The sequence below is a fragment of the Tinamus guttatus genome, unplaced genomic scaffold, assembly GCF_059628265.1.
Source record: "Tinamus guttatus ecotype Peru unplaced genomic scaffold, ASM5962826v1 Tinamus_guttatus_pri_ptg000314l, whole genome shotgun sequence".
Classification (NCBI taxonomy): domain Eukaryota; kingdom Metazoa; phylum Chordata; class Aves; order Tinamiformes; family Tinamidae; genus Tinamus; species Tinamus guttatus.
In genome coordinates this window covers 8,394,481-8,519,352 of record NW_028288848.1, presented here as the reverse complement: position 1 = coordinate 8,519,352, position 124,872 = coordinate 8,394,481, and the positions used below count along the sequence as shown (strand labels likewise).

At 39.3% G+C, this 124,872-nt stretch overlaps 3 protein-coding genes across 4 annotated transcripts; all 3 read right to left on the bottom strand.

Moving 5' to 3' along the window:
• Positions 1–22,196: 22,196 nt before the first annotated feature.
• BTAF1 (B-TFIID TATA-box binding protein associated factor 1) lies at positions 22,197–67,352 on the bottom strand. The gene is made up of 38 exons (XM_088528750.1): positions 67,303–67,352; positions 58,439–58,562; positions 57,380–57,494; positions 55,833–55,979; positions 53,131–53,294; positions 52,701–52,837; positions 51,967–52,078; positions 50,574–50,642; positions 47,137–47,226; positions 45,404–45,499; positions 44,976–45,152; positions 44,262–44,402; positions 44,008–44,132; positions 42,838–42,958; positions 42,661–42,765; positions 42,285–42,434; positions 41,562–41,704; positions 41,223–41,397; positions 40,541–40,744; positions 39,064–39,490; positions 38,326–38,516; positions 37,650–37,803; positions 37,448–37,557; positions 35,371–35,572; positions 34,144–34,292; positions 31,716–31,868; positions 31,024–31,145; positions 30,766–30,933; positions 30,522–30,599; positions 30,312–30,441; positions 29,715–29,856; positions 29,417–29,547; positions 28,553–28,678; positions 27,826–27,978; positions 27,020–27,231; positions 24,863–25,022; positions 24,095–24,265; positions 22,197–23,772 (listed from the first exon to the last, which is right to left on the bottom strand). Exons 1-38 carry the CDS (start codon positions 67,314–67,316, stop codon positions 23,626–23,628), a joined length of 5,535 nt encoding a protein of 1,844 aa, XP_088384876.1. The 5' UTR covers positions 67,317–67,352; the 3' UTR covers positions 22,197–23,625.
• A 10,637-nt stretch (positions 67,353–77,989) lies between these two features.
• LOC104566205 (uncharacterized) lies at positions 77,990–95,279 on the bottom strand. 2 transcript variants are annotated; one of them, XM_088528769.1, is made up of 12 exons: positions 95,213–95,279; positions 94,388–94,464; positions 87,454–87,529; positions 85,653–85,784; positions 84,729–84,852; positions 83,853–83,913; positions 83,715–83,761; positions 83,251–83,326; positions 82,430–82,531; positions 80,821–81,744; positions 79,883–79,993; positions 77,990–78,683 (listed from the first exon to the last, which is right to left on the bottom strand). In XM_088528769.1, the coding sequence occupies exons 2-12, from the start codon at positions 94,414–94,416 to the stop codon at positions 78,371–78,373; spliced, it is 1,995 nt and encodes a 664-aa protein (XP_088384895.1). In that variant the 5' UTR covers positions 94,417–94,464; positions 95,213–95,279; the 3' UTR covers positions 77,990–78,370. The 2 variants fall into 2 exon arrangements, with proteins under 2 accessions (XP_088384895.1, XP_088384894.1); XM_088528768.1 differs by lacking the exon at positions 95,213–95,279 and adding an exon at positions 94,683–94,716.
• Positions 95,280–116,503: 21,224 nt separating this feature from the next.
• CCNJ (cyclin J) lies at positions 116,504–123,864 on the bottom strand. The gene is made up of 5 exons (XM_088528781.1): positions 123,786–123,864; positions 121,974–122,184; positions 119,153–119,452; positions 118,905–119,064; positions 116,504–117,444 (listed from the first exon to the last, which is right to left on the bottom strand). The coding sequence occupies exons 1-5, from the start codon at positions 123,852–123,854 to the stop codon at positions 117,033–117,035; spliced, it is 1,152 nt and encodes a 383-aa protein (XP_088384907.1). The 5' UTR covers positions 123,855–123,864; the 3' UTR covers positions 116,504–117,032.
• Between the last annotated feature and the right edge of the window lie 1,008 nt (positions 123,865–124,872).

The following is a 124,872-nucleotide window of genomic DNA, read 5'->3' as shown; positions in this document are numbered from 1 at the left end:
CCCATTCAGCATGATGCTCCATTGCTTTTTCTTGTCATGAACTTATATAAACTCTCTTTTCAGTAGTCTTAGGTCGAACCTCCTAAAACCCAGAGTCTCTTTGTGTTTTGCCACCGCGTTGTTTCTGCGACTGAGCCGACCCCTTCCCGCAGGCGGCCCCGGGGCGCCCGGCGCAGCCGCAGGTCCTGCGCGCCGCCCGCTCGTGGCAGCAGCGGCGCCCGCCCGCGCCGTGACGGCCGCGCGGTGACCGCCGCCGCCGCCTGGCCATGCCTTCAGCTTCTTGGTCTTTCTCCGTTCCTCTCTGCCTCTCTTGCGTCTTTGTACTTTTTTCATTTTTATTTTTTCCCTTTCTGCCGGCACCGTCGTGGCCGGTATCGGCCATGCTCACATCTCCACCTCCACGGACGCTGTTCCCCTCTTCCTGCCGCCAGGGCCCTGCTCTGGCCCCGAAACCCACCCACACTAAAACTGGTGTTGCGTAAGCAGGGCATACAATGACTTTCTCTAGATAAAAGGTATTTCAGCAAGTTATGGATGACCTTTTAGACTAACGTACGCTAGAGCGGTAGGGTGGCTCGTCTATAACTTGTAGAAAGAAATGTGTCCAGAGTTGGCCTATTGTGTATCCTCTGTGTGTTCAGTTCTGTAAGTAATGTATAGACTAGATCAAATAGTGAAGTAAAATTTAGACTCAAATTAGGTACTACTGGTTGGAATGTACACAAATTGCAAACAAAGGAGATTAAGGAATGAAGAGGGAATACAAAATTCCTGCTAAGTGGTACAAAGTTTATGCTTATATTTCTGCCTACATGCTTGTATTTTATAGCCTGCTAGCAAGGCATGGGCTAAAACAAATTGTATTGCAAATATGCAGTTAGCAAATAACTTTGCTGATTTCACTATCTGTTAGAGTAGTTACAAAAAAAAAGGAAAAAAAAAGAAAAAAAAAAAGAAAAGAAAATGGCGCCTAACTGGGAAAAGCTCCCATGTTAATATTTCAGTATTGTGACATCTCTACTTGCAAGGTATGAGTGAAAGATTAGTCACAGATTTGTAGAAATGTCTCTTTTGTTTAATCTGGCTTGTATGTAGTTGCTTTTTATGCTGGTTTGTATGATGTCAGCTAACCCCCTCTTCTTTTCCTTTCCTTTCCTTTTTTTTTTTTTTTTTCTCTAAAACAAGCTCTCTTACTCTCTGCTGCTATAGTGTTCTATCATACCACAGAGTATTTTATATTCATGTTAGTGACTACTCTATACCCCAAATGGGTAGCTGGTCAGAAAATTACATTGGTCGCATAATTCTGGCACACTCAAATTTACATGAGAAAAGGTTCAGCAGTATGTAGAAAACCAGGGTGCTAATAAGAAGTAATTTCGGCTAATTTTTTTTTTTTTGGATGAAGTTCTGTTGGGGTATAAAGTACTAGATATTTGTAATTTTACTGTCAAAATAATGGACATAACTTTTAGAGCATTCACAGCTAAGATCTCTGTACTTGTTTTTCAACTAATTTTAAATGTACTGTATCTTTTATTACATGTTCTCTTAGATTGTTTTTGCTAGTAATTCTAACAAAGCTTCTTCCTTTTTGGCTTGGACTAATGCTTGTATGGAACTGCAGTACTGTGACTAAACATGGAGCTCAATGCTGCTATTGCTTACAACTGCTTAAACTTTGTAGTTTGGACTTTATTTTTTTCTGTAATAACTTATTAAATATAGTTGTATGAAGTACTGATATTTGTCATCCTTTGCACATGCTAAGGAAATCTTGGGACATGCATTATGGGAGTGTAAACTAGCCACAAAAAAAAAATCTCCTGTCCAGGAAAGCTGTTTGCACTGGCTGAGGCTAAGCAAACATACACCTACTCACACGCACACAAACCATCTTTTCCAGTTATCTTACAATGTAAATGTACAGTCCCCTCATGCTGCGTTTTAAGAGGAAAGGTCACCCTCAGTTTGCTTCCTACATACAAGCTACTATAAAAGTATTTCGGAGCTTTGCCACTGGAGACCAGAACAAGTGCTTTGGAAAAAAAAAGGGACCTTGATTTATTTTAAATTCAACAACAGTTGCTGGCTAATTTATACCGCACTTTTTGTGCTGGCAATTTTACAATGACTGCAGGCTGCAGACTGGCCTAGCAGTAAAAAGCCCCACCACCCGCCTCTAATGGCTTCTATTTTGAGACGAGGAGATGGCTAAAGCGCAGGGAAATAGCTGTTTGCAACACTGCAGAACACTTCCCTGGAAAGCCGAGCTCCCCGGCAGAGGCAAGGGAAGAGCTCGGGAATGGCGTGCGCTGGTCCCGCTCGCTTCCCGCCGCTCCCTAAAAACAGCTCCCCAGCCCTGCTGGTGCTGCCAGCAGGAAAAATCCCAGCCTGAGCTCTCCGTGTGAGTTTACTTACATGGGAGCTGCCTGGCATGGCAGCAGGGATTAAGTGCCCTTTGGAGAGGGAAAGGGCGAAGCAGAGCCGGGGGTGTCCAGCCTCGTGCGGAGCCTGGTGCCTGCCGCCCCGTTCCACAACGTGGCCCTGGGCCAGGGCTTCTCTGCCAGGAGGGCCAGGGCCTTTCCCGGGATGCCAGCAAACGCATGCAGCGCTCAGCCATGAGCCTGTCTGAAACAGGCAGCAAATAACCATGGCTCTCCGGAAAAATGGTCTTAGAATGGTTAAGGTTGGAAGGGACCTCTAGAGGTCATCTAGTCCAAGCCCCCTGCACACGCAGGGTCACCTAGAGCACGTGGCGCAGGACTGCGTCCAAGCGCATTTTGAAGATCTCCAGAGAAGGAGACTCCACAACCTCTCTGGGCAGCCTGTTCCAGTGCTCTGTCACCCTCACTGGTAAGAAATTTTTCCTTAAGTTCCTGTGGAACTTTTGGTGTTTCAGTTTGTGGCCATTACCTCTAGTTCTGTCGGTGGCCACCAGTGAAAAGAGGCCAGCACGATCCTCCTCACTGCCTCCCTTGAGGTACTTATAGACACTGCTCAGATCCCCTCTCAGCCTTCTCTTCTCCACGCTGAACAGGCCCAGCTCCCTCAGCCTCTCCTCACAGGGCAGATGTTCCAGGCCCCTGATCATCCTTGTGACCCTGCGCTGGACTCTCTCCAGCAGCTCCACATCCCTCTTGTACTGTGGAGCCCAGAACTGGACACAATACTCCAGATGTGGCCTCACCAGGGCTGAGTAGAGGGGCAGGATCACTGCAGTCTTCACTGCAACAGTCCTGTATCAGCTGTGCGCTCTGAGCCACACAGACACAAGGTGGGTTTAGCCCAGGCTGCTCTTTAACCCGGACTAAACCCCTCCCTGTAACCTCTGCAGCTTGGGCAATAAACGTTGTTGAGGCTAAACCAGCACCCGGTTTGTGGCCGAGCCCGAGCAACACATCACACTTGCACTGACCTGCGGAAAGGCCGGAGCTTACACCGTGCATTCCCTAGTTTGCTTTCCTCGTGATTTAAATACGAAAGCGAACCATTACTACCTGGGAAGAACTGAGTGTTCCCTCCTGGAGATCACCGGAGAATGTGGTTTTGAGTAAATAGCTGTAACTTTTTAATGCAAATATTACTACTGTAAAACCCTTACACTGTTCAAGTCTATAACGCATTCAAAACACCGTAGCATGTACCAGAGGGCTGTTCAAATGAATTCTCTCAGCTTGTAGGAACATCTTTATCTCCCCAAAGCTCAGCAGGGTTTTGTAAAGTCCCAACATGAGGACTGGACAAGCTGTTAAAAAAAAAAAAAGACAAGCAAAAACAGGACCATTTTGTCTAGCTACCTTTTTTTTCCAGTGCTCTCAATAGCCATGAATGAATTGGTAGTTACTTTTTACCAGGGCTAGTGAAGCCCTATCTTTCCAAGACGTAAATCAAAGAAATAAACATAAAATCTAAGGCAAGGAAAGGTGCTCATGGGAATATGAGCTGAATATCTTCATGGCAGTCACATTAAAGGAACTGCTATTTCCATAGTATTTTCAGGTTAATGAAATTTAATGTATTTGGCATGACAAACAGTACACTTAGCAACCTGAGAAGGAGATATGGTAAGAGCCTATAAACCGCTTCCCCTCCACCTTTTTTTTACAATGACAGAAAGGAAATACCAAATGTGAATGGACATAAGCAGAAGCACCTTAGCCCTGAAGAACTTGCTCTGCAAATTCCTTCAGACGGTAACCAACGAACAAGTCAATGATCAATAACCACCTCCTTATTCACTGAACACAGGGATAGGAAATCATTCACTAATCAAAACAGTGATAGTAAAGGCCAAAAGAGGGCTTAAAAGATTAAAGGATAGAATATTGTGCCCAGTAACTCAAAGGATGGATGCCTCAGACTTCAGCTGGGCACCATTTCACGTGAGAAATGATAGGATCATAGAATCACTATGTTTGGAAAAGACCATCACGTCCAACTATAAACCCATTGCTACCACGGCTGCTAAACCGTGTACCTAAGAAGTGCCTCATCTACACGCTCCTTGAACCTCTGAACTTTCACCACCTCCCATCTACTCTAGCTTTATTCAAACATTAGTCTTACTTTGGTTACCTGCTTATGATACAGTCTAGCTAAACATGCTCCAGGTTAGGAACCGCCTAAGCCACTACTTTCTAGTCACATGAACGTGTCCCTTTGCATCCGAAGACTGGCGAGCAAGCACTAGCAAAGGTGAGGGGAGAGGCTGAGCAGTCCATTTGGCCTCCATTTTAATTAACATTTTACCTAGAACAATCTCAGTCACTCTGGGAGAGTAAGTAGGGGTATCTGATAAACATTATAACACAAACAGCCAGGGAACAGCTCAGGAACAGTGTGAGGGCAGAAACCAGAAGCAAGAATCCCTCCAGACCTAGTGAGTGTCCAAACCTTCCAATTAGGAAACCAAATCTTTGCCCTCATTTCTTGCTCTCACACTAGTGTGTCTCAAATTGATTTATGTCACACGGAACAGCTCCAGCAGGAAGCAGTGAGACACTCCCTGCATCATGCCACATCAGACAAGCTAATGCCACAGTCAAGATCATGCCACTGTGTGTGTGAGAATTCACCACAAGAGGCAGCTAAAGCATGAAGTTCATTTTCCTTGAGCTACCTTGGGGGTGTCTGCACCACATTCACTGTGCGGGTGTGAGGAGTCAGGACTCAGGGATACGGACTATGCACTGAAGGGTTAAGCTTTGTGACCGTGACCCTTTTTTTTTTTCCCTCTTCTCAGTTGAGTGGATTTACCTATTATCTAGTATAACCTCTATATTCAGGCCCTCATGTTGCTTCATTCAAAGACTAATTACTGATATCTGAGCAGAAATAATGCACTCCAAATAGCACTTAGTAAATCACAGAATGGTTGAGGTTGTAAGGGACCCCTACAAATCATCTAGTCCAATCCCCCTGCTCCAGCAGGGACACCCAGAGCATGTGGCCCTGGGTGGCATCCAGGCGGGTTTGGAAGATCTCCAGAGAAAGAGACTCCACAATCTCTCTGGGCAGCCTGTTCCAGGGCTCTGTCACCCTCACAGTAAAGAAGTTCTTCCTCACATGGAGGTGGAACTTCCCTGTGTTTCAGCTTGCACCTCTTACCCCTTGTTCTATCACTGGCCACCACCGAGAAGAGTTTGGCCCCATCCTCCCTACATTCTCCCCTCAGGTGCTTATACATATTGATAGATCTCCTCTCAGTCTTCTCTTCTGCAGGCTAAACAGGCCCAGCTCACTTAGTCTTTCCTCATACATTAGATGCTCCAGCCCCTTAATCATCTTTGTTGCTCTACGTTGGACCCTCTCTAGAACTACTTCAGAGTAACAGGGGAAAATGACACTGAGGCCACAAAGTGCTGAATAAGCTGCACACTGTGAGGTAAAATATTAAACAAGAGATTGTAAACCACACACACAGCCCTGTGAAGACCAAAAAAAGCAAATCCAGAGCTAGAGCATTCTAACACTTTTCATTTGAGAGAGTTTGAAGGCAGGAAATTTCCACTCCTTCATGACTATGTAGTGACAGCAGCATTCCACAACACATGGGATATAAAAAATATATAAATGGGATAAAAAAATAAAAAAAAATATATATGGGATATAAAGATGACAAAACTTTAAGAGATTCTTTTTAATTAAAACAAAGTCAAAGTCTGCAGCTGTGATTCAATTTCACAATGATCAGCCAACAAGAAGAAAACATTTTGTTCTGGAAAATCCATAAGGCACCAGGAAAATTCAGTGTTTAAAAAAAGAAAAATCTTCAACGATGCTACTTCACTTGCTACCTTGAAAAGGTTTAAGATACACTATACAACCAGCAGGCCAAAAAGAGCTGTGAGATGACTTGTCGAATCTGCACATTTTCGCACCATTATATAACTCAATCACTGTGTCTAACCTACTGCTGTGCTAATGGCTGCTGATAGCTGGTCCTTGGTGATGCTAAATGTCACATAAGGCAAGAAAGAAAAAGGAAAAACAAATACAGTCCCCTTCACTTATCAGAGTATTCAGATAGGACATGGAAAAAAAAAAGGGAAAAGCATCAAGAAGGATGAAATTCACATCCACGCCATGAGTGAGGCCTCCACCACAGCGAGCAGCAAAAGAGGGAAAGGAGCAAAGTTGGGGTGAGGATGAGGCTGAATTTCTGCTGCTGTTAAGCCTCGTGTTGACATGAACCACCTGAGTCATTGAGAAGTTTATAGAAAACGTAATTTAACAGTGAGCTTTTGACAGAGTATCTACAGCCCTGAACTGAAGGTGCCTGCTGCAAAGGACCATAATACCCATCAGGAAGGGAATTTTAAGGAAGACCATTAAGTCTTGTTCTTGATTTCTTGTTTCTGAATGACACATGAGGCCAGATGGGTGACAATGGCCTTTCCACTGAGAACAACAGTGACGCCAGAAATAGAAATAATGCTACACAATAGTCTCTTTTTGTTCTTTTAGATGCTATTCAAACACATGCTCTCCTAACCTGATTGAAGTAGAATTTAGAAGTATATTTATGTAAGTCTTTCCATCTTGGAAACTGCCTCACTTGCTGAAATTATGTTCTCCAGTGATTAAACTGTATATTATACATTGCGGTTACTGTCTCTCAGTTTAGGCTAAGCCTGTCTGCTTTCGATTCCAGTTTCCTAATTACAATGGGTCAAGCTCTCCACTTGTTTGCCTGTCGAGTGTGAAGAGTTCACAGGGATTGGTTGTGTCAGTTCTTTTCACAGGAGAATTAAGCTGCACTCATAACACAGCAGAGTCAGCAACTGGCAGGGCCTTTCTAGCATTGAGTCCTCTTAAATCCTGCTCAGAGGCAGGGATGCGACATAAATAGTGTTAACTAGAAATGAGCACTTTGTATCAAACGCTCCAGCTGAACCTCTGCCCAATTCCTGAGCCAATCCCAAATGCACTGTCACGTTAGAAATGGTTTTGTTTCTACAAGTAACAGCAGACCAGAGGACAAAAAGAAACGCCATAGTTGTGTGAGCCTCTCTGGTCCCAGGAAAGCAGCGTGTGTGGAGGCAGCTGCGGGTCTGGGGAGGCCGGGCCCAGGCAGTGGCTGAGCCAGGGCACTCGTGACTGTGACTGTGCCCAGCTCTTACCGAAACGAGGGCTCCCTGGCTGTCCCCAGTGCAGACACAGCACAGAAGATGCTGCTTCTCCCTGCCTGTGAGGAGCTTTATGTATCTTCTGTGGCATCAGGAGGTGACTGATGCCTCCTACAAGTTTCCCCTCTCTCTGGCCATGCTCTATAGCCTTACACACTTCTCTCTTTAAATGACCCATTTGGCAATGGGCACATACTAAAACCAAGGAAATTCCATTTGAACACAGGAGAACATTTCTTTACTGTGAAGATGATTGAGCACTGGTGCAGGGTGCCCAGAGAGCTTGTGGGGGAGGAGATACAAGGCCTTGATATAACATTTCTTGCCAGATATACGTATGGCAGCGGCATACAAGGTCCATGTTTTGGAAAACCTAGCACTGGACAAGATGCTTGTGAAGAGCAGGCCTGTGTCCCCAAACTTCAGTTGTAGCATCAAAGCCAGTTTCGAAAAATAGGAGAGAGCATTTGGCTGTTAAACAGTAGAAACAGAGCCTGCCAGAAAAATAGCGTGCTCTGTTGCCTTTGCCATTCTTCCACTTTTGTCTGAGCCAGCCTGGACAGTTTGTTCATCAAAGCAAGGATGAGGTTAAGATGGAAGGGAAAGGCCTGCACTGCCATGCACTGCTCTATGGCTTGACTTTCCTACAGCCAGGGAAGAGGTGGCAGATGGCACAGAGACATTTCCCTGTGCAGGTGAGTACAGGAGGTGATTTGATGCATCCCTGTTCTTCTAAGTTAGTGTGTAGAAAAATAGAAGACCCCTTTTTAGAAAAATCAGGACAGGCTACTGGTTAGATTGAGATATACAAATGTCCCAAACAGTCACTCCTCTCCCTGAGCCGTTGAGCTGCTGCACCTTTTCAATTACAGGCCCCAGCTCTGTTTATCTCATGCATATTGTGCTGATGTAGCGTCAGGTATTTTACTCATTTATAGGAGCTTACACATCTTTTTCCTAATCCATATGCAAAAGCAATTTCATTATTAACATGTCTATTTTTCATGTCTCCTAATGTGCATGTGTCTGCAACTTTGTACATGGCCATGCTAGTGATAGGAGAACCCTGTTCAGTTCTTACTCTGTACTGCCCCCATTTAGGCTTTATAAACCTCTGAACTCTGTGCAATAGCTATCCCATGCCGTAAAAGCCTTAAAAAAATCTAGCAATTAACCAGGTTGCACCATCTCTGATTAGCAGGCATCATTTTGAGACTTTATTGCTTCCATAATGGTCTATTTTATGCATATACTGTAATGTTAATTTTAGCCATATATATGGCTTAGTTTCTCTAAGTTACTCAGGGCAGTTTATTCCCATCGAGTTACCTGTCCAATGCAAAAATGACAGATCCTCATAGGATCCTCGCTGAAGCAGACTGGTTGTTTCTGATGACAGAACAAAACCGGCTAACACCTTTCAACCACAACAAAATAAGGCAGAAAATGCTGTTAAATCTGGAGGAAGACCTCTGGGACCCAAACTCTGAACAGTTATGGGAGTTAGAAATGCCCCTGTCAGCAATGCATTTAAACATAAGCCTGACTGACTGGAACTACTTATGTGTTTAAAATTATAAACATACTGAAGTAGCTGTCAAATTTGGGCCAGCAACATAGCTGAGCTGAGCTATTCCCTACCTCAGTATGTGCCAGTGCTTCTGCTGCTGAATCTGAGCAAGTATCTGCACCATTAATGAGTAACTGGAGTCCTTCACTGAAAGCCCAAGGAGGAGCTAGTGGTAACCATGAAACTAGACAGTCATCTACCCCTCTTGGCAGTGGACACAGACCCTGTGGGTATCCTGCCTGTGCAGGATATGTCAGAGGCAGCTTGCACTAAAAGGAGCTGACCACTTTCAGGTTCCCGTGTCCATGCTCCCACAGCACACCCTCGTGAGACCTGGGACAAGTAAATTCCAAACCTAACTGTGGAATAACGATATGAGCCCCACACAGAAGAGATTTCCTCTGGCTTATTATCTGTTATGGCAGCTAAATCCTTTCATCTGCAGCGTTCCTGGCTGATGTAGAGACATCCCATTCAAATGATTTCTAAGAATACCTCATGAATCATTCAGGGTGCCTGCCACGTAACTCAGGGTTGTGCAGCAAGTCCCAGGGAATTAGCCCTTCATTTCCCTTTCTGGCCCTCAGAAGAGAGAGTCTCTACTTCCGTAGTTCATTGCAGTGAAAAATCTAGTATTTGCCCTTTTTCAAATCAAGTGGGTAGGTAAAAGTTCAAGGTTAGTGGATTAGGTAGACAACCTGCAGATAGTCAGGAGTTTGTCTGACGTTCATATTTATGAACAGGGAATGTGAATTCTTCCTTTTATCAATATGAGAAAAATAAGAGAAACAGAGACAGTTTCTGAGGTCACTGCTGCAAACTCCTTTGAAGGCAAAACTATTGGTGTGGAAAACCTTCAGTACTATGTTAATCGAATTTCACTGTGGAGCCAGATTAAAAAAAAGAATGGAATTAAAAACTGAAGTCCAAAACCATTCCTGGAAAACTCCTGCTCAGCTGCCACACAACCTTGAAGCTGTTTGAACTCTGCAGCTGACTAAGCTGCCTCATGTTACCTCTGCCCAGACCCAGAAAGGCCCCATCTTGGCAAGTCTAAGCAGCACAAACGCTGCTTCCACTTCACAACACCATGCCAGAAGCTTCACCTCTACCTCATACTGTATCAAAAACAGTTTTAACTCTATTGACTTGTTTACGAAGAAAGAAAGAAAGAAAATAGATGACTACAAGGACGTAGAAGTGCAAATTCCAAGTGGCATTCCCATGTGCTAAAGAAGGGCAGGATCTCAGATGTACTGCTGTCCAGAGCACATCCTGTTGGCCAGCTCCAGTGAAGCTACACTGCCAAGAATGAGCTGTCCTTGACACTGTGCAGGTTCCGACTTCTCCAGCTGGCATCACATTCCGAACAACTTAATATAGATGCACCTCACTTAATGGATTTATTAGATCTCACCTCCATTTACATACACTGTAGGCAAGTGAATAGTGAATAAACCTTGAGCATGAGTAGCTCTAATGACCTAGTAAAAACCTTACTTCTCAAAAAATTTCAATTACTAGGAATGCCTGTTAATGAAGGGTAATTACAACTGTAAACTATGATGGTACCAACAGACTATCTAAATCTGGGCCACTCCCATGATATAAATATTTAGTGTAATGATTACAGCAGATATTTTGGAAGCCACAAACCACTGAGTGAAAACATACACACCACAACTTCAGTGATCCACCTGCAGATGAACTAGAGACACTCTCTGTGTTAAAAGCTCTTTGCATCCAGAAGTGGGGTGAAACAAACTGTATGTGCTCTGATAAAATGAGCCATTCTGTGATTATATCGGTCACACTGTAAATTAAATCCATTTTGTTCATGTTTCCTTTAGTGGAAATTACCAGTGACTGTCTTTACAGGTGCTCTGCATCAAAGCTTAGCATTTATGTCAATGATAAAGAATTTCTGAGTGTACTTATCTTCCTACCTCTGGGCCCATGAGATCAGGGCTTTTATCAGTACATGTCCAGTTGCTGCATCTTCTGCTTTGTGGCTCTGGCTGCTGCTGGTCCTGGCTATGAGATTTCTGCTCCCCTCGTATTTAATCCTACCCTTCTGAGAGTTACACCCACCTCAGGTCTGTCAGCCCAGCTCTTCATCTTACTACTACAGATTGCAGTTTGACTATAAAAATAGATTAAAAAGAGTAGATCAGATGGCAGAACTGAGGTGACAGGAGCTTATGGAGAGAGTTATAAAGTTATAGGCTATAAGAAGTAATTGGACCAGGCACCTCTTAACTGACTCGAACAGTCACTTTCACTGTGCTCTGAGATCAGCTGCTCTTTGGGGGAAGAAGAGTCTTCTTGTGCAGGGTTTGTGTGTTGCCTTGCTCTCCTCTATGATGATCAGGGCTTTTAAGTGCTACTGTGATAAAAATAATGAAAGCTAAAATGAAGGAAGAAGCAGAAGATTTATATGGTTCTTCAAAGTACAGCCTACTTTGATTTGTTGCTTATTTTTACAGCCCAAGTACTACTACACTGCCACCTCCTCTTCCTTAAGACACTTGACAGGTAAATTTTCGTAGTAATCATCACTCAGCATGACGTGGTGGGGGAAGAGGGTCCTTTACTGGGTACCTCCCGTGCTTCAGGAGCTGAAGCATGGAGGTATCAGCAAAGCTAGCTTGAGTTTCAGCCAAATGCAATGTAACTGCTCACAATCTAGCTACTTCAAACCCTGCCACAACTGTGGAAGTATTTTGAACATTTGTAAAAATTTCCAGTCTCCTTTCTAAATCAACATTCATGAGTTGTTGGAAAGAACAGTAAAAATTCCTCCTTCCCAGCCCAGACTATGACTTCCCATTTAAAGCCCGAGCTGCTAATTGTCTTTGAAATTATTTATGTTTCTTCACTGTCTACAAGCCTCCACCTAAAGCAGAGCTCTGCTGGGCCTGGTGTTATATAAGAAACAAACTCTGTGCTTAAGTGCTTTCAGTCTGAGTAGGCAAAAGAAACAGAGCATGTAAGAACAGAAGGACCAAAAATAAAAAGTGACCTGTCTAACATTATACAACAAGCCTGGAATTCACTTGCTCCCACTTGCATATCTGTTATCCATAAATTCAGCCCCTTTTTCAAAGGGCAAAACAGAACCAAAAAAAAAAAAAACAACCACAAAACAAAAAAATCTGTCACTGCCTTTCCTCCCCTATAGAAAACATTTGTTGGTGCCTATTAATTTTGCCATTTGACAACTACAAGGACTTAAGAAGCTTTTATTGCTAGTTCTTTCCACTGTGTGAAGAACTGAGGTTCAAAGTCTGATCTCCATTTGGTAGGACTGGGTTGGGTTTGTTTCTGTTATGCTTGTGTCTTCTTTTAACCAACTCCCTATTCCCAGGACTAAATTTTACTAGGCCCATGCTTCAAAGATGCAGCAATAATACTCAATAAAGACTGTAACAACATGCAAACAAACCTTCAACTTTGTACAACACAAAAGGCTTCTTCTCAGAAATATCCCGTTAAATAAATACTGATTTTCAGCTGAGCCCAAATTAGTCAAAATCTACTCAAGGTACATGCATTAACACTACAAGTCCCTCTGGATTGCAAATCAGACTTGCAGAACTAGGGGAAGGTGAGCTCAGACGCTAGGCACAATTCAGGCATCCAAGCTCACAACTGTCACGACTGGCTTGATTTCTATCAGACAGGTTAAAATGCATTGTTTGTACCAAATAAAGCATGAATAAAACTATGCCCTTTGTCTGACTGTCACACTGCTGCTAGACCTGTAGGAGACAGCCCCCCAAGACAAAGACACTTTACCTTCAGTTTCTGTTCAGAACAAGTTGCATGGTGGAGCAAGCCTGGGTCCTAGGATGCAGAAAACTAGTCAAGCTTCTCTTCATCTTGCCAAGTTCTAGGCTCAATATGGTGAGGTCACAGCTGGACTGTTTCTGTTCTTCATACTGTTCTGATCCAACCACTCTATTTAAGAAATGATAACAAAATGTTCTTAGTGCGCTGGATGCATGGCATGCTAAGGATAGGACTCTGACACATACACTGACCCTTTTTAGTCTGCTTTATTCTGACAAGTATTGCTAACCAGGCTAGTGTCCTCACTGCAGGCCAAATGGCTGCATTATCGTTTATTCAGTCCACTGGGTAGGATGCCATCATCTTGCTGAAACAATAAGGATATTTTGATTTATACTGAAAAGAAGCTAAAGAGAAACTTGAGTGATGTAATTTAGAGAGAACAACCTCCTTTCTGTTTGCCTTGATTCTATATGCATTGGACAATCAAGAGGAGATTTCTAAAGAACTGTAGGTAAGCAATTCGTCACTTACATTAACAGGACTTTTAAAATTATCATTATTTTAGCCAATAAAAATTTTGCTTAGTACTGCATGAAGAGTCCTTGATGAGGAGACAAAATTACAGTGTCTTGTACAGAGGAGCACATTAAATGCTCGACTAGCGCAGGCACCCGAGACCCCCACACGCTCCCTCTCCTGTGCCCTGTGGCTCATTCTGGTGCTCTGCCCCATGGCAGTGCCAGGATGGAGGGCAGCCCTGCACAGACCCGGGCACAAGGTGCTGCGTTCACAGGAGAGAGCCTGCCCGCCCTTGCACTGGGACTGCTGAGCAAGCTCCCTCGCGGGTAAAAAGCAGAGGGACGAGCGCTGCCGTTTACCCCTGGCTCTAAAAGAAAGACAGTAACTTACTCAGCTCCCAAGGCTGCCAGGTATTCCTGTCCTGACATCCCCATAGGAGGAGAGGCAACCGATTTCTGCATCCAGCTTTGGTTTTGAGGCAAAGATACCAAACTGTGCATAAAGAGTTACAGGCACAGGAGAAAGCAGAAATGAAGCAACTACAGAGAATACTGAAATCAGAGCAGTCCTTGGTAAGGAACCTTTGCAAGTATTTCCTAACTGGGATTAGCTCATAGGTTTAGATCGCTGTCCTTACCTCTTATCAAACAAGAAGACCAAGGTTTGTCAGTGGTAAACGTGGCCATTCCTGACTGTGTGTTCCCACTATCACGCCTGGCCTATCTGGATCATGAATTAGCACTGAACAACTTGGCACCAACCACCTTTTAAAATCCTGATGATCCCTAAAAGCCCAGTAGGGGTCTTTATTTTAATTTATTTTAAATGAGTTCTGGACTGCATACACCAAGGTGCTACAGTCCTGTGGGATAAAACTGCTTGTGTACTGGTTCCTAGGACCAAACAAGCCAACTGCCCTGCTGCTCTAATTACTGTGTACAGACCTGCTTTTTCTGAACCATGGATCAACAGGGTACCCTCCGTGGCCTCTCAATGCAAAAAGCTGTAATTTTACCACCTGTGACTGCATAAAGCTACAATACTTCACCTCCTCCTGGGACATAAAATCTTAAACTTTCTAGCTTCCCAAGTTTTATTTGAGCAGAATCCACCTACCTCATTTTTTTTCCTAGTTATGTTTCAGCAACTCAGACTGCACAAACACATTGTTTAGGCAACGCAGAATACCTCCAGCAGTAACACCGCATATACAGACTACTTTAGAAAGCTTGATTGCCAGGTTGGGGTTTTCAATACATCTCTGAAAAACATAATCTCTTACAATTTTAGTCCTGGCTGTGCTGCCACCTACTAACACACAGAAAGAGTCACTGAAGTGGAACTGCTCTTTAGTCTCACCATGATTAACAGCTGCCACAGGAGACGTAAATTCCCTAGCAGCTGTGTCATTAGAGCAAGGTTCATTTTTCTCCAGCAATGACTAAAATAAGAAGCTGTAAAAGCCATGGGAGGCAACATCTCTTTTCACTTTTCTCTTCCCATTTCCAAAGCACAAGAGGTATTTGTTTTTTTCTTCCAGAATTTGCTTTTGAAGCTTCACTTGCTGAGGGGAAAATTTGTTGCACCAACTTTAAAGCAATCTCTGTTCTCATACTTCATGTGCTCTCTCAAATCTATACTGCCTTATCCATAATCCCTGCTTCAGTAAGTACTTCCTAAAATATGTTTCATAGTTGATGAAATGTTTGGTAGAGGTCTGCAGAGAACCGGCCAATTATATAATATCAACAGCTTTTTGCTGCTCAGTAATTAACTTGGCCAAATATATGAAAATATCTTATTTCTAGATATCACATTCCCAATCAAGCAATGGCTGCAGTTTCCATAAGAATTTTAATCACTCAGGAAGCAGTGAGGCAGGATTCAGCATTGCCATCTTTCACATATCTTGGGGGTTGCTTCTGCTTTTTTCCCAGAGTAAAGCTCTCTGCTGAAAACATAAAGTTTTCACAAGATCCTTGAATTTCCTGGTACATTTCTAGTTCTTATATTGACAATTTTTTTTGAGAACATGATGCCTATTCTCTGTGATTTTGTGAACTATGCTATTTTAAAACCGACTTCTGATTCTATGGGAGGAAGAAGTCGAGGGATTTGGGAATAACAAAACTTGGTGTCCATGTTATAAATTAAACAAACAACTTGCATCCTTGCTATAAAAGTGATGTTAGTGAATGTTGTAGTTATCGACAGATCCTGATGGTTCTCAGGTCCTTTGAAGTTGTTTAATGACTGAAAAACCAAAGTTATGACACACAGAGCTACACACCTGAATCCTTTTGCTATGCGGGAGATCTTTTGTTCTTATGTCCTTGGCTTCAAATGCTCCTAATTAGCAGCTGTCTCCAATCTTCTAATCATTCTGCGACATCCTTTAGTCCTGAAGCCACTTACTGTTAGACAACCTTCCCCATTTTAATATGAGTTAAATTATTGCTCAACTTTTACACATCTCCCAAGCTTCCCAGGTGTGAGAGCTCCTCACAGCTCAGCGATTTTGCTGGTGTTCGTTACCTGCACCGTGCTGCTACCTGTCTTGACAAGCCCTCCAACTGGGCCAGCTGACAACTGTCTAAAAACAAAATGAAAGGGAAAACAGCAACAAATTCTCCTGAGCCTAATTGTACGGTGCTAAAAGCAGGTTACACCACACACACACACACCCCTAATAATTTTCAGGGATTAATTAAAGGATAATGTTTGCTGCAGAGGAGTTTATGAGGCAATAAATAGCTTTCATAGCTGATTAAATGCCAAAGCAAAGCTGATCAAGACATCTGATAATTGCAAAAGCCATTTAGTGCCTGGATACACCTCCGCCACGGACGCGCATCTCGCTGCGTGTCGTGTCGGCGCAGAGTGAGGGAAGGCAGAGGAAACCTCTGGGGACTCAGGCTGGCACAGGCCTCAAGCAGGTTAAACACACACAAATGGCTGCTATAAGCTCACAGCTCGGCCTCAAATCCAGGTTAAGCCTTGCTTTTCAAGGAATAAACAGCAACAAAACGGATGTTAAAATAACTGTTCTGCGCTTTTTGAGCAATAATTAATGACTGCTGAGCGAGCTGGCTGCAAGAAGCCTGCAATGTTGATTGCACCATGCAGCTGTGCTGATAAGGGCAGCACAGGAAGCGGCCTCAGTGCTGAGGTCGGCCACGTTGTCACCAGGGAGCTGATAACTGCACTGATATGACACTGGCGTGGGCAAAAACTGAGTTAACCCCAAGCACAGGCACATGCCGGTGGGCAGGCATGGTCCGTTGGTTTGGTTGGGGTGCGTTGTGCAGTCTCCTACAAATGCGTTTCCGTTGTAACTTTATGCACATTTAAGGACTTGGCCTGTGTTTATGCAGCAACCCAGAGCTCCAAAATGGCCAGGAATTAGCACTTGGGTTTTTCAGCTTGGTTGACCAGCTTGCTTTGCTCTCCTTGCTGAGTGATGACAGTTGGGCACGGAGGCACCAAGTATCCCGAAGTTGTTTCCTAATTTGGGCTAAGTGCAGATGTCGGCCATGGGGAGGGATAGATCAGCATACAGGTTGGCTTCTTCCTAAAGTCACGCTTCTTTTGGTAGCAGAGGGCCAGTTTGCTCCTTCTAACTGAAATAGGTCCAAATCTGGGGAGAGATGGACTCTTTTTAATGGTCTTCTGCTCTCGCAGAGAGATCATACACAATTCAACTGATTTTTTTTTTTAAGCTCCATTTGCTAGCTTGTGAAAATAGTTTCATTTGAACAAACATATTAACTCTTCCTATGGCTTAAAGTTACAGATTTCAATTTGAATTCCTTATTTGTAGGATGCCAGGCTGTGATAACAAAATTGCCCTAAATGCAGTGTGAGTAATCCCAAACAGGGGCAGAATACGGAAATGTGCATCTGAAGAGGAAAATATTTATTCAAAGAGAAATAACATACAGAATCCTTAGCAAAAAAAAAAGTAAGTACCACAGCTAAAAGGTCAATTTACTTTCTGCTGGTGTACTGATAAGTAGACCTGTTTTCTCCATGGAGTATCTACAGAGGCAGCCTGTGTAAGCTGTGAAATGTAATTACTGCGACATATGGGAAATCTCGGCAATGTGGACTTGGCATAAGCAGCGCGGCATTGCCCCTGCCCAGGCCCTGGCAAGCGGAGCACGTCGACAACGTGGCCCGCGTGTTCCCATAGCTCAGCTATTGCGGAGCCTGTGACCGAACTGCAGATTAGTTCAGCTTGCAGGGCCGCCGGGACAGCCCTTTGGCAGCACCCAGCACATTGCACTGCCTCTCTCCTTCTGGCAGACCCTTTCCTTCCTCTTCCTGCAGTTTTCAGGCATGCGTCTGAATTTGTGGCCTTCAAGTTGCTACTTTCTATATGTATTTCCTTGTTTAGAAAGGGAAATGGAGGGGTAAGTAGTGTGTGGGCTTCCTGTAGTACGCAGGAATATTCTCTTCTTAGCTGTCAGCAAACCTTGATCTGAGTTTTACTTTACTTGTAAAAGTGTGTGTTTGTTGGTTACTTGCTAAATTAATGACAGACATCCAGTGTTTAGCTTTGTGATCTATCCAAATGACGTAGCACTGAGCAAATGCCCACTAATGGTCTGTTGAATAGCACAAGCACTCAATCTTTGCTTGATTTACAGCTCGCAACTGAGAGAGAGATACGTGTGTGGGGTGAGGGCATTGGGTACTTTCCACTGTCTGTACTATTGCATGGCTTATAAGATTACACTTAGAGAATTAGTACTGGATTTCTGCAAAGTGCCCTGAAAAGTCCCACATGAAAGAGAACACAAGGAAGTAAATGAGAATTTCTGTGGTACAAAGTGACCAAAACTACTAGGGTCTCTCATATTCTCTTGAGATTAGGCCTGTTTCTCCAGTTGCCGTTGATTTGTGTGCGACTTTCCTAAGGTGCGTGAGGAAAAAGGAAAGATAATGTAGCAAAGTTTGTAAACCTGTGTTTGAGTTCCCTAGTATCACGTGACTTCATGTAGCTGAGGCCACAAGTCTTAGCCTTGCTAGAGTAAGTAGCAGATCTGCTAAATTTTCCCAGATGGCAATGAATTTTTTTGTTGCAGTGGGTAGCATAGGATTATTACTAGGTGTACTTTTAGTGACGAGATCATCTCCATCCTCTGCAGAAACTGTTTCAGAGCAAATCAGAGCCCATCTCGGTAGCAAGCAGTGTTTTCTGAATGGTGAACAGATTCTATTAAGTCTTGCTAGGATGGTCTGTGTGCCTTTGCCCATGTAACTGTGTCTTTCTTGTTGAGATGTTGAGGTTTATTTTTACTTATCCATCTTAAAAACTTTTGTATTTCTGTAGAAAGTGAATTCCTGTTTAAATGCTTTGCTGTGTGTTCTTCTTGTGAGCAATGTGAAAAAAAAGGAAAAGAGCCTTTTCAAGACTCTAGTTGTTTATGGACTTGATCAGAGACCACGAGGCATAAGCTTTTGGTATAAAGCTAGGACGAATACCTTTTGGTTGCTGAAACACTTGCATCGTTGAGGCACGTTTCTCTGACCCAGAGAGAAGCCAGGGCAGATGCAGCTCATAATTTCCTCTCGGTACCAAACTATGGGGACTGTTGGGTCCAAACTTGAAAAACTTATCTTAGTATTTCAGCCAGTTAATACAGCTGATGTGAGCAGCATTTTTTTTCCTTAGAAGATAGATGTTTACTGAAGAAAAAAATCATTGAAATCTGTTCTTAAGATTTTGATTGTTTCAGGCACTTAGAGTTGTTAGTCTTAAGGAGTTAAGAGGTTAACCAAGGGCTGGTCAAATGCTAAACAATAAAGAAAAGGAAGAACAGTACAGAAAGGAAGATGCTTCCTCATTTCATGATGCTATTGAGGGAGGGACTTTTAAATATATATATAAATGAGACCTATATCAATGTAGTGTATATAACTGTTGACCCAAAAAAGCAGATACACAGGAGCCGGCCACAGCTTTGCTTCTGGAAAAGTGCTCCCATGGTGAATACCCTCACCTCCAAATTCCCACCCTTACTAGCAACAAAAAGCTCTTCCTATACACACAAACTGTACAAAGAAGAAACAGATCCCCCAGCAGGCTCCAAATCCCTGCTGAGTGCTGTCATCAGCCTGTGGGAGATGGCTTCATCACAGCCTCGCACCAATGGAAATCTCCTTTGTTGGGCAGAATCCCCTACTTCGGCCAGGTTTGCCTCTGATTTTGGCTGCCAAAGTATCAACCTAAGCCTTATCCCTGAACAGTGAGTCAGCCTTAAAAATACACTGCATAACTGAACAGATACCTCCAGACCTGCGCTAGGGAGAATATTAAAGAACTAGTGAAGTCACTACAATGTTAAGAGCCAACTGATACGTTTTCCGACACCAATCCAAAGGTCAAGTCTCTATTAGGGAAACTTTGAAGAATGTAGATGAATCATCTCCACAGCCTTGCTTATACTCAGCAAGCTGCCCTTGAAGTAACTTACTTAAACATGATTTAAAAGCGGAATTAATTTTATTATAAGCTATCTCCATGCTTGGCTTAGACTAAAGAAAAAGCCTGGAGCTTCCAAGCTTTTGATTATAGAGCAACTTATAACTGCTGCCAAGCCAGTTATTGCTGTGGTATTTAAAGGCTTGAAATCTCTTCCTCTGCCAAAACTATATTTAGCCTAGCTCTATTTAATGCTGCATTATTTGCCATTTTTGTCCAGGTTAATAAAATCATATATGTAAAAACGTATTTTCCTCTGAGAAGTTTTCCACCATTTCTTAAAGTTGTCCCACTTATGCTTGAATTGTGACCTTCCTATAAAGATAAGTAATCTGTGGAACAGTGGGAGGGAAAGAAACATCTGTGTTATCCCTAATGTTAACTTGATAAATTTGGCATTAACCATTCCCCAGTCAGACCCCAAAGCTTGAGTCTACTTAACTCAATATGGAATTTTAGCTCCATCTTAAACATCTATCTTAACTAGCATGCCCTTTCTTTGCAATCTAGGGGATTAAATCACTAGTGTCACACAACATTGTGCATACAAAGGGTCAAGAAAGATGCTTCCCACAACAGCATAAAGCACTTGAAACATGTCCCAGCTCCTGAAGAAAGCTTTGGTGTGGGAAGAACCTTGCAACACAGTAAATAGTTCCAGGTTGGGTTTAATTGACCTGGAGATGATCTTGATGAAGATAAGAGCTTAACATGATAAGCATCTTATGCTGCTTAGTTTTTGCTAAAGCACTGCTCATATAACATCTCTACTGTTGCTTTCAGAAACAAAAACTCTGAGTATATAGAATTATAATAGAAAGAAAGTAGCTTTTTGCTGAAGTGACCTATAAAGGAAACATGTCTGGAAAAAGTCACACTGAATTCTGTTTACAAGGATGACAGCCATCTCAGACAGCAACTGTACACAGATTTCATGGAAGAAGGTTTTCCATTTATTTTCAAGCTTCAGAATAAAGTTAGATTGAAAAGCACCATCATCCATACAGTTATTTCAGAACACCTCCCTCCTCCTGCACAAAACGTGGCTGCTAGTGAGAGGTGCTCAGTTTTCATAAATAAGCAAACTTGGGATCTGGAACTAGCTCAGTGCAAGGAAGCCCAGCTGTGGTGGCTGCTAGTAGTCTTCTGATGCCACTAAAAAAGAAATGGACTTGAAATGAACTTCAGTGACAGCTGCCTCCCTTTGCCAGACTTTGTCCATTTCATGCGCAGAGTCTTTGAGGGCTGTAACATGATTTTGCTGATTTAAGGTTTTGGCTGTGTTTTCATTAGCCGATACTATACTGCACTAGGGTAAGAGCTACAGAGCAACACGCAGTGCTGAGAACCTGGTGCTGAGGTGGTGTTCGAGCACTCACTGAACAGGCTGAGGACACTGAGAAGGAATCAGGCTGGTGCCCTGTGAGTATCTGCACTGCAGGCCAGACCATGGCAAATCACGTGCTTGCCTGGAAAGCACAGGTACCTTCAGGTTTGAGGAGGAGGTTAACCAAGTGTCATATGTACAATCTTAGTGCTGTATTCCGGCTCATCTCCATTTTGATGCTATTAATTCACAGAATGCTTAAAATCAGTATGTTCATCTAATTACATGTTTGATGTGTATGTTCATCTAAAATTATTCTGCTTTCCCTGTTTTCCTTTCAGGTGCAGCAGTCCTTTTGATGTCATATCTAAGAAAGCCATCACTAAGAGCATTACAGTTGCATAGCAACCTTAGGACAGTAACTAACTAGTTTAAAGCAGTTCTACGGAACTGCTCCCTAGCTTTATATTTCTTTTCCAACAGGAGCATTGCAGGATACATTGTTTTTCTAGTATTGCAACCAGCAAAACTCTGGAAAAAAACATATGCTGTGTTTTATTACTAAGTAAGATATCTGCATGGAGCTCTTATTTCTGGGCACTATTACCAGATTACTGCACCAAGATATCTTGAATTACCCAGTACTCGCACATAATTTCTCTGCAAGCCCCACTGAACTCTAATAATCCAAGGGGGAAGATGTACAAAGTACTACAGAAACCCTCTATGCATGAAGGGTTCAGGGGAGATGCGGCTGACGCAATGAAGTGTTAGCAATCCCCAAAACATTAGTCCTTTACCTATTCAGCTACAGGGGATAAAAGTTCTTCACAGACAAACCTGACATGGACATACACAACATACAAGTTATATATTCCCAGTTCTGTTTATTTTCATGGAATGCTAATTTAGTTACAATATGGCAGTTCATAACTACTGAAATGTGACATGAATTCATCTCCAATGCTGCAAAACAGTCTTGATTCATATATATTTGTTTTAAAACAATCTTATTTTACATAGTTGAGGTCTCTGGTGGTTTTTAAGCTCTGATGCTTAAGCACACAGCAGGCTACAAACCTTAGATTTTATATTTATACATATATTCTATGTATTTAGACAACCACTGTAAGTTATCTATAATTTAATATTTATAAAAGTGCATATACTGGTACATATGCACCTCTAGAACACACTTTACTACTGCCTCCCTTTTATAAAAAGCTGCTTAATATACAGCCATATTATTCTCACTCACTGCTATAAAGTCCTTTACTACCTTTGTTACATGATTTCAACTATTGAATTCCCTCAAACTGCATGTAGGTATTTCTATGTATATGTTTTCCTAAAGAAAAAAATCCTCCCCATTCCTTAAAGAAGTTTTAAATCATGCATTAGTTTGGTAAACAGTCACTTTAACGGATTTTAGAATCCTAGACAGTGTAAAATCTACTTCTGGAAAATGTCTGTCTATTTAATTTCTTTTAGTTACAAAAAAATATATAGAATTGAAACATACTGAATACATGCATCTCTCAAAGTGGCTATATTTTAGCCTTATAGATAAATTAAAAAAGTACACCCCTGTTAACAGGATGCAAACATGGCCTCAAATAGGCCATCACCTGTATTTAGTATAACCCATTATGTTAAAAAGTTCAAGTCAACTGTTCTCTCAGATGATGTCAAAAGTCTGAAGAGCATATTTAATATACAAAGGTGGGTACACCTACCTAGTGCCATTTAATTAGCCAACATTTTCAAGGCTTCTAGGCTTTGCCTCCGGTAATGCAAGTCCTGAAATGATCTGAATGAACGTTTAAGTTGAAAAGTTTTTTTAATACATCTTAAAAGCAAGTTGTGGTTAAAAGAAAAAAATGTACACTGGACAACCTGAAGTACTCACTGAAACATCTGTACAAAACTTCTATAGATACAGGAAGAAATAATGGTGGGCTTGTTTCAAACAGAAGTAACACTTGTTAACATATGTAAAAACCTGCCTTGTTTTATTCCTCTACCCAGTAAGAATTTGCAGCTGTTCAGAACAAGTAAAATTGGAACCACCTCACAATGTTTACATTTAAAGTTTTTATACAGTGCAAATGTTTAAGACAGAGTAACTCCCCAGTGAAACAGGTGACACCTGAGTGCCAGTCTTCTGAAGATTCTTCTTTCAATTAAGTCTATTTACACATTAAGCTAAAGGTTCACTATTTATGCTTTGAAGTTTGCTGAATATCAGCAGAAAAATACGTGAACTAGCAGCAGTTGCATTAAGAATTTATGATGGTTATTTTAATGAATGCATAAAGTTTTCAAGACTGTATTCAGTGTCATACTGTTCTTGATCCCATAGTTCTCCAAGGTTTTCGAGCACTGATTTCATTGATGCTTTCCCAGAAGAGGTAGAGGTATCTGCTTTTTCAGTTTTTCCATCCTTCAAAAAAAAAAACAAAACACCAAATAAGAAACCCAGCATGCATGCACACATATTCTCTCTTAAAAGAACTTTTTCAGGTCATAACCACATATTCTTGGCTTCCCTTTACATATCATTACTACAGAATTCTCAGTCTGATGATTAATTTTGGCAAATTTCGCTTCCTGTTTTTCCAAGGGCTGCTTACTGTTCATCATTCCACTTCAAGTGTTCATCTGATTAAGTTTCACATCTCAAAGCAAAGCTTTTCCCTGAAGTTTTTGTCTATTTTTACTGGTTTGTTTTGTTTTTGTTTTTCCCCCCACAGATGATTCTTTACCTTGTCAAGAGTGAACAGATCAAGAAGCTGTTCTGTTCCCATGCTTTGTAGGCTAGCATTTTCTTGGCTAATCACTGTATTTGCAATATTCATTTTGAACTTCTGAAGACCCATAATCTTCTCCTCCAGAGTTCCCCTAGTTATCAGGCGATATACATTAACAACACGTTTCTGAAAGAAAAAAGGAGTAGTAACGTATTTAGAAAAGTCTTCAATATTCAAGGTAGCAAAACATTTTATACTGTTCCTTGTGAACACAAGGAGCCCAGAGGCAGTTTGGCTTGGAGACACCCTTCAGTACACGTGTGCAGTTAGTGTGGCTGATACCAGGCCAGGAGGATGAGATGAGACTGTGCCAGCACCGGCAGAGGCAGCTGCAGTTCTGGCTGTGCTTGGGAGGTGGAAGTTGCTGCCCCGTGCACCTTTGGGGTGAGAGATGGTAGAAGCCATCACTATCCCTATCCAGGCAACCCTTCCATCTCCTGTCTCGGTGGCATCTTTCTCCACTGAAGGATTATTGCTCCCAGCGTCTCCTCAGCAGCTCAGGACAAAGGTGATGGGTGGAAGGGGAGAGAAACAGACTCACCAAGTTTGAGGATAGAATAAGTAAACAGACATCAACATCTTCAACATCTGACAAAACTAGCAGGAATGAAAAGTAGAGGTGGAAACCACCAGAGATCACTTGGATAGACTGTGTGATACATAATGGAAGTTCAAGAAAGGAGTTCAGTAAGGAAGCTTACAGGAAATTTAAAAGATTTTCACCTGTCCGATACGATGTGCCCGATCCATGGCTTGCAGGTCTCTCATTGGGTTCCAGTCGTGTTCCACAAAGACTACTGTGTCAGCCCCTGTTAAGTTAAGTCCCAATCCACCAACATGTGTGGTAAGCAAAAGAACATCTATAGATGGGTCATTATTAAACCTGCAGTTCAAAATAGAGAAGTCAAGCATGTTAAAATTAATTAAATATTGAAATCTCAAAATTACTCTGAAGTTTCTCTGCCAACAGTAGTCAATATAAAAGGAATAAAAGCATTAGTTCAGTAATTACTGAGTCCTAAAGAGACACCAGCTTGCAGCAGCTCTAAGACTCCTATTCACTAGCAGGAAAAAATGCAATAGAAATTTTACAGTTGGTCTCAAAGTTAAGTAAGTCTTAGTCACAAGTGAACAAAGTTATACATTTCCTTAATACTGTTTTCGAGCATTCATCATGGAAATCAAAATGAATATTTACTTTTTCCTAAACTAAAACATGTAGACCAGTAAGACTGAGGTTCAGATTTAATTACCTATCTGTGCTACGAAGTAACAGACAGGGCACAGTGCTGCGACCTTCAGTTTTGCCTTCCTGGGAGGCAGACTTTAGCTTCATAAAACATGTAAGGACCATAGTAAAATTTGTCAAGGATTCCAAACCAGGTGCCATCAGCCCTTTTCTTTCCCCTTCTAGAGGTACTTACAAGGGTCCGATGGGGAGATATCGGAGCGTCCCTCAGTTTGGGCAGGATTACATGGGAATATGAACAGAGCACAGGGACTCCAGCAGACAGGAATGTTATCTCTGTGCAAGCCAGGTGCCCCCTCTCCCCCACAACCTGCAATGTTTTGAGCAACTACGCTAGGTGGAACGCCCTGGAAAACAGGTATGTAGTTGGCCAAAGCTAGATGATGTGTGTAGGAATTGGGCAAAATTCCCAGGAAGGACACTGACAGTTACAGCTACTTTGGCTTTATTAAATCATTACAGAAGAGAGCAGTTCAGAGTATTTCTATGGTTACTAATAATCTGAACTACTCATGATGTCCTGAGGATCAGGCCATCAAAGTAAGGATCACCCAGAGTGAGGGGAAGAAGTGGTTATCACAGAACTAGGCACACACCAACATGTGGCATTTTTAGTTGTGTGGATGCAGGTAACTTCCCAGCTACTGCCTGCTCACTGTATCATCACTACCCAAAAGCAGCAGCACTCTGAAAATGCAAAGTAGCATCTTTTGCCAGCTTCTGCGCCAGGAGTGAATGAATTTGGTCTTCCTAAATCAGAATAAATTCTGTCTTACTAGAAATACTGCAGACTGCACAGGGAAGAGAGACTGACAGCCTGGTTGGGTTGTTAAGGAAATTTACAGTAATTTTATCTTTCAGCTCATGGCACTGTCAGCACCACTTTGCACCAAAACATACACAAGTTCTCACATTACACTGTTCTCATTTGTTTTAGTTAAATACTGACATTTGTGTTTAATTCCCATTTCAATAAGAGCAAAGCCTTTACTGAAATAAAATATAAGGACTCTGGGCTAGGTGTCAAGGAGCATACCACAACAGAACAGCAGATACGTTCCCATGTCATAAGTTATTTTAATTTGCTGTCTGACTTTTTAAATGGATTTTTTTTTCCCAACAAGATATAGATCATCCCTCTGGTGTAACCACAGAATAAAAGAGCAGAGACTGCACAAGAAATCTGTAATCATCTCCAGGATCAGCATGATGAACAATGGATAGCACAGAACACTAAGTTAATGCATTCCTCTTAACATAAAGCTCTTATGCTAGTTGTCATAAAAGTACCCAAATATTCAGTTTTTATTTGCATTATGGTAATGTCTTTACTATTAAATTAATACAGGAAGACCAATTACTTACTATTTTCTTCATCAATAATGAGATATTATTATGTTTCTAAAGAGACACACCTAATTTTCCAAAACTGACAATACTTTAGTTTTGATGCAGTCTCCTGCTAATACGCTTTTACATACTCAAATAATTGAAACTAAATTACACAGTGATGATCTGGCAGTCAGTTACATCAGTCCTACGTATTAATTTTATACTCCCATACACAGAAAAGTTCCCATGAGACAGGAGTAGTTTTGCACACAAATAAGGTGGTGGAGGGAGCAGCTCACCGGGACACGATGGAGTGCCTCTGGCCAGCAGGAATGCTGCCATCTAGTCGCAGGTATGTGACCGAGGGCAGGTGGGGCTTCAGAAGGTCGTGCTCCACTATATCCAGCATGCTCTTGAGCTGGCAGAAGATGAGTATCCTGTGCTGGGCCACAACAGCTTCGGTGCCGCTCTCTGAAGATCCACCGTTCCCCAAACCGCAGTCCAGCAGCAGCTTAAAGTGAAGAAAAAAAAAAAAAAAAGGCATTAAAATAAAGATTGACACTGATGGACCTAAAGCCCGTAAGTTACAGAAGAAAACCTGTAAGTGATGGTGACTTCACAAACATAGTGGGAAATCTGACTACATTGCTAAACTACAAAGAATTTGAGTTTCAGAGCAAATTTTTGCCTTATATAAATTTTCTTGCGGATAAAACATTTTTAGTCCAACCTAACTTTATCAAGCTACTAATCTGTGTAGTAAATAGGAGCAAAGTCTTCCTTTAAAGTAAAAAGTAACAGTAAAAAAAAAAAGTTAAAAACAGTTAAAAGTTTTTGACAAGACAGCAAAATTAAGTATGTAACATCACTGTCCCTCTAACTAGAGGGAGGCATGCCTGTTGACACAAGCTTGTAACACCCTCCCTGAGTTGCTTTACATCAAGGAGAAAGTTAGAAAAACTCAAGAAAATTTTGTACTTAGTTTCAGCTGCCATATTTTAAGAGGGGTTTTCAAACTGGTGGAGTCTTAAATATCTTCTAAACCATAACACCAGATGAAACACGCATTTATGAGACTTAGGGCCCAATATGCAGGTTTACTTACTTGTTTTAAAGCAGACAATTTAGGTGCATGCTGGATATCTCGAAGGGACGAATTATGAGCTGCAAGTTGCTCTGTAATTCTCTTATATTCTGGATGCTGGGTTGTTAACACTAATGCTGGATGGTTGCATAGTTTCCGTAAATATTGCAGAGCCTTCAGTTGATTTAGAAAAAGAAGTTCAGAGAAATGATTAGCAACAACAGTATATTACAGAAATAGCTAAGAACAAAAGCGATCCCAAGTATAGAGGCCTCTTGGCCACATTCCACAAGACAGACTTTCATTTTTATTCAAAACAGTCATGCCTTAACACAGAGAAGGAAAAACTCCACCACAGTACTTCAGACTGAAAGCCAGGGACTGTTAGGATTATAACACTCTTGGTTCCTGCTGCAGGAGCTGGGCAGAGCCTTTCAGAGAGTTATTGTCTCCAAATACCAAGACTTAAATTGCAAATTTTACAAAACCATGCACCTTTATAAACCCTTCGGTTCATGCTGCTTTTAGTATCTTAATTTTGTGGCGTAGAGGGAATATTTTGATTTTATCAGTTTCTAGTTTTAAGGTTTTTCACTTTTGATAATCCATTCTAATTTGAGTATGTTACTTAATAAAGCCAACTATACAAAGCAAGCTAATTCTTTTAGTTTTCAGCTTTAAACAAACACAAAAAAAGTTAACAGAAATAAACAAGCTAACCAGTAAAAGTTACTGAACTAATCTGTACCTGAAATACATGACCTGTAGCTTTCAGTTTGGGTTTTTCAGTTTCTTCAGTCAATGAAATTGATGAAACTGTTTCATCAATATCACATTTGGCACGAGACTTGGCAAAATCTTCATAAAGCTGAACCTGCAGATTAGGCCCCAGAAACAATTCAGTACCGATTTCTTTCCCAAGAGAAAGACAAAAGAACGAGACATTTTTAAAACTTAGTTCCCAGTTCAAGTTATGAATCAGCATAAATCAAGAAAGCTCTTTTATATGTAGCACAAGATCAACCTTAAACAGTAGAATCAAATGGAAAGTTATTTGCTCTCAAAAAGAAAATGTTTGCCTCTGTAGTGGAAAACCCTGGTGACAGGATGAAGGGTAAGGGGTGCAAGTTGAAACACAGGAAGTTCCACCTCCATGTGATGAAGAACTTCTTTACTGTGAGGGTGACAGAGCTCTGGAACAGGCTGCCCAGAGAGGTTGTGGAGTCTCCTTCTCTGGAGATCTTCAAAACCCACCTGGATGCCACCCTGTACCATGTGCCCTAGGTGTCCCTGCTGGAGCAGGGGGATTGGACTAGATGATTTGTAGGGCTCCCTTACAACCTCAACCATTCTGTGATTCTGTGAAAGTATTTAAGAATTCGAAATGACTAGATATTCTTCATGGAGAAACATGTCAGAAATTAAGCCAAGAAAATATTCTAATATCACCATGATGAAATTAGTTTTGAACATGTACTAGAAGAACAAAATAAAAATCTGAGGTCCCAGAGAATGTCAGGGCTGACATTAAATTGACCCTGGAATACACAGCTGCCAAGTGGCTCCTTTGTGGTCTTAACTGTGCTGAAAAACAGCCCCTTCTTAGTCATACCTGTAGAGGGCTGAGAATACAGTAATAGTCTTGAATAATTTTGGGTGGAAGATCTTGCAGTACATCCTCTTTCATTCTCCTTAACAGGAATGGCAGCACTTGGCGGTGCAGTGCTTCCATTGCAAGAACACCTAGTGTAAGAAACAGGAACAGTTAAGAGCTCCAGAGAATAGTTACTTTGAAATACTCACCACAGAAAGCACCTGACATGCTAATGCTACCATGATTACTATTTTCACTAGCAATTCTTGTTTAAGAGAAAAGACAAGAAACCAGAGATTTACAGTTTGATCCTTACCAGCCTCTTGCTCACGACTAGAGCTTCGGGCATCTCTACTTGCCAATATTGGTTTGCCATAACGAGCTGCAAATTGGCGTTCGGTACCCAAAAATCCTGGCATAAGGAAGTCAAACAATGACCACAGCTCTAGGACGTTGTTCTGAACATGAAAGAAACATTTGTTAAATTATTTCCAAAACTAATAAATGGTTCCAAATTATCAGGAACCTTCGCACACATATTCAACACTGCTTGTAAAACACTGCAAACTTAACACCAACGAAGTTTGGAACACTTGGAACTCAGAGGCTGTTTGATCACCCTAAGTTACACGGAGACCCATTTGTACTATAACACATAAATGGACTTTCTACTGTGTCTGATGTCAGGGCTTATATGTCCCTACATCTAAGTACACAGAGGAAGAAAAAAAAAGAAAAAAGTTTCAGGCATTTAGAAAGGAAAGACTTAATTTTACAAGCTTTAGTCTTAACAGGACAATTCTGATAAAGGCAGTAAACTTGACTGGCAGAAACCTCTCGTTTTCTACTTGGCCAACTTCTTAAGAGAGAAGAGGGGCTGGGAGGAAAGAGATGAGGAAAGATAGCCGTTTACCTGTATTGGGGTTCCGGAAAGAATTATTCTGTAATTGGCAGTCAGTTGTTTTACTGCTTTTGACAATTTTGTTTTTCCATTTTTTATTACGTGGCCTTCATCAAGAATGCAGTAGTTAAATTTAATATTTCTAGAAATAAAAATAGACTGAAATAGCATCAAAAAAATCTAGAGACTATTAAAACTCCAGAAAACAGACCAAACTCTTACTTGAAGAAGTCAATGTCATTTCTCACGACATCATATGAAGCCACTATGAGATTGTGTCTTTTCACCTGGTGTTGCAATCTTAAGGAAAAAAAACAGAACACATAATTAAGTGTTCCTTACATGCATGGTTTTATTTCCAACTTTCAATGTTTTACTGTGCCCATAAACCAAGCTTCAGTAGGGAAGTGAACTGCAAAGTTTTGTGCAATATTTTATTTCAAGCTACAAATACAAACTACATTACCTTGCTCTTTCAGTAGGAGGTCCTGTATAGTGCAAAGGATTAAGATACTCTTTTGAGCAGAATTTTCCCACTTCATCCACCCAGTGTCCTGTAAGTGTGGGAGGGCACACTACCAAGGAGGGAAGAGGAACACTGTCCACCAGTTTTGTTCTTGCATATTCTTGAGCCCTTTAAGAATATTAGAACATGTTGATTTTTATTCCTCAAAAACATACCTTTAGAAGTTCTTAAGCTAGGTTGTTATTTATTTAAGCTTACCTGAGGCAATGATCTCCTGCAAGAATACAAATGGATTGTAAAGTTTTTCCTAAACCCATATCATCACAGAGAATTCCATGAAGTTTGTATTTATTGAGAAATGCCAACCAGTTTACTCCATCCTGAAAAAGAAATAAACGAGTGTCTCAGAGGGATTGAGAACTAGTCTTCCTAGCTAAGCTTCCCCCCAATCCATCACTGCTAAACTATGACTAGTTTCCCCCCACCCCAGACTCTCCACATAATACATTCCCAAAGTGCAGTTACAGATGTAACTACTAACTCAGGACCTGTCCATAAACTGGCCAAAAAAAAAAAAAAAAAAAAAAGATTACCACAAACACCTCCACTCCAGCTCATTCACTCAAATCAGAGAGGAATAAATGGAGAACCCTAACAAATGCCAAACACCAGAATCAAGCCTGGCCCTGCAGCTGAGGTGCCCCAGTCAACTTAAGTAAAGCACAGCCCATTGGACCTTCCTTGAGAAAAACAGTAGAACTGAGAAATCAGCATAAAAAGTTTTCTTTTCTTTTTGAAGAATTCAGTAATTTCCTTACTTAACTCACTTTTTACAGAGAAGGCAAAGGACAAGTGTGGACTGTTTAGAGTAAAAGCAGAAAACACAAACTTCTGCTCTTCCATAGAACTCCATCAGATTATGCTTTTCTTTTAGAACTCTAAACTGTTACCTGCTGATATTTTCGAAGCTCTGCTTTGATTGGTACTGGAATTTTATAGTTCTCTAGTTTTTTTCCATCCAGTAATTGCTCCAGGAAGTGTCTTTCTTTAGCTTTCATTCGGATTAGTTCTTCAGACATGTTTGGTGGATCAGGAATGCCAGCCTAGAGTAATATTTTTGAAAGAGCAAATCTTAGGACTGGAGCACTAAGTCTCACATAAACAGTGCAAATTAAAACATAATACCAGCTTAGACCTTTTAAACAATGGAAAGGATCTGCAATCTTTTCAATTTTATAGGACAAAGTTTTGTGCTATACTTGCTTGATTCCTTGTAGATCAATTTCTCCAGAGTTTTAAGAGGCACAAAAGTTCTGTCCCAAAGGAAGCAATGAAAAGTTTCCTAAGCTTGCATACAAGAGGGGAGATCCTGGAGCTATTCCACTTTAGAGTTTTATCAATTGGCTAGAAAAGACTGCTACAAAAGCTCTGGGCAGGAAAAAGTATCATACAAGTAAGACAAAGACGTAGAAGGCTATCCAAAATACAAGAAGCCAATAAAGGTTAAGTGCCTGTACGTAACATTGTTTGACACGAGGCTTTAACACCAAAAACCTTGATCTACAACTTGTTCTAGATTGTAATGCACTGTCCATGTAGAAAAAAGCAAGACTTGCGTCTTTTGAAAATGCTGACCTCCAAGTGGAAACTGCTTCTTAACAGCAGTTGTCAGAATTGGGGCTTGATAAATAATTCTCTAAATACTCTATATGTCCACATTGAACTAGACACAGATGACCCTCAGGTTCATAGCCTCATTACGGAGGCAGTTTAGCCATATGATCTGATCTCCATGAGATGGAGATAATCCCAGAAATACTAGCAGTAGCCATACAAGTGGATTAAGTAATCAGACAAACTTTGCTGGCTCATTTATGACACTAGTATCCCTACACAATGAAAATATTCTGTGTTCCTTCTTTCTCATTCAGTTATGAGTAAGGAACCTATAGAAACTAAGCTATTTAAGTACTAAAGATAGTTTCAGATTATGAGTTTTAACACACATACCCCCCCCATACAGTCCAGTACTTTGTTTTGGGAAATGCAATCAACAAGATTACGTCAAGGAAATGATGCCAAACCTACAAGGTAATTCCTGGCAGTCAGCTCCTTATTTACGTGCAGCATGGCACTTGTTAACAGGAGTGCTGTGCAGTATGAAAGAGTGCCAGTCATGCAGGACAAACTGGAGGGCAAATGCATTTCAGGAAGGCTGAATATATCTCTTGCATTAGAAGGTTACTATGGTGCTCTACAAAGCTGTCTCAGTGCATCTGATCTCCACTGGCAGTGTGGGACTCAGGAACAGTAACCTCTGCTCTGAGGACAACAGATAAGTCTAACAAGTAGGACATTGGTATTAGGCTGCTGTTGATACTCATGTCAGAAGCGGTAAACTGTAAGAGCATACAGATTTCCAAGCGTGCTTAGGTGTGTGGTTGTCTCATACTGATTGTCTTCTATTAAAAGCACTTTAAATTTAAAGCAGCAGGGATCCCACAGGATTCCACACTTAAAGGCATTTAAAAAAAAAAAAGGGCCACTGTGAGGAATAGCATTACAATAAATAACATCGCGCTGAGAGATTTCAATGAGAAATTCTGGGTTTCATTTTCAGCAACTTACAGTGAAAGCACATAGAAAAAGAAAAGAACAGTTTAAAGGAGGCTGCTAGTTATCAAAGGCTCTGTTATGCTGAATAAAAACAAAGGCAGGAGATGCTAAACCCCTTAAATTCAAAGTTTTCATTAAAAACATGCAAACAAGCTCTGAACTGTCTTCTATTACCATCTACTGGTGAAAACAGGTTACACACAAGCCTTGTACTCTTTCAAGTACAGTATTAGAAAGTATGAGTTATGCAAGTTGTAAAAGGCATGAAAGGCTTTTTAGTTTTCCAAAGAGCTAGGATTATGTAACAATGTACTCATTTTGACAATTTTTCCATTACTGCCATCTCATTTTTCCTTTTAAGTTCCTTTTCAAGTGTATTTATTTGTATGCATTTCTCCTCATACTCAGCATACTCGGGAAAAACATGCACACAATCCCTTAAGAATTAGGGAAAGACACTTGTTAGGAAAGAGCAGCATTAAGCACAAATTAGCGAACATACATTCTACCTTCACATACACAGTTGAATGAAACCACGTTCAGCATAAGAATTTTATTCTAGCATTAATTTAGAAAATTGGCAGAGAGTCCAATTTTCCTTCTTTTAAGTAGAAAGGTTCTCTCTTCAGTTATCTGATATGGACTGAACACCTATTAAAAGAGAGTTAATTATTCAGCAGGTTAAGAGCCAGAAAGTTCAGCTTTGCCAAAAGTGAGTACGGAGGAGTTGCCAGGTTCACTGTACTTGCAGCTCGAGCTTACCTCAAGGGGCATTAGCCTAATCAGCGTTGCAAAGCACTGCGTCGCCATGAAACGCACACTGTCCGTCTGGTCACTCATCCTACCCAGGACTGGAACAACCAGAAGAACGATATATGGAACAATTCCGACATCCAACTGTTCCATTACACCTGGGTTAGTTATTAAGGAATTTTATTTTTTAACTGGTTCAGGATTGTCTGACATCAATATATACACCTATCGAGCATGAAATTGGCCAGTTGAGCATTACCATTAAATGCATTACACAGAGATAAACAAGATTTATACTACCAAAGCAATGGGAAAAGTTAGTTTTGTCTACCCAGTTACATTTGGGATCACTTTCTCCCCGCTTCCTCCATCAGAAATGCTTATTTAGGGCAAGCTCAGTGAATTCCAGTTTGAGAACACGCTCACACCTGCTTACTCTTTCCCCCTCTTTCGGTTGTTTAATTTCTGTCCAAGGATTCCAAGTTCAATTGCAAGTAAATCACTGCCATTTTCGACTGTAAAGACTTGAGTAGGCTATACAGGTGCTCCCCCCGCCTCATCCCAATCTTCATCTGTTTGATCAGACTCGCTGTCAATGTAAGACTTTAAAAAAAAAAAAAATTCAACAACAAAAAATTATATGGCAAAAATACATTAGAATCCATAACCTTATTTCCATTCACCTCAGTAACACACCTGTCTGGAGAGAGGGAGCAAGAGCCTTCTATTTGAAGTATGACTAAACAAATTCACTCACAAGAAAGGAAAAAAACAAACAAACAAAAAAACCACACACACTTACAGCTGAATGTTCTATGTTGTAATAGAGTCCAAATTTACACATCTGAAAACTGTTTATGCTAGCTTCAGTAATGACAAAGTTATTTTCCTAGAGCACACTCACTTTCTTTGAAAAGCCTATTAATTATTGACCTTAGTACATTTTTGGGATAATAAATATTTCTTTCTTGTTTTTGAATTTTAATGGCTTTCAATTTAATTCCTTTTTATCTTGCTTTCATAGAGTACAAAGTGGAAGAAACCTAGATTCTCCACACCAAAACCTAAGACACTCAGTGAAAATTAAAGCTCTTTATATTCTTTGTATACAGGAGGAAAAAAAAAACAACATTTTGCTTGATTCACATTTCAACTATTTTTTCAAGCAGGAATCCCTTTCTTTCCCATATTATATAGAACAGGTTTCTGCATTTTTGAAGACTCAAGAAAGGATACATGCAAGGGCTTCAATTGCACCTTCTTGCTTGGTGTTGTCATCTATTGCTCCCAGCCATGGCAGAACTTTCTCTAGGAAAATATTCATTGTTTCCATGGTAGCTATTTTGCTCATAACACCTACACAACGAGCAGCCATGTGTCTCACTGCAGTGCTGGGATGTTGAAGGCACATGTAAAGATGAGGCAAATGCTGAATTAACTGAATAGAAGAGGGTAGGAGGAAAAATGGTTATTATCTGCTATAAGCAAACTACTGAACCATTTTAAAGTATTGTTTAAACTTCTATTGTCTCCCAAGAAATACGTAAAATACCTCCTAAACAAGATTTAGGACTGAAAAAATGTTTCAAAATAAAGACAAGTTACTTTAAGTTCTAATATCCATCAGCACAGACAATTATATTACTGTGGCAGGCGACTTAAACAGATGATGTAGCTTTTCCTAACATGAAAATCCCTCCTAAACTGCTGATACTTCCTATACATAAAAATTAGGCCAAATACCAATTCTGCTGAGAAACATGTAAGCGTGATATAATATATAACAAACAGAAATTAGCGCAGCATAGGGCAAACAGAGCATGGTACTTTCTCAATCTGTTCTTCCAGTCTCCACATATCTGTGGCTACAGACTCCTGAGCTAGGAAGTGCTATTTGTGTGTTTAGTGGATTTTCTTCAAGAACGTTTTCATTTTTTAAATCTATATTTTCCTTGTTTCTAACTTATTGGCTTCTTGACCACTGTTTTACATTCAGCTGATACTTTCACAAAGCTATTGCAACTTCAGGTTTTTTTAGTGGAAATCATTAGTTCCAGAGCCTATCAGCACAGAAAAGAGTCTTTAGCATTGAACAGTGGTATATTCGAAAGGTCTATTTATCCATTTTATTTTGTCAGATGTTTTATCATATTATCATTCTCCTTTCTTTAGACTTTCTTTTCTGATAAGTGTCTATGCTAAGCTTCTGTCTTCTTATCTTTAAGTTACTACCATACCACCTTGTAGATGTTCATTCTTTAGTCTGCCCCTTACAGTTTCTTTCATAAGCTTTAATCTTCCTTATTTTCCTTTTTAAGTTCAGTGCAGTAGACTTTCGGACTTATGTTGCTCATGCAAGGATGCAAGTTCTAAACACACTATAACACTGGTAGAGAGTAGCTGTTATTACACAGCACAGATTCAAAACCAGCAATCAAGCATAGCTTAAGCCTAAAGCTGTATTTTCCTAATCAGCAATTGAAGAAGCAATTATGCATGACATTTAGTCTTTGAATCATTTCTTAACAAGCACCTTATCTGGTCTGCTCAGGAGTTAACTGAAGTATCTCATTATTTTTCTATTACTTTTGTAATAGAAACTACAAATAGAAATAGAAAGATTAGAATTACTTTCTGATCTCCTTTAGCCTGACACAGCAGTCAGATTATGTAACTGCAGTCTTCAGTACAGCACATATCCCCATTCCAATTGTACAAACTACATTTCAGTCTACCAAAAATCAAACCATTTCACTTAGCTACATGAAAGCACCATAATATCTCTTAGTGATTTTAGATAGTAAACTTTGTTAACTGAGGAGACATTCTCATATAATCCGTCAGCTCTCCAGGTTTAGGAAATCTGGAACTAGAATATAACAGCTGTGCAGTTTAATGCAACACAGCAAAATATCATTAAGGACCATAACTTAAATTTTGGAAACAATCTTGATTCAGTAGCTCATCCAGAAAAGGGTAAGTCAAGTCTATGTTGCAGGTTTTAGCTTGCTCCTTGTGGTTTATTCTACAACCAGTATAAGCAAATGCAGAGTTTAACACCCCATAGGAGCCAACAAGTAATAGTTTTGAAACACCTAAGAACTGCTGAAGAAAAAAAGGCTACATTTTCAGCTGCTAAAACTAGGATACAAGTCTTGAAGAACAGGCAGCCTATCAAGTACAAAAAAAAAAAAGCAGAGCTTGATCAAAGTTAGGCAAAGAAGTCGCCCCCCTCAAAGCCACAAAGATCTAAAATAGCAGCAGTGAATACATTAAAGCATTTCCTATGAAAACTGCTTTGGATTATGATTACCAGAGGATGAAGCTGAAAATCCATTGAAGCTGCTGTTGTTTCAAAAACCTGTAAAGAATTCACAAGTTCCTGGGCAGGAGCATCTCCTTTTTCCAGTAAAGACTTTCGATCTGTTAGGAGAAAAAAAAAAAATGATGTTCAGTTTAAGATAAACATAATGCCACCAGCTCCCGACCTCCAACTCAGTCAGAAATGCAATTACCAAAATTGTTTATGTGAATGTTGTTCCGTAATGAACCAACCATAGCATCCCAGAGATGTGGCAATCCTGTTGCCATTTCAGCACCAAAGTGTTTAGCTATAGTTGATAAGGCAAATTCTGCTCCTCTTCTCTGTACAACATACGGTTTCTGAGCCTAGAATTCAATGGTTTAACAGAGTAGTGACATCAGATAGGCTTTCAAGCAAGTTTCACTTAAACAGACAACAATCAAAATTAAGTTTCTAAACAGTAGTCTATAATATCTGGTAGGTGCCCTATCAAATTTCTAGCAAAAATCTTCTTCAGAAACAAGTATTCTTGTAGTAGGAAGTCAGCCCCAAAAAATACTGCCTAAGCTCAAAACTGCAAGATCACTCTGGAATTTACCATGAGAAGAAGCATTTACATGGATTTACACAGAGATATTCATATCCTGTACAAAATGTAAAATAAATAATGCACACATATTTTGTTTTCTGTAATAACACTTGGCAGATTCACAATAAGCTGTCATCATTAACTAGCCTATGCTGCTTGCCTCGTGGAATTTAATCTGGATGCAATTCTCTGAGAAAAATCCTGGAGTGCTGCAATGCTACTGTGTGCAATGAATTTGAACACTAACAAAGATGGGAGAGAGGGAATGAAAGCACTGATGTAAGCTTTGGAACTTTACCTCATCGAGCTCAGTAGGAATACTCCCAGTACTGCCGGTGGGAAGATCTGCAATTGGGGCTTTTGGAGCTTTTGGAGTAGGACCTCGTCGACTTGTGATGGCAAAAGCAGCTTTCTGGTGTCTGTACAGTGTAATTATTCCCCTGTGCTTAGTAACTGTATGATGCATCCCATCTTTATCAGAGTTGGGCCCTAAGAGAGAAGGGAAAAGCTGACAATCTAAGCTACAGTTTAAGATGCAGGGGGAAGTCACTGCCACCTACAAATCATTTGCAGATCTTAACTGGCTTTACAAAAATAGGTAAGGGGTGTCATTGCTCTCAGGGACAGAGAGAATAAAGAGCAGTTACCTTGTTAAGAGCACACTATAGATGTGGCAAAAAAGATTAAAACTTCAGTCAAATGATACCTCTGCATAAGCTTTATAGAAAACAGCATATGTTCAAACATTTAAATGAACTTCTGATTTGTTTAAAAAATAGTTTAAAATTTCTGCAGTAAAAGAAAAGCAGATGCCATCAGCATCTTTCAAAATGCACTTGTTAATGTTTCTACATCTAAGATCACCATTAGGCTACACAGTGTGCAGCAACAAATACCTGAATAAAATACAGTTACTAATAAAGAATCAATGAATGACATTTATCAGTTTGAAAGCAAGAGCCATACAAATACTTGTTTAACAGTTCAGAGACAAGCACGTACATATCTTCAGAAGCCTCACAGTAAGACAACATACCTTTTGAATTTTCATGGCTGCCCTGAGGCTGTGCAGGACACGCTGCTAATGGGGTAAGATGTGGATCCACGCAGAGAGAATTACAAAGATTTTTTATAATTTTTGAGTTGGGGCAAGGAGACCTTAGGGTGCACTGCTGAAGTAGCTTAGCTATACACGAAGCCACATAATTTTGTACCAGTGTATTCTCTTCTTTTTTAATAGCTTCCATTAAGGGTTTTATAACAGGATTTAACTTTTCTGGAAGTTGCTGCAAGTTCACAACTGCACATGCTGCAAAAGTATGGACTCGCAGATGCAACACTTGCCATTCTTGATTTGTTTCATTAACAGTCATCTGCACTTGCTGTCGTTTGCTATCCAACTGCTGCAGAACTTTAGGGCTCAGAGTAAAGGATGTTGTCACTTCATTGAAAACAGACGTAACCTAAAAAAGAAAGTTACAAGACTTTCATTTATGGTAAAAAATGGATCTCCTCTGGGCACTGCAGTTTGCACAGCAGAACATAAGTCACTTCAGACAGATATTTCTGTCTCTTTTTCCCAGCAAATAACAGGAATGCAGTTTCTGGAATCTTGTACTGCAGCTCCATGGGAGAATGGGACATACGACAAACATTTCAAGACAGGACTTCCGAAGCTAAAAGGAGATTTGTTTTGGCCTGTAGCCATATGATAAATCCATACATGCTGTTTATCAATAAGCACAAGATGGTTAAAAAACATGCTACTAACAAAACAGTATAGAAAGGATGAGCAAGGTCCTGCACACGCAAACAAAAATACAATATCTGCAGAACTTGCTCCAGTCCTCCTCTTACCTCCACCCCCAAATGGGTGGATTTCTACTTAAATCTGTTAAAGAAAACAGTTTATGGCTGTTTAGCAACATGGTATCAGGAATCATTGAACTTACTTTAAAAATAGGATAACATGGGTTCTCAGGTATAGGTTAGACGGCAGCTTTTGAGAAGATTAGTGTGAATTTTTATTTCCATTTTAGTTTAAATACTGAGGTCAAGTTTTTCTACTATCAGAAACCAACTTGCAAGCAGCACAGATACAGCGTTAGCCTATTACAGCAAACATTGGAACCGCTACATGCAAATTTTTCCTTCAAATTTTGTGGTCTCATCATGAACTTCTGTCGTTGTGTGACATGCTACAAGCAAATAACCTAATTTAGCCCAAAATTACTCTGACATAAGATACCAGGTAACTTTACAAATCAAGTAAATTACTGTCTGCAATACTTATTTAATTCTTTACTGAATTAAAATGTGGTCATTGTCTAAGGACCAGTGATCATGTTCTGAACAACTCACAGGAAATCAGAAGGACTACCTTTCCCAGTGATCAAAATTCCATATGACTAGCAATATTTTAGAGAAAAAAAATGTTTTTTAAATAATTATGCTAAAGGTGTATTTCAAGATGAGACTAGACTCAAGAGAAGGGTAAACATGCCTCTACTTACCAGCTCATTTGCTTGGTCTATTGTAAATACACTAGAGTTTATTCTGTTGCCAATGTCAATGTGAGCATCAGCGAAGAGTGAGATGAGCTGCTTACACTCATTCTGCATTCGTGTAAAAGGAACAGCAATTTCATCGTAATAGAGGTGCTCAGAAAGGACTCCAAGTAAACGTGGCTGCACGCAAATGGCCACAGTTTTACACTCCTAAACAGAAAGGGACACAATTCATATTTCTTAGTTAGCACATCACTGCTGCTGTTCACGTTTCAGTTCAACGGTAGACTAGCAACTGAAATAGGTTTCAGAAGGACCATGAATTTTAACCAAGAATGGTGCTGAACAAAACCTTCCATTTACCACCAGAAAAGAAGTCATAGTGAACATTAGGAAAAACAGGCACAAAAACAGGAAATACTGACCTTAGACAGATAAATATATCTATTCAAGATTGATGTTTTAAGAGAAGTGTGAACACGTTTAACAAATCGTAGTTCTGACATTTGGCTTTTAGCTAGTAAAAAGTAATTTATTCTTCCATTGTATCACTATTAAGATTTCTATTTTGATATATAAATATCATTTTAAGCTTTCTAATGAAATTTTATTTCAAACTAAAGTGGATTACAAGCTATGGATTAAGTTAGTATGTCAAATTTATTTGCTGCAAAAAAAAGCATCCTACCTTTTGCAAGGCTGCCCACTCACAGATTACTAATGCGACACTAATCCTCTGCAAGGCAGATTTGGAATTCAAATGGAAGAGCAGTAGCTGAGCTAGTGATTCAGCTGGCTTTATTTCTTGAGTAACAGTATTTACACCTGGGTCGCAAATACAGCAACAAAGTGCTCCCAGCAACCTGACAAAAGGAGAACACTATTACTCCAATGTTGTAATTACTCAGTAGTTAATGATTCAAAATGAAGATACCAGAAAACCACATAATTAGATTTTAGCAGAAACAATTGAACAGTGAATATATATCCCTTTTAAATATTTTTTTCAAATTTCCAGTAAACTGACTTAGCTGCCATCATCCGAGCTCGCATGACAACATAATCCCTGGTTGTTGAATCTTCTGCAATGCTCTCTGCCCCAGCAATATATTCCTGAATCACTTCCTTATTCTGGGTTTGACCTTGACGCAGCTTAGAGCTTGCCTTCTCCTATGGCATAAATTTGAGAAGTTTAAAATAAATGTGTGTGTAAGAAGAGCAATTCAATAACATTTTCAGTAACCATCACAGCCTGCAAAGATTGGACTAACCCAGATTGCTTCTTGCTAATAAATTTTTAGAAGCAGTGAACCCTTATAAATAATCTAGCCTCTAATATTACTCCATTGTCCTATTAGACATGTGATGTAGTTCTTAAATCTTCAACTTTTCCTCAACATGCAGCTGATAAACATTGAGCATCTTCTCAAAAATAAAACAGCAATGCAATATTTAATGTGGTTCTTTAAGCAGAAGTTACTGTAGCGAAGCGATCACCAAGACAACCTGTAAAAGGAGTCTACAAGGAGCACACTAATAACAAAACTGGATTCCTCTGAATAACTTGCAGTAAAGGTAACAGAACTACTGTTTTCTACAGACTTGAAGTTAACCTGCTAGATAATACACACTTGAAGAGCAGCCACACCACTCCTCTTGAACCCCTTCAGAAGCAGTCTCTCTGCATTAGTACATCGCTAATCGGTTCCTGCTTTCCTCAGAACAGTCTGGGAGGTTGTATTGCACTTACTTTTGATCTGGTTTTCACTTCCAACAACATGTTTAAGTCGATAGGCAAATGAGATGGCTGCATCATTAAGCAGAGCCAGGCTCCCATCCATGGGCAAGCAGCTGCAACCACATATTGCACAGATGCCTTGTTTAACAGTTCCAGCCATACCTGAGAAGAAATGTATTAAAAGCCATAACAAGTCTGTGGTTTACACAACATGACAGGCCTGGTGATCAAATGCTAGGAAGCCATCCTACCTCCTCCTAGTTTACGCTAAAAGCGTCTCATAGGCAGACCACAAAATAAACATGAACAGACTATCTCCACAAAAAGGAGGATATGAAAGAACTGGATGCAAAAATGCTACAGATCTAAGTGATAAGCCAAAAAATACCTTGTGAATAAGATCCAGAATTTCTTGGTTACTTTCTAGGATACAAAACTGAAATATGTGTCTCAGCATGTCTTGCAGAATCGGCGTTAGCCATGTTGAAGAGCTCTGAAACAAAGATATAATAATTGAGAATATTCTAACACACATCATAACACAACACTAGTAACTAACCCTTACCTGGTCCTGAGTAGACAGCAGAGTAAATAATGTTTCCAGTGCTGCTTTTCGCACAGAAGATATTGTGTGATGCAAGAACGGCCACACACGCGGAACCAAAACAGTGAGGGATTGCTGAATACTGGTACATGAAGAGGCACAGAGGTAGCGAGAAGGAAAAAACATAATGGTCCATGATCAGTTAGAAAGTCTTATTCCAAAGAAAGCATCATTGTTTATGCTAGGTGATTTTCCATCAGGTATGAAGTTCTAACATACATAAACTCACATATCAGCAATCTTTTTTTTTAAATAAAGGAAGTGACAAAACACCTACCTTCAGCACAGATGATGTAAGTTCACTACATGAATTATGAAAAATATAGTAACATACCAGCATGTAACTCCTTTAGTTTGACAGAGTCCCAAGTAAAGAGGAACTTGGGAGAGTCTTCAAATTGAAATAAATTCTGAAAAGCTAACAATTATTGCCCTTGACAATTAAGGTTTCATTTGATAGAATAAAAGGACTCTGAAAACAGGAGTAAATAGGGAAGATTTGCCTTAGAAAAACGGGCAAAAAAAACTCCCTGTCATACATATTGAGGCTTGAAAACATCTTTCTTCTGGTTTCTTCAGCGAGCATTCCAGTAATTTTGGCAGATTTCTTCCCCCCCTTCTTTCCCCCATCCTTTCTGGAACAGAAGTCAGCTTAATTCAATCTGTTGTTTACCTTCATCAGTCATAGACTGACTGGCTGCACTATTGACTTTAAGTCTGCAGCTTTCTTTGGTGCTATTCCAGGAGTAGTTTTCTACAGGTACAGACAATTTGTTCTCAAGTGAGCAGTTTCATCACTTGTCAAACTCCAAGCAAAGAGGGGACAAATGAAACAGTCTGTGGACAGGCCTACCATGCAATTGGATATTTTAGTAAAGGATATCATCTCCAACACAAACAAAGCCACATATAAGCAATATCTACTACTTTTTGATTATTTTGCTGACCATTACTAACTCAGGGGAAGCAAAAGTATAGTCTTAACCTTCACTCTGAGCAGGAGTGAGAGTAAAATTAAAACAGTGATTTACAATAAACACTTATTTAGAATGTGGCTTGACAGCAATTTTATTACTCCAATTCTTAAGTAACTTGACAGTCAAACCAGCAGTACTAACCAAAAACAGTTACCTGCATTTTCGGACCTGAGGATATGTTAGAAGGGAAGAAAGAAGGATCATGATACTGTTTGTGGAAGCTGTCAAGTCATCCAACTCCAGAAGCGCATCCCACAACGTATTGAGAATAAAGGGCACCTAGACAGAGATGCACAAGATGTTATGGTATAAAAGAGAAAAAAAAACACATTAGAAGTTAATTAGAAGTTAATCTTTCACATTAGAAGTTAATTTGTCAATTGGAATTTATGGAAAACATTCATTCACCTTCTGAGACTGAAGGTGAACCAGGCTTTCCACTACCGGTACTAAAGATGCTGCAGCAACAGCTCGGACATCATCATCTAAGTCCTGGAGACCTTCAATTATTGCAGGCAAGACTTTAGGCAATAAAGTGTTGATCATATCCTGCCAAAAATGATCAAGGATATTTTTAAAATGAAGAAATGTAGAGTAAGTCAAACAATTAAGACTCACTATGAGTCTGTAACAAAGTCTGTTTGTTACACAAGAAGAAACTACAGGCCCAATAATACAGTTCAAATAATACAGTTCAAAATGTTACCATTTGTGAAGTAAAATCTATAATTAAATTTTAATGAAGTTTAACTTACTGTAAAACTGTGAAAACAAAGCCTAATGTTTGCAGAATAATACAGTGAACAGACCAAACTCTTGTAGCAGTCAGCTATGTCAACATAGCACGTAGATTAAAAACAGACTGTGCATGATTATACTTAGCTGTTAAAGTAGCTGTTAAAGAAGTTATAACAATACAATAACCCTGCTATATACCTGCAGATTTGTGCAACTCGGATATGAAGATGCATTCACACATCTTAATTCACAAGAGACTGCAGTGCAAGTTTGCCTTGTCACATCTAACCACTGTGCAGCCTCATTCTCAACTTTGAGCTTTCTGTCCTATTTTTTGAGCTTTCTATTCCAAAGGTCTACACAGCTTATTATGAGGGTTCCTACCTGACGCACGGCCAAAGCATACTTGATTCCCAGAAGACCACCATGTCTCACTTCCCACTGTTCCTGTGTAAGCAGCTTCAGGAGAACATCCACAGTTTTATGAACTCCAGTCTCATTCATATGTTTCAACACAACTCCCAAAGTCTGTGCACAGGTCTCACGTACTGGTGCTACGACCTAGGACAAAATAAATAACGAAACTGGTATTTCTGTATGAAACGTCACTTAGAAGTAAACCCAGATGAGCAGAGGCAGATGAACAGAACTGCTATGCAGCATGGAAAGCTGTTTTATCAGCTACTTTGTAATAAGCATCTGCCAGTTACAGCAGGCACATACAGTAATGCACTAGTACTATACACAGCTTAGTGCATCTGTTGCAAAGTTATTTCCCACAGAAGCCTGCTCATCTATCCATAGTCACTTACTTCATCTGACACAAAGTCTCCAAATCTGTCTAATGCAAACACACAGAGAAGTCTAATAACCAAGTCTTCTAGCCACTCCTGATGCTGCTGAATCATCTGTAAAGAGAGAAGTTGAACAACCTGACTGTATTTATTCATAAAGCACTTGCTTTAGCTAAACTCAAATTAAAGAAATCACAATGCATATTTAGATTGACTGAATATCATCCTCTTTTGCACAGATGGCCGACACAGAAGAGCCAACCTTAATTCAATTCTGACCTGGTTTATCACTTAAAAAAAAAACAAAAAACAAAAAACAAAAAGCAAAAAAGAAAAAAACCACACAAAAAAACCCCAAACAAAAACCCTACTTGTTTTTTTGAATATTTTTGAAATGCAGTATATATCACTAGACTGTAGAGAACCCTATAGAGAAAACAGGTACAGTACTTTTACCCCTACATAGCACACAAGGGCAAAGGCATCCAGATGATCTGCCTAGGGAAATGCCAACACAGCCTAGATATATCAATTAATACTTGTTTGAAAAATATTTACAGATAAACTATGAAGTAGTTTTTCTCACAACAGTGGGAGCTCCAGTAATAGGAACTCCTTTTGAACCTCTGCCTCCTCCAGATTTAACTAAGCAATTTAGACCAAGTCTGTCTTGGAGCTTTGGCCTCTTTAAGTTAGAGCCACGTGCCAGAGGCTGAACTGCTAGACTAGCTGAACTAGACTGAACTACTCGGACATCACTCCCTCATCTCGGCTGGTTTCCTTGATAATCATTCCCTTTGAAAGACCATGATTTTAATAAACAAAACTTTCATCAAGTTAGGGGTTTTATACAAGTCAAAGCGCTACAACCTGCATGTAGAAGGCAGGCCAGCTTTGAAGCTAACCTGAAGCAAATACTCTCTTTCCATGAGCAGTAAAGGAATTGCTTAGAGTACCTTATACTTGCAACATGTGTTATTTAACCAGTCTGCAATCTCCAAGGAATACAGCTCCACACAGAAGCTAGGAGAGAAAACTTGTGCCTGTCCAGTACAGAAAGTTTGCTGAAATACATACCTCTGGCTAAAAATCTCCTCATCCTTCTCTACTGTCTATATCACAAGCTCCCAGAATGCAACTCTGAGGCTGCAATAACCACATCCAGCACTGGAAGCAAGAGCCTGTCTGTCCTTTCCAGCTGCTTTTACAGCAGTGAAGTCAGTATGACTTGAAATCCGATTCCATATGAATTTTTACTGTTGAGAAATTAAGTAGCGGTCTCCAAGTATTTAAAAGGAAAAACACTTTTTCAGGAGTTAAATACTTCTTGTAAGACAACAGTAAACTCGTGGAATAAGCTTAGTATTTAGGTGATAGAATTAGACAGCCCAAACATTTTGGCGGAATCCAGAGTTACACAACCAACTTACACTGTAAAATGTGTTTCAGCATACCTACCCTTAGCATGACCTGAAACTAGTATTTTCTAGTAGAGAAGTTAATGTTTAATAAAAGTACACATACAATTTACATTATTAATAACTCCTTACATGTAGTTTGTTTTTATAGGCACTTTCAAGAAGAATTTAGCATTTCATGTAGTTATGCAGTCCACATACTTTGACCAGACCAATCTCATTGCATATGACTTCCTTTAAATCACCCATCCTCTCCAAAGCTTCAGTATTTTAAGTTAGGTTCAAAACAGAACACTTAAGAACCTTATTAAGTCCACAGAACTAGTAGTTTACCTCTTCTAAAGAGCTGTCTCCTATTTTACCACCACTTTTACCATGAGCTTTAAGTATCTCTCTTAGCCCAGTACCTGCACCATGTCGAACCTAGAAAAGTGAAAAGGATTAAAAATAATTAAATATTTAGAAACAGAAGATTAAAAAATACACTAGGCAGACTAAAAGCACTACAAGCAATTCAAAATATCAATGATTCTTTTTTCTTAATGCACACAGTTTCAAGTTAGTGGTACTTCATAAATTTGCAGGGAAGGTAGTATTTTATTAGATCAAAAGCTATACTTGGGGAAACGATTTTTTTGATAATATGTATACAGAAAGGAATGTTTAAGGACAAAAGATATTAATGATTGCTTCCATTTTCCAGTGTAGAAGTTATCACTATCATATGCACAGTAAAGTAGCTCACTACATTTTAAAACACCATTTCTCAGAGACGAGTCAACCTAGAAGATATTGCACACTGATATTTTTCTGGTGAACTCTTCTTATGCCATCAATCATTCACCAGTTAAAAGGCACCAGAATATTTATACCTCTCCTAATATGAGTTTTTCATATAAAAATCAGGGCAAAACTTCTAGGTGTCTGCTTTATAATGTAAATACTAAAAGCCTTTCCCTCCACCTCCTCTGGCACAAATATTCCAGCACGAATTGTCATGGCATACCACTCTGCAAAGCACTCGTTTCCTAAGTACAGCTGCAGCAAGAGCTACCTTACAGTGATCAGTTTTCAAACAGGTAAAACCAAACAGATTTAAACATGGGACTAATCTAAACCTTAAAAAGCAAGTCTGCTAACCCAGGCTATACTTCTCAGAGAGGAAAATGTGCGTAAAAACATAAATCCTGTAATTAAGCCAACAAAAAAGCAAAACCACAGGAGATGAACACACAGCTCCAACAGAAATATTTATTTCTGTGCAAGAGCAATTTCCTACAGAGAGCCCACTAGGAACACATCATATGATGCTAAAAATGATGCCCAGCTCTGAACCAAATCTCTAAAGCGTGAGCACCAAATCCATGCAGAGTGTCCTGTATTCGAAGGAAAGCTAAAATACAAGTACCAAAAGCAGAGTTCAAAACCAGAATAGTCTCTAAATCCAAAGTGTGCTTCAGCATCACAAATGAAAGCAGAATTAATTTTCTGGGTCAGGAGGCAAAGATGATTCTGCTTCCTCTAGCTCTATTACTGGCCACGACAGTCAGCTTGCACCAATGTCAGAACTACATGAGACTCTGGCAGCCAGCTTTAGACCTTGGCAATTTGTGACTTTGGCAGAAGGGAGGGGCACAAGGGGCTGCTCCGAAACAAACTATTTCTAGTAGGTTTAAGCTAAAGGAAAACCATCCTCTTACCACAAGACTTTGTATTTCCTAATCAGTATTTTGGGGCATTTGCAGAACAAGTTCCTGAGAATTAATATTCTGCATAGCTCATGTATATGCAAACCTGCCTTCCTTTGGGTAGGTATTTAAAAAAGCAAACTGATGATCAGAAGTGAACAAATTATAAGAGGAAAAAAAAAAATCACTAATCTCTATATGTTCCTAAACATAAGCAGATGAATGCACTAAGGAGAATTAATGTATTTGTGGACTTTAAAGAACATCAGAAGATGTGCAAAAGGTATACTTATTTCTGGTATTTTTGCTATCACACTAGAGGTAACTGGCTAAACAAGAAAAGCTTGCACAATAGCTACATTAAGGGTTGCAAAAGATAATTTTTCAACTGTTTCTCCTTAAGAAGCCTTTACATGGGTTCAAGCAAAGCTTGCACTGCATTTGCTATAAAGCGTACTTCATATACAAGTACAGAACAATTTTTTATTTTTAGTACTTCACAATAATGCCCCCCAAACAGTCAGAAAGGAGAGGCTGGTAGGTTCTCCAAGAACCAGGGCATCTCAGATGAAGTACAACTGTACAAAAGCATACACTTCTCCATATGCACAACTGAGTGGCTGTTAGTACAAGCTTAAACAAGCCAATAAAACCCATAGAACCCAGTCTTAAAATCTTAATCACTCATAACACACATTTGTTTATACATCAGAGATTGCTTATGAGCTAGTTTTCACTGACAAAATGTTCCTTTTCTGGCTTGTAAACTTTTGAGCCTCTGAAAATGCAAAATAGTAGCAGGAAAGACAACTATATAAAGGAAATGCCAATAGCAGGATTCATCTCACTTGAATTTAGCTGTCTATAAGCTAGCCAAGTAGCCTCAACTAGTCAACCAGGCTGCCTCAAGACATGGCAAGAGGCCACCACAAGGCAATTCCATAAGCATGTATTTTAAGGTAGTTTAACCAGTTTTTCACCCAGAACATACCATAATAATGATTCTATATTCATCTGCTTCCTCAGTTAAGACGTATATAGGCCCATATCAAGTATATCAGCAAGGCTTTGAGAAAGCCTGCATCCCACAAGAAGGCATTTGAAGCAAAAGCCCCCTTGCCATCAGCCTGCTTTCAAATAAGATAAGGCTAGTAATAGTTCAGGTGCAACCATGTACCTCATGAATGTAATGTACCCTTTTTTATGGGCCCAGAATAACTGTGCTTGCTGCATATGATCTATCCCTGTGCTTCCAAGTTTGAGGTCAGCATAAGCAGAGCCAACTTGATATCACTGAACCTGTGATATAAATATGGCAAAGAGTGATATACTAGGTGTTAACATTTAATTTTTGAAAGCATCCACTTTAATATTTGTTGGCAACAGTTACTTCCATCTGCTGCTGCTCAAGGGAAGTCTATTGTTAGCTACTTAATCTTTTTTTCCCCTCTAGGACAGATATCAAAGTGGGTAGAATTGGAAGATTGAATAAAAGGGTGAGCAGAACAGTTTTCAAATCTTGAAAATAAAGTTATCAAAAGCAATCAGATGTATAGCTTCTGCAGCGATATTTAATGTTTTTAGGCTACAAATAATTTCTTCCTCTTTTTATGAAAGAGGAAAACTTATCTTCTGTTAGTTATTTTTCATCTTTTTTAACTTAACATTAGACAAACACGTCACTGTTTTCAGTACACTCATATGCTGCTCTTCTAGCTCTTGATAAATTCAACCCACTAAATGCTTAATCCTATCAGCTGTAGATTCATATTCTTTTATCTTCCTCAAATTTCAATACTTCAAAATGCTCATTTATATTGACTGCTACCAAGATCTTTCCTGCTCTCTACTTCCATATACACTACGCATTTCCATTTCCCCTTTAAATAATTTTTTAAAAAAAAACTCTGAAATCAGATTTGTCTTACCTATGTAAAGCTGTATTTGTGATTGATATAATTCCTGATATCTATGAAAGTGTTCTTAAATACTATAGATTTCATATTTCTGTTTACATCTACTACTCTAGATAGGGGAAAAAAAGCTTTAATTATACCATTAAAAAACGCACGTAAGTCTTACCTCCCAGGATGGGTTAAAGAGATCATTGCACACCTCTTCACAAAAGCTTTCTAGAGGCCACTCATTTGCCTGGATTTACATTCAAAACACGAGTATGAGATTAATGGATCAGGGAAAGACTACTTAATTGCACGTCAATTAAATAAGCAAACATAACAAAGACTTCCAAAAGCTTGATTATGCAGTTCTACCCAGTAACAAATTAAAATAAAGTAACTTGTTCCATACTTCAAAAAGTTTGCTGATTAGCACTGGAGCTTGATCATGGTTTATAAAGTTTGTCTGTTGGTTGCGTAGCCTTTTCCCTATCCTAATTTTGATGATGTAGAAGTCCACCTCCCTTTAGGAATCATATTTAAAGTAAGCAAAACTTCATGTCCTTCCCTGTGATTCTTTATCAGCTTTGTTTTTTAAAAAGGCAGCATCAGTAAACCCTACTTCAAAATCATACAACAGAAACAAGCTGGGTCACTCTGATCTAGCAATAAACACCATCCTTATTAAAATACATTCCATGTGCCTGAAAACCAAAAGGAGCATATCCAACATTCCTGAGATTTCCTATGAGGAAACTGACAGAGCTACAGAAAGGAAATTAAAGACACCAAGTTCAGGAACTTCACACCATCATAAAGACAAGGCAAGGTATTTAAAAGGCTAGCAACACCCCGCTAGCACAGCCTTCCCATAACATTAATCTTTCATAATAAGTTCATTTCCAAATCATTGTTTCATAAACAAAAATTTAGCTACTAAGCTATGTTTGAAAAAGTCTTTATCTGGAAGATATTTCAAAAATTCTTATCTATAAAAAGTAACTTATATGGACCAGCTCTATTCTGCTATAAATTGAAAATCTGAAATAATGTAAGAAATACTAGGGAAGCAAGTGCAAGTTTTTCACCAGTGTTTAGATCATCAGTTAAAGGTAAAATTTAATTCTAAATCAAGACTAAGTATAGTAGGGCAAAGATTAAATCAAATTTGATGTGAATGTTCACATATATTGTTTATGACTGTGCGATCTTATTTTCTTTACCTGCTTAGCACGGTTTTACGGTTTACTATCCAAAGATACATACATTTAAGATTAATACTAGTCTGACACATGTAATCTGCCTGCTCAGGTTTATTTGGGTGAAACTGATACAAATGTGTTACATGCATTTTCTCTCAGTGCTTTTTCCACTTGAAGCACATTTGCTTCACTACATACAACACTGAAGTGGCGTGGACATTATTTACACCTTCACTTCTCACAATATTAAAACAAGTAAGGATTAACTCATTCAGGTCTAGAATAACTGGAACTGTAAAGCAATCCTATTTTATATACCCTCAACATTAGCAGATATTATCATCAATACCCTTAATATCAGGCAGGGCATTATACCTCTTCCGGAGCATTTTCTACCAATGTTTTTGAGTCTGTGGCAGGTTGGTTAATGACAACACTTGCAACTTTCCTTCTCTTTTCTTCTGGTTCCCCATCAGTGCTATCATTACTAAAAACGAACAAATACAAGTTTGTGAACTGAAAGTATGTTTTAAGGGAAATAATTACTTCTACGAATGAAGTTTCAGGAACAGTAATGTGTCAGAAATATAAAACAAGTTAATAACTCTGAAATATAGTTTTGGTAGATGTTATAAGTAACAAAACTCAGTGAGGCCATTCCAAATTTGCACTTTCCCAGTGTTTTTTCAAAGGGAACTAAAGCGCACAAGGAGAAAGAAAAGTCACTCTTAAAATTTAGTTCATTGCTCATTTAAAAAGTATAGTAGGCACAGTAACAGGTCATTACAAAATACAGTGGAGAAGGAAACATACACAGGAAAGGCATACCTGAAATTTTTAATCACCTTCATAAATCCCCCTTTTTCATGTGGTATTTTCAAGCCAAATACAACAAGGACAAAAAACTTCTAAGAGCCTCCCACTATTTCAAGACTCCTACAAAGTAAGTCCTTAATAAAGTCTCTGCTAGAAATAAGTATGGCACAAGTGTTTTGCCATCAGTGCAACTAACATGTAAAAAGACTAAGACTGTCTGTAGGAAGTTCTTCCAGACAAGCCAAATTATAATCCTTGCTTAACAGAAAGAGTATAATAGCAAACCGCTTTACCTCTTCTCATTGGCTTCCACTGCATCTCTGGATCTTTGCTTTGCAAACAGCTTAGCCATTCTTTTGGCTTTGTTCTTTTGTCTACTGCTCATACCAGCTCGAAACTCCGAGTCAATTAACTCTGCAGCCTGAAGAGTCTGGAAAAGAAATCTCTCCTTGTCAATTCTTCCTACAATGAAGGTTCTGAAAGAAGCCCCAAACCTACGGCACTCAACTTCTCCAACCAACCCTCCATGATTTGAAATTCAGACCAGCAGTTTAAGATCAGATGTGACCCATGAACAACTATGGCGTTTAAGAGTAAATACAATATGTTTTCGCTTGCTGTAAAATTGAGCATTATATTTATATTATAAGGAATTGCAAATACAGAAGTACAAATAAGGCGCTATTATTCTGTTGTGGACAAACAGTCCAACGTTTTACCTACAGGTTGTTTGTTAACAAGTGAAACTGAAGAAGGAGAATAATCCAAGTCTTCATCATTGAAGAGGTCTTCAGTATTCATTCCAATTGCAGCACCCATATCAAGGCCAAGTTTCTTTTGTAACAGTTTCCTCTGTCGTGCTATCCTTTCTTTAGGATCAATTTCACCTTACAAGTTGAAAATATATATGGTTAAAGTCTGACACATATTTCAATGAGCAAATCCTTAACAACATAAAGCCAAAAGCTGCACAGAATTAACCTGTATTTGGATAATGCATAACTGAAACGTTCCCAAGGATTGTGTCCAGATGGCTTTTGAGCATCTCCAAGGAAGGAAATTCTACAAAGCCTCTGAGCAAATTGTTCCAGTGCTTTTACCCTCACAGTAAAGAGTTTTCTCTCACATTTAACACCTACATGTATAAACACAGAATACCATAACTATATGTAATAAAATATACAAATAATCCCCCCCCCAACTTTTTCTTTAGAAAGTTTATTTCTTGCCAGATGCATAGGACCTAACTGCCTCCTCCCCTTTTGCCCAGTCTAGAAATACCCAAAAGAAACAAAGACTGAGGCATACACACATTTTCCTCAGGTACTAGAGCCTGTTCAAAATCTAATCCTCCAACTTCCTGTGTCAGGCAAGGCTCATTTAAGATCATAGCAGCTGCCTGAAGACTCACGCAAGGCTTAAATGAACACCTGAAGTACTTAACACCTCAGTTTCAGGTGCATGTAAGAAGAGGATTTTAGTGCCCTAGCAGGATAAACTTGCCAAGTGAGTTTGCAACATATAAACCAGAACTTGTAGCTTCTAGGTCTGTCTGATTTCACACTGTTCTCACGTGCAGTATTGAGGTATTGAAATCGATTTTTTTTTAAGCCAGTAATGCCTTTGAAACTTGACTTCTAAAGGGCTTCTAAAAAGCAGTTAAGAGAATCAATTCCTATTCTATTATCCACTGAAAGTCTTAATAAAAATTCATAAATAGGTTACCAATATACCAATATTACAGAAATTTGGGGTATACACCATGTTTGAGCTATGTCAATAACCAATAACCCGCTTGTTTTTTGTTCAGTATTTAAGTGGCAAATAAAGAAATGCCAACAGATTCAATTCCCTAGAATATTTTACTTTCCTTGTACAAGTTTGTTTTATAAAAAAGTGCCAAAAACTAAATCTATGAATTCATTCTGTGACTTGCTTTATATATTCATTCATGCTGGGAACTTAAAGGGAAACAGACAGAACATGCAGAAAGAGAGAACAGCCTACGTACATTTAGCCCCTCCAGTTAAAAACAAACAAAAAAACAACAAAAAACCACATTCAAGAACTAAAGCTGTAGCTAATTTTTGTTCACATGATTTATAGTACCATTGATGCAAGTGATCTATGAACAACTAAAGTGTCATATTCCATGTAACTGATGTCTGAAAAGCTGGGATTTCATTAAAAAATATGAGATTTGTAGAATTAACCTAGCCTAAAAGGTGGCAAGCAATAGAATATTAGTGCAGCTTAATGGGCAGGACACCAGCAGAATGGCAGCTGCTCTTTCCCATGCTGGCAATCTTGTGTGTACACTGCACAGCATGAATCACACCCAGGGAACAAATGAATCAAAGCTATGAAGTCAGAGTGGCTTCTTATCTACAGCACCATTTCATTTGGTGCAGGAACAACAAAGTGCACTGGGAGCAGAGCAGAGCAGGAGGGTAAGGAAAGAACAAGAATCTTGTAAAATAAAATAGTTCAATGCCATTTTATGGCTATAACTCAAGAATTCCATTGAAGCGCTCCAGAAAGATACCAGATAAGCCACTTAAACAAGAGATAGTGCATACACATACAGAATGCATAGTTTACATTTCTTATGATCCAAAGACCAACACTGCAAGTACGCTGATACAGAAGCACAAGATCTCATAATAGAAACCATAATTTATCAAGCATCAGTGACCTTCTATACTCTGAGAAAAAAAGATTATTCTATCTCTTTCCTGCTAGGACACTGGAAACACTAAGCATCTGTAGAAGCACTCAAATGCCACAACTCTAAGCATGAGAGAAAAGCCTGGATTATGCTGTAAACAAGGCCAGTAGCCACTGTTTGGATGAAAACAAAACAGCAACCATTGCATACTGTACAGCAATTGAATGCACGTCCTATAAAGAGTTATTAACAACTATAAAGAATCATAACACCGAATGTTTTAAATAGGCAACAGCCCAACCTTAAAAGCTTTACCACCGTTATTTTTTTGGTGCCACTCTGTATTAGAAACCTGAGTACCTTTTGAAAAGCTGCATCCTAGTTAATTATATTTAGAAACATAATTTTAATCAAGTGATTTTTCCTAAACACCTAAAAATAAGGCTACATAAATTCTACAGCAACCTTTGACATGGCTTGTTTCCCTTCTTTAGGTTCTGCATACGCACGCTAATTTTAATAGCGAAATAAAGCTAATCTCTATCTTACTATTAAGATTTGCAGAGAAAGCTACGGAAGTCATAATTCAACTCTTCAAACTCAAGAAAGAAAACATAAGCGAGTTAGAGCGTGTTTCCTTCCTGATATTTCCTAGCATACCTCAAAGTCCTGGATGTCCAAGACACATAACAGAGCCAGCATAAACTTTTTCAAAACACTAGCTTTTCTCATCTGCAAGTCAAATACAAAAATATACCTGATTTATCATCTTGGACCTCAAACTCTGCACCAGCAGACCCAAGAAGAGATGCACCGTGTTTCAGCAAGCGACATATATCAAATCTGTCAAAACGTAACCGATCAGTTGAGAGTGAATCTTCCACGGGACTTTCGGAGCCTGGTTCTAGACAGACAATGAAAATAATATTAATGAAAGAGTGATGAAACTTGTTTTCGGTCATAGAGTAGACAGAAGAGAAGGTATATTAGGAGGAAGAAAATCCTCTTCCAAAGGAATGACCAGACATACAGTATTCTGATACACAGAATTCAAAGACTCCAAAAAAGTCCAAAAAACAATGCATTTAATTGAGGAAAAATATTTAAAAAAAATTAAACTGACACATCTGCTCTGTACATACATATGGCCAGCTTGAAGCTTGGGAAGAAGTCAGCTACCAGAGGCTACTGAGGACTAGTTTAACAGAACTTCCCAAATACAGCTGCAGATAGAGCAGTTAATACTACAGTTAAGCTGCAGTGAGCCTAATCCATGCCTGCACAATGCTGAATTCACAACTGACAGTTAACACACTATAAAGATCTTGAAGCTTTTGACTATTTTCTGTATTCACCAGCCTATTGTGCAGTGACAGACAAAACAGTTGAATAAATCTTGAGCTTCATCAGGAAGGACACTAAAACCAAGACAAAGTATTTCATTTTGCTTCAATATATAAATACCAGTACTTTGGATGCTGGTGCACTATGTGCAGTTCTGTAGTATGCATCTAAATGAAGGTAAGAGTGGGATAAAGCACAGAGAAGGGCAAATAGAGTAAACCAGAAGATGGAATAACTGTCTTGTGAGGAGAGACTGAGGAGGCTACAATTCTTCAGCTTGGACAGCACAAAGTTGGAGGGGAAAATTACAATGAAAGTTTACAAAAATCATGAAGGTAAAGGCAGGAATTATCAAGTTTTATAGTAGTAGAAGCAGGAGCCAGTGAATGAAACAAGTATGAGATCAGCTTAATAGACAAGGGAATTTCTTAGCTAAGAACAAGAGACAGATTCATGATTTCCTGGATCCTGTGCCACAGAAGGCTGTGAATGCAGACAGTATTATTAGGTTCAAGAGAATTAAACAAAAATCATGGATAATAGGTTCATAAGTAAGGTGGCAAAAGCAGCAGTAGGGCTATATTCCTCCAACAACCCTAATGCAGAAATTTCAGATGCAGAGTGAATACAGTCAGAACAGATTGCAGCAAGTGACCATTAGACAGATGCTAGGAACTGGGGAGTAGAATACAGGAGAAAAGTGTCTAAAATTTATCATAAATAATTGGTTCAAAGTTTGGTTGCTTCACTAATTATTCAAGTGAAAAAATAAAAATTTCTGAGGGTACAGAGCATATCCATGAGAATCTTAAGAGAAGCAAAGGTCAAGCACATTAACTGAACATGAATATCTAAAGCCAAAGAGGTTTGCTACAATCAACACTTCTAGTGCTCATAAAAACAAAAAGGCACAGTTTCCCGGAGAAGTCTGAGACAGACAACTTTACATAATTTAAGCACCTTGTTTTGATCTTGGAGTTGGATTCCACTCAGGTACATTCTTCACTATTGCTTCAACAGCTTGGCCAGCTGCGATACGAGTATCCCAATTGGTACTTCTTAAATATACTAGCACCTTTAAAGAGAGATTGGACAATGAATTAGGTCTTTAAAAAAGAAAAATGTACTTGTAAAACATCTACAAACTGTTAAACACTATATAAAATACACTTAATATTATGTATCAAGCCAATAACAAAACGGGGGAAAAAAAAGAGACAAGAATATGAAGGGAACAGGGGCTTTTCATTCCCATTTCTTTGCCATATCCTTGCAATAGCAGGATAGTAAGAACTTTTAAGATGACTTAGGGCCCAACAGACAAATTTGACAAAAACCTTCCTTTTTAAGATATAGGCTATTTCCTCCAAGCATTCAACTAAGCTTGAAACTGTTTTTTGAACACTTCCTTTCAGAAAGCAGAAGATTAATAGACCTGAAAACTTTGAAGTAATTTTACCCAAGAGGGACAACACGGGTCACACCTTTAGCAACAAATGCTTCTCTAAACTAATTTTGCACTATGCCTTGAATCTGGAAAAACTGTTCCTTTCACTGAGAGTGGTTTGCTATTCATGACTTCTCAGCCACTCTGCTGATAGCACCAATTGTGGTGAGGACACCTGTTCAATAAGTACAGAATTGAGGTCACTCAGTTGTTTCCAGCTGTCAGACATGAACTATTTCTGGTGTTTTTACTGGACTTGGCCAGATGCAAGTCTCTAACGGAAATCTGTTTCCATTTTCCAGTCCTTTCAAAGATATGCTGCCTCCTATAATTTTAGTCTTATGTCATACATGTCACAATCTTTAAAGGCAGGAGCAGAACTTTTAAGAGGCAGCAGGTTTAACACAAGCAGCCTCCTAGTTTTCCTCAGTCATCCCTTTTCAGAGAATACTGTAAAATACTACACACTTTTTGCCTCTTCTTCCTGCTGAACACACCCCATAAAAGAAGTTTTACTTTCACTGTTAACAACCTGATAGTATGTTAAAAAAGAAAGAAAAAAAGATGCTTACTTTAGATAAGAGATTGTTGAGTTCATGAGGATGCAGTTTCACTACTTCTCCAAGTTGCTGTGCAGCTGCTTTTCTTGTTACTGGCGTCGTACCGGTGTCCAGTAGAATAAAGAGACGATCAAGCCTAAATATGATTTTAAAAAGCTGTTTATAGCTCAGTTGCCTGTTTCTGCCCCAATTTTTCTGCCCTGAATATGTCCCAAATTTTCCAGTTTACTTAATGCAAATGAAAGAAGCATTTTCCTGAAAACTGTCAATAAATCAACTGAAAAATATTTGGTTTTCTGCCTGTTCTAAAAGCAAATTGAAACAAAGAAAGTAACACAGGAAAAGGTGTTAAAAAAAATCTGTGAAGTACAGGAAAATAAATACAATGGGCCCCAATTCTGTCCTGAGGTAAGAGACTTCCATTCTTGAAAGACTGTTCGACTGTAAGCAGTCTTTAATCGTTCTGTCCAACACGAAAAACAGAGCTGTCAACTCCTCCTCATGTTTTGGCTTGTTATTTCTTTTGAAGACACCCTGTGATCTGTAGCACAAGACTGTGCTTTTACAGGATGACACAAATTTTTACTTTTCACCTATTTTCCCCCAGCTCCCTGGAGTATACCAGACCAACACAGCTGTTTTATTTATAGTTTTGAAATAAATTTGATACACTGGCCTTCCTATGAAATATATAGGAATTTAGCCATGCACTGTAACACTGGATTAGCTAAAAAAACACCCAGATAACCTATTTTCAAAATAGGTAACTTTTTGCTTTAGAATTGTTGCACAAGAAAGCAAGCAACCAAAGAATTGTTTTTTCTAAGTTAGGCTATCCATATTATTAAATCAATGATAAAAGAGACATCTTTCATTACTTTTTACAGAGTTCCTACCTTATGCACTAGTTCCTGGGCATTATGGAAAACCAGTGAATACCATTCTCAAACCTGTCCAGGTAGCACAATTAGCATTGTATTTTCTAGCCTTAAAATCAACAATTTTAGTGGCATTTTATAGTAGCAAATGAAGCTGGAATTTATGCAGCAATGAAGCCCACCCAGCTCAGCTGAATGAATTGAAGATACAGATAATCTGATAGTTCCTCCTCCTGATAGAGACATACTTTAGATTGAACAAATACGTGAAAGGGAAGAAATTTTTTCAGGTTAATCTACTGCCATTACTTGCTTTTAGAAGTTGTATTTAACTAATTTCCAAAAATTAATGCCCTTTCTCTTACATCTTTGCATTTTGTGTTTTCTTAGACGCATTTAAGCTGCACTTATTCCTGAGAGTCTTTGCAACAGGACCTCAGAAGAATAGCTGTGCTACAGAGCCCAGGAAAAATGCTGCAGAAATACAGATATTTGTAAAACCCAAACCTTCTCAAAACTGGAGATATTAGGCTAAATATTTATTAAATATGCATTTTCTAACTTCAACTCATTATAGATTTTTTTTTTGATTTCTGACATTTTCCTGCTTTGTATTTCAATTTCTCTAGACAAAAACTGTCCAGTCACTATAATTTACTTTCAAACTTGCATTAAAGAAAAAAAATAATAATAAAAAAGAACACCACAAGCCAAACACACCTTACCTAGTGATTTTGTGGGTTTAGGAAGTTAGGAAGGGAAGAAAAAGGCTTTATAAACCCAAGTATTAGAAATCTCTAATAGTGGACTAGTTAGGAAGAATATACCAGTTACTTCCAAACATGTTGACTACTTACCAATATTTTTCCTCAATAAATTTTTAACAGCAACCCAGTTTAAAACACTCCGTATTACTCAATACAAAATACACTAGCTTGTAGAGTTACCAGAGCTTGCTTTGACACACTCCTCATTCTTAAACTCACCCTTTTCAGTCTTTATCTTTCCATTAAACATCCCCGTTTCATATTCTCAGAAGGCTTGCCAAGTTGTGTGCCCCATTCCTTTAAGTATCACAAAATCTGTGATAGTTACCATCTCCAAATTGAAGCAGAATGTGCAGTTTAAACCACTTCCTCTGCTACAGCTCATGTGTCAAAACAGGAGGAAACCACTATAATGACCCACCCTTAAAACACTTAACTCCAATGTTAGTTACAAAACTAGTTATCTGCTCCTATAGCCTACAACTTTTGATGCTCTTTTACCTAAAAATATGCTCCCCATGCATTTAACATGTACTTATAGTGCTGTAAGTATAGCACAGTGTGGCTCACACAAATATAAGACAGAAGTCAGCATCATTATGGCGGGTAAACAGTGAAGTGTTCATCGAAAGAGAGGAAAATTTATGTTACCTTAAGAAAGGGTTCAACACAGGCTCAAAAACTGCTCTAAACACACTCAAAAAATAGGCAGTCCTGAGAAACATACAGATTACCTAGGGGAAGAAAAAAAATCTAAAGCAAAACCAGAGAGGTGTATGCATTTCTACGAAATAATTCAAACACTAATGAATGCTAAATGGAACAGATCTCCAAGATAATTCTCAAGCACTAACTCTGCTGTAATTGGTTAAATCTCAAATTAAAAATATAAAATCTTTAAATTAACTCATAAGCAATAGTTTAGGCAATACTGCCACCATCCAATGCAGAGTCATCTACATCTCACTGACATGAAAGCAATCTTACCTACCTCTGTATGAACTCATACTGTATGAGCTCATTGCAAAACACCTTTTATCATTTGAAAACCCTGGTGTTTCTAATCAGTGCATCTTGCTGAAGTATAATCTGTAGAAAAGAACCTGGAGCAGCAATTCAAAACTCTAAACTCTTAGGACTAGTTCACAAGCACTGCATCCAAATGAACTAGTTTTTCTTTTACGAAAACCCACAGGAGCTTTTATACCAGCAGAGTTCATCAGAGATTTTTCTCAGAGGCACCAATTCCAGTGCTTAAAAACAGGCGTCTAGTAGCTTTTGAGACACTTCAGAATGAGTCAACCACACGGCTTGGCAGACATGACACAGGACATACAGGAGATCCTTGTCCTCCTGAAGTGGAGGGGACACACTGTATGACCTAAGTGTGCAGATGGCACTTAGATTAGGCAAGGAAATCTTCCCCAAATGAATACTTCAAGTCATCAAAACCAGTGCATTTAAGTAAAGCACACTAACTTTGGTAAAACTGACCAAGGTCTGAATTCTTCCCTCCAGCACAGAACTGCCTGAGGGACATTCAGGAATAAACAATAACTCTGATTAGGGCATCAAAGGGGAACAAGAAAAAGCCATCCCAAACTGGATCCTCCATTAGGACAGACATCTACCCTCATCTTAAAATTATGCTTATGGCATTATGCTAGAATTTGAAGGGCATGGATTTGAGCGCCCTTCAACTAAAGGAACACACACACACACAAAAAAAAAATCACAGCAGGAAATCTAATGATGAGGCCAAGATACAGAGATTACCAATGCTATCTCCAAAAATGTTCTGAAGGAAAATGCACACAATAAACTTACAAAGCATGAAAAGGACAGTAAAACTAATCAGTCTTGCCCATGAAGTGATCAGGCTGGACTCCAGCTGTATCTGTACCGGTAAGTTCAAAATGCCAGGGAGCAGCTCCATATAATGAAGACCAACCAGTACAGAATAGCTCACGTGCAAGGTCGAACATACTCCAAGCCATCAGTAAAAAGCCAGATATAAAATACCCTAGTGGAGTAGTCCTGAAATGCTCTAACCAGAACTATCTCCAAACTGGTAGGTGGGACTTGTCAAAAGGCAAGGAAACACTCCTTAAGAGTTAATGGTATAAGTCAGATTCCAGGACACAGAAACAGCCCAGGCACTTTCTTAGTATGGAAATAGCTTTAAAAAAAATCAGGAAACTTCATTAAACAACAATTTAGATGAGGCAGGGGTTTTGGAGATGACATCATTGTAAAATTGAGCCCAACTTCTAATGCAGATGCCTTAGGATTTCTGTTGACCTGACAATCCTTTGTTCAGAGCGGTGTTTCATCATTTGGTCAAATCCCAACTTTGTCAGCTTTGCGAATCAAAAAAAAACTGAACACCTACTGAAAAATTAAAACATTAAATACTCAAACTTTGCAATATACAACCAGCAAGCAACAGAAAAATCCTTGAATAAATTTCAGAACAAACAAATAAAAAAAATCCACAGTGAATGGATTGTGATTTCACTTCCTATAGGTAGGGAATTGTGGAATACAGTTATGAAGATAGGGCTGCAGACATGAGAAATCCTTGTTTCCTCCGGAACAGTAAGTTAAGTGAGCTCGGTCAAACAGGTCACAGCATCATACACTGCACATGCCACTGTCCTCCACCAAGAAAGCTGAACACCAGGAATGAGGAACATAGTTACCAATCTGACAGGGTAATAGAGGGATCCATTCAACAAGAGAATCAGAACCACCAATATGTAACAGAGCTACATTGACAATGTTACTTATTCTCTTATTTTCTAACTTCACTACACAACTTAATATTTTACAAGACATTAGTAGTATAAGTCACAAGACAGTGATACATATACACACACAAATGTTAGAACTAATAGAATTCCATACAGAATGTATAGTACGTAACATACTCCAATCATAAAACAGTAACAAACATTTGCATGCATATCTAGAATCAACAATGGAACACAAACTTCAGCTCGACTTGCCCACCCTTTCACTTCAAAAGGTTTTTCAGAACTAAATGAAGCACATATAACCAAATGCATTACAGAAATAAGAAACAGCTTAAAAAAATCAAATAGCTGTAAAAAATACACAGCTACAAAAGAAAAAAAAAAAAGTGTATCAACAAGCAAAAAAGCCTTGGTAAGAGGTTACAGGCAGGATTCATGGTTTCAGCTTTCAAGCCAGTCTGATACATGTCTTGAGAAGTTTGACAGCTCTATCTTCTGCGGCCAGTGGGTGTGTGCGTGTGTGTATACATATATATGCATATACAGTTTTATCTCCCTGCTCCCCACGAGTGCATGGGGACTCCCCCTCATCAACAACCCTGGGGAAGGCAGATACACTGTGCAAGTCTTGGAATACATCCCTGGGAAGGGGAGAGGTAACACTCTCATCCTCTCCTTTTGAGGCAGAACCCCTGCAATCTCATCAGCTAGTGTGCCCTATTCTGACAATTAGCAGCAGAATAGGCATGACACAGATTGCAAGCACTGCAATGGTGGGAGAGAAAAAAAAAGAACAGTCATTTTAATCAACATGCCTAAGCCTTTAGCTAGCAGGGAAAATATGCTTCTTGTCCAGTTTACTTTTTGCCTTTCAAGCAAGAGCAGCCATGAAGTAGCACCTGGTACATGGAGGTTCTGATAAAGCCCTTGGCTAATTTAGGTAACATGCAAAAAATTCAACCTGGTGTTAATGCAATGTTAAACTTGAAATTTCAGGTAAGTAACAATGCCACAGAGGGCAACTGTTTGTTCTTGAAAAGTCACAACCCTACACTTTAAATGCTCAGAGCAGCATACAAGGCATACTTATCTGAATTTGCTTATTTTTCCCCCACAGCTTTACTACAATAGCCTTCTAAACAAGTTGTTTTCCTCTCTCTAAACCAGAATATAGGTTCCCTGCCTACACTCCTGGTTTTGCATACATCTTAGTGAAGAAAAACTCTAGAAGCTAGAATTAAATTCATATGGACAAAATCCAGACTAGCTTGCAACAGCAAGTTTTTACACTCTCCTATGTTTGTTTAGGGAAGTGCCTTGAAATTCCCCTGAGAAGACCGTCTTTAAAGTAAGAATATTTCTGAGTGAACTTAAAGATACACCTATTCGAGTAAAAATACCTGTATTTTAAAAACATGTGTTTCCTTCATAGTGTAAAGACTCAAAAATACGAGAAAGCCATTATTAAGGGCTTTGGAGTTTGAATAGTGACACATGAAGTGTCTTTGAAAACAGTTTTCTTTAACGATTAGTCAAGTTCATTTATATGTGAAAGTTTATAACAGAAACTGAAAGAACAAAACATCTCAGAATAATGATTGCTGTAATTTTTGGGAAATTGGTACTATATTTTTTCCATGTAAAGTATCTCTGAATTACTAGTGAGGCACTGCATTTATGCACTTGGATCATGCATTCTTAGTAACAATGACGCTGAAGCAAAACTCACTTCCCTTTCTTCTTGGCTTCATTGAGAAGAATTTCTTATTAGCTGTGTAGACCTATACTCCTACAGATACATATATAGAGAGAATATTTATGAAGTTAGCTTGTGCATTCACAGAAAGAAGAAATACACCTTCCCACCTACCAATACATATTTTTAGAGAGGATGACATTCATTATTTTTTAAGAGTGTATATATAAGAAAATGAACATAAAATCTATTGCACGAAGTCTTTTGATATGAGGTATTCTTCTGCTCTTATGTGTATTCACTAGTGTGTCGTCATAAAAAGGTTACATAGGAACAGGTCTTCTGGTTATAGAAGAGCAGAATCTGATAGAATAAGCATGTATACATTATGCAAATTAAAGGGTCAGAAGACATTAAGCTGGCCTTACTAACAGCAGAACCACAAATGCCCAATGCCCAATCTAGGTTTGGGAGGTTTCAAAGCATTTCTTGTATTTGTTTGGCTCTTTCTGAATGCACTACAATTTTAACAAAGGCATCAGCTTGCCACACAACAGAAATTACACTTTACTAGGAAAGCAGCCACTTGACAATGTACTGTCATTAGAACATGAAAACACCTCTCCTACCTCCAGAAATAGATTTTAAATGAGGTTCCAATACACAACTAACCCCGAGGAAGTTTTTGTTTAATAACAGTTAGCAACTGATGTGCATTCAAAGAATTTCTGAGAAAGATTCATTTGAATAAACTTTCTCCTCCCTCACTCCACAGCTGTATAAGCAGAATCACTCAATGAAAGATGATGTTGACTCTTTAAAACTATAAGAGTTAACTGGAACTATCTAGAGGACAAGTTCAGATCTCTACAATTAAATAGCACTAGCAGAGAACCTAACAGACACGCCCTGTACAAAAAATGCAGTTTTGCAGTATATAAGTGTACAAAGCAAGTATCTGTAGTAAGTCTGAAAGAAAAGGATCTTAGAAGTTCTTCGATCTGAAACAGAAATTAGTGATGACAAGTTCTCAGGGCTCCTGCAGTCTACCTGCAGAAAGGTTCATTTGTCAAAAAAAATTGCTGTATAAGTTCAAAACGTCATAGACACTTTTTGCTGTATCTTTTAAGGAAACCTCTCCAAGGCCAAATTTATACAGTATCACTTCTGAAAATAATAGAAAGTTTAAAGAGCTCCAAGAATAGCTAAAGTGCTACAGTGTTCCAAAATATGTAATTTCTTTACATGATTTACAGATGGAACTGAAGCAATTTCACAGCAGTTCAAAGACTCACAAGCATTAGGGCACTTCTATTAAAGCTCCAATTATGTTGAAGTGTATATAGTTTTAAAATTGAAACTGTGACACTAAAGCAATGTCTCGCAATAATGTGACAATTAAAAGTATCTTTTTTTGTGTGTGTTGCACACTGAAGCTTAAGAGTTTTTCTTCTTCAAATGGAAATTTGTTCTTATGCCATTATCAAACGAGAACAAGTGCATCAACACCTTTGCATAAGGTAGTACTGCTTTCCTCTAAAGCAGTGTGATTTCACACAAACACAAAATCACTGGTAACTAGATTTTAAACTAGTGTTTACAGCAGCCAACATAGTCTCAGAACAGAATCTATTCAGCTATATCTTGATATTCCAGTTAGCCATCACGCCACATGTAGCTCTGCATAATTATTAAAGTGTATTTCCCTAGTTGTAGTAAAATTAGAGTATTACTCCATTTTACAAGATGGCTTACACTAGTATTTTAATGTACTTGCTAGCCTTGCTAAAGCAATTTCTTTTTATGCAGACCTTAGGAAAAAGCTCCCCCCATATATAAACAAGTTGTTATTAAAATGATTAATACTGATTTTGCAGACACTTCCAAGCCTCTTGAACTAAAGCATCTGCCACTATAAATCTTAAAAAGTATATTACTACCATAAGTTCTCATTAATAATTGATTTTCATTACATGTACCTTTATTCTGCTTCAGAGAATGCTGAACTTTTAGCACGATAGTCCTAATATATCACTTCATAAATAGAATTTACTTCTGTTACAGTACTTCAGAAGTACATAGATACTACAAGCACGTGACTTGAGGCAAATCTCTCATAAGGTTAATGTGGATATAGGGTTTTCAGCTATTCTGTATGGAAGACTAACATGCTCATCTCCCCCTCATCTCCCCATCTCATCAAATGATGAGAACTTGCACTCCATTTTCTTAGGAGAGCTCCATTTCAATGTGCCCCTGTATGGGGAATGCTTGAAGCCCTGGCACACCCTCCTGCACATGTGTGTAAGCAGATACCCCCCGAGCGTTGAGACAGAGCCAGAAGGCAGCGAACACTTTTCTCCATGAAAGCCAGCTTTATTTCTGTCACTTCCAAGTGGCAGCTCTGAAGCGCAACAGGGCCCTGCTCACCGGTCCAGTGGGGGCTCGGCGAGGCCCTCGACCCAGTCTCTCCACCACAGGGCGGCCGACAGGGCCGAGGCGCCGGCACAAGTGGGAGGCTGCAGAGCCCCGGGGAGGGCCAGGCCGGGCCCCAGGACGGGGAAGGGGGGCTCCTAGTTTAGCCCGGCCGGGAGCCCACAAGCGGGCTGCGGAGCGCACAGCCTCCCCGAACCCCAGCGGGGCGGCCGGGCCCGGGCGAGGCCCCCGAGGAGCGCGGGGCCCTGGGCCCCTCCGTTACCCTCCCGCCCACCCGCACCCATCGCGGCGAGACCGAGGCCTCGGGGCCGCGCTGCCGCCCTTCTCGCCCGCTCCTACCAACCTGGACACGGCCATGGCGGCCGCGGCGGGGCCTGGCGGCAGCGGCGCCGCTCCCCCACCGCGCGCGGGGCCTGGCTCGGGCCTCTCGGGCGCCGCACCGGCCTGGGCGGCCGAGCGCGGCGAGCGACGGCAGCGGTCGGGGTCTGGCTGCCGCCGGGAAGGCGACGGCGGGGCGGCCGGTAGCAGTGCGCGGCCCTCGGAGCACGGGTTAAAGCCTCGATTCCCCCATCGCCAGGGCGAAGCCCAGTGCCTGGTTTTATACGAGCAGCCATCTTGTATTTATTCCCTTCCTCCATGATAGCCGCTTCCTGATTGGCAAGGGCTCCCGGCCGCAGCCAATAGAAAGCGCGCTTCTAAGAGCCGTGAGGGAGGGCGCTCAGCGCGCTCGGGCTGAGCAGGAGCGGCCATGGAGGCCGCCGAGCCGGCTGGGGCGGGGGCGCGGGCCTCCGGCGGGCCGTACCACCCTCGCGCGGGGGGAAGCCGCACGGGAGAGCGTCCCGCTCCTCTTCGCAGAGCAGTCAGAGAGGCTCCAGGAGGTGAAATACTCGCGCTGTCTTGGCGGTTCCGCCGTGGGTGAGGCTTTCCTGCCCGCCAGCCTGGGTGGAGAGGAAGGCTGGGCGCTGCATGAACTCCCGCCGCCCCGCCGCGGGCGAGGTGAGCTCTTCCTCGGCCTTCGCCCCGCGCGGTGGCGCAGGCGGCGTGGCCGCTGGGCTCCGTGGAGACTACAATTCCCGGCGTGCTCCGCGCGGCTTCGCAGGCCTGCGCGGGATGGGGGGGAGGACGCACAACGCGGCCTCGCGCCCGCCGCGCGAGCGGCCGTTGGCGCCGCCGCCCCGCGAGGAGCCAGGGGAGGTGGGGCCGCTGCCCGCGCAGCGCGGCCCTCCGGCTGCCCCTGCGGCGCGGCGCGTCCCGCCGGCCTCTCGTGCCCTGGCGCAGCGCTCGGTTCGCCCCCAACGCGCCCCAGCTCCTCAGGTGGCCGCAAAGGTCGCCGGTGATGGCGCCCAGCAGCCCCTTCTGCCCGTCGTGCGCAGCTCTTCTGAGTTTCGTCTACCGCGTGGGGGGGAATCGTGAACGTCCAAGTGCAGGCCCTCAGCTCCAGGGAAATACTCCCAATTATTATCTCAATTTGTATTTGAATAATCATTTAAATTAATGATCATAGGGATGTAAATTTAGCTGAGGTGTGCACAACCTTTCATGTGATAGGGAGAGAAATCAAATTTGCATAAATACATACATTTGAATAGTCGTGTATGGTGATGTAGTTTTACCCCAGGCCTCCTATGGTGCATTCAGTTGTTAATTTCTTACCAGGTTATTCTAAAGATACTTCTGTTGCCTGGCTTTTCTGTGGAATGGTGCTAACTCACTACATAAAATTTGTCTTTACCCCTAGTAGTTAATTGTGTGTATATGTATTCACCTGTTTGCCCCCATCAACACATGTATATCCCAAATATACACACTAACTCTGCACATTTATCATTCCTTTATAGTTCTATAGCCAAGGCACATGAGTACGTTATTGATACCCACATGTGGCTGCGGCTTGTAACAGGAACTGAAATGAGTTTGCTGGAATTCAAAGGGGAGAAGGCCTATATTTGAGCCTTCTAAAAGGGCCTGTCCCCATACGTATAAATATGGGGAAGTAGAATACTGCTTTGCTGTCTTACTTTCTGTGTGGTTAGGAGCTGGTGTTAAATTTACTACTTCAGAAGCACCAAACTTCAACAATATGAGTCAGCCCAAGGCCTCCACATTGTAACGCATAGCTAGAGCAAACCGCAGACTTCATTTTCTGTGGTAAAAGCTTTTGGCAAAGTACTAGTCTCCTAGGCCCAGATAATGCATCTTCACCCTGTCATGGCTTTCACTGAATAACCTCCTTCAGGGAATAGCTGTTGACACCACTTAGTCCTTACGAAAGACCCTCCTGCCCACCCTGCTCAGTAACTGGAGATCTGTGGGTGACAAACAAGGCTCTTGTTAACACTGTCAGCCCTTGCCCTTTCCCGCAGCAGGGTGGTCTGGGATTATCTCCTCCTTTCCCATGCGTTCTGCAGCTTGGAGGACACTGTAGTCTGCTACAGCCCTTCTGCTTTTTCAGCCCAAAATCAAACCCGTAAGTGGTGAACACGTATGATAACAGAGTAGCACTTAACAGCACTGAAGGCTGTGACTGTACTTGGCAAACTCCATAATGTTCAGTGGAGGCAGTGGGCAAATCTAAGACTTTAAATGTCCAGCCCATCACCAACACAATTCCCTCCTGCCGCCTCCTGTCACACAGCATTACAAAAGCCCCCGTGGATTTAGTTGGAGGCCAAGAGCCCAACTGAAGAGCCCTTGGGTGCTTACTGAAGCGCTCCAGAAACTGCGCACGCCTCCCTCTCTCTGCCGTGTGACGGGCCTGGTAAGTAGCGCGTCTCTCATCATGGTGCGGGCGCACCCAGAGGTGTGAGAGTGGAAGTTGTCCCAGGCACGGATGGAGGCACGGGTGGTGTCTCTGCCTGTCCTGCGTGTGCTCGTTTTTGCACATGTTTTGGTGCTTGCAGTTTGGCCTTGTGGTGGGGAGGATCAGCAGGGATTTACGGTTGGGAGCAAGCTGAGAGTGAATGAATTGTTACTGCAGGTTAGGAACTGTTGACAGGGATAACAGCAAACATCCTTGATAATATTTACTTGTTTGTGTAGCCAGGAATTATCAGCCTTTCTCTCCTGCAGTGAGTGTTATTGAAATGACCCTCAGGTGCTACCTCCAACACCCATGTAATTCTAACATCCTAATTCTTCTCGGATTCCTTGAAAACATTTTGTGTGTTCTTTTTTTTTTTTTTTTTAAACGGCAGTCAAGGCTGAGTGCCCGTCAAATATGAAATAAAATCTGTTGTTAACAAGCCCATAATGCTTATATTGTCTGATTAAAAAATAAGTGCAGGGAAAATATTGATGGTGACTCAAAGCACTGGCTGAAATGATGATGAACTGCAGTTCAAGCTAAGCAATCTGCAAAAGACAGGAAGAATGATTTATTGCTTGACAGCAGGCATTCTGCACTGGGGGCTGAAGCAAATTCATTTAAGTTTCACAGCATATATTTCTGTGTTTTCATGTGACATTTATGTACAGGAGATCCTTTACTTAATTATTTTCCTATGTCTTTTGCTCAAGCCTTTTCTTACACCCTATGAAAACTGCTGCTTCTTTATGTCCTCATCTGTTGACCTGCTCCATAAGTCAATCATCTTTGCATATTTATTTTTGAGTCATTTTTCAAAGGCATATCTACACAATCAATTCCTTTTTGCATATATTAGAAGACTCCTCCATGCTGTGTGCCAGTATGCTCCCTCGAACCTGCTCCTAAATTAAATAAAAACTAAATTAAATTAAAAGTAGCTTTATGATTGTTACCTCTTGCACAGATCTCAGTTGTTTTTATTCTGAGTTCCTCCTTCTATGAACTCTTATTACTCAGCCTGCAGATTCGTAGCCCCTGAAACTTTGTTTTGTGTGCCTACAGAGCCTAAGAAAAAATGGTGCAACCTTCAAGTGCTACAGCTGTGCAAATAATAGATGACAGAGGCAGAGTTTTCTATCAGAAATTATTCTATTAGAATTTTCTTGTCCTGAAAGTTTGCAGGTTTGTATTACTTAGGATCATGCCAACCTCTTTTTTAATAGTAGGTGTGACACTTTATACTGCCAGTCTGGAATAACAGATGGGTTTTTGTAGCAGCATGCATGTAGTCAAGTGGCTCTCTTATTTCACTTTTAAACCCTTTGGAAATCTCATCTAGTCTTAGGAACTTGTCCCTGCTTAGCAGATTGTTCAGACATCTCCTTGGCTGGTATCTTAATCACTGGCATTATTTTATCTTTATTGGAAGAAATTGTAGCATGGAAAAAATTGTTCAGAGATAAATGTTTTCATTATAGGCTGATGCAGGTAGGCTGTTCAGTTTCTCTGCAACATGCTGTTTCTTAATTATGCCTTCTATTTGGAGGTCTGCAAACTAACCAATTATCTCATAAACTATTCTGGCATACTTAAAAATTCTGGTTTATTTTCATGCATTTAACTGTTTGCTTTTCAAGATTTTCTCAAACCTGTTTTTTATTTTACATTTTACATGTTGTAGCTTAGACCCTTTTTTACTGGTGTCACAAAAATTGGATTGCTGATGGATATTTTTCTTGAATAATCTTGTCTCTTGCTACTTAGTTCATACTTTTCTTGTTATTTTGCTATTTTTTGTTCAATGGATTATTTATCTTTAGTCACATAGGCTTCATGAGTTTCCGTACCAAATGCCATGGTTTAAATGGTCTCATTTTTACCCCAAGGACATTTTCATGAGCTTTGTATCTGTCTCAGAAGACTCCTTTAAAAGTGGCAACTTTTATATGGTCTGCCTTGAGAGTTGCTCCCCATAATCAGGACTGAATGCTGACTGATAGCGCCTGTAGTGCAAAGACCGACTCCGGAGGCATCAGTGAAAAACTGAGACACATTAGAGAGAAGCCACTGTCACCTGCAGCACAAGGTTAGTAATATCTGTGAAGTGTTTCTTGGGCTCCAATTTCTTTGTATCTTGGAGCAGTCTCTCAAGGAGCAGAGAGGTTAAAATCACCACCAACTAAATGTCCCTGGAGTTGCTATATTTGTTTCATTAAATCTGCTTACCTCTGACCTTATTCACTGTAGTACATTCAGTATAACTTTCCTGAAGAGGCTCATGATACCATGAGAGTAAGTGGAGAGCACAAACTTGTGCTTCTCTTTTGTCATCTGTTCCCAGGGATTCTGTCTCACTGGGTTCAATGAGCTCGGCCAGAAGTGGCTCCTTGTCCCTCTCTATTATCTAGCTGATCTCATTGCATATTCCTAAATATTCAGCTATTTCCATTACTACCTTGTCTATTAAGGTAGACCTCATCTACTTTTTCCTCCTATATTAGTAGTCTTAAAAAAGATATTTTGTCATAGAATCTTTCATAATGAAGTCCTTTCTCATTGACAAACTTCTTACCTATTCTGTTTTTTAGGGCTCCTGTTTTGTATATGTGTACATATATAAAAACAAATAGATCCATTTGCATTTATATATAAAATAATATTTTGTACTATTAATCATAACCATGCTTTTGTTCACCATAGTCTGTTACTTCTCTAGTGTTTAGTTCCATGATATCAAAGTTTTTACTTTCCAGCTCAGCTCTAATTTTTCTTCCTATTTTATGCTAGATACAGATGTGTCTTTTACATTACTATTATTCTTAGCCCATAGGTCTTAGGTCTGAGCAGTTTATTGTTCCTGCAGTTCTTTCTAGGAAATGGTGTCAATTATACATTTCATGGAGTTCTTATGTTTTACATTTACAAACTCCTCCTTTTTACTTCCTTTTGAATAATTTTATTAGTAACTACACACTTTTTGTGTGTTAAAAAGGTGACTAAAGTATATGTCCATTCACTAAAGGTGGCTTATAAACTCTGAACTACTATGAGGTTGATAATAGTGACTCCTGTGGATAACTGTACCTTTATATCACATTTCTCACTGACTATGGAAAGAATTATATATACATATGGAAAATTGCATGTACACATATATATATACACTTATATGTTATACATTCATGTATATAAAAACAAATGCAATATTTCATTTACAGAAAAAAAAGGGGGGAGAAAAGCTCCTTAGTTATCAGTTTTTTTTGGGGGGGGGAGGGGGGAGGGGGAGGGGGAGGGATCAAGGTAACGGACAAAAATGAACCACAGTGGGAAACAAAAAGAATGGAAATAATGAAGTCAAACTTGTTCTGTAGAGCTATAGGTACAGATTTACAGGCCTGTGGAAAAATACAGCAAGAAAATAATTTGAGTAGGAACAAATGATATCAGAAAGATATTTCTATTCTCTTTATTTTTAGTTATACCATAAATAATTTTTATTAAGTTCTTATTTAAGCTTGTGTGGCTATAAAGATTTTTATTTAATTTCGCTAGTCAAATTGTTCTGTGTTCATGAGCTAGGGCAAGAGGGACATTCCCCTGTGCAATAAAAAGACTGTAGTGTGTAGTTCCAGTGTGCACAAACTGAATAGAAACAGTATAAATAGAAAAGCACCTTTGTCATTGGGGACATAAGGATGTGGAAACACACTATAATGCTGAATAAACAGGACCAGAAGGTTCACATCTAGTCCAGCTCTTTCCAAAAGCTGTTGCATTATAAAGATAAAAAAGAAGGCTTATCTGTGGCCTTCATCACAAGCTCTAGTATAATTACTGAGCTTAAATTAGATTTAAAAACAAGTTATGAGAACATATGCTTTGTTCTCTCTGAATTTTATTAAAACTATTATATTAAATGGTAGAAATCAATTTGTTTTTCTTTTAGTTTGTAAATCAAATTGAACTACTGTTTCTCAGAATATGTTGTAGGCCTATTGAAATCTTCTGGTATGTAACTTTTGAAAGTCAGAATTTACCTTTGTTGTTAAATAGTTCCTCTGTGTTGCAGCTACTAGAATATGGTGCTCTTCCTATTTTGTCTGAGACCTATAGACAAGGGTGAATCAGCTCTAGCATTCATTTTGCTACAACAGTTTGTATTTTTTTTTTGTATATCCTGTGTACATCTGCAAACCTTCCATAAATGCACTGACATTTGATTCCCAGATATCAATAGCAGCTTGTACTCTCATCTCTTAAGGATGGGTTAATTTTGCTTAGTAATATTTCTTTCAAAATAAAAGCTCCTCTGTGCTAAAAGGATCATTTAAAGGGTCATTTAAAGAATTGCATGAGAATCATCTTCATCTGTGTCAACTTTAAAATATATTTGTCTTGGAGGTCTTTCATCTTCCTTTATGGAACATTTAATTATGAGCATATGTTGTATTCCTGCTTACAGTATGAGTCTGTACTGGCTTGCTTACTGTGATTATTGTGAAAGGATTTACCTCAAATTTGTATATTTTACTTTGTTTCACTATTTTATAACTGCAAGTTTTATGCTATGACTCTAGTAGGAGCAACATTATGGTCTATTTTGATTATGCCCCTGAAAGTGTGCAATATCGTGCATGTATTTGTAAGAAACAAGTTGGATTCAATCCACAAATTCCTCAAATGATAGGATTCCTGAAATCCTGGCATAACATGGATTGATCTCCACATGTGAAACAGAAGCAGTTGGTGGAGCAGTTTCTTATTTGCTTGTTTGAAATGCTGGTCAGATTCTGGAGAGAATATCTTCAGGATATTATGCTACACACCAACTAGATTTAAAGCTCAAGGGGAAGCTGTAATTAGTTTTAAGTTCCCACATGAATTTATTGCAAGATAGAGGTCAGAGTGCTCCTGTATTCTTTCGATAACTGTTATTTACATCAGCATGGTCCTTACATAGACACAGGTTATGAGACCCAGATAAGGCGTTACTAGGAGCTCTTCCTCCAGCGTGTGCTCATTTCTGCCTTTACACCCAGCCATCTTTCAGCAGCTTTTTTTTTTTCACACAGGATTTGCACATTTCTTCCCTCACACCAATAACTCTATCTCCTGATATTTTCATTTTCCTTCTCTTCATTTTTTCCTCTTTCCACATTTTTTTTGTCCTTCTCCAGTTAATTGTCGTCTTTCACCTTCAGGAAAAATGAGAGATATTGCAGCCTGCAGCAAGGTTCCTTTCTAACATGGTTCGATTTCTGTCCCTTTTTTTGGTTTTCCTTATAGATTCCGTAAGAAAGGGATCTGCATTTTTTTTTTCTGTCCACATGGAACAGTAAAATGTTGTCCACTGACAAGTGAAGTGAATAAAAGCCTGTTCAGAGAGGTTAGTTGTTGATAACAGTGTGGTGTTATTACTTTCTATGTACACACAGCTTGGACAAACTGCTGTTTGCAACAGTCAGGGTTTCATATGCCCTTGTTGAAATCCCAGATGGGGCTTCATTCCTTCTTTCCAAAGGATTGAGCAGATTCCAAATCACTAAGCTTTTGAGGTATCTGTATGTTTGGATACCTAGTTTCACATCTTAAAACAACTATTTTTTCAGGTCGCCTAACAGCTACCTCTGGGTTTTCTGCATCTCTTTTTCTCCAAGGTTTCCTCAGAGAGAGCAGCAGGACGTGCGTGCAGTTCTGGTGCTGAACTCTGCTCAGGGTGCTGGGAGGTAGTTGCAGATGTAGTGGCTACGTTAGCAGCCATCTAGAAATTCCATTCACCAGGATGTCTTGGCCCTCTTGCTAATCATGGAGTATTCCCAGCTAAGGAATCCTTGCAAACTGTTGGAAGGCTTTAGTGTGGCTGCCACCACTCTCCCTAACAAGCCTGGCCTGCTTTGGGAGATGCCAGACGTGCCAGGGAACATCCCCAAATGGCAGCTGCCTGCTGCAGCCTAACCCGGACGAAGCTCACTCCATGTCAGCTGTCCTGAGTGCTAGGGAGCAGTTCCAGATAGCTTCAATTTAGTAACATAAATGGAGCTTGGAAAAGCTTATTTAGCCTTGGGCTTGAGGTGGCTCTTTGCAATTACTCCTCACTGTAGTGGAACTTCCAGGCTGCAAACCTAGAGCAGTATGAAAGCCCTCAACCCACCTGCAAGACCGGAGCCAGAGCTGATGGCCGCTACCACTAGAAATAGAAGTAAATGAGCATTGCTGGAGCCGACCCGGCTCCGCAGGGCAGTGCTCCAACGGCACAGAGCCCTCCAGGGCCGCAGGTTTCAGATACTTGGAGCATCCTGAGCACCACGAACTGAGATAATGGAGGCTTGAGTGTAGGGTCATTTCAATTCTATAAACATGATTCAGACCTTAAATCCAAAATATGAAAGCCCAAGAGCATCGTTTGGATTTAAATTTTCACAAATGCTTGGTCTTTATTCATTTTATGCACACTGCTTAGGTAATGTAAAAACAAAACAAAGACAGCTGTAGTGTCAGTCCTTAATTCTTAGCTCTCTGCTGGAGAATCCTTTTTTTTTTTTTTAAATAATGTAATATAGTAGCCTGAGTTGCAAATCATTTTTGCATCCAAATAGAGCATACATAAATAATTCTTAGTATGTCCCTCATTATTAAAAAAAGAGCAAGCAATATGCTACTCTTTCTTAACATTTAGTGCTAAGTTCCAAAACTGGTTTCTATCTAGAGAATTTTAATTCCTGAGACCACGTGAATGAGCCTGCACCATTCTCACAATCAGAGATATAATAGGAAATAAAATTGACAAGCTGATGTGAGAGGGAACTATTTACGGTATAAAGTGATCAAAGCCTAAGCAAAGGCCATGAGGCATTTGCATTCTGAATCTGTATTCACAGAATTCTTTAATTCCTGGAGCTTTTTGAGTGGGATACAAATGAACAGGAGTTCCTAGATGTTCTACACTTTTGAAATTCTAGTGTTTATTTAGTAGACACAGAACCAGGAATTCAGAAATCTAGCTTTCATGCTGCTAATTAAAAGCCAGGAAAAGTCCATTTGTTCTGGATATGACCTCTTATTACTGCAGTTGCTAATGCATACTTACACCCTCTTGCTTTTTGCTTTCCAGCTATGGTGCTTTTCAAGCACTTTCCTAACTGCATATGGCCTTGCATATCCTGTCTTGAAATACTAATTTTAATTGTTATTTTTAATGTCTTGGTCTAGTTTTATCTCTATTCACAATGATATCCCTTTAAAAGTATATTAATTGACTTAACAGGCAGAAATTATCAAAATTATAGAATTTGTCATTTACCTGGGCATTCTGTTAATACTGTTTTCTGTCCTATGAATTAAGATTTGGTTTTGCACAAAATGGGAGGCACTTGCTGGCATGAATTTAGTCACTGTTTGTTGCATTTCTTTCTGGAGATCCCCTGAAGTTGCACTACAGAGGAGACTGTTCCAATGCATGAATCTAAATGTAATTTACCAGATGTTATTTTCTACTCTGATTAAATTACTCCACTGTAACCAAAAGCTAGTAGTAAACACTACAGAAGGAGACAGATCCGACCAACAAGCAGGGAAGCAAATGCACTTACCCTGTGGGCAAAATCCTGGCTAACTGAGATAAAAAAGCTCATAATGTGAGCAACCTCATTCTGGTGAGTTGCAGAGAAAACTGTGAAATTCAACTCTATAGGACTATTCTGAAACATGTATTGTCTATGAGATCAGGAAGAAACAGAGTCAGAATAGGATATTCAGGTTACTGAAAAGCAGGTTTGACATTTAGAATAGTTGAAAACGGCTTGGTTCAAAGTTCTTAGTGATCTGCAGGGAAAAATCTGCTATGGAAAAAGCTTGAGATTAAGCCTTTTCAGTTGATGGTACAGAAAAACTGGAGTTAAATTGCAGAGCTGCAAAGATCCCACAGACTTTGAACAAAATCAAAAGAGAAAACAGGATATGTTATACAACTCATTTAACTGTGGTGGGACAAATTACTCTTACCTATTAATTGTGCACTCAATCCACTGAACAACTGAAGCTTCATCTCGTTAAGCTCTGTCTTTAAAAGGCAAAGCATCTGTTTTAAGGATCTCTTTCAAATAATCAACGCTTCACAACAGAGACATTCATTTTTGCTGGCATTAATTCAAACTAAATTAATTCAAGTTAAAGGAGGAAGCTGACATAACTATTTCATTAATTTCACAGTAGTTTTCCTATAATCTCAGTGCTAGTTCACCCGATGGTGCAGTGTTTTATTGCAAGTTTTGCATCTTGAAATACATACATTTTAAAGAAACTCAAAAGACACAATTACTATCTGTCAGGAAGTTGTTTGTGTTAACGTATAGCTTTCCAATTCTGCTAAAAAGAAGGACTACTTTCATTCCATAGGTACTGAGACATTGTCTCGAACTACACTTAACAAAAGCATCCTAATAAATTTTAGAACCAAACACCAGTAGAAGCTAATCTTACAATAGAGAGAATTTCTCTGCTATTGAAATTTGCACTTTTCTAATTTGTTTTTTTTTAAAAAATGGTCCACATAGGAAGTAAAATGGGTAACTGTAAGTCTAAGCTGAGCAAAGACTGTCCTTTTCATTCAGTTCCAGCTGTAGCGATCTCGTGGAGGTAAATCATAATGTGTCCTCTCGTCCTCTTCGGGTCCATAATCTAATGGCAAGCCATAATTGTAATCAACCGTCACAACTGGTAACCTTTTGCCCTGTTCCATCTCTCTTGCAGTTTCACCTTGAAAAGCTTTTCTTTTGTAGTCTATTGAACCATCTTCCTGGTGCACAGAGGAAGATGGATGCATTGTATGGGAAGAATATGGTGCAAATCTGTTTTTTCCTCTATTAAATTCATCTGAAGGATGCATTCTCCTATTGTCTTCTGGACAACTTGGTCGATTACTGTAATGAGAACAAATATTAGCGATTAAATACATGGGAAAAAATAGTTGATTTATTATTGGTGGCCACCATTAGAAATTAAATTTGTATAACTTTAAAAGAACAAAAATTCAGTTCATCGTTCTTATTTTTTACATCCTATAAATGCTGTCTTCTAGATACTACCACCATATTTATATTTCCTTTTACTTGCTAGTGATTAGTGTTACAACTCTTTACATTAGATAATTCTATTAGAAAGCGCTTTCTTCCAAGAGTTGTTTCTAATTAAAGTTCCCTATTTACCAAGACTTTCTTTACTTAGGGATCATTTCTGCTCCTGAGCCCATGTTTTCATTCTTGTGAAGAATACACAACAGTAGCTGTCTGCTACACAGTTTCAATAGGCAACAATACACTTTGGAAGTTTTAGAAGTGTATCTCAAATTATTTTAATTGAATCTTCTGCAGTATGCCTACAAAATATATATGGAAGATTGATACATCAGCTGTGTGTATACTTTTTGTTTTGGATTCTCTTTACTCGCAAGTACCTTACTTATTTTGTAAAATAAATGCTGTATAAAACCAATTCAGAACAAACTTTATAATTTTAAAAATCTTTTCCTTCACAGAACCATAAATTAATTTAGGTTGGAAAGAATCTCTAGAAGTAACTATTCAACCACCTGCTCAAATTAAGTCCAAATAGATAAGATAGCTCAGGGTCATGTCTCTGGGCAACCAGTTGCAGTGTCTGACCATCCTTGCATTTAAACTATTCCTTATGTATCTAACCCCAGTTTCTCATGTTCTAACTTGTGTCTGCTGCCCCTTGTCATGTCGCCGTGCATGCTTAAGAGGTGTCTGGTGCTTTCTTCTCTATACACTCCAATTAGGTAGTCGCAGGTATTGTTAAGAGTTAAATAACAAGAGGTTTTTACATTTTTAGTAATTTAGCTTGAAACACGCTTGCCATGCCAATTACTTCAGCCACAATGACATCAACATCCTGAAGACAGGCAGACCTACTATAGATGGACCAAAGTTTAATCACTAACAGGTCAGTGTTCAGATATAAGGCTTCAAATTGTGCTTAAGCAAAAAATATGAACACTACTTTTTAGACTGTACAGTTAATTTATGTATTTTATAGCTGCTATACTAGAGGAACAATGGTGCAAAGGCGAGTAAACTAACATATGAAACCTGGTATTTACCTGTAACTTCTGTTAAAGTCATCATTATCAGGCCCATAATCTCTGTGAAGTGAAGGGGATGAGGAGAAAGGAGATTCTGGTACATTTTCATGGGATGAAAAAGACTGACTTCTGAAAATAATGAAAAGAATCACATGTTAAGAAGAGTATAAATAGTTGGAAACTGTTAAAAGCCATAAATATGCTAATTATGAGATGAAAAAACTTAATAATTACTTAAAATTTTAATAATAAAAATCTAAGTATTAGTGTAGTACCTCAAAATAGTAAGCCTTAGTATAATGATATAATAATCCTTCAATAGTATGAAATAAATTGAATCAGACTTTACTAGCCCGGTATCTAAAACATCTTGTTGTTTTCTGAATTACAGAAAGTATCTTGAAAGTTTATGTTGGAAATGTAGTACTAGTACAATAGGTTTATTAATAAGTGATGTAAATATTTTAGAGAATATGAAAAGCTAGTTCAAAAAGTTAACAAGTGATTAATTTATGCAATAAGTGAAATTCAAACTTCCATGTGGCATTACGGTTTATCACAGTTTGGCTGCCTCTGTCCTGAAGATTGCTTTTAAAATGTGAGTTTCTCTATACAACAAAGTGGGACAGGGAGTTTTGTTTCAAGGTAATGCTAAAGAGGTAAAGAAAAAAAAACATATGCTTAAATTAAAGAAAACCTTCTAAATAAGAAATGCTGTCTGCAGCACTCCATCATAGGTCAAATCCTTTCATAAATCAAAATTCAAAAAGTTAATTGATCATTCAGATATGATCTGAAAAAGATATTTTTTTCAAATTAATATATTCAAAAAGAGTAATCCTCAGCACTTTTAAGTTAAACTTCAAATTTGAAGCTCACCTTCATCTAAAACTAAAAAATGCTGAAGACTACACTTTTATTCTCTAACTCTCATCTTACAGCCGAAGATACTTTACCTGTCTGAACACCATTCATGCGGCAAGTCATCATGAGCTGGATGATTATGAAAAGATCTCAGCCTTTGTCCGTGCCCTTTATTAGGGTAATCAAAATCATTTAATGGAGTCTGTTCCTGTAAGTCATCATAGGACTTTTGGTCATGGAAAGATCTGTGTCTTGGTCCAGGACCTTTATTATCATAATCTTTTAGTTGCATCTCTGTTTGTAAGTCATTGCGAGTTTGGTGATCATGAAAAGGTCTCAATCTCTGACCACGACCCCTGTTTACAAATTCAAAATCTCCCTCTTGCATCTGTGGCTGTAAGTCATCATGGGACTGATAGTCGTGGAAGGGCCTCAGTCTTTGGCCAGGACCTTTGCTGACAAAATCTACCTCTTTTAACTGCATCCGGTTCTGAAATTCATCATGAGACTGGTGGTCATGGAAGGGTCTTCGCCTCTGACCACGGCCCCTGCTACTAAAATCATAATCCTTTGATGGCACATCTTCCTGCAAATCCCTGTGAGGTGGATGATCAGGAAAAGATCTCTGCCTTTGTCCCCGGCCCCTATTAAATTCAAAGTCCCTTGACTGTCTCTCTGCCTGTAAATCATCATGAAGCTGGTGACCATGAAAAGATCTCAGTCGTTGTCCAGGGCCCTTGTTACTGAAGTCTAGGTCCTTGAGCTGCAGGTCGTCTTGGTAATCATCATAAAGCTGACGATCAGGAAAGGGTCTTCGCCCCTGTCCCGGTCCCCTATTGTAGTCCCAGTTTCTCATCTGCATTGGTGCTCGTAAATCATCCTGAGACTGGCGATCATGAAATGGTCTTCGTCTTTGTCCAGGTCCCTTATTAATGAAATCAAAATCTCTCAACTGTATCTGTCCTTGCAAATCACTGTGTGAGTGGTCATCATAAATTCTTAATCTTTTTCCAGACCTGTAAAGAATTTTCCATCTTAAATAGACCATCTATACTTGTAAGTGTCACATGTTATTAATAAAAACAAGCTTTTTAACTAAGAATTGAAAGATATAGTAAGTAAAATATATTGGTACCAAAGAATCCAAACAGTCCAGTAAGATTACGAAGTTTTCAAAAAGTGCCACAGTAGAAACTGTGACAAACATTAAATTGTAGTTCCACAGTACCAGTTCAAAAAAAACAAAGGCAAAAAGGCTAAACTTCTAAACCTAAATGATTCCGAAGTAATTATTAAAAAAAAATTACTCTAGAAACTACTCTAGAAACTACTCTAGAAGAATATACGATGGGTGAAATATAGCAAATTAAAGAAAAAGAACCTTTGAACTGTAGGATTATCCATAGTGAATCTAATCACTTATGGACTTCTAATAGCAGACATTCTTTTATCTTTTCATTGCTGTAGATATATTTTGCACAAATAGCCTATATTCATAAAAATTCTTTTAAGCTGAAATATTTATAGTACTTTCAGTCTTTCAAAACATCATCCCCAATGCACTCAAAATCAGCAGATTCTTCTGTAACATTATAGCAAATTGATAGTAAAAATAATAGCGTGCTGTAAGAAACTTATCTTTCCCACTATGTGTTTTTTTCTTTTTTTTTTGACTTCTAATTCCGTGTTTCAGCCTATTACCCTTGAAAATCTTCATCTGGGAACCGTTCTACAGGTCCTTCCACTGCATGTGGCGGGGGAATAATATCTTCTTCTGAATCCCACACATCCATTCCAAGGTTACTAGGCAGAATAAAAACATTTCACGTAAGCTTCCTTTTTAAACATACTAATGAAGGAAAAAAAAATCTTCAGTTGAGAATGGCAGATTCTTTTTTCATATAAGTTGAATTTATAGATGCTCCTAATTATCCTAGCAAATTTTAATTTTGTAGATTTATTTGAGATGGGTAGGAGAAAGAAAAGCATATACCTCAACTTCATAAGGTTAAAGCATATGAGACAAGCACCATACCTATTTGAAAATCTGATACTGGACTAACTTAACAAAATTCTTAGGCATGAGGTATAGAATTGGTACCAACAGAGGAGTTTAGAAGAGTTTTCCACTCTGGGTAGTTTACCGCATACATTTTTATTTCTAAAACAGTTGTACTTTCTTTTAGAATATCTGGTTCTGCCTTGCTAACAACAGCAAGTGAACCACAGAGTTTATTATGAGATTCAACTTACAATGAGGGAATACTGATTGACTAAACGCACTTGGGAAAGTATGATATTGCAACACCAATGCTCAGTAGTAAAATCAGTTAGATCAACCGTATAAATTCTAAAGATAAACGGAAGTAGATTTCACTTCATGTTACTCCTATCAGAAATCTTACAAAATATGCACATTTGCATATCAGAAGTTTTAAGAGAGGGGTTAAAGCTGGAAGTGAACTTCTCAATACCGGTGGGTATTCTGGAAAATTTTAAGCATAAAACTAAAAGTCTTTTACCTTCTCATCGGTTGTGTTCTGAGATCTGTGAGGTATACAAGGCCATCCATGCGATGACCTCTAGCATCACCAAAAGCTAAAGAAAAAAAGATAGCAGTCCAATGAAATGTGTTTAAACTGAGTCACAGAAAACGCCTCAGGCAGATGTGAATCAATTCTAATTCAATACTAATACTGCAGCAATCTGATATCATTGCAACAAGTTTCTTTGTTTAAGAAAAAAAAAAGAAAGAAAGAAAGGAGCTGTTACTTGTAACATTCAAAGCAAAAGCAAACAAAAACAAAAAGCATTCCCAGCATATGCCGAATCCTTCTACCATGATGCCTAATTGCTAGTGCTCAAACTTAGCCTGGAAGAGAATCAACAATCAGAGAAAATCTTCTATGAGAGCTCAAAGAATACTGTAAGAAAATTATTTTGTTCATTATCAGACAAGACATTTATCTTAAACTGTGTAAGATACCTTCGATTGCTGCCTCTGGATCCCAACCTTCAACATCGATAAGATACCTGAAGGAAAACATGACGAAATTATTGTCCCAAGTGGTTTACAGATTAATATAAGCACGCTATCTTTGTGATTCAGATTTCATGTACTTACCTACATATAAGGTAGCCAGTTCTATTAATTCCATTAGTACAGTGAACGCCAATGAGTTTCTCTATCAAAAAGAAGACACACTTCAATAGTTCAGAAAGTGAAATTACTATACAATTAGTGCAAAATAGAAAAAAAATACTTTTCTAGTAAAGCAGTTATAAATAATGTTCGCTATTTACAAAATCATACTGTCACGCCTGTGAAAGAACGGACACCTCCAGACTTTGTACACTTCACACCGGACCTCCCTGAGGAGAAGAGGAATGAAGAAGAGAAATCCTATGCTATCGAAAATATCTGTAAAGGGATGGCAGCTATGACATCGAAGTGATGCGACACCTGAGCTGCCTGGGTCAGACAAATGAAATCCTCATCTGTTACCAAGTATTCCAAGTCAAAGGGATGTGGACAACTGATTTAATTTGTGTAACAGGCATGATAAGAACTTAGAGGGTGGAATTCAGATTCAACAGGTATTCAACAGGGGAGCCTTGTCCAGCACAATTAAAGAATCATCATTAAAAAAAGGCCTAACTACAACAACATAAAATAATATTCTGTGGCTCAGAAGTGCATTTAAAAATTACCAATAACTGAAGGATAGTTTCCTCATTTGCAGGTGCCTTGATACATAACACACATATAGGTGTAACACTGTGAGGAAGTGCATTCAAGTAACTCATGTCATATTTGTAAAACACATGTTTAAAATGCAAAGAAAACTAGTAGTTCACATAATGTATCTTATGATAAACCGGACACTCGCATGGAAAGTTTGAGATCTCTGATGTCGTCAAATGAGTATCAGCAGCAAATCATACAGTTACTGCTGAAATAAAATTTTTGCCTTTTACAGCAGAAGATGCTGATAATTACCATTTCCTGCATTTTCCCACAGGAATTTTCTGACCCATTTTTTGAACTGTAGGATAGTAGCATTATCGGGCACTTCAAGTCCAACAGTGTAAAGTTTCTTATACTGCACACTTTTAGGCAGATCCTAGTAACAAGAAAGAAAAAAAATGTAAAAATTATTGAAGCCTTGCATCAACAGGAAAAAAAATGAAACAGCATTTAAAATAACGTCAATATAAAATAGTTCAAATCCTGAGCAGGGACCTAAAGTGAACTTAACTACTGTGAACAATTCTATTAAAAACAACACTGTCAAAAACTACCATTTATCTTTCTGTTATAAAAGACATGATCTGAAACAAAGATCAGAGTTTTTGCAGAAGAGTTACTCATCCCTGCAAAGGCAGCACATTAATGAAAGACAGCAGATTCCTGCTCCCACCCACAGTCATACACTCACGTATTTCCCCTCCTTAGTTCTTAAAGTTCAGGTACATACAAGGATTAACATTCAGTTACAACATTCCTATTTATTCTCCTTTTCAAGGCACTAAGACTGATTGATTAGTAACAAACTTTAAATGAAGAAAGTAATTAAAAATTCTACACTCTTCTGAATGGATTCCATTGCAGAGTAACAAGAAAACCATTTTTAAAAAGACCTTGGCATAAATAAGAATATCTCCAGGGCACAGGTGGTAGCTCCTGCATCTTTTTCTGCAGTGCTTGGCACCCTCACCTTGATATATATTTTTTTTCAGTTACTGTAATGCAAACAGGCTACAGATGCAACTAGCTGTTCTTTCCTCTGTGATAAAACTTTGTTTCTCCTAGACACCAAGAATAAGCCTAGATATCTCACTTGTTTCTTCCAATTCAGGGTGAGGAAATATGAATCAAAAAAAGGTCAGTAATGGTTTTATATTGCTATTAATCTTGTTTTACCTTAACTTCATAGTATCGTGTGGTATATGTTAAATCAATAATTAATCCAAGCTCCACATTTAGGGCTTTCATTGCAGCAATTAGGTCTTTTGGTGTGAATTTCTGAGTTGGAGTAAGCCTCTGGTTAATTGCCTATAATGGAAATGAAAAAGAATGACTTTAAGAGTTCTAATAACACATTTGTAAGATTCAGCTCTTTTCATCATTACAAGGAAAAGTGAGTATTCCAAAGGCAAGGTTTACGGTATCAGAAGCATGTATTATATGGATAAAAAATGAAATGGAACCAAATAAGAAATTATGAATTTGTTGTGAACTCCTATTTAAATGAAAAGGAAAGAAAAAGTGTGCAAGTTCCACTTGTAGATTTTAATAAAATCTAATATGCACTAATTTGTTAGGCAAAAAGAAAAACTGCAAAATGAGGCACAGATATATTGATTTTTAAGCAACTAAGTAACAGCAAAAAGCAAATCAGCACAGTTCCCTTTCCCCCAAACTTACTTTGTCTTGCACAATACTGCAAAATCACCATTTCATATAAACATTCAAAGTTGTGATGCAAGAATTTGTTCCTTCTAAAAGGTTTAACTTTCTCCCTACAATTTTTTGGCACATATTAAGTAATTATTTTGTTTGAAAAAATAGTAAGAGAAGTGTTTACTTATCCTATTTTAGTTGGGTTTTTTGGTTGTTTTTTTGTGTGTGTGTTCTCCATACAGGCTGCACTCTAGGCATGAAAATGCTTTAGATATGTAAGAGTGCATTTTCTCTGAACAGTGCACTGCCCACTCTAACAGCCTTTTGACACAGGCCCAGCCACAACCAACAGAGACAGTGCCAAAACAGATACAGCAACGTTACCCACCCCCTCTCACCTCTCACGTCCTTTGTCAATAAGGAATTCAAGTAGACTGGCCTCATAACTAATGAGAAGGAAGACAGCCACAGACCATATACTATAGATGCTATAGAGAAACTAATGATTTTGTCTTTTGAATGTCTGTACAGATTCTAAACAAAGATGCTAACAAGCACTATTCTCATACATGAAAACAGAGAGGAATCCAAATTAAAATAATAAATAGCAGCACAATCCTACAAAAGTTAATACATGATTGGGAACCTTGAGTCATTTTTAATGCAATTTGAAACCTCATTTAGCAACTTCAAGGGCGCAGCTGTGAGTCTGCAAGAGTCTAAAAAGCATCTGACTCCTTACATTTAATAGATAAAGATGCTACTCCATGTAGGTAAGAAATTAATTAAGGTACCAACATATTATTAATAGAAATCTATGAAGAGTTGTTTTAAAGATGCTGCATTTGTTCAGATCAAATTTTTTTTGGTTATGAAGTTGGTAATCTGAGTTTATAATTTAAAAAGTGTGTGGTGGCTGGTATTCTTTAATGAGTTTTGATTTCTGTAAAATTATGTTTTGGATTGTATGGCATAGATTGCTATTCATATCGCAATCCCTTCCACACTAATAATTAGGCTTTTTTATATCAGGCATCAAAAGATGCTAAATAATATGATAAATCTAGGTCATTTAAAAGTGATTAAATGCATGATTTGTAAATGATAAATAAAATTATTTTAATACCAATTATAAACTTTACAAGGAGACAGATTTATAGAATAGTATTTATAAAACTTACTGTAGATAACTAGAAGGGTTAATGTGAAATTTTAAATAAAATAGATTATTTTTTCATAAAGCTTTCTTGAAGATGGATAAATAATAATACCCCATTTTTGCACTGTATTTAGCAGAGCTTATGCACAGCCCCTTACATACCCCTTTTAAAGGTACTTTGAATGCAATAAATCTAGTTCCTGGTATAGGCTGTCCAACAGGTGTCAAGCTCCGCCATCTGTAATGAAAAAAAATTTATTTTTACATATTTTCAAATTGTGCAATTCAACAGAATTTTAACATAATAGAACATATAATTCCATGTAACTTGTAAAAGATTCTTCCTCTTAGAAATAAAATTTTGCTTAAAAAAAAAACAAAGCACACATATATTGCTTCTTTAGAATTACAGTAATTATCTCAAACTATGTGAAATATCTTACAAGCATCACGGAAAAAATGATGTTGTATTTCATATGGCTTGAAAATATGGTAATTTAGAGTATGTCCAGCCACAAAATATACAAGTTTTCCTGTTTTCTACGATGGACCATGGAGCTAATGGTGTAAGATATTATGATTCAAATATCCAAAAACCAGGATCCAATGGTTCCTAAGTTCCTGGGGTACATAACAAGCAATCATAACTGACCTGCACCAGAGTTTGAAAACCTGACCAATTAAATACGCATACATGAGCAAAATCTTTTGAAACATCTATCTGCTTTAGCAGCCTGCTTGTTTCACCAAGAAATTATGAAAGAACTTTTAAAAAGCACTATAAAAACATTTGTTATGAAACATATTTGAATAAAATTAATAGATTCGCATATTACTGGGATGAAAGAAACAGGGAGAGAGTTCTCTAAAAGAATCCGCAGGAAAATAAAAAAAAAAATTGTTCAGGAAAGCAGGTTACACACATAACATAACTTACATAAAAACACTGTCTGCAACTCTAAAAGAAGGAGCTATAATAAAATGCTAACCTTACTTTCTAAATATGCTAAGCTTACTTCCATTATAAATACACAGCTTCTAATTTGTGTTATGTTGCAAAATGCCTCTTATTGCTGACTGCACTTGGCACTTTGAAAAATAGAGACTATTCCACTGAACCAATATGAACAAAAATCAACTCAGTAACACATAAACTTGTGTTGTAACACACAAAATCCAAGTAATTCCAAAAGATAGAGAATTGATATGCACTAATTCTACACTGTCCAAAAGAAAGTCTTGACACATCCTATTTCAAAGATGCCTGAGAGTTTTATCTGAAGAGGAAACCAAGTCAATAGTGTATCAACCAGCAGGGTATCAACTTTAACTTATAATGGGTCAAACAAGAACACAACTAAAGCTTTAAATGCATCTGTCAGTTCTACGGTAGAAAATGAGCAGAAGGCAATTTGTCAGGAAAGATAAAGTGTACGCCTTGCACATTTTCTTTAAAATCCCATGTTTAAAATGAAATTTCTGTGTACTGATGCAGAACTCAAAAAAACTCTCAAATAAAAAGAACAGGTTCAAATTAAGCAAAGATTAGCTAAAGTAATAAATTCAAATTTGTTCTGAGGTCAGAACAAGGAATATGGAACAGGAAGTAAAGGTGATAGAGACTAAATCAGGCAAAATTCTTACAGACGTCTGAATAAAGGCAGAAAAGTGCAAAGAACGATATGCTGCAGGAAGCTAGAGAACAAGTAAAGACATAAATAAGCATTTTAACAAAGTATTTAAATGAATTGTGACACAGGATTTGTGTTCTGTCTGAAGCTAAGTGGAAGGAAGAAGCCAGAAGTCCAAGATGCATCACAATAATAAAGACGCCATCATCACGAATAATTAAAAAGGATGACAGAGGCAGCTTCCATGGAAAGGAATAGCTGGACATGGAGTAGCTGAAAAGAGAGCAGAAGTTTCTGGAAAGAGGCAATGACACTTTATTGAGAAATACACAGACACAAGATTTATTTTTATGCCGAGCAATAAGTCTAGACATTTGCACTGTGGAGATGGTGGCCCTGACCCCAGGACTGGCAGTATTTGCCTAGAAGGATGTTCTGAAAAGACTCTAAGATGGAATCATGCGAATTCAGAGAATCACCACAGCTTCCCCAGCTGTTCAGAGAAAGAAAGGGACAAAGCTGTATAAACTGAAATTTGAGAACTACTGTATAAAATGCAACACAGCAAAGGTTGTCGAACTGCAGACAGTCTAGGACAGAATACATAAAAGCAAACTATAGTCCTAACCTATAATATTATTTGTTCTTCACACAGGTTGAATTTCCTTCAAAATTTCAAGTGCATAAAAAAAGTTAACTTGAACTACTACTTTTTTGCATCACAATAGCTATGATAGGCTTTTATGGGGTACCAAGGTGGTAATAAGAATTTTTCTGGACTCTAGAGTATTCAAAGCCACAAAAGCCAGAATTACTATTCTGACAGAAAAGTACTTAAGAGACAACAGCACTTAAATAAAGGTGACATACTGCACACACACATGATTTATTTTCAATTATAACTTTATTTCTCTAAGTTTTCAAATGGTTAAACAATTCACGGGACTACATTCAAATCAAGATCTGAAAGTGAACTACTCATACAAATTAACTATTTCATTCTTTGATATTCCCAAATTCCACTTCCTTATCAGGTTTAATCTTCATCACTCTCCAGGTACCATCAAAACACAGGTAGATTTCTACCTGCTGTACTGAGCAAAAGGATCACCTCTGGAAGAAAAAGTAGTAAAATCATAATATCCCTCTCCCTTCCTCATGTCTCTTCCCATCAATTTCTGTGCTTCTTGAATGGTTTCAGTTTAAAAAAAAAAAAAAAAAAACACCATATTGTTATTACTGACTCCAGTCAGCTACTTGGTAAGCAGATTTAAGTCTGTTTTGAAGGAAAACATTACTTTTTTTTTTTTTTTTTTAACCGATTAAACTGAAATGAAACCACATTAGGATGAATCAACTGAGGATCATGGACAGGGCCTGCATAGAAGACTCCAACTTCAGGTGGGATAATAAAAGAAATTTCTTACAGAAAAGCCCAGGATAAAGACAAGCTCATGTCAAAATTCAATAGCATTACTGAATGAATTTTCTTATTAATCTGGCAAGTTCTGTAGTTGAGCTAAAAGATATGTCAAACAAAGAAAGTTATTCAAACAAAAAAAACCACCATATTTTGGTTAATTCTGGCTTAATTGTTAATAAGCAAAAAATAAATGCGATGACATAAAGAACTAGCAAATATCACAGATTTTAAATACTATTATTCAATGCATTTTATAAAACTCAGTTAAGATAACTTTAATCAGTTGACATTAAGTTAAATTAGATGTAAAGTTAAAATAGATCTCACTGTAAGTTCTAAAATTTATTTATACTGGATATTATACATTCCTTAGGAGGAATGCTCAAGTAGAGATACTACCAACTCTTTTTGAAGAAAACTGGTCAAGAAGGTTATTAAGTAACCTATAAGTAAAATATGATGGAACCACTGAGTTGGAAACAACTTTAAAGCTTTCTGTCTTTTGTATGTTAGGTCCCAGTTAGGTCCTAATTAAAATTAGGAAAAAATACACAGCATAACAAATAATCAATAGATACATTACAAGTTCTTCACGGTGAAACTGTTGATACTCATTGTTGATCTTTCTGAGATACAAATCTGCTTTAGAGTCCCTAGGAAACTGATATCCACATTAGTGTATTAGACAGATGAACCTCAGACTGAACGACAACATTAGTCACCAACCAGCAACACATCCAACCAACACAAATTTTAAGTAGATTGGCTAAAATGGAAGATTATACCTGTGCTTCCCCTGCCCCAAATGCTAAAATACTTTTTCTGAGGAAAAAGAATAAAAACTTCTATCCTGCAATAGCTCTACCATGTAATAATGGTATTTTTTTAAACAAACCAAAAAAAAGTATAAAAGTTCTTTAAAACTGCAATCTAAGCAGAAATGCTTGCACTCCTAAGGCTGTACAGGAACAATTCAGTTAAACATGACTATTTATGATGCAAAAAAATCTGTTTTTTCTTGTATTTTTTTTTTCTTTTAACATTTAAATAAAACGTGCAAGAAGATGTCATTTTAGCAGATGCTTTCAGAACACCATCAAATTATATCCACAGTAGAATTTTGGATGCTGATGCACAAGCATGTGTAATTCTTTAAAATCACCGCAGTATTTTGTCAAACTACTAGTTTGTTAGATAACCCAACCTCCCTCTACTGCTTGGTCTACCAGTAGAAAAAATCTGTATTTGCCAAACGTACAAAGAGTATTTTAAACAGCAACCAAAAAAAAAAAAACTACAGTAAGAGGTAGATCCTTAACTACATTTGTAATGTATTAATTTATCACAGACTTCTCAGTTCTTGTTTCCACTTATGAAACATTTAATTAACTAAAATAGATGTTATTTGTTCAACTCAAATAGTAATTAGCAATTTTTATGGAGTCTTTTAAAAACAACCAAGTATAATAGCAAATTATTTGGCCATTCAGCTTAAATACAGCTTCAGAAAATAAAAGATGTTTATGTTCTTCAACAGGGTACTTTTATTTGTTCACTGTGTATCAAAATAACATACATTTATAACAATGTATGTTTTTGAATTTGATATTGAACAAAGAATGTCAATTCAGTAACATACTATTCTTTTGTTAGAAAAGAGCCAATCATCTTAGTAAAAGTCTAACATAAAGGAAGACAGGAAAAAAAACCTGTGTACTTGACCACACTCTGTAGAACAGATAGAGACTGAAATACAATTTGGTTTGCATAAAAAAGTTTAGTGAAGCCCTTCTGCTTTCAGAAACAATGCCTAAGACAAATATAGCCATACTAATGCCAGACATATGGATTAACAAGTTATTCCCACATGGGAAGTAACATAAACTATGTCTAATATAATGCATGTTTTTTAATGTGCAACTATGATCTTTTAATCAGAATAGTACAGAATCTACATATGAGGAAAACCTACATATCACTAATTCGTTCTACATATGAGCAAAACCAATTGCACCATTTTTTATTTAGCTGCACTATCCTAAGCTCTTTGTAACTGTAACCTCAATTTTCTTGTATTGTTTTAACTGCAAACCTCTTAGCTATTAAATTCTGGCATGGAAACAGAAAGCTTTGTTTGTTGTTTATTTTATTGTTTAAACACAAGCGATTGCATGCCAATATAGCCACGTGCATTTAAAATTATTCAGAACTGCAAAAAGATTTCAAGCAATACCGAAAATGTTCTTCTGCTGACTGGCTTTATTTTGCTTATTCTCAAGAGTATTTCTCTTAATGCTATCATTAAAAATAAATGGTTATTTTTAGGTTACTGTTATTGCAATGCTGCAGTATTACTGAGGCTAAACTTCTATGCTACAACATACTACAAACCTGCCACAATTGTCTCCCACAGTTTCACTTCTACCAAAACCTCTTTCTGGGGCCAGTAAATTGAATGTGCAGTATCAGCTAGATGAAAATCACTCAATTTTGCTTCCAGGCTTCAGTGCTATTTTTTCCTGGTCTATTCCTCAGATTTACAATGTTACAAAATATTGCACAGGCTCAAGGGTAACATCAACATATTGCTGTCTGGGAATGAGAGACTTAGGATCCTTCAATTCCTTTAAGGCCAAAACTCTCATACTGTGGATGTCTACAATGACAGTTAACTGTATCAAAAACTATTTCTGGGAGAGCTGAAAGCATTTCCATAACACGGGTTTTGCCAGATGACTACATTCGGTTTACAACCCATTACTCCACAGCAGGTTATTTCTCTGCTTCAAAGATACTAAGGTATCAGTTTCTAACTACACACCAAGACTACAGTCCAGTGCTTCTTTCTTCTTTCAGCCTAAATGTTGTCAAAGTTGCTTCAGTTAAACAAGAAGAGAAACAGTTAAACAAGAAGAGAAAAATGAGCGTCTGATGCACTCCCAATATTTTAGTGATAATTTCTGAGAAAGGAGAAAGCAAGCAGGGCAATTGCTCTTTAAACCTTCCTGCTTCACTCTTTGCAAGTTTAGTTTATTTTAGCTCAGACTTTTTTCTTTTCTATCCAACCTCTAAATTAAGTTGCTTATACACTTTAAAAACAGAAATTCTTAGCTTTTTTTTTAATAGCACTTTAATTTTAATCTCTGCATTTGTCAGCTCTGACATAAGTGTAAAGATTCTTAAAATTATTTTTCTAAGTTTGTTCATCTTTTTGTTTATACAGACTGCTTTTAGACCAGCATATTTTATAGGGCATTATCTTTTTTTTTTCTCTATTTTATTGCTCCTTTGAAGAATGTTCTTAATAATGTAACACTTCAATTGAAACAAGGCTAATATCCATCCAAAAAGTTACGGTGTCGTAACAACGTGCCTTTGCATGTCAGTAGAGCTTCCTAAACAAGAAGCATGTATTATGTGAGCAGTATCGCACCAACTAAAATTTTTAATCTTGGTTTGTTTCTTTTTTAACAGAGCCGGTGAATAAAAACACACCTATTTTGTATAAGACCATTCTGTGGCCCTCATATGCACACTCATCAAATCATCAGAAAGCATCTGAGCAGCAGGATTTTTTTTGCTGACTTCTTTATATATTTTTTTATATATATATATATATGAAAAAAGCAAAGTTTCTGAATCTGATTCCCTGAAAACATTGTTTGACCACATGCATGCAACCACATGCTCCCATCTTATCTGCTCTTTCCCCTATGCTTGGTAGCAAACACCCAAGTAGTTATTAGGATGGACTACACCCATTATTTCCCCAGGTAAGCATGTGTTTAGGGGTAAGAAGTTTAGGAAGAAGGGCCTGCACTTGGCTGATGAAGGACAAGTGTTTACATATATGCTGGAGTATTATACTTACCTGGGGGATACGGGCAGGGTTGTTCTGTCTTGGAGGAGATACCTACCTTACCTGGCTGTAAGTGGCTGCAAAGATGCTCGTAGCATGAAAGTGCCTAGGGCGTCTGCGCCCCTTCTGTGGGGGCAGGACTGTGCCCACTCCTGCCTCTTGTTTAGTGTGGGGGATACTTACCCATCGGGGATAGTATTCTTCTTTACCATGCTGAAAACAGGAGCAGGCAGAGCAGGAGGCAGCGGTGAAAGTGGGCACTGCAGCAAAGGAGAGAGAACCGCGCAGTTAAGGTGCTAATCTTTCTCCAGCACACAGGCCTTCTCCCGGGGCTCACTCTCAAGCTAAAACAAAGCAAGTGGCCAGCGGGGGCTTGACAGCATCCTGAACAAGTTCTGCCGACCACAACTTGCCTATGTTCTCATAGCCTATGTTCTCCTCTGCTGCTACAGTAGGACAAAAGGGAAAGACAACTCACCTCTCCCCTCCAGGAGACCAACAGGCACGGAGAGGAGAGGGTTTTGCTAACTTGGGCAGCAGCGCCCGTCTGGCAGCCCTGTCCCGCCTTCGAGCTACCACAGCTCCGGCTCTTGTCTCAACGAGAGGAGGTTCCGGGCAGCTGCAAGAGGCCAGGCCGGCACCTCAGCGCGGAGAGGCCTCTGGCCACCTGCCCCGCTCTAACTGCGGCGGCTCCGGCTCCGCCGGATCCCGGGCGCTGTCGGCACCTGCCGCTCGCGGTGGGCCTGGGGCGGGGAGGGGAAGGGTGAGGGGGACCATGCCGGCCGCTCCGGAAAAGATGCTCGAGGCTGGAGTGCGAGTCCCCTTCTCAGAGCCGCATGTTCCCCGGGGCCCCGACGGGGCCGCCTCCGAGGCCGGCGCGGGGCTCCCTCCGAGCGGGAAGCAGCGGCGGAGCTCGGGCGGGGGCGGGAAGAGGAGGTTGCGGCGCCGCTGCAGGGGCCGGGCGGCGCGGAACGGGGAGGAGCGGAGCGAGGCGGGGGCGGCCCGTACCCTCACGGCATTTCCCGTGCGGAGGAACGTTGGGGCGAGCCGGGCGATACGGAACGTTCCCGAACGGGCGCGCACTGCGCCTGCGCGGCCCGGGAGCCGGCGAGCACCACTGCGCCTGCTCCGCAGGAGCAGGGCTGGGAGCGCCATACGCCTGCGCCGCCGGACAGCCACGTGGTGCGGGGAAGAGGAACCACCGGGGGCGCTCAGCAACCTGCTGGCCAATAAAAACGCGGCCCGGTCTGCGCGTGCGCAGTGAGCCTCAGAGCGGGGAGGCAAGCCTCGGCGCGCATGCGCACTGGGCGAGTTGTAGGGGCGGGTGGCTGGTGGGCATGCGCGTGGGTGGTAGTGGTTCTGCTGTGGCGGGGGGTCGGCTGTGATGGTAGAGTGGCTGCTGGGCTCTGTGCCGCGGCGGGAGGGTTGTGTACCGGCAGCCCCGGAGACCTCGACTTGGATGTGCGGCAGGGCCCGGGTGAGGCCGAGAAGGGAGCCCGTCGGGAGGAAATGAGCGGGATGGCGAAGGGAAACCCGCCTGCTCTTGCCCCGAGACATGTGTCACAGCCCCCTCTTGGGAGGGCCCCGCTGGCCTCTCCTCCCGTGTCGGCTTCTCCTCAGTCTGTCCCCTGCGCCTCTCTCCCGCAGCTGGGTCTTGTGCGCTTATTTACGGCTAAGTAACAGATAGATGGGAAGCCTCTTCTGCTTCCTTTTGAAAGTGGAAGGCAAGTGTGTGGTGGAAGAGAGGTAATCAGGTACTTCACAGTAATAGGGCAGTAGTGCTTGGTCTGGTGTTCAAGTTGTTTTTGAACCTCCCTCAAATATTTGGTGTATTGGTGGGGACGAAAAAAGGAAATGAAGTCATTACAGTTTTTTTTTTTTTTTTTTTTAGTTACCATTTACTTCTTTAAGTGAAGTGGAACTTGCAAGTGCTACAATTTTAGGGCAGAAGTTCTTTATTTTTGATATATATCTATGTGTACTTGTAACTTGCACAGTGGCAGTTTAGCCTCAAATTATTGCAGTAAAGAAACTGAACAACTTATTTTTCTGTGTGTCAAGACAGGAAACTAAGTTTTATATTTCTTCATCTTTAAAAACATTATAGACTGGGAAAAATCAACTTTTTTCCCTAAATACATATTTTAGCTTCTTTGTGCATGTTTCCCTTTAGCTTTTTTGTTCTTAAACATATTAAAGTAATGTTGATATATCATTATTCTGCTGAATGTGCTCTGAGACTATTTCTTTTCCTTTTTTTCCATACATGTATTTTAAAACGTCTTTGCCTTTCTAATGCAGTCACTTTATGGGTCTTCATTTGAAGCAAGATGAGAAGTCATCCAGTGAAATAAGGAAACTAATTAAAAAAAAAAAACCTCTTACACTGCTAGTTTTGATATTCTTGTAATAATATTTAGTAAGTGCGGGTCATAATTGCAAACAGTAGGAAAGCAGGAAATCTGATGGGTTTCCAACTGTCCCTGTTCACCGGAAGTCTTGGCCTTTTCCACCACTCTGTCTTTTTTGAATACGCATAGGAAGTATCTCACTAAACACTTCACAAAGTCTTTGCCAGTGAGAATGAAGTGTCACTAGCTAGTGCTTTAGAGCTGAGAGCTCAGGTTATAAACAGGGTAATGTTTTTGTTAGATCAGCTTAATGATACAACTGTGCACAGTAAGCTTTCTGTGAGAACAGTCTTGTTCATCATCTTTGCTTATATGCTGCCTGAACTCTTTCTGCGCCCCCTTCAGATTATTGTGATAAAAGGGGGACAGTTATTCTATGGTATTTTAACATTTGGCTTTTCAGTGTTGCTGCTAAGAACACTGAAAGCCTTGCAGTATAGTGGACCGTAGTGTGCATTTGCTGTTTTTAAGAGAAGAGTGTGTTGTAGGAAAATGGATGGAACTGTTTGTGGATGGAAATGGACATGATGTTGTAACTGCCCTGTTAAGGAGTGTACTTTAAAGAGCCTGCTGGATTTGTTGTATTTCAGTCTTCTATATTGCAATTTTTAGATCTCCCTATAAAGAAGGCTTTCCAACCCCTAATATTTTTTTTCTTTTTACTGTAGATTTTCATGTTTGTCTTGTTTTAGAGCATGGATCCCAAATGTGTTTCACTGTTGGCTTCGTCAGTACTGTGTAGATGCAGAGTGCCTCTGTGCTTATATTATTACTGTTTATACTATGGAAGACTATTCCCTTTTTTTTTTTTTTTTTTTTTCTTTACACTTGCATGGAATCTTATTCACACTAGCTTCTAGATAACTTTCACAGTGATAAGTTTCTTCAGATTACCTTTTGTTAGGCCTAGAATACATTTGCTCTTTGTTAGTAAAACTTCCCTTTTTTGCTGTTTTCAATTTTCTTACCTGATTTGTAGCACCTGTATAGCTTGCTTTCAATATAAATTACCATTCTTGAATCACTCCTGTTGTACAATTTGTTTGTGATATTTTGTATTTTCTTTAGTTGATGAAAAAAAGTAAAATTTACTGGTATATATGTTAAACCTTTTCATTTCTAGGACACAAAGGACTCTCTAGGTTCAAATCAAATTCTCATTATCGCTCAATATTACCTGCTATCACAAAACTGTGTTTCAGTGTGCTTTCAAATTGTGCTGCATTCTCAGAGCCTGTGTTGTTGTATGGTGTTTCTTGTTTTGCTGTTACTTCAGGATAGTGTTGGATACTATTTATTTAATCCCTCCTGCTATTGTATCTTTTTCACAGAGCCAATGCCAAATTCTTTCCAAACTAGATGTTTGGAAATCATTAATCAAGGAAGTATAAGGAACACAAATTCATAACAGCTAATCATGTTTCTTGCTTAAGCAGTAATAACCTGATTTATTTTTGTTTTTAATATCCTTAAAATTTCATTGGGTTTGAATATCCCTCCTGCACTCACCCATGCTACTATGAATTGGTATTGGTGGGTGACAGCCAGAAAGGCTGGCAGTACTGAAAGCCTGTTCTGAAAATTGAAACCATCTGACTTGCAGGGAAGCAGCTGTTGTCAACCTGATCATCATAATTTGCGTATTAATAACATGTTTTGAAGTCATTTTGATGCTCTATCAGGTAACATGGAGCACATATAGCAAATGTTTAGTGCAAATATTATCAGTTCTGTTTCATTTTTTTTTTTCTCTGTAACACTTATTTCCTCAAAGGGTTACTTCACTCCTGTCCTAGAATAAGTACTTTCCTGGGATTTGGATCTTACCGTAGTTTGGAGATATCACTTACTAGAAGTAGCTTAAGTATAGTTTTTAGCTTGTGTATTTGCTAATTTCATGCTTTTCATATCAATGTTTAGTGCAATGTTAAAACTTAAACCTGTTAACTTTATTTTGTATATCCATTTTTACTATAACTTTTTTACTTTTTGATCTTGAGTATAGTTAAATGTTAGGCACGCTCTTTTAAGTTTTTAATTGTGCTTTGAAGATGTGGGACTTGAAGATTCCTTCTAATTGAATAAGAGCCTTTGAGATGTTAAGGAAAATGAGAGAGAAAAAAAAAGCTATAGATGTGTAATAGTTCTTGCTTTGTTTTTGAATCTAAGTAGTTGTGACTTTCCATCAATGCAGCTGAGAGCAGAATCTAGCTCTTGAGACAAGAGAACTTGCATCCATTTATCTTCTGTTTTGCAAAGAACAGATTTCAGACTGTGAATGGTTCTAGAGATGTTTGTGTGACTAGATGCACTGTTAGAATAAAGGAAGATCATCTAGTCGTAGCTGAGCTTTACTGTAAACCAGCTACCTACATTTTTTCTGTTGAAAAATATTGCAGTTACCCAATCTGAAGGAGCCTTCTGAGCAACAGCTGTGGTGTCTCATTGTAATGATACAGTGTGGTTCTGGCCTCCTGCTTAATTTAGCATTAGAAATGCTGCTGTGAATGTGATATTGACCACCAGTTAACTGCTGCAAAGAACATCTTTTTCCTGCATTGTATTTCAATAAACCTAGAAGTTCTTACCTTTAGTCTTGTGTTGTTTATTATTCTGATAACTGGTTGTATGTTGTCATTGTAAATCTAAAATGGTGCAAACTGGCAAAAACATTTTACTGTTTTCTTTTTATGCAATGCTAGTGCCTGTTCAGCAGAAACGTAACTGAAAAGGTCGGCTTTGCTTTATGCTCCGAAATGTAAACTTGAGCTATAGCCACCGGAGGGCGCAAACTACACGGTCGGGACTCGTCCCTAGGAACGTCTTAACTGCCTGTGGGCTAGTCTTAACTGTTATGGGCTAGTAACGTACTGATTCTCTGCTAATGTGAAATCAAAGCATGAATTAACCTGTAAAGTAGTGGTATTCAATCTTATACAAGGAATATTGAGTATTTAGTTCCTCATAAATAGTTTGATAGCTTTGTATTAGGGAATATAAATATTGACATAAGCTGATCAGCTAATTAGCATAGAGAAAAATGTATGGGGAATTTGCGCCTTATACTAAAAGCTCAAAACCTTTTCCTGACTTACTTTGCATAGTTTACTGAAGGCAGTGAGCACAAATAGAAAAAAAACTTGTAAAACAGAATCTACAGGAAGGTAGATAAAAATAGTGATTTACACACTTCCTGTTATTGTGCAGCAAAAATTAGCCAGTCAGCTAGAAGTGTATTAATCTTTATTGTTCCATGCTTGCAATGAATAGTCCCATTGAACCTGGTGGCACTTTGCATGCTGTAAGGTAGAGGTTTCTGAATTTAACTTCTTCCTGCTCACTTAGCAGTAGCGATACCAGCTCAGGTGGTGTGTAAGGAGCCTCCAGACCTCTTGTGCTTTCCCTCCTTGAAGTGGAAAACCCATGCTGCTCTCATTTCCAACCTCACCACCACTTCTCTTGCCTCTTCACACCAGCAGTGACCAAAAAATGTAGTGATGCAAAGTCCCTTGTACAGAAGGGAGCTACCCTTGAAGCAAGCTGGCCACCACCATCCTCAATTAAGCTGCCATCAGGTTCAGTGACCGTAATAGGCTTCAAGATGTTCTGTCTCATTAGTCTTGATTTTTGGTATAAAATAATTTGAGAAGTATAATCTCAATATTTGCAGTTGTTTAGATGTAGCTTGTATAGCAAATTAAAGTCATGGAAAACCTAAATTTCAAAACTATGCTTAAGATTTATATTTGCTCTTTTAATTAAAAGAATACCTTGGTATAGTAAAGTTTTATCTATTTGGAAGTTATTTTTGAACTTATATTTCAAACCTAATTTTGCACTATAGAAACTAAACTGTGGAGATATTTCAGTAGTCTGTGCACTGGTTTATATTGTAAGTAAATAGTTTTTCCAGATGCATGTAACTCATGTTTAATTTAGCCATTTCAAATAGATTATGCTTTTTTAAATAAGGAACTAGCAGCTAATAATAAAAGTAGGTCATGCTTTTTAGAATTTGTGCCTTTTCAGCTAGTGTTGGATCAGCCTTTCAGTTGTCCTATTTTTCCTTATACTAAGTGTTTTATAAGCAGCACTAAAACAATAGAGAATAGTTGATATTCTCTATTCATGTTGAGCAGAGTGCTATTTAGGTTATTAAACAGAGGAAGGCTTCCTGTTTCGTACAAGTAAAGGAAAGTTTAAATAGTTTGTATCATAAGTGGAACTTGGCTGAGGCAATTTTTCTAAAACTTAGAAAATTCTATGTAAAAATTGTTTTAATGTGAAGGTGACACCAGAGATGACATTTTTAAACAGAGCATGCTTTGTCCATAAACTGCAGTTTTTTAAAAGAACATTTTAATTGTTAGGTTTGCATTTATATTCCAATGCACTTGGTGCCTAGAAACTACTAAGGATTTTGGTTTGATTTTAAAAAACATGTTCCTTTTAAACTTGTTTTGAATATGCATGAAGAAAACTTTCAACATACTCAGCTTAAGCAGCTGTAATCTTATCTTCATGTTTTTTTTTGTACGCTAGGTTCAGAAAAACAAATAGATCAGCTGCATTGCAAAATAGGGTAAGGAAGAGTGAAAAATGCAGAGTTAATTTTCTGGGATTGTTGAACTTGCAACTCGTTGTTTAAATAACATTAGCAACAGTGAGATGTTTCTGAGGGTGTGAAAAATCTAAGAACTCAGTAAATTTAGCAAATCCCTGTGGCTTGCCATGACATTCTAGACTGCTTAAAAACAAGTGAGAAACAGGTCTTTAAAAACATGAACAAATCTTGTTCTTGACTTTTTCTTGACTTTTTCTGCCATTTATAATGGATAAAAATCTGTTTATTAAAAACAATGCAGTTCTTTTAGAAAAGAACCTCAGTGAACAGGAATATGAAAATAAGCACAAAGAAAGAACTGAGTCATGCACACTAAAAAAAAATTGCTAACAAGTAATATATATTAATACCTTTATGACAATTAGAAAAATACAAGTATGGAACAATTGTATTTAATACACTGGATATGGATATTTGTATGCTGGGAGCTGTAACAAGTCTGTGTGTGGCTCAGCGTGTGTAGTTATTTTGCTGCATTGTTTATGTGCAGTCATAAATGAGTGACCTCAGTGAGTCTTAATTTTACTTAACAAAACTAATGGCTTCTACATTTTTAGTGGATACTGTAAGGTTTGTTTGTTTGTTTGTTTTTGTATTAAGAGAAAAAAAGATAAAAGATTGTAAAATATTTCTACATCTTCTTAAATGTTCTTTAATTTCAGTCTCACTGCAGTAGCCTTGTTGGTTCTGGTATTAACTGGGTAGATGTTAGTGCTGTGAGCTTCCTTACCCGAGTAAATGCAGGAGTAGCTCTGCTGAGGTGGCTTAATGTGTGCATGCCAAGAAGGCACTGGCACATGATGCATCTCAGTGCACTTTCAGCTGGTGCAAAATAACATTTTGCCTTCATATGCTGGGAGGTTAATAGAATATGCTAACAAATTAAAACTGCATTATTGCTTAACTGCTAGGCAGCTCATGAGTAGTGTCAGAGCTGACGAACATACTGCCTGTGCTGCTAAGTAGAGACTACTTGGGGGAAGAAAACTGCTTGTTTTATATTTTTAATTTAGTTGTACTTTTTAATTTTTAATATGATCATTTGCTTAGTGCAAAAATTGCACGCATAGTCTTTCTTAGAAAATTAGTCTCTAAAGCACCTTATTAGTTTTGTAAATATTTCTCCAATTCCACTTTCCGTGCTACATGAATCTGTTTTTTTCTTCACTCCTAATACTTGTATATTTGAAAGTATAAAAGTACAAGAATAGGAACATGGTCTTGGCAATATGAGGATTTTTTGTCTTTTCTAATGATATCTCTTCTGAAATAAGATGCATTTATCCATTAGATGTTTTATCCTGTTGAAACACACCGTTTCAGTTTATTAATGTGATGTCTGGAAATTTTCTTATTGATGAAGAAATCTGTAAAGGAGAGTCATCAGTGTTTTGCTGATTCTCATGATCCAGGCTCCCTACTTTTTGAACAGTAGGGAGACAGTGTTGCCAGAAATTAAATCTGCGATGAACGAGTACAATAAAATATATATTTAAAAGCAGAGATAACACTTTTTTTTTCTCCTAGTAATTCCTCAGGAATTGTACTTTTTAGGTGAAAGGTAGGAAATGACTTGATGTAGGACTGATATCTTGAGTCTCGCTAATTCTGTGAAATGTATGTTAGGTTACTAGACTAATGCTGGTGCTGTATTTTGCCAGCAGACATTTTTTTTTTCCTTCCCAGATGAAGGTGAAATTTAGGAAAAACAGGAAGTTAGGTAGCAAAAAAAATCCAAAGACCAAACGTGAAGAACTGTAGAAGGACTGTGTAGCTACGCCAGTAGGTGACAGACGGCATAGATAAATGCACATGGGAAACAACTGCAGCCTGTAAATGTACATGAAAATGTTGTCAGATGTATCATGCTGAAAAAGTTGGGTTTTTGGAACTAAGTGTACTGGGTGTACTATAACCCCACTTCAGTTTCTCTGAGTGCAGACTCACGTGTACATCTGTTTTCACAATTCTGCTGCTTGTACACCAAGCAGGGGTCGCAGTGCCCCGTGCACCAACGAGGCTTCTGTTATTTGGAGGTCAGACTAGATTCAGACTCTTGCAAGAATTCTCCCTGGCCTCGGGGACTGGTAATAAATACAGTGGTTCAGAAAAGCTTTTAAAAACATAATATTGCTTAATATTATAGTTGTAGCAGAGTAACAGGAAAGGCCTTTAAACACATTAAGTGTATGCAAAGATGCCTTCACTTTAGGAATTGCAAGTAGGCCCCGTTTGAAGCTTAATCTTCTCTCCAGCAATTTCTAGTTTACTTCCTAGTAAAATATTCTATCCAAGGTAGCAGTTAATGTCTGGTTTTTTTTTAGTGCTTCCCATTTAATTTTGTTTATAGTAATAGCAGATTAAATTAGTCAGAACTTGATTAATCTATCAGAAGTGGAAATGTGTCCTAAGGAAGTTTGTATATTGTTTGCAAGAAATTTCTAATGTAATTGTTTCTGTTGGTGTTCTGCAGTTAAGATAGATGTTTTTTAGTGTGCTGAGAAATCTAAATGTAGCAGTAGCTGCTAGAATTCTGTGGTTCATGACATGCAGCAATGTCTTTTGGATATATTAGATTCATTGCATATGTGCAGATTAGAGACAATTAGATTCATTGCATATGTGCAGATTAGAGACAATGTGCTGTAATTCTAAGTTGAAGGCAGCACATCAGGCCTACTCGTCCCCTATTGTTTGTCTAATTTTGCTCCATACATCTAGTATCCTTAACTGCAACAGTGGATGTCTCATAATCGCTTAAAGAAAAGGGCAAAATATGATAATATTCTTGAAAAAGTTTCACTTATTTTCACTATTTTTCATTAAAAAGGGCTAGGTGCACACTTAGTTAATTTTACTGAAGCAGAAGAACGTTTGCATACTTTTTTTTAAAGGAAAGAGGCATCAAAAAGAAAGCATTCATATGTCCTTTTGTTCCTACAATTTCATTGCTTTTTAAATATGGATTTCTTTACATCCAAAAGCCATTATTAGTCAGAACTGATTAATAACTTCTGTCCCGCTAGGCCTTCTGCTGTTGGTGCTAGTCAAAAAGACATGTTGTCATTTAACTTGAGGAAATTTATGTACAGTTAAATTAAATATCTCTCTATTACTTTAATATCAGGACAGTTTGTAAAATACTCCAGCCTTGCTCTGGCATTCTTGCGCAGTGTGCAGGATCCAAGGAGCACAAACCATTCTGAAATACTTTTGTCTTGAACAGCTGCAAGAAGAATTTAACTTTGTTACTGAAGAAGAGATTAAAAAATGTAAATGCTTCCAGCTGTTGCAACTTAGGAACTGGGGGCAGTTAAATTTCTGCTATTTTCAGAAAGTACTTCTGTTCAAAAGAGATGCAAGATACAATATTTAAACTTATACTTTAACTTTTACTTGCCATATAGGAAAGATGGATTTAAACTTTATTAAAATATCTGAACCCATCTCTCCTGTTCCTTGATATGCAGTGGAGAGCTGCTTGGTTTCCTCTCATGTGGTAATACCAAAAGCCAGACTGGGATATCCTTAGTGTTTTGGAGGAGTACCTTATTGCTTATGGAGATCTATCAGAGTACCTGGATATTCAATAGGCAAAGCAGAACTTTGAATGCATACAGTTGTAATATACTATTTTGGACAGTGTTGCCACTTACAGTTTGGAAAGTGCTGCATCTACTCCAGGGGAAAAAAAAAAATCTTCCGATGCTAGTAAGAAAAAATGAAGTTTTACTGGGTTACTTGAACCAGAAATCTTTTGACGGTGGATGTGTGAATGGCAATTAAAATCTTGAACATTGAGCTTTTTCATTTTTTGCTCTCATGCACACTTTCTTACCAGATGAATGCAAGACAGTATTTGTATTTTTGCCTTGATAGCATTGCTTGTGTTTATTTTCTGATTCTGGTTTTGATTATCAGTTCTTTCTCTGATCTTCAGAATGCATTTGAAATTATGCATAGCATAGAGGGGGAAATATATTAAAGACAGGCCACAAGTAGGAAGTTGTGGGGTTGCTGACAGGAATATTATAAAGTTGATAGGAGGCTACAGTAAAAGTACTGTGAAGATGCTCTTAGCTCTGAAGATTTTTCAGTTAGCACAGTTCTCCAATAATGCTCTGTATCTTCTCCTGGTCAGTCTGTTTTATCCGTGTTCCCTTCTCATGTTCTATTACAGTAAAATCAGGGCTTCATAGTGTTTAACTTGGACTGAAATGTTCAGAGTCTGAGAAGGATCTAGAGATCTCTGTGTACTTTCTATCTTCGGTCTTGATGCAGATTTTGCATTTAACTCATTTTCCAGTATTAACAGGCATTTTATTTTGTAGGGTTTCTTTCCTCCTATAGAGGTGATTCAGCCTAGGAGATACTAGATAATCAAGCTAAGATACCACTTAGCTTAAAACTCATTTCTGTTCACTGCATGTTTTTAACTTTTCTCTTCCTTATGTCCTCAGGTCCCACCTCACCCCAGACCGTAGAATGTTATTTTTCCTTTCTTATTTGTATAGAGAAATAAACTTTTCTTCTCAAATTCCTCCTTGGCTAACCAGTTCACTTTATTTATTTAAAAATCAGGTAGAGCCACCTCAGTGAGAGACAAGAGGGATTTATGAGCAGAGTACCCCATGGGGTATTAACTGCTGGATCCCTACATAGTTTTTGATTTGGTGACCTGCTCAGTCTCCCCTTTGAGTGCCCTTGTGATAGTATGATTCCCCTGGAATCAGTTATTTCTTCTTTTTACCTTTTTATTTTACCAGTCCCTTCCTGTTGGGAAAGCTTGCTAGTCTGAGAATGTCAGAAGGTCTGGTTTCAACTGCTCACTGAGCTTTGGAGAGGGGCAGAAATCTAGTTTCTGAATGTTCTCCAGATGCCTGTGCCTGTACAAGAAAAAATAAATAAATAAAATGATGTAAAATACAATTCTTCTGTTTCAAAACCATATATAAGTCAAGTGTTCCAGGCTACTCCAATGGTAATTCTCTTTGAGGACTCAAAGAGTCAGCAGGCTTTGGATGTACATCCACATTTAATCCATATTCTGGCACCTGTAGTGTCAGGTTGCTGATAATGGGAAGGATGATCTTGGCATTAACAAACTAAAGGTACCAAAGGGGTTTCAAGAGCCGTCAGAACCACCAGCACAGCAACTGTTGTACCCTTAGGTCCTGATTTACATTTCTGTGCACCTTCTTCTTTATTTCCAACTTCAGCATGTTCAGACCAGCTGTAATTAGAAGCATATTAGAAGTATTGGCTGAAATGTACTTGTGATGTGATCTAAATCCAATAAGAAACTTGTAATAGCTTCCAAAATTGGACTTGTAGATATTAGGACCAGATATGATAGTTTAAACAAAATTCAACTACTTTCTCATCTTTTTTCTGCAAAATGAAGCTTTTGGCAAAACTGTGCAGTGTAGTTGAATTCTAGTGTTTTGATTAGAAACTGCATCTCATGTGATAACTTTGTAGACTGGAAGATTTCTCACTTGTTGTTGTTGCGGAGGCCGTGTCTCAGTGAAGCTGGTGCGCGCTGCTGCCGAGCTATTGCACGTCTCGTGGAAAAGGAGTTCTGAGGTGAGAGAGAGCTGCAGTCGGCAAAAGCAATTGCACTCCGTTGTAAGATACTGACATTGCAAGAGTTTCTGGCTGTGGAAAAATTTGAGGGTCCTAAAGTGTTCCAACTCTTCAATTACAATTAGAAATTTCCAAAAAAATCTGACATTCTGTGATATATTTTTTGCTGATGAAATACTTCTTGGTTAGTGCTCTGTGACAAGCCATCTGATATAAGCTTCTGCCTTTTTTCTTCATTAAAAATATATATTCTTATAAGAATTTGATCCATCAAATTCTATCCATCTACCAATGATCCCTAGAAGGATTGTTCTAATCAGTTATTCACAATGTTTTATTTTTCCATGTGCGTTCAACTTAAAATTAGTAGGATTTAATTTCCTGGAATTGTTTCTTATGTCCATACTGCTAATTTAGGACCCCATAGGATATTAGATGTCCTGTTTGTCCACATATTTATAGGCTGTGGTATTGGTAGCTTTCTTTATAAGTAAAATAAATGAATTTTTCCTTTAGTTTCTTTAGTCTGTCTGTAGCGTACAAGTTTTCTTGTAAATCATTCTTGCATTTCTTTTTTTCCTTTTAAGCTTTTCCATTTCCTGAAGTTAGAATGTAGAAACCTTCTTTTAATACACTGAATATTTTTAAAATACTGTGTTTTATTCCCAAATTAGTGATGAACTCTTGGTTCTTGCACACATCCTCTGTATGAAGAGTTTTTTTGAGTTATTAGTCTTGTAGTCTGTTTAAATGGAGATTTCTCTTTTTTTGTAGTTTCCTGCTTGTGTGAATGTTTTTGTTCATTGTTGCCCTCGGGGTCAATAAAAATCTGTGTGGATGCCTGAGCCATACAATGGAACGCAGGAAATAAAGCGCGTGGTATCAGCCATTGATAGAAGCAACTGACATATGCAAAAATATTGATAATATGAAGCATCTGCTGCTTGTGCAGTTCACAAACCCTTCTGTATTACCATGGCCTTAAATCTTTTCCTGATTGTCTCCAGTTATTATCATTATTGCCATTATTCTCCAATTGATTCAAAATCAACCATCAGAGGGAACTTTTCAGCTGCAATGATGCCAAGCGGGCGGCTTTCCCTTCTCTTTCCAGCCTGGCCAAGGAAAATGGGGAGTGGCGAGAGTGAGAACTGACACGGCAGTTCCTAGGGGATGCTCTAGCTAGAACTTGCAATAGTTATTGAGTTACTCTGTTTTTCCTAGAGGATGTTTTGGTGCAAGTTTGAGAAGTAGCTCTCTGAGCTTTAGGACTCCTGAGTGTCTGGTCTGCATGGCATCAGTTCACAATGCTGTAGGAAAATCACTTGTATTGGCGTTGGGAATTCAGTGTGTGCCTTGGCATCATGTTGCATTTTCAGGAAAGAAAAATGGCTAGTGTGTGGCTGTGGAATGAGTTTTGGTGCCTGTACCTGCAGTATCATTATTTGTGACTACTTTAGTCTGCCACAGGTAGTTCTGGCTCTGAGTTCTTGATTAAATGATTTCCCATTTTGATGGAAATATGCCATTAGTGTTATATACAAACGGGCACTAGTATGTAAGAAAGAAATGTCCTGAATCAGTGACTATCCCGTTCTCAGCTCTTCTGGAGGAATCAAAGGTAATATAAAATATCCCTATGATATTCACGGAACTCTGGAGCAGCTTTCATTCTTAACAAAGAACAAAAAAAAACAGCAAAAATGATTAGCAAAATGATGGGCGGGGGGGGGAAAAAAAAAAAAAAAAAAAAGCTTTACCTATCAAAGGGTCTAGCAAAATCCTTTTTTTTTTTTTAATTTGATCAGACCTTGCTAAATGGAAGGTATAAGAGATCCTGTTATAGACACCTTTTAAATGATTTATATCAAGAGATAGTTTTTCCTTACACCCTGTTAGTGCCTGGCTTAAATCCTGAATGATTTCATTATCTACATAAATGCCTAATCTCTTGAAAATCCTGCTAAACTCTTGCTCTCATTGAAAGCTGAGATAATTAGTTCAAGTTAACTTTGTACTTAAGTATATTGCCTTTCAGTTCCACTAAATGTTTCTTGTTTTTATTTTTAATTATGGAGAGATGAGTCAGAACAGTAATTTTACCTTTTCTCCTCTGCTTTTTATGCTCATCTCTTTGCCTTTATTATTTGTAAAAAAATGAATACAAACTTCCACTTGAGTGCAGTCACTGGGTATTTTTATCCAGTAAAATTCAAGTGAAACAAAATTAAATATATATGGAAGCTGATGTCCTTAATCCTGTCTTTTCAAAATACAGAAGTATGCAAGCTGTCATGAGACAGCTGTAATTTATGCTGTAATTGTTCTTTTGAAGTAGAAACGACTTTGATCTATTAAGTTCTCTGCACTTCTTTCAAAGAAATGTACAATTATTTGTAAAAAGTTGCAAAGAAAGTGCTTTATATCTATACATTCTGTAGTCTGCATATAATTTTCACTGGAACTGTATATCATTTTTCACATCTATTTTTGTGTTAATGTAAGGAAAAGTAGCATTTGTGCTCGCTCTGGAAAATACCCGTTATTTCTTTTGGAATGTGTTAACGGGGCTGTGTTGGCTTTCTGGCCCCTACAGAACGCCGCCTGCCTGATCAGCTGGCAGGATATAAGTCTGTGCAACTATCAGCAGGGATATAGAATGATTGCCCCTTGTGTGTAAATAAGAGGTTGTGCTAACATAAATATAAGCAGGAATGTATAAAGAGGGAATTGCTTATGGAAGCAAAATGGGCAGAACTTTCAAAGGATTCATTTATCATTTTTTGCAAATAATATATTTTATAATACATTTCACATCTTTTAAGCCTACTCTTTTAGAATGTTTCCCAAATTTGGCATGAGTATTTTAATAAGCTTTGTTCAGTACTCAGCAATACAATTCACTGGTGTGTGTGGCCTTTGACAGTTTAAATAAAGGTTTTGGGAAACAATCAGCTGCTGTCAACTGTCAATGCACAAAGCACAGACTATAGAGGTAACTTCTCACCTCCTCTATCCCCAAAGCCTTCTTTCCACAGACATGCACTGAATTTTCTTGCATTCTGTGGAACATGGTAACTCATCATTATGTCAAACTTCAACCACTTTTTGTATATGAAAATTTTTCATGTTCTAGTAAATGTCAAAAAACACTTTGTCAGGAAGGGGGAGAAAAACCTACAACTCCAAACCTTAGGTTTTTGTATTCCTTCTCCACAAAATTCTGATTCCCCTGAATCTGAATTCTGATTCATGAATTATAATATTCAAAATGTTCCCCTTTCTTTAAAGACATTATTTTTCGCATGCTTTTATATTTAGTGTTTCCATTTCATAGGTCCTTCAAAGGTTCATTAATGTGAAAAAAACTACCTGGGAAGTAAAAAAAAAAAAAAAAAAAAAAAAAAGTGGTAATACCAACTATAATAGCGTTATAAAACAAAACTGAAGCAGTTACACGCCAGGCTGTGTGTGCAGAGTTGCCCTTTCTGTGCGGCGCTGGTCGTTGCCACACGCAGCGACTGCTCTGCCACACGCGCTGAGGCTGCTGCGGGCGTGTGGAGGAGCCGGGAGGGAAGGGCCGCGCGCCCACGGCTGTGCGCTCGCCGTCTCGCGTCGATGCAGGAAGTGGAAGCAGCTCTCTGTATCTGAGCCTCTGCGGTCTGTCCTACTTGTGGTGCTGTTGGCTTTGTTACCTACCTTGTTACCAACTCGCCTCAGTTTTTGGAGGCATTGTGAGAATGCTCTTAAAACAGCTGCAATAGTCTCCATGTTGAGAGGGGCTCTCTTCAGTGCACATCATCTGCACCCAGGTCTGGAGCCTCATCAGGACTTTTCTCCTATTCCAGAATCTGTTTCCCAGTAGGATTCTATCCTAGTTTTCACATCTCAGACAGCTTTTTAGATGCATGACACATTCCCACCGCGTTGGTCCATGAAGAGTGAGTTGTTTTGTGTTCCCTTCTAGAAGGTGCAGTTCTTATGGCCAGTTGTTCTCCCTGGTTCACCTGCAGAGCGAGTAAGCGCTAGAATACAATGTGAGATCACAAGTATGGAGCTGGTGTCCATGGTGTGGGCACATTCCCTGGGAACTCAAGTCCTTGTGGCATTTCTGAAGGATTTATGTGTCTTTAGTGGCTATCTGGAGTGCCACTGACCCTTCTGCAAGATCTGTGCAGCTAAATGCACAGAGGCACTTGGCACAACACTGCTGTAATCAATATTGAAAATAACCTGCAAAAACTTGCCTGCAAGTAGTACAGCTGATAAGTGGGTGCTCGGATTGCAAAAGTGCATGGGGACTGACTCTTTGAATAAACACATAAGGTTGCACCCTCGGCAGTGCAAACTTCTCATGATATGTGCTGGCAACACACAAATTCACCAGCTGCTCTTCTGCAGAGTCCAGCTAAAAAATATGAGGATGTGGAAGTCAAACTGAACAAATTAAAATGCCACCCAGTTATGTTCTTGCATGGGTACTGGCATCAACACACCCTAACGGTAAGTCTAAAAAGTACCCAGGTTTAGGGGCTTGAGCATTGGAGCATCCGTAGTGTGACTGCATAGTGTCAGTGCACATGCAAAAATCTTCAGTTACCTGTATATAACTATTTTTTTTCTGGAAGTTTCTAATTTACACACATATGTGTAAATTCGTATATATGTGTATATATACGAATGAGATAAAGGCATCTAGTCTAAGTTTATGTAGATAAAAAGTGTTTAAAGAGAAAATAGCTTTCTTAAGAAAAGCTTGTTTGCTGGGTGAGTTGATAGAATCTGTAAAAGGTAATTCTAAAATGCAAGCAATATACATACAATAAAGTGTCTTTATGTAGAAAAAAAAATCCAATAGAAAGCTGTTGTAAAGAAAGTTTTTTTTTTTTTTAAATTCTTCCAAGTTGCAGTTACAAGTGTAATGCTGTATTTTTTTCTCCAGGTTACTGGATACTCTCCAGATGCCATATGTAGATTTGTGGTCAGTAACTGGAGCTGTATTTCAAGTGGGCATTCATTCTTTGGAAATTCCCAGCATAGAATTTTCTCTTGCTCAGTATATTCATGCATATCCAAATAATATTTTATCTGTGTGGGTCTACTTAGTTTTTCTAATCCATGATGAACAAGTTTTATTTAGTTAAAAAATGAAGTTATTCCTGCTTATGTTTCATAGGATGATTATTCTAGACATGCAAAATAAGAAATAGAACTTAATAGCTGTAAAACACAGCTAGCTCATAATACATCTTCCTAGTATCACAAGAAATGAACCACTATATTGTACGTTGTTAGAGATTTATTGCAGAAAGTTTCTAACTGCACATTATCCACTAAATACATGGTAAAACAACATTGTAATGGCCTGTAAATCTCCTAGTAATTAGTAATTGACCATGTCCTGCCTGGACACGATCCTCTGCAACGTGCTGTGGATGACCTGGGTTGAGCTGAGGTGGCTGGATTAGATGATCTTCAGGCATTCTGTGGGTTATGTTGTTGCTGTTCTTTTTTTGGTTGGGTTGTGGTTTTTTTTTTTTTTTTTTTTTTTTGGCTTGGAGTGGCTAATTCATTAGTATGGAAAATGTATACTTTTAAGGCAGATCAAATGGATTGTTTAATGAAAGTGTTCTGATTACCTGGCTGCTTCAGGATAGTAAATTCTAATGTTCTGAGGAGGGCAGATAGTGTTTTCAAATACCACAGAGCACATGTAACAGCTAATGCGCAAGAGGGGTAAGATAATGACTGAGCTGACACACGCTGGTGAATACAAACCCAAGATTCAGCATAGAGTTTCCATAGTCTGAACCCCTGTATGTCATCCTCCAGGCTCCCTTCTCCCCATTTACTCCAAGTACATGGGCAGAAGTACTCCCAGTACTGGCAGCAGAAGCCAGATCCTTGGTGGTACTGAGAATCTTTGAAACCTTAAGCTACTGTTTAATTGCTTTCAATTAATTAGTTGTAAAATGGGTGTGGTTTTTTTTAATGTTTAGTGGTAAATATTTTATCAGAATGTATATCTTATTTCTTGAGGACACTTCATTTTATTACATAACACTTTATATTATGCATTTTCATATTTCCCTGTGATTAAGTTTGCCAAACACATTGGTACTATAACTTCTACAGCTAGCATTGTAGTAGAGACTAAAAATTATAGTACATACCTTATTAGTGCCACTTTACATAATGTTAATAAATATATTAAAGTGCTGTTTTTGACTATTGAAATAATAACAGGCTGCTAACTGGGCACTTGGGTTCAGTTAGATAAGACCTTATCTAGTCCACAGACTTCTGTTCCTGCATAGATTTAGAATGTAGAGCCCATGAATTATTGAAGGAGAGAGCTGCCTTACTTTCTGGCGTAAACCTATTCAACAAGAGTATTACAATTGCAAGCATTTTATTCCTAATGATGTGCCAACTGCTAAACAATTTAATTATCAACTTAACTAAATTTGCAGTGCTCATAGAAAATAAGACTATCTAGAAGTTGAGAGGCTTTTTTTATTTACAGATACAGAACTTCAGACTTACAATATAATGTCTGAAGTTCCTAAAGGCCATGTAGTAGTTTCTACTTGTAATTACAGTAGAAATTTTAAAATTAGTGACTTTGAGCTGAAAAGTCTAGCTATTCTGGCAGTCTTGTGAGCTGTGATGTTGCTGCCCTAGGGCTGAGAACAAGCTACTGTTCTAGATCAGCACTGGCAGGGTAATGTGTGTGCCACGCTGTGAAGGAAGCATTGCTTTTTCCTCATTTGGATCCCGTCTCTGGCACCCCAGCTTTAGTTTTCTTCCAAAAGGCATCAGTGTTAATTAACAAAGATTTTAGTTTCATCCTCTAACTTTAGAAGAATGAAATTCTGTCCAAGCAACTTTATTTTTGGAGCCCTAGGCATCCTCAGCTAGCCATTTTTCTAAGCTAGAACCTGTACATGTTATTAAAGGGGAACTCTAGTTCTTCTCAAGGGCAAGCAGTTACCAGAAGTTTGAAGTGTCCTTTTGCTGAATTAAGGCCTTGCTGCTATCACAAATAACTGAAGAATATAATGTGCTTGAGGCTCTTGAGAAAGAGGCTGTTCCTACTTGAAATATTGCAAATACAAGAGCACCAGGGCTGTGTTTTTTTTTTTTTTTTTTAAATGAGAACAGAATGAATTCACCCTCCTCCTCCTGTTCTTTTGTTCCTTGGGCTTTCTTTGGTGCAGCTGTGTACTAGATACAGCACTGCTGCACTGTGCAGGGTTTAGCATATGCTGTGGGTGCAATTAGTTTGAAAACCCCTTCCTGCATAATTTCCTTCCTGTTTTGTTAACATTGTAAAGTCAGATCACTTTGGAGTTTATTACAGTGTCACAGAAGGGGGTGGCGGACGAGAAAAGAAAAAGCCTTCATGTTTTCAGCCCCTCTGCAATGAGGAGTGGAGACAAATCAGGATCCAAAACAAAGTATAATACACACTAGAGACCTCTTACTCAAAACTAGTTTTATTTTTAAAAATAAATTGAATGCATAGCACTCACAAAGATTCCATTGTTGTGGACATTTTGCATTTAGGAGCACCATTCTTAATACCATAAAATACACCTTTTGTAAGAACACCGTGTATTTTTAATGTACACTTGTAAAGCTCTTTTAAATAATATCGAAACTGTTCAGTGTACATTTTCTCTGTAATCATCATGAAGCTGTAGTGTCAGAAAGAACTAAATAATAAATTAAAAAAGTAGTGGGTCTTTGAACAGTTAACCTAGAGTCTTAAAATAAAAATACCCTATTAAATGCCTATTTGCAGTATTAACTGAAGAGTCCCCCTGCCCCTTTTAATTCCAGTGTTAGGTATTAGTTAATTTAATATAATCAAAAGACTAGGGGATAAATTTACTAATACTCCAAAGAAAAGCCTACACTGCTGCATCACAAATAAAGATGACAAGTTAGCCAATTGAAGAATTTTTACAGAGAAGAACGCTACAGGCATCTGCTGTTATTTCAAGTCATGGTCTATTACAAGACTGTACATTCATAGCATCAGAGGTAGTTAGAGCACTGAAGACTTGGATATCGTATTGCAACAACATTGAACCTGCAGAAGGAAGTTTACCTTGTAAAGAGGTAACACTTCTGAATAAGAAGCATGGCATCCTAGGCAGTGGAAAGTCTCTACTTAACACTACTCTCAGACAGGGGGAAATATTCATGAAGACACAGGGAGAAGAAAAACAAACAAACAAAAACCCAAAAAAACACAACCCCAAAAACTTCACTGAGAGGAAGAATTGACCAACTATGCCTCTATCAAAGTTTATTCTCTAGAATAAAGCAGAGAGGGTCATCTCTTTCATTCACCCTCCTATGCCTTCATCACTTGACTTGCACACGTCTGCTACAAAAATCCACAACAGCAATTGGGATTTATTCTAAGACAAAACAAGAGAAACAGGATTTCTTCTCCTCCAAAATAATTTTTTTTTGTAGCATGTTATCATTCAGCTCTAGAAAGAACAACCATCTGTCTACTCTCACCTCTGAAAATTATGGCAAGTCCTCTTCTGTGATAAAGCCTTCATCTTAATATTGGTAACAAACATGTTAATTGCCTCTGCTTACAAAGACTGTTTTGAAACATTGACAATACAGCACTTTTGTTAGATGATGCATGATTTTAAGTGCTGCCACTAAGACAGAGGAAAAGGAGGTGGTAAAAGAACAAACAAGACAGTCTTATGCCCACATCCTATAATCATATTTCAAGGTCACAGGAATCCTGTCATTGATGCCACATCTTATCACAGGAGCAAGGCAACTATCGCATATATTTGTATATATAAAAAAGGGAAGATTTCTTAATTACTATCTTTACCATCATTTTCATCCAAGAGTTGGATGAGTGAAGTTTTCTACCCTCAGACTATCCACTCCACAGGAGATAGTGTAATTTCATAAATTTATGTAATTAGCACCTTAATTGTGATTAAGCAATTCACTCTGGAATACATTTTTGATCCACCCATTTAGAAGGGTAAATCTGCATTTTTTTCCTGGAACATGCAAATAGCAGAAGAAGCTGCCCTACTATTACCTGAGAATTTTCTTCCACTATAAGACTGATACAGAAATTCATTTTTGTAAGTGTTTAGACTGTATGAAAAATTTAAAAAAGTACAGTTATACTGCTAGTAAAATAATAGGATGTTTTCTGTGTGTGTGTGTGTGTACGTACAGACAAGTCACAGCCACTGCAGCAGTTCTGGTACAGTAAAAGTTCAGCTGAAACTCCTTCTTTTCTGCAATTACTCAACACCACACTGCTGGCTGGTAGTTCACATTTACATTCTGTGAACATTGTCATGTCCCTTTGGTACTCTGCATATAGATGCCCTGAAGGAAACCCAGTCCACTTGTCCTATATTCTCTTCCCTCTCTCTCTACCCTCCTCCCTCATATCCTCCCCCAATTAAGCATACAAACCAGCAGCACAGAGTAACGAGTAGAAAATTCCCTGAGTTAGTATGAAAGAGTTAACTTTAAACATAAAAAGGACAACGAGGAGAAGAAGAGGGAGAACAGAGTGTCTATCCTGTGAGGTACAAAACTTAAAAGTAGCCAAAACACCAGTTAACTCAAATGCCTTAGTCTAAAGCACATATCAAAGAGCTGAAAAAAATAAAGGGGGTGGCAAGGTGGGCAAAAGTATGGAATTATCCAAGAGAGGTTTCTGTCTTCCTGTGGTCCCCATGTATCTGGGGAAGTCTGGCATTCATCGGATTTTCATGTTTCAATAAATTTTAAGTGTTAATACTGTATGGTGATATTATATAAAGGTCTTCAAAATAATACTGCATATCTCCTTCATTAAAAGATAAACCTGTAGTTAGTCCACAGATGTTTTTCTGTTGACTAGTACTTCCAAGGTGTGTTAGAAGCACAGAATATTGTGAGTGCCAGAGTGAGAACTTACTGCTCCCAGATACCTACATTCTTTCTAGAGGGTGTTCTGTGTGCTTATTCTTCACAGTCTGTATCTGAGCTAAGGTACTGGTTGCCATTCCAGTTGCCCTTTCCTGGAAAGGCACTATTTTTTTTCCAACTTACTGCCCTCAGACTTAATTGAGGTTTAACAAAACCAAAAACAATTCCCCTCAACACAGCTTCCCACCCCAAACCAACGAGCGCGAAACTGATTGTATACTTATCACCTCTCAAAGCAGGGAGTAATACAGGAGTATCGTCCGTTCGCTTGGTAGCTGCGGTTGTAGGAGACGCTGACACAGGGCTTCACCTCTAGCGGAACAGCGAGCGACACAGCAGCGGCAGCCGGAACATGGCCTCGAGCCTGAGCACCAGCCTGCAAGGCAGCAGGGCAAGTCTGAAGCGGGTAGGATGATGTATGATTTGCTGATATCATCTGTTGACAGTTTTGTTGCTGTGATGTTTGCTGGTGATACTGTAATGAAGGCTGATGAGCCTGGAGATACTGTGGAATATGGTGCTGAACACTCGTCTGCTGGGGGCTTGGCGCTTGGGGCTGGAAGCCAGGATGCTGAGCAGCCTGAGCATGTTGTCCTTTCTGCTTGTTCGCTTCCTTCACATCATTATCATGCGCACTAAAAGAGAGTAAGAGGACAGAACAGACTGATACGGATATTAAAATCACTTAAACTCTTCTGGATTCAATTCCAGCCAATGGTGAAATTATCTGAAAGCTTCCAACACCTTTAAGGAGACAGTTTAAAAAACAAACAACAGCAAACCCACGCATTACCACCACACATTTCTATCTTACCATTTAAACTCATCTGAGGTTTTAAATTTTGTTTCTTTAGGGTACAGGGTTTTATTTAGGATTTCAGTTAACTCTATGGCGGCACTGAAATGCAGATACAAAGCAAATATTTAACAGTAGTAATCTAAAAATATCAGTTAAGTGAGATCTGCTGGGATACCTCAGTGAAGTGCCAACTTACCAGAACCTGAACCTTTTTTCTACCTCATTTAAATTAGCTAGCAGAAGACAATGTTTTTTAAAAGGATGTGGTATCATCAAAGGATTTTTAATGATCTCTACTACCGTACTTGTATATAAATATACATATGATCTTTAAGTATGCTCTGAGAAGTAGAAATGCACGTAGCTCTTTTTCTAGTCCACTCAATATGGAACTAGACATTTTTAGCTCACCTGAATTCCTCTAGATTTATAGTTGCTCAAATGTATTTACTCTTTGTATATACTTATGCATATACTCTTATGTATATGCTCTTTCTCTTGTTCTTGTGCTGGGGTTAAGCAGGTGCTACTTATTCCATCAGGCTAAAAATCTGCTAAGTAGTCTGACACAAACTGCTCTTTTGAAGACAGGTGGGGCTCAACCCCTCACCAGTTTTTACTGAGAGGTTGTTAACTTATTACTGGGCCTTGACATGACTGCAGGATTTTTTCTCTCAAAGATGCAATCACCATGTACAGCTGTTCCTGCACTTTGCCACTGCCAAACGATACTGAAATCTGTGCAAGAACAAACTTCTGTAGGAGGAAAGTCGTTATGATGGACATAATTTTGATCATAAGTTTTGGAATAAGGGAACAGGTTGTGTAAGAGTCTTTTCAGGATTGGGCAAAAATGAATAAAACCTCTCAAGTCATCTCCTCCCTCCAAAATTAGCCTCAAACAATTTGTATTTTTGACCCACAAACCATTCAGAGCATCCCTTGAGCTTCCAGGACATGGAGCTTTTAGAGCAAACAGAAGCTCACAAGCCTCCCATCTTATTCTCTATTGCCTTCTGTATTTAAACAGCCTATGCAGATTGGGAATGAGTCATTTAATAAATTGCCTGAGCATGTCAAAAGATGTCTGATCAGATAAGACTTTTTTTTTTTTTTTGAAAGGCCTAAACAGGTATTTCACTTAGTTTGAATATTACCTAATATCTAAATATTTTCAGACTAGACAAATTGAACTTCAAGAAATACAGCTTTTGGTGTAAATATGAATGAATACTATCAGACTGGGAAATGGGTATTTAAAAAAAACTATTATTAGCTTAGTTATTACTAACTTACATTAATAGTCGTTCAATACATGGCACTAAAAAATCCCAGGAATATGCAGTAAGATGATGTAGTCGAGTAGGCCATGTTGGTGAGAGACGCAAGATAATCCTGGAAGAAGCTACACATGCAGTAGCAACTAAAGAAGGGGCATAACTTAAAAATGCATGATCTAGAGAACAAAGAAGAGAGATTCATGTAAGTTGGACAATACTCGTCTCCAAGAACAAAGATATCACTAATTGAAATATGTAACTTACCTTGCAGTGATACTTCCAGAAAGTAATCGGCATATTTTGCCATATATAACTTGGTCTTCTCTAAGCAAACCATTGGCCAGCCATCATGTAGATCAGTCTCGTGTACAGCAATAGAAAGGTAATAGTCGATGAAATGAGCAGCAGTTGGGAGGCACAAATTCCACTGAAATGTTTCTAGCAACAACAACTCCATATGAAGTAAGTTCTGTTTGGTTAGTACCAGGTTCATGTTAGTCATACAACCCAAGCTGTTCAACTGTTCAAGTTTGGGAACACTGTCTTCCTTTTCTTCAAATTTACCTTCAGGTGAACAGAAAGAGGAGGGGAGAAAAGGTTTAGTATGAGTAAGCTGCACAACAGATTGCATCTAGTGTCTGTTTTGGCCATACTTCTACTACAGCAAACAAGCCTGTGACTGTCTTTGGAAAGCAAAGCTCAAATAGAAGATTTCCTCTGGGACAAAAAGGGTTAGAATCCCTTTTTAGAATATAGACTTCAAAGTAGAGTTATAGAATCCTCTGCTATAAAATGTTAGAATCCAGCAGCCAATGTCCAGCAGCATGTAGGATATGGCACAGGGTGGCATTTTCTAGTGCTTCTCTCACTCACAGACCAGAAACCAACTGATGAGAACAGAAACAAGCCAAGCTATATGAGATATCACTAGTGTAGCAGAGAGAAATCAAACTATTGTAGAACGTGTCATTATCATCAATGAAATATCAGTGCGGTGACTTGCAGTACACAGCAATACAACATTTATCCTTAATCCTCCCCTTTGTCACTCATTTTTAAAAGTTATGGAGTATAATCAATCTCTGATCAATGCAGTTATTCTTAATGTTTGTTTGTGGTAGGTACATTTTAGATTTGATAACTGAATAGCTGCTCCAGCATTTCAAACAATACATGTCAGCAACGAACATCCAAAGACCAACACTGCTGTAAACACAGTTTCAACTTTAACACTTCTAGTAGCTTCAGCTTTCCCTGGACTTTAACTTGCCTGTCCTGTATGTGTTCAGCCTGAAGCAAAATCATATGTGTAGAAAACCCATTAAGCAGGGAAACAAGTGTCACATTTCCTTAAAGTTGCCATATGGTTGTGCTATTTCAGTTTCATTGCAAATTCTTTCCATCTTACACTCACTGGCAGTGCTACACAGTATATTGTGGATAAACATTTTAGGCACCTTTGCAAGATTGAATCTAGTGAACATTTGATTTTTTCCAACAGTGGGAGATACCTGTACAGGACTTAAGCAACACCAGCCCCCATCTGTTAGTTTGAGTCCCATACTCTGTTGATTACAGAAATATAAGCTTAAAGAATCATTTAATCACTTTTCTCAATACTTTTGATAACCTTTCCATATGTATTGCGACTTGGGTTGTCCAGCTTACTGTACTGCTGATTAAACTACTTATTTGAGCCACATAGGACGAAAGCTTAAAACAGCATTTTGGTTTGCGCTTGCTGAACTCTGCTTCTCTAAACTCTGCTCATACTCTGCTTCTCACCAGAGCGAGTACTGCAGGCTTTTTCTAAGCTCTACTTGCAGCTTGTTAGGAAAGATTGGAGAGGTGATAAGAAAAAACAAACCAAAACACAATCACAAAGCAAACAAAAAGTTTTCTTCAGAACATGAAATTCATCTGAAAACCTGGTATTAATATGGATTAAACTGGTTTCTGAGACACAGTTCTCATATTCAGAGCCCCTTCCTTTGCCAAGAAAAGATTGCTGGCTGGTGGCATCCAGTTGAAGTTCATCCCCAGAAGAATCCAAAATCACCCTGTTCCTTCACTATTCTGCTGAGCAGCTATATTGATGGAGACAATGCAGCAAAAGGAAGCAGCATACCAAAACAGTCAACATCTCTGCAGTCTAGCTTTCTAGTTGAGAGAGCCTAGACATACAGTATCTTGTTTGACAAAGGGAAAACAGATTCAGACAAATGACAATTCAAAACCCGCCTGGATTCCACCCTACGTCACATGCTCTAGGTGTCCCTGCTTGAGCAGGGAAGCTGGACTAGATGATCTCTAGAGGTCCCTTCCAACCTCAGCCATTCTGTGATTCTGTGAAACGGATCAGCAGAATCCAGAGCAGCAGCTAGTTCTGCTGCTGCTCAGACAAGGCAGTATTGCAGCACGCCACGGGCAGATCTCTTGGGGAATTTCTAAAAGAGAAACTAACTGTAAAGATACGTATACATATCCCAAGAATCAAGCTGAGGTCAGCATAGGCAGGGCGGTTCATAATGAGTGAGTGTAATTATTTCAATCTTCCAAGTACACAATAGTGTACTGTGTGATCACCGTACTTCATCTGCTACATTTGTATGTGACAACGCAGGCTTTTTGTTAGCCTTAGCTTGCTTAAAGAACACTGCAACATACGCAGTCTGAAGCACTCCAGAGAGTGGATCATCATCAACAGGGTGCAGGACACTCTCCGTATTTTGTTTTGTTTATTTTGTTTCTCACAGGTTATGTTGATTTCCCCTTCTTTCCAGCACTTATTGTCCTTAAAAGGACAGCTTTTCTATTCCTATGTCTCTCAAAAAGTTCATCTTAGAAAAATCTGTGCTTCTAAACAAAAACATCTTTTACTGTTATTATTTTTTAATCACTGTTTGTTTTTTCTCCTCTCAAATATCAATAAAAGTCAAAATGAGTTTAAACAAAGAGTCTACCGATTGGGCCAGATTTAGATATGATAATTGGCTTTTACAAGTACCCCATCCAGATGTTCTTTGTACTTGGCAGCAGAACCTGTATTGCTCTAGTTAATTGAAATTTGGTGCAACATACTTACTTGCTAAAAGTAGACAGGAAAGAGCAACCACATGCAGCTGCTGAATGGATATGTCGTAACGATCCATGAAGAGGTCCAGCAGATACACAGCTAGATGTCGCGCAGCGGGACAGAGCCTGAAACGATTGCTCACGATGGCAATCAGATCTGCAAAGTATCTTCTTAGGTGCAACTGAGGAGACTGGCCTTTGTATGAGGGCAGCTTCAGCTCCTAGATGGACAGCAGCAAGTAATTTTTATTACACTGTTTAGTTTGAATCTCTATCCAACTAATACAGCTGTTAACCACTGGATTTTCAAAGGAGTTCTCCCCTCCCATCCACAGTTCTCCCCTCCCATCCACTCCCATAGTTTCAGCACCATTTTTCCACAGGGCACAACCAATTTGCTCTCTTACATAAGAGCTGGGACTATAATAATAATAGCGTAATTTAACATATTTTCACAGTGCGTTCAGAGAAGTGCTTTTATTTTGCACCCTGCCGCGTTGCCTCAGCTGACAGAGCTGACATCCTGGCAGGGACACGGCAGCAGGACGCGGCTCTCCAGCCGCTTCCACGTGGAGCCCGGGCGCTTAACCCGGAGCCCTCCTGCCCCCGCGTCGTCGCGGCGATCAGACTTTGCACGGAGGCGTTTGCACGTTCCAGCGCTGCCAGCTCTCCCGTGGGTGTCTCCAGCAGAAGGACGTTACACGCACGCTGGAGGTGGCACCGCTAGCAAGGGGGCAGGTGTGCAAACGTGCGCGTGTACGTGCGTGTAACCGTTTGCTGCAGATCTAGCCCCTGACTTAATCTGGCCGCAGCACATTCATGAGCGCTTATCTTCAACAGCTCTAACTAGACACAGACAAGAACACTAAACCAAGACCTAAAAATCTCCCAACTTCTTGCTGTTTATAAAGTTCATAGAGGCTGATATGTGGGGGAAAACAAAACAAAAAAGCCGTATCAACAGCACAGACAAGAAAGATCTGTGGCACTATCTGATCCGAATATTAAGTCTGGACCATCAGAGTGCCCTCCTCTTGGCTCCTGCTCGGCAGCACACATGCAACAGCTCGGGACAGCAGAACAGCGTAATCTTCTGTTAGCAAGAACAAACTTAGTAACTACAATCGTGCAGCCCAGATTAAGTAGAATTTTGAGCATAATGAAGTTTCCAGCAGAGCAGCCTGTTCTGCAACACCCAGCTGGCTGCCATAACACAGTGTTTCCAGGTTTCAAGGTAAATTGAAAGTTCTGCAGGGCGTTATCAAAGTGAAACAGAGACGACAGACCTGCAGACTTTACCTTTTCACAACACCGGCGTTGTTCTGGCAACGGTAATTTTGATAGCCTACGTATATCTTGTTTTCCTCTTGTGATCCGAACCCAAGCAGCTTTAGCAATCATGCCTCCAAAGAAACTGCCACCAGGCCATCTAGCACTACAACAGCAGAACTGCCGTTTCACTAACTTCATTCACCACCAACTAATTCGCATCTCCGGGGACAAGACGAACTTTGTTATCAAAACATTCCCAGCCGGCAACTTCAGGTCGGGGTTATAAAGAGCTTCGAAGCTGCCTGACGCTCAGTTAGGCAGCACGCCTAGACCCTTTACTCTTTTTCATGCGACTTAAGTGCAGAAGCCCCTTTCCTGGGGCTGCAGGGGCCGGTTGTAAGCGCTGCTCTAGGCTCCCCGCAGACTCCAAGCCCGGATCCGTTTCTCGAGCGTCCAGGCACGAGCGGTGCCGCGAGGACGGGGCGGCGGGACCGGGACCGCGCCGGACAGAGCCCCCGCGGCGGGCAGACCCCCCCCGTCGCCCCCGTACCTTGTATCGCAGCGCTTGGTGGATGTCGGCCGCTAGCTGCCCCGTCCACCACTGCGCCTCCAGCTCCATGGGCGGCGGCGGCCGCGGCCCGGCGCGACGAGCGGGCGGGAGGGAGGAAACGGCGCGGACGGGGGCGGGTGCGGCCGGGCGGGCAGCACCGCCCGAGCCCCCCGCCCGCCGGCGCCCAATTATCGGCAATCAGCGGCGCCGCGCCGGGCACAACTGGGGCTCGTTACCTGCCCCCCCCCCCCCGCCACCTCCCGCCGCGGGGGGCACGGCCGGGGACGCGGGCGGCGGGGGGAGGAGGGGGCCGCGGCAGCCGCCGCCGCGCCGGCCCCGGCGGGCGATGGCGCCGCCGCAAAAGGCCGGAGGCGCCGGCGCCGCTTCGCCGCTCGCCCTAGGCGGCCGGCGGGGCGGCGGGGCCGGGCGCGGGGCGGCTCAGCGCGGCGCGGGGCTCCGCCGCCATCGCGCGGCGCCGCCCGCCTCGCCCATTGTTAAAGGGCCGAGCGGGCCGGCGTGTGTACAAAGCCCGGCGGCGCCCGCACGCGGCCCCGCGCCCGCCAATCCCTGGCCGCCTTACAGCGCGGCGCGGCCCTGCAGCGGCCAATGAGGGCGCGCCGTTCACAGGGCCGCACCGCGCCGAGCCCCCCGTGCCTGCGGCCGCCACGCGCCGCGCCGCTTTGGCCCCGCGCAGCTGCCGTAGCCGCCCCCGATAAAGGGCGGCGGGCGCCGGCTGTGGCTGGCCCCGTGATGGCCCCTCGTCCCGTTTCGTAAACGGGTGCTCGCCTAGCTGGACGGCCCGGGGCTCGGGGCCTCGAAACGCCGCTCTATGGCCTCTCGGCGGGCAGGGTCCGGGCGGACAGCCTGCAGAGGGGCACTTCCAGCAGTGAGGCTGGTGCCTTGGGTCCCTCAGCCGCCCCCTCTAGCCTAACGGTCGCAGAAACGCGCTCCGGGGCTGCGGGAGCTCGTGGGGTGCGAGGGGTTAGGGCTGGTTTTGCCGGTGAGTTCTCAGAACCCCCCGAAGGAGGTTTATAGCGGGGAGTGCCTTGGTTTAAGTAACCTGCGCACCTCTGCGAGCAGCCTCCGT

Coding starts and splice junctions, on each gene's coding strand:
- BTAF1 (XM_088528750.1), bottom strand. Junction 42,435..42,660: donor TTCTGGATCTTATTCACAAG/GTATTTTTTGGC, acceptor ATTTCTTCTCAG/GTATGGCTGGAACTGTTAAA. Junction 30,442..30,521: donor AATGACATTGACTTCTTCAA/GTAAGAGTTTGG, acceptor TTTTATTTCTAG/AAATATTAAATTTAACTACT.
- CCNJ (XM_088528781.1), bottom strand. CDS start 123,854: ATGGAGCTGGAGGCGCAGTGGTGGACGGGGCAGCTAGCGGCCGACATC. Junction 119,453..121,973: donor TTCCTGTCTACTTTTAGCAA/GTAAGTATGTTG, acceptor GTTCACCTGAAG/GTAAATTTGAAGAAAAGGAA. Junction 119,065..119,152: donor TCTGGAAGTATCACTGCAAG/GTAAGTTACATA, acceptor TTTGTTCTCTAG/ATCATGCATTTTTAAGTTAT.
- LOC104566205 (XM_088528769.1), bottom strand. CDS start 94,416: ATGGTAAAGAAGAATACTATCCCCGATGG. Junction 83,762..83,852: donor ACTGGCTACCTTATATGTAG/GTAAGTACATGA, acceptor GTTTTCCTTCAG/GTATCTTATCGATGTTGAAG. Junction 82,532..83,250: donor AGAACACAACCGATGAGAAG/GTAAAAGACTTT, acceptor TATTCTGCCTAG/TAACCTTGGAATGGATGTGT.